At 38.6% G+C, this 121,896-nt stretch overlaps 9 protein-coding genes across 10 annotated transcripts in view; 7 read left to right on the top strand and 2 right to left on the bottom strand.

Moving 5' to 3' along the window:
* Positions 1-12,031: 12,031 nt before the first annotated feature.
* Positions 12,032-13,008, bottom strand: LOC144632745 (FMN-dependent NADH:quinone oxidoreductase-like). Its single transcript, XM_078491464.1, has one exon. It carries the CDS (start codon positions 13,000-13,002, stop codon positions 12,220-12,222), a length of 783 nt encoding a protein of 260 aa, XP_078347590.1. The 5' UTR covers positions 13,003-13,008; the 3' UTR covers positions 12,032-12,219.
* A 136-nt stretch (positions 13,009-13,144) lies between these two features.
* LOC144632728 (acyl carrier protein-like) lies at positions 13,145-32,822 on the top strand. The gene is made up of 4 exons (XM_078491447.1): positions 13,145-13,457; positions 22,850-22,937; positions 29,295-29,393; positions 32,622-32,822. The coding sequence occupies exons 1-3, from the start codon at positions 13,173-13,175 to the stop codon at positions 29,381-29,383; spliced, it is 462 nt and encodes a 153-aa protein (XP_078347573.1). The 5' UTR covers positions 13,145-13,172; the 3' UTR covers positions 29,384-29,393; positions 32,622-32,822.
* Positions 32,823-33,980: 1,158 nt separating this feature from the next.
* LOC144632939 (epsin-2-like) lies at positions 33,981-52,930 on the top strand. The gene is made up of 2 exons (XM_078491695.1): positions 33,981-36,175; positions 48,321-52,930. Exon 1 carries the CDS (start codon positions 34,555-34,557, stop codon positions 36,139-36,141), a length of 1,587 nt encoding a protein of 528 aa, XP_078347821.1. The 5' UTR covers positions 33,981-34,554; the 3' UTR covers positions 36,142-36,175; positions 48,321-52,930.
* A 2,783-nt stretch (positions 52,931-55,713) lies between these two features.
* Positions 55,714-68,160, top strand: LOC144632691 (TBC1 domain family member 16-like). The gene is made up of 5 exons (XM_078491396.1): positions 55,714-56,651; positions 64,042-64,190; positions 64,516-64,650; positions 66,338-66,524; positions 66,917-68,160. Exons 1-5 carry the CDS (start codon positions 55,938-55,940, stop codon positions 67,490-67,492), a joined length of 1,761 nt encoding a protein of 586 aa, XP_078347522.1. The 5' UTR covers positions 55,714-55,937; the 3' UTR covers positions 67,493-68,160.
* Positions 68,161-72,243: 4,083 nt separating this feature from the next.
* On the top strand, positions 72,244-77,422 carry LOC144632119 (uncharacterized). The gene is made up of 5 exons (XM_078490719.1): positions 72,244-72,264; positions 72,881-73,225; positions 73,742-73,844; positions 76,607-76,702; positions 76,987-77,422. Exons 1-5 carry the CDS (start codon positions 72,244-72,246, stop codon positions 77,091-77,093), a joined length of 672 nt encoding a protein of 223 aa, XP_078346845.1. The 3' UTR covers positions 77,094-77,422.
* Positions 77,423-82,876: 5,454 nt separating this feature from the next.
* LOC144632118 (uncharacterized) lies at positions 82,877-87,500 on the bottom strand. The gene is made up of 3 exons (XM_078490717.1): positions 87,447-87,500; positions 87,222-87,365; positions 82,877-83,464 (listed from the first exon to the last, which is right to left on the bottom strand). Exons 1-3 carry the CDS (start codon positions 87,498-87,500, stop codon positions 83,153-83,155), a joined length of 510 nt encoding a protein of 169 aa, XP_078346843.1. The 3' UTR covers positions 82,877-83,152.
* A 144-nt stretch (positions 87,501-87,644) lies between these two features.
* LOC144631440 (ADP-dependent glucokinase-like) lies at positions 87,645-95,339 on the top strand. Its single transcript, XM_078489865.1, has 2 exons — positions 87,645-88,062; positions 93,084-95,339. Exons 1-2 carry the CDS (start codon positions 87,737-87,739, stop codon positions 94,171-94,173), a joined length of 1,416 nt encoding a protein of 471 aa, XP_078345991.1. The 5' UTR covers positions 87,645-87,736; the 3' UTR covers positions 94,174-95,339.
* A 4,552-nt stretch (positions 95,340-99,891) lies between these two features.
* Positions 99,892-109,792, top strand: LOC144632934 (transmembrane protein 26-like). Its single transcript, XM_078491693.1, has 3 exons — positions 99,892-100,194; positions 105,012-105,159; positions 106,919-109,792. The coding sequence occupies exons 1-3, from the start codon at positions 100,001-100,003 to the stop codon at positions 107,990-107,992; spliced, it is 1,416 nt and encodes a 471-aa protein (XP_078347819.1). The 5' UTR covers positions 99,892-100,000; the 3' UTR covers positions 107,993-109,792.
* Positions 109,793-117,859: 8,067 nt separating this feature from the next.
* The window catches only part of LOC144632675 (BAI1-associated protein 3-like), a 52,359-nt gene continuing 48,322 nt past the window's right edge, over positions 117,860-121,896 (top strand). Inside the window, exons 1-2 of one of the 2 annotated variants that reach the window (XM_078491365.1) lie at positions 117,860-118,086; positions 119,940-120,024. In XM_078491365.1, the coding sequence (XP_078347491.1) occupies positions 117,965-118,086; positions 119,940-120,024 (207 nt within the window). In that variant the 5' untranslated portion in view covers positions 117,860-117,964. Of the gene's footprint in view, positions 118,087-118,467; positions 118,750-119,939; positions 120,025-121,896 lie in introns of those variants that run through there. The other variant, XM_078491364.1, reaches the window with a different exon arrangement.

Raw genomic sequence — 121,896 nt, 5'->3', positions numbered from 1 at the left:
ATTTATCTGGTATTCTTCCTTGCCTTGAATTTTGGTTGTTAAATTATAATAAGGCTTACCTGGTTTAATTAACCCGACTTGCAGCCTTCCATTTCCATCTATTTTGTATTTAATCTTTGATTTGTCAGCTGATGGAAACTCTTTGTCAAGATAACTCGAAGCAGTGAAGGTTGTTGTCGCACTATCGTCGGGGATTTCAGGAAACATCGTTGTTGTTTCGTCTGGTCTATTCATCGTGGTAGTTCTCGTTGGTATTTGTTCGCTTGGTCCGGGCGTTGATGCCCCTCCAGGTTGGAATGGGCCTGTTGTATCGCTGTCATCGTTGTCATTACGGTCGTCACGGTCATCTGTATGTTCCAAAAGAGGATCTCTGTCACCAAAGCCACCTTCTGCCGCCATGTTATATTAAATAAATACATTTTTTAATTTAAATATACAATGGCTGTCAGCGAAAGACACCGACCAACGTTCGAAGAGAAAACACCAAACGCGCTCAAGGCAGACAGAGTGCGACATCGCATTACATTTAACCCGAATAAAGCGTCTCCAGAAGAAATTCTGAGAGTTGCTGTGCCAAAGCTTGAAGAAGGCGTCGTTCTCGTTCCAGGCTCCCTGGCTCTTGTGTTCAACTTGACGGTGAGCGGCGAGCCCAACAACTTTCTCGTAAACAACGTCACCCGGGCGCTTGTCTCAAGGATGGTGGTCAAGTTTGCTGGAGAAAAGCTGCAGGATACGAACGCTTACGACGTCTACAAACTTTTCGAGGACCTTTTTCTGCCGGTAGAAAAGCGCAGCAACATGTTTCTTGAAGGTATCCAGTCCGAGGATTTATGCAAAATCCGTTCAAACGCTGGTGACAAAAAAAAATCAGGAGTTGACGCGGAAAAGAAGCTGGCAGAAGTTTATGGAAGCAAGTATCGTATCCCGCTTGATCACGAGATTTTGAGAGACCATGGCGTGTTCTATCCGCGCGCACTCGCAGACGAGCTTGTCTTCGAGATAAAACTGAACAGTCCAAATGTGGTTGTAAGAGGAACAGATCCATCAAAACTTGGGTATGAGCTAACTGACATCCAACTCGAATACGAGGCTATTTATCACAAAGAACTTGCAAGAGAAGTAGAAAGCACTTACATTAACGGCAAAAGTTTCTTTTACGAGCATGTGCATAATTACAAAACGATCACAGTAAAAAAAGCTACTGACACGATAATAAACGAAAGCATTAACGTCCCAAAGCGCTCCTTGAAGGGACTTCTACTTCTTTTTCCTGAACCCCACGCCGCAGGTGCAAGAGATACAGAATCTTTCTTTAACCCTGACATAACAAATGTAAAAATCAGCGTGAACGGCGTTCCAAATAAGGTGTACAGTCAGGGCGTTGAAGGAAGAGACATGTGGGAGGAAGTTCTCAGGTTCTTTGGCAAAAACGCAGACCAAAAAATGTTTAATAACGCCACAAAGTTTTATGCAGAAAAAAAGTTCGGGCTTTTCATTGACCTTCGCTCCATGAGCGACAACAACATGCACGGCAGCGGGCTCCGCTTGGTGAACACAAAGGATGGCGTTAATTTAGAGATACAGAGAACAGCCTCAGGATCAGGGAATGTCAAATGCTACATATTCGCTATCGCTGATGCACAATTTTCTATTGTAAATAAAGAATTAGAAGGTGTTGAGTATTGATATAGCTTTCGCAAAGCGAAGCATGGATCCTGCCAATATACCCTTCAACGCTCTCATTGTTGGACCAACGAACTCAGGAAAAACAAGATACGTGGTCAATCAGCTTTGTGGCCCTTTCCGAGGCAAGTTTGACTACATCGTGCTCATCTGCCCGACTTTCGAGCACAACAAGACTTATTATCGCTTTGCTGAGGAAGATATTCGATTTTTTGTTTTCATTTGCGAGCAGCACGAGGTGGAATCTTGGTTAAGGCTTTCAAGATTTCTTTTTGAGGGTACGAACACGCTTATCATCCTCGACGACTGTGCTGCTTCGAAAGATGTAAAAGGAAGAACAGGGGAGTTGGTGAATCTTGCTTTCTCTGCTCGCCACGCAGGCTTGAGCATATGGGTGTTAACTCAAAAATTGACAAGCATAACATCCTCATTCCGCGAAAATGTTGCGGCAATCGTTTTCTTTTACACCCCCTCTGCCAAGACCACGAAGGCAATCTTTGAGGATTACGCTGGCGAACTTGCCAATGAGGATTACAAAGAAATCATTTTAAAGCTAAAAAAAAATAAGTTTTCGCATCTTGTCATTTCTCATCGCCACCCTTACGGCACAAAATTTTCTTATTGAACATATTTTTTAGAGTAATAAATGGCTGACCCGTTCGCAACTTCTCCTCCCGAGAGCGTCAAGGGCGCTGCAAGTGAACAAGAATTAGCTTCCGTAATGGAACTGCTAGGAGCTGAACCAGAAAGTACAGAAAGCGCTATGGCACTCATTCAAGGCCCTGACATTCCTGCTTTGCGTGAACAGCTTGCAATCCTTGTTTCAACAGGAAAAGCCAAAGAAGCAATCGGTGTGCAACTGACACACGAGCAGGTGAAGCGCTTGACAGATAAAGAAGTTGAAAAGTACTTAAAGAGATATGAGGCATACGTTGGATCCAAAACAACCGACAGCTTGATTGACAGCTTTATTTTTCTTGTTACTAAAGTCGTTGGTATGGCCGTAAATATCAAGGACGTCAATGATTATCAGAAGGAACTCAAAAACGACTACATCATCAGCAAAGAGCTGTCCACTTTGGCAGGCGGTCTGGCTTTGAAATGCGGCCGCTTTCTTGCCGTTGCAAATGCTGCGCTCATCACAACAAAGCACATTGATTTAAACGAAGCTACAAAGTCGCACACTTCGCTGTGCGAAACCAAAGGTGCTTCCAAAGATGCGGACACAAACACTACTGAAGATTTTTCTGAGCAATGCTAAGAAAATGCTAAGTAATTACTGAACAATGCTTAGCAATTGCTTAGCAAAAAATCTTGCTGAGCAATTTTCTATTTAAATATTATTTTTTTTTATTATAAATGGCCGAGCTCGAACCAACTCCGATCGCTCAAGAAGAACAGAAACAAGTTACTTCAACAACTCCAGCAACAAAGCCTGCCAAAAATCCAAAGCGAGTTGCTGCTGGCAAGCTTGCAGCTGAAAAAACAAAACAGGCTCGTGAAGCACAGAAAAAAGCTGCTGTCGAGGCTGCTGCAATAATTGCAAAAGAAAAGGAAAAGAAATCTGCTGCTGCAAAGCGAAATGCAACACCACCGGACGTAACGGAACCAGCTCCGCCCGAGGCTCAGCCGCAATCAAGCGGTCTCACCACAAATCAATGGATATCTTTGCTTGGTATCGGCGGTGCAATCGTTACAACTTATGTGAAACGCGAAGACATAAAAGGCTTTATAAACGAAAAAAGAAGTCCAACATTTAAAGCTCCGCCAACTCTTATAACTGATGACACACCAGGGGTCCCAGAGGAACCCCGCGCTTTGCGCGTTACAGCAGAAAGTATTGGAAGGGTTGCAACGCGTTCTTCAGACACGCCTTCGACAATCCAAAATGCCATTAGACCTCGCAAACAAAGAGGAATCCGTCCGATGGATTAAAAAATTTCTTTTGAACATTTATTTTTCATTTATTATACCGACAATGTCCCTTGGTTTTATTCTTGACAACCTTGTTAAAGGTGCAGCTATGGCTGGTATTGCATTACTTTGGTTTGAATTTTCCAAAACTTGCGTTAAAACCGCTATTCGGGTGCAAAAGGATGAGGATACAATTTTTAAAAGAGGTATAAAAAAAACAAAAGAAGTTGAATCTGGTGAAGAAGTTGCAAACTTTGCTTCGCAAAACGGTGAAGAATAAACAAAAAAATTTTTCAATTGAATATTTTTTATTATTTTATACTGAACCGCCATGTCCGACAACAAACTCGTGAAAACGCTCATGGATGCCGCCACCATTACAGGTCTCGCCGCCGGAATCGGCTGGGCTGCCAAAAAAGTTGTAAAAGAAAACTTCACATCCGACCCAAGCAGCAGTTTTATGAACTATGTAAAGTTCACAGCCGTCATGGCTGGCAGCGTTGCACTTAAACAGTATCTCGAGGACCAGAAAATTCTCCCAACCAATTAAAAAAAAATTAGAATAGTATAATAACAAAATGGCAAGCGTCGCGATTATGGCTGGCGTAGCTATCTTGAACGCTGCTGCTTTCATTGGCGGCAACTACCTTGCTCGAGCTTTGGGTGGCGGAGATGACGCCGCTTTAAAAGAAAAAGAAAGACACGACAAAGCTCTCGAGGCTTACCAGGCAGCTTACGCGAAATACTCTCGCGACCGCACGAAGCTTCTCGACTGGATCGAAACCAACAATGAGATCAAACAGCAAGCGAAACAAAACTTTACGAACACAGACTACGCTTTCAAACTCTACAACCAGGCACATCCTGACAAACAAATGATTCCTCCGAAAGAACCCAAGTTCTCTGATTTCTATCAGCCAAGTGAGCAGCAGAAACAAGGTGAACTTATGTTCGTTGGCGCTGGCGCGCTTGCACTTGGGTACGCTGCCTTTCGGTTTCTTTAAACTTTTCTTTTTTTCTTGTATACACATGGATGCAAAGATTTTTGCGGAGCAAAACTTTTCGAAGAAAATCTCGAAAGTCTACTATAGCCCCCAGGGCTACTGGAAGGGAATTGCAGCGATAAAAAAATTAGCCGAGGCGGCCAAGGTTTCCGAAGATGCTGCTAAAAAGTGGCTCGTTAAGCAGGCCCTTTGGCAGATCTACCTTTCGGCACCACGATACGTTCCTCGCCCAAAATTCGATGTTTCTTCTCCTAACGCGGTCCACCAGGCGGACCTTCTTTTTCTGCCACACGACAAACTGCCGCGAGGGCGAAAAGTTTACAAATACGCTCTGACTGTTGTTGACGTTGCCAGCCGATTCAAAGAGGCCGAGCCTTTGACCTCCAAAGATTCAACTGAGGTTGCAAAAGGTTTTCAGACAATTTACAGGCGAAGTGCACTAAAATGGCCACAGATGCTGCAAGTTGACCCTGGTCGCGAATTCATGGGAGCTGTTACCAAAGAAATGGAAAATCACAAAACCTATATTAGACGCGGGCGTGTTAACATTCACAGAGATCAAGCTATTGTTGAACGTTTTAATCAAACACTGGCAGGGCGCCTGTTTGGTTATCAGTACGGTGTCGAGATGAACCTGCCATCTGGCCAGCGGTCGACAGCGTGGGTAAAAAGGCTACCCGAAGTTGTTGCCGCTCTGAACAACGAAGTAACCAGTCTTGCTGGTAAGAAACCTGCTGCTGCAATCAAAGAAAAGGCTGTTTCGTCAAAACCGTCCTCAAAATATACAAGACCTGTTGGCAAGAAAGAAAAAAAACTCCCCTCTCTCGTTAATGTGCGCTTCCTCTACCAACCTGGCGAGCTGGAAGGCGGCGTAAAAAGGGCTACAGATCCGATTTGGTCATTAAAAGTCTACAGCATTGAAAGGTCTGTTACTAAACCTAATCAGCCAGTGCTTTATTACTTGCACGATGGTCCAAAGCGCGGCTTCGTGCGTGAAGAATTGCTTGTTATTCCTCCAAATACACAGTTACCACCAAGCACTTAGTGCTTGAGCCCCTTGGGCTCAGAAAAGCTCTAAAAGTTATGTTTATGTAGGCTTTGTTTCGCAAAACTTATACCCGTAAGCATTTGTATGTATCCCATCATCCGCTATCCATCGCTTTGAGTCAAAAGGCGACAGCGATTTTTTGTTTACCACTATTGAATACATCTCGTGGGCATAGCTTCTTAGCATGTGCATTTCGTGAAAGCTTTCCTTGTTTTGAAAAAGTGTATCTTTGAAGTTTTCATGATCTATCTTATTCTTTGTCACACACTCTTTTACCCCCTTTGCTTTTTTTATATTTATTTCGTCCACTTTTAGCATTTTGCAACATTTTAGCACACTTGCTTTCGGATGTTTCTTTATTATTTTTTTGACCAATTCTTCATCGTTTGCCGAGCTAAGCTCGTTTGCCATGGGCACCATTATTGCCTGCATTCTTTTCCCGGCCCCTGCGCACGCGCACTCTTTTATTTCCACCTCAGGGAAGCCTTTCTTTATTTTTTCAATTTCATTTTTGCTTTCACCTTCTGTCATTATTGAATACATTTTTGGCCTCAAACAAACGCACTCTGAAATTTGTTTTCCTGCGCATTCGTCTTTCATTTTTCCCAAAACTTTTTTGTTTTTTGTTGAAAACAGCGAATGATCTTTCGGGTAGTCGCTTGTGTCGTACTTGTCAATGTTTTCTGCCATGTCCGCGTAAACGTCTTCTGTTTCTATCTCAAGCAAAAGGCTGTCTGTGTCTGTATACAAAAGCTCGCAACGCTCCCCGTACTCTTTTTTCAGGTGGTTGTAATAAAAATCGTACATACATAACTTGCTTACGTCAAGGATGGTCATGCCTGTGTAGACCGGTTTATTAAGAAAAAGCTTACTTTTTCGCATGGCTATTCCAACCAGATCGTTTGAAAACATTACATGTCTTGAATACAATGGGCTTGCAACTAATTTTCTTATTTTCTTTGTTTCGTCGCTGCGCACTATTCTTATGTCTACACGGTTTCTCAGGTTTTCCATTGTTTTTCCAAAAACTGAGTTATTCATCAGCTTGTAAAAGTTCTTTTCAAAGTCGCTTTTCGCTTCTTTTCGGAATTCTGTGTTCATCCGGATGTACGGCTCCATCCACGCCTCTTGTTCAAACTCTAAGACCCTGTGCACTTTTTTGAGTTTCATTCCCTGTTTTAGATAAAACTGCAAGTTTCGGTAATGCACGACGTAATTGGTTTTGTCTTCAAGAGTTAAAACAAGCTTTTCGGTGTCTGGCGGGTGCAAATCAAGATTTTTTATTGTTTTGTTTTGGTAAGGCGAAAACATTTCTTTGTTTATTTTCTTTTTCTCTGGTGCTAATGGATAGCTGTTGTGGGCGTCATGCAGCTCTTTCGGGTATTCCAAGTCCACCTCTAAAATCCATCCAGCTTTTGCATACTCTTTTTTTGTCGTTATTTCTTTTTCTGTTGGCATAACCTTTTTCCATCTGAAACCACTTTTTGGGAGCGGCTTGCTCATTGCCCACCCGTAAAGGTTATTCGCATCGAGGTACGTTATGTATATTTTTGGCTGGCTCGGGTCAAATCCCTCAACATAAGGGTTGTTCGCCTTTGCATATCTCTTGCTTACCATCGAAATTCCGCCTCTTATTCCCCTTTCGACAAAAAGATGCATTTCATAGTCTGTAAGTAACTCAAGCTCCACCCCTGTCTTTTTCAAGAGTGCGTCCCAAGAAAGGCCTGGCGTCGTGTAATAATTCGCGGGATCCAACCCGTACTTCTCAAGACCGAGTTTTCGGAAGCTTTCAAAGACGTCGGCTAACAGGGTCACGTCTGTCTTAACGTACAAATCGTGGTAGTCGCCCAGGGTCTGGCAGCCAAAGGTTTTCCACACTTTTTGCGCATGTTCATACTCTTTATCTGTTATGTGCTCGTCGTTAAGTTTGCTGTAAAACTTTTCTTTTTCTGGCAAACTTGTTTCTTTAAATCTTCCCCATGAGTCCATGTATTCGTAAGGATAGATTCCCTTTTTGCAAAGAAGTTCAAAACATTCTTCGCTTTCTTCAAATTCTAAGTTATCCTTTGTTATATTTAATGACTCCTTTGGTATCTCTTCTACAAGTTTTTCAAGCTTCCCAGGTAAAAAGTTCAAGCTGTCAATAAACCTTAAACCCCCCAGTGAAAATGTGATGTATTTTTCCATGTTGTTTGCGACACATTTTACCTCTTTCTGTGCCTCTTTTGAAATCTTTGACATTGCCTGCATTAAATGGTGTTCATCATAACCCCTCAGGTTGTGAAATGCAACTGGTATTTGAACCTTTTTCGGATCTATTCGCATCATAAAGTTACAAATGTTGTGTGCGGCTCCTCGAAACTTGCCTGTTATGTGGCAATGGTCTTTTACCACATCCTTGTAGTTCGGCTGGATAAGCGGCTTGTGGCACGCTAAGCAGTTTTTTTGGTTTTTCGCTGCTAATTTGTGTGTTTCTTTTTCAAGCTTTTTTAGCTTATAGTGGGTTTCGGTATCCAGGTTTTTTTCCTCTTTTTCCTTTCTGTAATAACATTTTTTGTGCATCTGCCCAAAGTAATTAAGCTCCTTTTTGTTTCCAATCCAAACTGGCAAAGAGTCCAAAAAGTTTTGTTTCATTAGCGTTTCTTCGCAAATGTGGCAATTGGTTGCATTTTTGAAGTTTACCCAGTCTTTTGCCGTCATCACAAGAGGTTTTGGCTTTGACAATTCATATCTTATTTTTCTTTCTTCACTTAAAAGACAGTTCAAAAATACTTCAACGGCGTTTTGTCCTCTGTACACAAATGTTTTTTCGTGTTCACCATCACTCCTTACAACTGTGTAAGCAAATCCGCATGCCTCGTGCTGTTCTGTTTTGTCTGTGTAACTCGGCTTCATGTCTTTCACTTCTTCACCAAGGTCTTTTCTTTTCTGGCGCTCCTCGGCCGTTTCGCGTTTACATCCTTGCATCTTTCTTAACAATGCCTCAAAGTCGGCGTAAATTACAAAAGGCGCTTTCATTTGTTTGTGGTAGTTTTTAAAAGAAATAGTGTTTTTCCCCTCTTCCGGCATTTCGATTCTTGTTGGCCTGCCGTTAACTCCATTGCAATATTTTTCGTGCTTTTCGAGCAAGTCTGCTCTTGTAAAACCGGTCAAGCACATCATGCAAAAGTGTTTTTTGTTGTGTGATTTAGTCTGATCGTAAAGCAGAGCGCATACTCTTTTTACAAAACAGTAGTGCTGAATTAATCCTGACTCAATTAACATAAGGTTTATACGGGAAATGCTATTTTCTTTTTTGCTTGTTCTGAGAGGTATCACACAGTCGTCTTCCCATCCAAACACATTTATTGCAAGGTTGTTGTTTTGCGCCTCAAGCCTGTCAATCTGCTTTAGAGGCGTTGGAAAATCGATTCCATTGTAGTTTATTCCGTCGTCAACTGGGTATCTGCTTGTTCTTTGCGGATTTTTCCCATCTCTTGGCGGAAATAATGCAGCTCTCAAAGCCCATTTCAAACATTCGTTATCCCTGTTTTGCACGTTAATAACTGCTTTTTTGTTTGCCAATTTTGGTGGTAAAGGCAGATAACTCCCCCCTCTCAATGGCTGATAACGCGCGACATTGATATACGCCATTTCTATTCTTTCAATTTTCCACCCCGAGCCCTTCTCTGACCAAGCCTCAATTTCTCCCTTTGCTTTTTCGATAAATCTGACAAACTCTTTTTCGATTTCTTCTTTGGTGTTTTTTGAAAACACGTGCGGTTCTCTTTCACTGAAATAGTGGTTCATGTGTTGCGTAACTCCGTCTCTTTGTATCGAAAATTTAACTTCAAGTCCAAAGCTTGCTTTTAAGCTTCGTAAGTCATCAATTTCGCTTTCCAAAAGATCATAAAACTTTTTTTTGTGTTTTTTTGCAAAAATTAAAAGATCTTTGTTGTTTGTGTCAGTTTCGGGTATGTCCATTTTCCATACTCTAAGCCATTCGTTAAAATCGGTGTGGGCGAGTGAAAAAGACAAATTTCTTTGGGGGTTTCTTTGAAATTCACGGAGGTTTTCCTCCATCTTAGCTTGCAAAACTTCTGACGAATATCTTGCGGCAGCCATCTGTTGCATATACTAAAGAAAAATATTTGTTCAATTGAAAAATAAATATAGCACACAGGTGGCGCTCTCTGTTGCTGCGGGCCGTTAGAGGTGCCGCCAACGCCTTTTTTGCAACTCGTTTCGCGAGAGGGGTAAGAAAGGCGTCTTGCGTTCCGCACACACATGTAAATTAGGAGTTGTGGACACAAATTGTGACAAGGAGCGAGGCGAGCCAGGGCGAGCCGAGCGAGTTGTCACGGTTTGTGCCACAACTCCTAATTTACATGTGTGTGGTTCACTCCAGAAAATTATCTCCACAATGAGTCAAGTTCAATACTATTACTAATAGGGAGATGGATGGTGGATTAAAGTAAACTGAAATATTTTAAAAGTTTATTTGTTAAAACAGGTGCCCAAAATTTTTTGACTGGGTTAAAAAAGGCGACTGGCAATCAAAACCATAAGAAAACACCAAGTGTGACATTTCATGCTTGAGTAATTGCAGCTGAAGTTTATTAAATATGCAAATTTCAGCAAAATTCCCTCAAAATTCAAAATTTATAAATAAATACCATTGCACCATTCATAAAACAGCATGGAAATTCAGAATTTCCTTTGAGTGAAATCCTAAAAAATCAAACATTTTACACTAAACATGCTAAGGTAGATTTATTATTAGTAAGTCTGGCCAAATTATGGTATTCAATGCCTTGATAAAGTAGCAAACAGCACATGCCAAGATATGAGCGTAATTGTCTTTATTTATAAAAACTTGTCTACTGAAGCATATTTTTCCTTCATAGCATGAACATCATTTTATAGCATTTTCTGTAGTCAAATGCTTAAAAATCGAACATATCACACTAAATTTAAGTTAAGTTACCGTAAGTTGAGATCAAATTATTTGTAAAGTTATTATTAGTTTTAGTATATTTATGTCAGACAGGGGCAGATTGAGTAAGTTAATTGGGATGCTAGCTGCACCCCCCTTCCCCACCCATTAACTTGCCAAAAAAAATAGACAGAATTATACCAAATGGTAAACACAAGTATACCAAAAAGGTTTAAAATATATGGAAGTTTGTGGTGTCATTTATGTGTATTATGTTAGTGCAGTTTTCTTTTTCTTTCTTAGCACGTTGCTGGTGATTATCCTAGCTATGCTAAGACAGAAAAGGGACGTGCCAAATTTTAAACAATGCTAACTAGTGTGGTGATGAGTTGTAGTAACAAAGTGAAACATTAAGATTTTCATAATGCTTAGTTGTTTCACATACAATTCCAGCTACCTATATTATTTAGATGACCCGAATTGTTAAGTAAAAATTTCTCAGGTGAACATACCCTTGAACCTTTTAGGCTTGCCAACTACCAAGCTAGCTTGTGATCATGCATTTACTTTTGGTCCTCTTTTTTTGTCCTCTCCATGTAAGAACACTGTTTTGGCTTTTGCCAGTTCCTTCTTTCTTTGGAAAGAGTGGCGCAATGACATCCACTGGATTGTGATCTGCTGGTGATTAGTGTTATCCACTCTTTGACTGAACTGTGTCATAGTTCAAACATGTTGTAATATTTATGAATATAACAAACAACAAAATACCACGTCAAAACATGGTAAGATGTCATAAGATGGTATAACAAATTAAAAATTATGATGATCCTAGATGTACTTGGAATCACTACCCTGTCCTTTGTTCTAAAGCTGGCTTCACATCCTCTGACCCACCCCAGCTACTGTTGCTTGCATCTAAGTGTGAACACATGCCACCAAAACCCTCTCCTCCGCAGAGGTCTCTTTCGTGTTTCGGGCTGGGAAATAGTAGGGAGAGGAACGGGGAGAGGTGAAAAGTAAGCGCGCGGAGCCTGGAGAGAATCGAAACTCCTTCACCCTTCCCGTCGTCCCCCGCGCTCCCCCTATTTTTCATTTTTCGTGTTTTCGCCTTCCTCCCCCCCGTGTTTTTTCGCCTTCCCCCACGAAAGAGGCCTCTGCGGAGGAGAGAGCCACCAAAACATGATCTAATGCCTGATTCCCTCTATGACGCACGCCTGTAGGGAATAATGGTAGTTGTATTCATTAAACCATATGCAAGACTTGGCAATGATGAATACAACTACCATGATTCCCTGCAGGTGCATGTGATAGATGGAATTGGGCATTGGGTATTACATGTAAGTGGCATGATTGGTTGTCGAACATTTAAAGTCAAGCAGACCATATTACCAACTTTTGCAAACTCGTGCTTGGAGGCAAAGTGGACAGCAATTCTTTAAAGATTATAACAATCATGTACAACATTGCTTAATTACACTGTAAACCTTTTATTTAGTGATGTTTTGTTTTCTTAATTTGACATTGTAATTAAGCTCACCTAAAACAGCCCCCTTAAAAAATCCTGGGTCAATAAATTTGGTACATGTTATGTTACAATAAAATCAGAAAAATTGACATGCCGTCTGTTGCCTTAGCTTCGAAGTAAAAAAATACAGTTAAAATTTTGCAGCCTCTTCAAGGCAACTTGATTCAATAAGTCTCATCAATTGATCTCGCTTCTCATGGGCTGTATTTTTGATATAAATATGCCTCACATCGGTAAAACCGATCAAACCAAAGATATCCTTCAGATATGGAACCTGATAGTCGAGTTTTTTCATCTCCCCCGAGGAATAGTCACCTCCCGAAGAGGTGATCAGTAATAAAAGTCTTCCAGTTAATAAACCTTGCGGACCATTTGCTGTTTCCCTAAATGTCAATCCGGGTTGAACAACGCAATCAATATACTGTTTTAAAACATACGGAATGCTGTAATTCCACATTGGACATGAGACAACAAGCTTATCCGCCGAAAATAAAGTTTTGATCATCCTTTCCACTGGTTCAAAGTTCTGTCTGTCAGATGGTCGATCTTCACCACTCACCATTCGCATTTTGCTTGCTACGTGAGATAAATCGTACTGTAAAATTTCCTTGTCCCAGAGGTTGATCTCTTTAATAACATGGTCGCAATTTTTGGACCTGTAAGCGGTGAAGAAGGTTTTAGAAGCTATGCCAGTCCACGACCTTTCATCTGAACCTGATGAGTTTAGGTGGAGTATTTGTGCGCGACTGTTCGTCAGGTGTAAATCACCACTTGACTTAACTTCACCTTGAAAAGCTGAAATATAAGAACAGTATCTGATATGCCTAAAAGGCGTAAGTTTTAACGCGCCTTTAAAGAAACACATTGTTTTGGAGCTAAATGTATGACCACAAAGTATCAGTTTGACCGCCATCTTGAATTACACGTGCAACGGCCAGCGGTGTGATGACATAACAACTGACATAACGAGTTTTATGATTGGTCAGAAAGATCAGCGTTCGATCAGCTAACCAATAGTAATAACGCTTAGTATTTCGCCGATTATTCCCACAATTCTTAGCGATTGTTCGTCAAGATCTCAAGATGGCTACCCACATGCTTCGACGGTTTGGCAGAGGTGTCTTCGTTCATCCTTTCCTGAGAAGGCAGAGCATACGCCTTGTCTCCTCCTCACCGCGTGTGATTTTTGCTACTAATAAGTACTTGCAGCAGCCATTTCTTGTCGGTAGCAATTTAGTAGTGAGGCCGCCTACCCATTATATGGGTGTCCGTTTGTTCGCTGACGCTGGGCCAGCACTGACGAGGGATGAAATTCAGACACGAGTCATGGATGTTTTAAAACTTTTTGATAAAGTTAATGCTGAACAGGTAAAGATTGCATTATTTAGCTATACAAAATAATTCAGGCTATTCAAATGGGATTGATTATGTGGGTATCAGGCCATTCCATTTTATATCCACACCCCACAGACGAGGTAAGTAAAAATACCCCCCCCCCCTCCCGTAAAAAAAAGATCAAAGTGCTGACATGGCATAACTACAGAATACATGGCCACTTTTGAAGACGGATATATCTGGTGGTTTGTTTGGCTCAGTAGTCACTGCCGAGCCAAACAAGCCACTTAATCTACACACCGGCAGAGATTCCAACCCTTTTTGAAGGAAAAAGGGAGTATTTTTAGCGCTGAAGGTGTGCACCTCTAGGGGGGTCTGGAAGCATGTTCCACCGGGAAATTTTGCAAATTTAGGTTCTCTCAAGTGCCATTTCCGGCATTTTGACATCATTTCTGAGTTATTCTATAAGGTCTTTATTCTTTTCACAAACATTTTTGGTACTTTTCTTTACTTTTGCTACACTCAGATCGCAAAAAGTACTTAAAATTAGCAATTTTTCTCTTGATTTCAGAATTTCGTGATAAATTGGGAGAATCTGATATAAATCGGGAGAGGGGGAGGCAACACATCAAATCGGGAGACTCCCGATCAAATCGGGAGGGTTGGAATCTCTGCACCGGAGACTCCACTGCCAAGCCAAACAAGCCACTAAATCTACACACAGAAGATTTAGTACACAATGCAATAGCGCACAACACAATAACTTCTTGTTCTTACATCCACTGTCAAGCCAAACGAGCCACAAGATATACATAGAGCACATTACAATAATTCCTCGTTCTTTACATCCACAGCTGAGCCAAACAAGCCACCAGAAAAATTGTCTTCAAAAGTGGCCCTGCATTCTGTAGTTGCTCTGCTGATATAATGCCCCCTTCAAAAATAACCTGGTTTTTCACCTGCTCTGAAAAAGCCAACTTTTCTTCCTGACCCCTTGTTGATAGGGTACCCCCTCAGAAATTACTTTTGGGTAGACTGTCATGGTATCTGGTTGTTTTGCTAATGTGTAGTTTTGCCAACGGCCAGGACACTGACATCTCATACTGTTGCAAGTTAACTTCAACTTAAGGTATTCCTGGGGGCTTAAGTGGTGATTTTTGTCCCTGATCACTGAGGTCAACTCAAAAGAGACAAAAGTTTCTCAACATATAGAATATTTTATGAGGATTCTGAAAATGTAAACAGTTTTTTTCATTTAATACATGGAATTTGAGGAATGTAAGGGTGCCATTGTGACTGCCACTTTAGCATAAATTGGTAATAACCGAAAGGGAATTTGAACAATTGTAGCAAGAATTTGATCCAAGACATAACGCACAATAGCAAAACTTTTTACGGGAGCACGTCACAGAAAGTAAAAAAGTAATGATTTTAGGAACAAAATATAAAACAGGGTTGTAGTTAGAAATTTGAATAGATGGAAGAATATGTTTAATAGGCGGAATCTTTTATGTAGCGCGCTAAGCGAGTGGCCAACGGCCAGGAGCCTTTAGGGGGTCCTGGGGGCATGCCCCCCCCCCCCCCCCGGAAAAATTTGGACATGTAATAGCCCTGCGATGCAATTTGGTGAATTCAGGCGAGGCATTTATAGAGAAAAATTAGTACTTTAAGCAACTAAAACTCTATGAATTTAAAGGTCTCAGGAAGGGCACCCTCTACCGATTTAATAAGTAAATAACTAAAATTTTATTTTGAAAGTGCCTATGTTCGCATTTAGCGTATCAAGTACGTAACTGTCTGCAAAATTCAGCAACTTCGCAAACCATTCGTTTTCAAGTGTTTAGGACTGAGCCTAACTTCCAAATATGGAATAATGTATTATGCTCTGGTTTACGTTTCGTTTGCTTCGTTGACGTTTCGGATAAGTTTCGAAGTAAATCCAAGTGAATCTGAAAAAATATTTACGGATACAAAAGTGAAATCAATCTGTTTGCTACTGCAGTCATAAATCAGGTCTGAAATAATTTTAATCTGCAAAAGCTTGATACAAAAACCTTTCCGACAGGCTTAAACTTACGTAAAACAACGCGCCAAATATCGTGATGTGTACACGAACTTACGTGGCGTGTTTTACATGTAATTCAGCTTAATCTATGAAGCATTGAACGCTTAACTGTAGTAGGAACATAAAATGTATGCCTCTTTCTTTTCATGGGAAATTGCATATCTGCTGCCGCTTTTTTGTGGACTAAGGTTGTTATTTTCAACGAACTGTTTCATGTTTTCGCATTTAAAATGAGGAGCATTCTCGGGCATTAAACCGTGACTAGCAAATTTTTGTGCTGGAAACCTCAGTGCTTTTGCCTGCTCAGATGTTCAGTTTGAATAAAATGGATTGCTTTTGTCAGGGATCCATATTCGTTTTTTCTCCAAGATGTCAGCCGGGCAAGTATTTAAGACGACATACTTGCCCTGGCAAAATTTTACTTGCCCGCTCAAAAGTGAAGAATGGTGACCGTACAACAAGTTAATGAAAAGTTGACTTTTTTATGGTTATTACATGTAACACTGTATACAATTGTCATGAAATCTACGAGACAACGTGTCAGTTATAATAAAGTTTGATGCTCAAGTATTTGTTAATGAGACTTTCTACTAATGTCTACTTTGGCTGCCATCCTATAAAATTTCACTAAACATCGTGCCCCCTGCCTCGTCCCCAGGCGTCCTCGTCCTTGGTCGTGCACGGTTCGCTTGGTGTTGTGGGACTGACGTGCACGGTTCGCTTGGCGTTCTGGGCCTGATGCAGACGGGGAAGCGGACGCCTGGCAGATCCTGTTCAGTTTCTTGGCAAAAATGTTCGGTTTCTCGTCAAAAGGCGTTTTAGCGCTTTTAACAAGTTTAACAGTCAAGAAATCAACACTAGGAGCTACGTGGAAGTTAGTACTGTCAACATGGGGATTTTGACGGCCTTTCGGATCGTTTTCGTTGCTCTATCGAGCCGATTCTTTTCAGCGTTCACTGAGGCTGGTTTCAGCAAAGCGGGGGTCCCCTTGCTTTAATCTAATGTTGGCGGGAAATCTAGCTCAAAATCAGCGATTTATCCGGAGAAATGGTATGAAATCTGAGCAGAAGATTGAACAGAGAAAATCCCACTTTGATTGCGAGAAGATCGTCAATGGCGGAGGGTAAAGAATCTCTGCCGTCGTTAGAAAATTAAATTTCTTTATAAGCTTCGAACTGAGGGTAAGTTTCGCTTCAATCGATGCCAGAGCTGGTTTGTTTTGTTTCTGAGCAGTGCTTAGCTTCCTTACATTTCGGTATACTTTTATTTGTACCTCTTGGCCGTTAAACTTCAGCTATAAAGTCTATAAGCAGCGCTCCAGAGAGAGCCGTTCAAGTGCTAACAAGTGTTTTATCAAATTAATGTTGTCCAACGTAGGAGATCTTATGAGAACATGACACATAAACAATTATAATGTGTGCTGATATTTTATTCTAGCTAGGTTAACCTCATAATTTACCTTTCTTGACAGAAAGTACAATTATTGAAATTTCAACTTTGCGTAGTTCTGTTTATTTCAGCACTTAATGTGTTAGTGACCAGAGGAGGCAGATCCTACTCAAAATTTCTTTTTACTGATTCAAGTGTTAATATCGAAATTACTCCTCGCTGATTAATTTGTGTGTTTCTCGTCACTGTACTGCTTGATAATGCATTGATACTGTAAGGAGAAATAAGGTTTTGGTCACTCTTGTGGAGGATTTAAGCAGGATAAGACTTTGACAAACTTGTAACAAAAAAATATATAATTTTTTCTAGTTGTAGTGTTACAGGGAGTGTTTTTTAGTAGGTGATTTTAGAGAATGTGTGGCAAAACTTTATTCCTAAGGGTAACAAAACACTGGACTATGACAGACAGCAAAACTTAAATCATTTTTGCCGGCCCAAGAGTTTATGGTTGAGATAGTGTAGGAAAATAAATTGAGATGCCAGGCAATTTTACATCAAAGGGTTTGTTACTGACTCTTAAATGCATTTCATGTGAACATGGCAACTCCTGGCTAACCATATCCAATTTGATTAAAATAAATAAACAAACCTGGAGTTGCCACTTTTTCCCCAGTCTGCTAATAGCCCACTGCCTCTAGCAGTCTTGGAAAACAATTAAAACACTTTAAATGTTGAATGTATGCTTTGCCTACCATGCTGCTTTAACCCATGACAACAGCTGTTGTAAGAAAAAGATACCTTTTTACATTTTTAAAAATATTTTTAGTAGTACTGATTTTGCAAAACCATTCAGACATTTCCCTTCAATTTGCAAAAGTTAGATAGCCAGGAGGGTTTTACCTGCATGGCCTTAACCTACATGAGATGTGCATGAGATAATCTGAGGATTACTGTTTGTACGACAATTTTGTTGGTGGTGCCCTTCATCTGATTATGATCTAGACATAACAGTTAGCCTTCTCCTGAAAATAAACTTGATTGATTTTCTAAAGTGATTTACTACCCTCTTCAACTCTCCATGTACAGTTCACCCCAGCTCCTTTTGTAATTAGTTAATATCAAGTCAGTGGGAGCATAACAAAGGCCTTTAGACACCAAATTTGCAAGCACAAAGTAAACATTTCTTTTCAGTGGCTAAAAAAGTAAAGAATTTTACAAATACATGTACTATTTTAAATTTGTAAAGAATTACAGGAGAGTGATAAAAAATTAAGAGGGGTTTGTTACTAGAGTTATTTAGAACAGAATGATGGTGGGCCTTGGATGTCCAAAGATGCTAGCCTTGCATATTAATACATAAATATTTATGAGAAAAATTATCTTTCCATTTTTACAAAGCAAGATTTTAAGATGATCTTAAATCATATACCGCACATGAACCATTCTAAAAACTTCATGAAAACAGTGTCACATTCATCAGAAATGCTCTCTGAACCTGCCCCCAAATTAAAAGCCTGCATGGCATGGCATAGGTACACTCCAAACAATTTAGTTGCCTCAGTTGCATTCACAGCATAAATGGCAGACTCACTGCCACAATGCTTAACAAAAAAAATGTGTATTTATCCTTAATAAATTGTGGTTTAATGGGAAAAAAGTCACCTACTGGCAATCAATAAAAAAAAAATTGCATTGAAAAAAATTACAGTTATGATATCAAACATTTTTAATGTAATTTTTATTTTCAATTAATAAAACAACTATCAAAGGTTGTGCTTGATTACTGATAAGCAGATAATTAACATTTTATTGAAGTAAACCAGAGATAGTAGAAATGACATCCCAAAGACAGATGAACTGTTATTTGTATCGATGGATTCATACTGTTGTTGCATTATCTTTGTCGCGTCTGGCTTAAATGAGCGTCCATGGAATAACTAAAAGGCAACTAACTCTCGGGCTCTACGAAAAAAATTCTACACAAAACAATAATGGAAAAGATAACTAATTTTCTTGTCATTTACACTCGGATTTACAAGACAACTTCGATAAACGGAAATGAGTACCTGTCTCTCTTGGAGTTCGGAAAATGTCATTAGACATTTCAACGTCTCTTTGCCGTAAAGGATTTAAAGCTTTTTTAACTTCACAGAGTGCCTCGTATGCTCCTCCTGGCTCTTCTCAAGCTAAGCTGGGACATGAAGCGTGCGAAAATGGTGGTGAAGTCCGTCGTCTTAATAAGAATATTTTTCATAAAAGATGTGTCCAAGGCGCTCTGTGCTGTAAAAATGCTAAATAGACGGCTCTTTTGCTGTTTTTAATACACATTTCAGGGTTGATGACATTTTGGTCCGCCATATTGAATGCAAGATCTGCCAGGCGCTCCGCGGCTCGCTCCCTAACCATCAATCCCCGCGCTCCCTGTTTTCCCGCCTTACCGCCTCAACGTCCGGCCAATCGGCGCCTGGGGACGAGGCAGTCGTGCCCCCAAGCAGCTTGTGATGTGGAGCTGGTGGAAGCGGACGATGCAGGCACAAATGAAAGCCAGGGCCTCTTTGACTGCCATGACGGAAGAAAAGAACACTTTCACTCTTCTTGTTCTATTGGTTTGCTTTTCAGAAGCATTAACATTACTTTTTTCTTTGCTGGCGGTGCCACACCAAGATAAACAGCGCATTTTGATCACAACATCAGCTGATGCGATCGCCTCGTGTTTTCACGGATGCAGCTGCAGTACAAAATATCAGCGGTTGACAGCTTGAAAATTGAGCCTGCAATGATTTCATTCATGGAAAATACCACATCATCCAAGATGGTGGCCAAAATTATGATTTTATCGCGACAGAAAATTGCAAATTATTCTCTGTTTTCTAAAAGTTACGAATGAACGACAAGTGGTCAGAACGCAGGTAACTCATAAGAAAATTTAATAAATGTTTTTTCCATTAAGTTAAACTTAAGTCGTCCAGCGGACGAGTTTTTGTAATGTTTTGGTCGTCCGTACGATTTTTTAGTTGTCCCGGACGACCGGACGACTGTGAATATGGATCCCTGTTTTGTTATTACTATAAACAACTTATTTGATGAGTTAAGTAATTTGAAGTGTTTTCACAACTTAATTTTTCTGTTCTATTTTTGTCAACTGGTTATCATGTAACAAAGATAAGATCATAACTTAATTAAAGTGTTCACACAGGTGTTTTTGACTTTTTATTACCTTTTTCTAAACCTAGGAAAAATTGACCTGCTTAATTATTGCTTCTTTTTTAACCTTGATTACTAAAATGTTTTTCCTGCTTCATGTTCATTGATTTTCTATGTGAAAACTAATGAAAGTACATGAAATGCACTTAGACTGGCACTGGCTTAACAAATGAATTAACCCTTCATGCTCTCAACTAAATGCATGTCAGTTTTCATTGTTGGTTTATTTCTCCCAGCCCAGCTAGCGATTTAACCCAGCTAGTGATTTCATGAATAGCGGAAAGCTTTAGATTTGTCCCAGTGTAATTTATTAGATTTATACAATGTGGATCAAGTTTTATCCATTCCTTGTTCAATAATTATAATGATAACATCCTGAATGAAACAAAAGGTCTCAATTAATTTGTCTATTGAAAGTTTTGTTTTTACGTACCTCAAACAATGTGAAATTACAAGTAATGAAATGAATTTCGTCGAGCCCAAAAGAAAGTGTAAGCAAAGCGAAACAAATTAGCGAACGTCACACAAGACGCTGGTGCGGCCTATTTTTATATCGGATGTTTGCCGTGTCTTCATTGTTTAGTCTCTTTTCTGAATCAACGTTTGAAACATTTCTACAGCCAATCTTAGAAAATGTAGTGCATTTCTATGTTTTACAAACTATGAAGTAGACGGTGCAATTTCGAGAAGTCAGGTTCGCACTTATCAGTCGCTTGATCGCATTTAGCGGTACTAATTAAATCTCATTTACTCAGATGTAGGCAAAAACTAATGGCCCTTTTATAACTAAGAAATAAAGCCAAGAGAACAGAATACAAATAAAACACACAAAAAAAATAATTTTATTCAACACAATATGTTTAAAATGATGAAATAAAGCTTCCATAGATAACTCTGACTGTAATTTGTATATTTCGGTGTTCTGTAAAAAAAAAGTTTTATTTGATAACTTCAGACAATGCTAGTATTTTGATGTCATGTAGCAAAGCTTGCATTGTTCCGTCTTCATGCAAAGAATAGATTTCAGTTCACTTCTACCGCCAGTAGAAACTATGGTATAAGGACCTTGCGATCTTCCATTTAAATTAGCATGACTAAGATGCAATAAGGGAAAAGTCTGCCGATGTAATTATTTCGCAGTTGAAACTGGAGATCCTGACCTGTCAAAATCGCCTGCCGTGGGGAATGTTTTAGCAAACCGCAATATTACAATTTTGAGACATTGTTTTGGTAATTTCCCGCAAAATTTGCCTTGGAGAGGAAACTTCAGTTGCTCATATCTTGCTAAATGCAAATACCCCTGAACTGAAAATTTGTAAACAGACATATTTTGTGATATTTTTCAAGCTGCTTAAAATTGAACCAGTTTAAAAGGGTCACTTAAGCTTTCAGGAATACCTTAAGTATTGCTGCACAAAACTGAAAACCATTGTTATGATGGACTGTTTTTGGTGGCTCATTTCTGTTCAATAAACAAGGAATTCGCTTTTTTCACGATCCCATAATACATCTTGTTTTATTTAAATAATTCCCCAAAATTTTTGCATAAGCATTGTTTTCAATTTCTCTGGGGACGATTGCACGTCACTGTAAATCCCAAGAGAAATTGAAAACAATGCTTATGCAAAAATTTTGGGGGGTAAACAAGATGTATTATGGGAACGGTGAAAACAGCGAATGCAGGGCTCTCTATTTTACAAAATTCAAGAAATCTGTTTCTTTTCTTTACAGTGCAGCACAATGCCATTTGTTAACATTGCAAAGGGTCCACAGATTAATATTGCAATGCCAGAAAGGGAAGGAATTTTCTGGAGTGAAAATTAATGTAAATCAAGCATTCCCTGCCTGCACTACTCATTTTCAAACTTTGATATTGGCAATGCTTAGCGAGTAGACTACAAGTCTTTTGGAAACTGCAAATTATGTTTTTATCATTTAGCGGCTTACCACTTTATTTTTTAAAATTTCTTCTAATTCTTTTGAATTCTGAGTGAGGGCTCCTAGCAACACCCCAGCAAACTCTCACACTAGGGTCACCTTTTCCAAGGAAACTGCGCTGCCTTAACCTTGATGTAAAAACCTCAAAGTTGTGGTTTTAACTTGACACTACAGAGTCCACTGGAATCATAGATAGATAGATAGATAGATAGATAGATAAACAAACCAACTTTATGTAAGCTCCTGAAGAAGGCCTCGAAGGCCGAAACGTTGAGCTTAAATTAAAAGCTGCATAAAATCCCGGTTGAAGTTGGACTCTTGACATTTACACAATTACGCATTTATAGATAGATAGATAGATAGATAGATAGATAGATAGGTAGGTAGGTAGGTAGGTAGGTAGGTAGGTAGGTAGGTAGGTAGGTAGGTAGGTAGGTAGGTAGGTAGGTAGGTAGGTAGGTAGGTAGGTAGGTAGGTAGGTAGGTAGGTAGGTAGGTAGGTAGGTAGGTAGGTAGGTAGGTAGGTAGGTAGGTAGGTAGGTAGGTAGGTAGGTAGGTAGGTAGGTAGGTAGGTAGGTAGGTAGGTAGGTAGGTAGGTAGGTAGGTAGGTAGGTAGGTAGGTAGGTAGGTAGGCAGGTAGGTAGGTAGGTAGAACTTTATTTTAACACGATTATAATAAAAGCTAAAAGCTTGTGGGGTCGTGCTACTACAGGTAGAAACATGCAGTGCTTGTGAGAATTGAGTATATAATGCAGACTAATCTTCTGTGCATGAACTGAGGGCAAAGTACTTTTTTCAGTGTTGTGCTCGTTTTTTTTTTTTTTTTTCAGCTTTCCACTAAAAGTCACTTTGTTAATGACCTTGGTTTGGACAGCTTGGATATAGTTGAGATTGTCATGGCATTAGAAGATGAATTTGGTGAGTGCTCTTCACTACTGAGAGGTTTTGATTAAATATGTAATTGAACTTTGTGGAATGAAATAGAAAGAATTTTTTTCATTATCCACCTTTTATTAGAAGTGGCTATGAAAAAAAAAGAGTAAAGAGGTCATAATTTGAATTCATTAAGGGAAGCGATCATAACAAGTGTACTCGGCGAGGACCCACCGTGTGTAGGGGTAGGGGGCTATGCATGATACCACCTGTTAGCCTGAATTTCAGACATCCCTCTGTGCTCGCCTGCTTGCCAGAAGGGACATCTGAACACATTTGGGCCTAATGCCGTCCGGTGACGTCACTACCCGAAAATTTTAATTGGTTGATTTAAAAATTATTTGCATAATTATGTGAAAATATGACTGAATTTTACCGCGTGAGGATTGTAATTTGAAAACGTTTGGAAAGAGTTTGAAAGAGTTCACCTTCCCAGAAATGAATTTATTAGTCATTTACAGTACCGCTCAAATGTAAGTTGACAGTCTCGACTCAATCCTCGAGACTCAAGACTCGATCCTCGAGAGTTTCGAGGATTGAGTTTCGAGTCTCGAGAAACAAGGCGGTCTCGAATATTCATAACTCGAAAGGCTTTCGAGGAAACGATTTATTTCTCGAGGAAAGAATAAAAGCGGCTCGCACCTCATGTACAAGTGTTTCGCGTCCACCCTCAGCGCATGAAATATAAACCCGACATGTAACATTCGACAGTACGATATATTCGCACCGATCGTAATTTCCGTTTACTTACCTAAAAGTACTGACACAAACTCCTCCTTGAAAGCCGTGATCGACGAATTAAAGTTAGAAAAGGACGTGACAAGAACCTGTAGTTCAAACTTGTGCTCTCCCTTGTCAAGTTTCAACCCGCCGTAAGTGCATGTTTTCAACCACGAAGATATTTCAGTTATTGGTTTACAAGTTCATCCTGATAGGTTCATGCCTGTCAGTGGGGACAGGATGTCAGCTAAATGAGCCGATAAATCATAAGCAAAGTACACGATACAATAGGTCTCAATGGTATATTTGGTTTGTGTATCTTCGGCTGACGGTAGATCCTAGGCGGCTGTTTGTGCTTGGGCCTGATCTTGTTGTAGACAGTTTCTGATAGATGTCCCCACTGACAGGCAAATCAGAGTATGCAGTTACCAACTCTACTCATTTCGTGAATACCATCAACCATGAAAGAATACAAGAAAAGGAAATCATGGTATCATTTGACGTAGAATCTTTATTTACGAACGTGCCAATCGAAGACGCCGTAAAGGCCGCACTTCGCAAACTAGAAAACGATACCGGTCTTGCTGACCGCACAAACCTAACACCTACACAAATTGTCGACCTTTTAAACTTTGTTTTACGATCCACGTATTTCCAATACAATGGATCAATTTACGAACAAAAGGACGGAGCCGCTATGGAAAGCCCTGTCTCCGCGGTTATAGCCAACATCTTCATGGAAGATTTTGAGGAGCGTGCGATAGCAAGTGCGATCTACAAACCTAAGATCTGGAAACGATATGTAGACGACACTTTTACTATATTAGATCAAGACCAAGTTGACGGCTTTTTACAACATCTTAATAGCCAACAGCCCACTATTCGTTTTACCATGGAAACCGAGAAAGATAACAGCATTCCCTTTCTCGACACGTCAGTTATAAGGGACTCAAACGGCCTTCTTACTACCAGTGTATATAGAAAGCCCACACACACTGATCAGTACTTAGCCTATGACTCACACCATCCTCAGTCAGTGAAGCGTGGTATTGTTAAGTGTCTATATGACCAAGCCAAACACCTCATAACAAAACCATCAGTTATCTCTCAAGAAAAGAAACATTTATCATCGGTACTTGTTTCTAACAGTTATCCGTCTTCGTTCATACGAAAACTTACTAAGACCACAAGACCAACAGCCATCAACGAACCCACGCAGGAATTTAAATCTACTGCGGTTTTACCCTATATTAAACAGGGTTGTCGCTAAGCGCCGGCTGCCGGCGAAATTCGCCGGCTGGGAAAGAGGTCATCGCCGGCTGAATTTTGGCTGGCGAACACTCGGTTAAAAGGGCATTGAACAGTTCTTTAGTTACGCCCTCGTTCGATTTAGAATCATATATTCTGAGTAAAAAAGTTGAATTAACTCCTGACTACCTTGAATATCGATGCCACAAAATAATTGAAATAAAGGCTTGTTTTGAGAACTTGTTTACCGTGTCCTCTTTCCGTTTTCTGCGTCCGCCATCTTGTCAACACGAAGCTTAGTAGCCCCCCTCATTCAAGGCGTTGTGAAAGATTGGGAACGAGTTTGTTACCAGGTCTCCTGGATCTCTCGTAAACATGGGATAGTTTGTTCGATCAACGAGAATATTTTTGTTCAAAATTCAAAGCTTTTAATACCACGACTTCTCTGCTAAAAGGAACCACTTCAGAAGAGTTTTAGTGGATTCAGAATACTCGACAAAGACCGGCAACAGCACGGCGTTTCGTTTTGATGACATCTAAAGTTCACCCGCTTCACTTGATCTGTTCGCTGGCGACTTGCAAATTGCAACGAACTGAAGATTAATCCTGTATTCTCTTGCGATTTTTCAGTTGTTTTGAACGGTCTCTACCTCAGCAGCAACTTTGAATGTGAAGGTTTAGTTGTTTGAAAACTAGTAGCTTTTGGTATGATGATCGATAACCACTTAATTCTTCAGAAGAATGCGTGATTGTTTGAGATTGGATTCTAAACTCAGGTGAATTTTTTGTCACGCGTATGTACAGTTCTAAATAAATTCATATTTTCTCAGTAATTTCTTTTGTTGTTTTTTTCAATTGCATACATGTAGTTGTGATTTAAAAAATATGTTGATTTGCTGCACGTGAATTGTTTTATAGTTTGAAGGAAAAATTGTGCCTCGGCTTATAGCCGAGTGTTTTGGGTTTATTTTTGTCAGAGTCGAACTGGTTCTGAAAACCTGTGTTAAATGTATTTTTATTTGCATTCAAATTAAAAATAAAATAATATGATAGATAATCCCAATATCAAGGGAAGGTAGATAACAAAATGCCTACACATGTACAATTTTTTCTCTCTAATTGTTGTTTCTTTTTGCATGCTTCTTTCGTTTTGCGCTGGCGTCCAGTTCTCTCGCCGTTCTCACCGCGCGCTCATCGATCGAAAAAACACGAAAAAATAGAGGGCTGTGGACAGTCTATAAAAGAGCCCCTAGATTTCACCAAAGTGCCCCAAATTGAATTAAAATTTTCAAAATTTTCTGGGGGAGACCCCCCCATACCCCCCCAATGGGAGGGGGCGACCCCCCTCCCATACCTACCCCCACGTCGGCTCCGCCGACAGCAGAAGGCGCTTCGCACCTTCTTTAGCTGCCTCAATTTTTTAGCTAACCGGCAGACAAATTTCTTAGCTACAACCCTGATTAAAGGTGTATCAGAGGTTCTTCGCCGCTGCCTACAAGAACAAGGCGTTCGCACCGTCTTTAAATCTGACACAACTCTTGGTCTTACTTAGTACGACCGAAAGACGCCCTAGAACCAGGCAAACAAGAAGGTGTTGTATACAAAATTCCATGTGAATGCGGCAAAGTATATATAGGGGAAACAGGGAGAGCGATGCAAGACAGGATAAAAGAACACGACAGAGACATAAGGCTTGCTCATACACAAAACTCCGCAGTTTCGGAGCACGCAAACGAAACGGGGCATATTCCTTTATGGAATCAAGTCAAGTTTATCAATCGTGACCCTCACCGATACACACGCAGGGTCAAAGAGGCTATCCAAATAAGACTTCATTCTAATAACATCAATAGAGATAGCGGAATTGAAATTCCTGAAGCATGGATACCTACGATCAGAAAGCATAACAGCCGTTCAACTACAAAGCGGACCTATGAGGGAACACCATCTGTTAGTCGGAATAATAATGAGGATCGAAATGCACCAATCACAGCGAACCAACGTGCATAAATAGCGACGCATAAACAATCGACCTCATCGCCTGATGAAGACTAGCAGTATTGCAGTCGAAACGTCGCAATCAACATCTCAAAGTGATTCTATCGTGAGACAAACGAATAAACGTTCATTACCTATCTTACACCACGATGAACAATATCCACATCTTTAATGACAAGTTCATCCTGAGTTTTCGCAAATAAAACTACAAATTTAATTTCTATCACAAAATGTTCTGTAATTCAGCATCTAAAGCATTCGATGCGAAACGATGAAAATGCGACGAATATTGTAAGCTGAGCCGCAGAATAGCACCGACAAAATCGTGCAAACAAGTTTCAGAAGCCTGAATTTCAGAGGTCTCTTTCTGGTCGCTACTGAAATTCAGACAAGAGTTTCCGTAAATAAAACCGGTTCTTAAATTTGAGTTGTAAAAATTCTGTAGAAGGCAAACGAAACATTCCACGTGAAGCCTTCCGTAAATAAATGGCAAGACAGACTTGTGTCGCGCCATCACGTCTGGCTTGAAATGAGCGTGTTTTATTTTTTGTGAATTTGGCATAAAATTCTTAAAAGCTAAATTCTTCTTGAATGAAACTTGTCTTCATTTACAACACAGATAATGGCGTTAATTATTATTACAGCTTTAGAGAAGTTATACAAATTTTGCTTTTTTAAAGCGGCACAGTTAGAAAAGTTGGCAAAATTTGCATATGTCAAAAGTAATTTGAAACCTTTCGAATAAACTCCAGCGTAAATAAATGTAACACAACGCCGCACGCAAGTATCCGATTTTGATTCTTTCATACACGTAACTGCGTTTTTCAGAAGAAAACTAAATGACAGAGTGAACTTTAATGTTTAATATTTGTATCCTAAATCATAACACAAGCAATCGTATGCGTGACATTGCACACGTGCTTCATGTTTGTCCTAAGATTGCCTGAACGCAGGTTGTATTTGTCCATGTTGATTCGGCGGGACCGCGCTAACTCCAACTCGGTTACTTCTGGTTCGATTTGCCCTCAATTCATTCACTATCGACGGTTTCGAGCTCCTATTTCGAACTTTTTGGGACGGTTCAAAATATTAAACGACCAAGCGCGCGTTGTTACAGCAGAGATGAGTAGCCGGAACGCTGGCTTTCACCATAGTGCAACACTCGAGAGTGTAGCCCACTTGAGCAATTTTATTCTCGAGGAATCATTCAAGCGACAAGCTCATTATTTTTCTCGACTCAAGACTTGAAACTCGAAATGTTCGAGGATCGAGTCTCGAGGATCAAGGCTCGAGGGACTGTCAACTTACATTTGAGCGGTACTGTACCATGAGTTTATTACTTAATTAGTTTACCTACCGATGAAGAATAGTAATGGAAATCGGTAGGTTTTAAGTTGGCGGCATTCGTTGCTTCGACATGCAGTGGTTTGCTAAATTTATATGTATTCTTGTTTTGTCAACAAAGCCGCTCGACGCTTTAATATGTCCTGCAGCCTCGATGAGCCAGTGATTTCTGAACTCAGTGCCCACGGTCAAGTAGGATATTTTTGTATTGAATTCCGTTTCTTGATGCCTCTGTTTCTAAATTGATTCATTTAAGTACTCGCGAGTGTGTTGTATTCTGTTGCGTAACATATTATATTAAATCGGTTCCGTAAAAGAATATAGCCTGCAGTCGATTAAAATCTCATTCATTTGTCTCAAGTTTTCAATAGTTTACTATAAAAACAATTTTATACCCTGTAATCCTTTATTGAAGCGATTTTTCTTTCACAATTCACAATTTCATGGCCTCGACAGAAACTTTTCCGCATGAATTAAAACCAAAGTGTAGTGACGTCACTGGATGGCATTAGGCCCAAATGTGTTCAGACGTCTCTTCTGACAAGCAGGCAACACAGAGGGATGTCTGAAATTCAGGCTAACCACCTGTCTGGTTAGCCAAATGTACAAAATTTATTGGCTTCAAACTTCGAGTTATAAAGACTTTCATATTCGGTGAGCATGGTCCTTGTTCCTCTCAACACCATCACCTTTCATACAAGAATAAAATTGTGGTTTTGACATCCAGCTGATAAACTGGGAAAAAGTACTTCAAAGCATGTCCCAATCAGCATGATGGGGTGAGTTGGGCTAGCGATACACAAGATGATCCTAAGAATTTGATGTTGCCTATCATAGACACTTTCACTTTCCCAACAGGAACACGGGCACCTAATTTTAAGACCAACAAAACTACAAAATTCTGTCTGCCTTTCTCTAATGGTCGACTTTGCAGCCTTAATAGTTCCTTTATAATTACCCCCTGCAGTTGTTGTAATGTCTCCCTCCTTTATCAATTTTTTGAACATGTGTAATGTCATGATTATTTTGCAGCAATTGAAATTTCTGATGAGGAAGCTGAAAAGGTCTTCTCAGTAGAAGATGCTGTGCAATTCATATCCAAAGCATTGGATGTACATTAGGAGTAACAAGGTATTTTTGGTCACACCTGAACATAGGCACTTAAGTCATCTTTGAGTGTAAAATATTGGGAATAGTTTTCACTACAAATACTGCAAAGTTCCATGGATAAGCTGCACCTGTAGATAAGTCACACCCCTGATTTAGAAGCTCAAATTTTGATAAAATACAGACAAAGTATAAAGTTTAAGTGAAGTTAGACTTTATTGGTAAACAAACACGGTTTCAAAACACTGACTTGGCAGTTGTTTCAAAGTATATTAATATAAATTAAGTCTTTAAAAAGAAAAATTTCATTTGTTATACCTTATTTTGTAGTTTCAGTTTACAATATCTTAAACTTGAAATGGTCTCTTGATACCATTTTTTGTGCAAGATTAACACTTCTAAATCGCAGGGTGTCAAGTTCCTATTTCTTCCTATTTTTTCCTATTTTTTGGCCTGCCTCCTATTTTCTCCTATTTTTTCATGAAATTCCTATTTTTTCCTATTTTTTAGGGTTTTCTCAGGTACACAGAAACATTGTGAAATATTTGAAATGAAATTGTCAATAAAATTGATAAATTCTACATAAAACTGAAACTTCGTGTCAAAAAAGACCGCTTTGAAGCCTTTATGAGTGATTTTCTTCTGAAACTCGTGCCCAGACTTTCTCAGTGCTTTTGATAGCATGCAAGATAGTGAGGATACTCTGATGCGAAAGGAAGAAGTAGTAAAAGCAGACTTGAAAGCGGCTGATGAACTAATGATGCCCTTTCAGCAACAGCTGTCAACAAACAAACTGTTAATGTAGCCACAATGATGCTTGACACTGCTAAGGCCAAGCGAGACCAAGCAATGCAAAGCTTGGAGAAAATAGGACAAAAGAGAAAACTGTTGACTGACAAACAGCACAGACTGTTAGAAAAGGCCATGTCCTCAACAGCAAATGCTGCCAAAAACGAGAGCAAAGCTAAGGTTACCCAATCTGCTAAAAGAGCCAAAACAGTATAGTGTTGGACTTTTTGATTGTTGATTTTTCAAAGTCGTGGATGGCTTTTATTGTAAGAAAGACATACATTTGGTGAAAGTGAACATTATATTGTTTCGGTTTGTAAAAAAATTAGCTTTTCATTCTCACAGTTTTAAAGGTCTAATGACTTAAAGTAAAGGCATCTTGTGAAGTATCTAATGAAATTTGGAATCTGGTAATTGTTGTAGGATGAGTTGTGCTTGGTAACATTTGTTTATACGGCAATACATTGTGGATGTATGCCATTGTGCCTGTTAAATATTAAAGCGTTGGGTTGTGAAACAAAGTTGCTGTTGGGAGTGTTAAGAGGATAGAACTCAAAGAAATCCTCCTATTTTTTCCTATTTTGGGGTGAGAATTCCTATTTATTTCCTATTTTTTGGACATTGTCATTCCTATTTTCCTATTTTCTAAGTGCCATTTGTCACTTGACACCCTGAAATCGCTAAGCACTCTTCACAATGAAATAGAAATTTGTATGCAAATAAATGCTTAGTAGTCAACCTTTGAAATGTAGAAAAGAGACTGGTCATCACAAAACAAACATGGCGGCACTCTGATCAGTGGCACTTTCCTCTTTCGGTCTAGCTCGGGGAAGAAACCACGTTTTCAAGATTCTTGGAAACCGTTACCTTAACAGGATAAAAAACTTCATAAAATAGGAGTTTGATAATCCAACTTAGATCCATTTGTTGTGAAGGTCAAAGAAAAACCAAAGCGGTCGACCATTTGCCTTGTGAGTACCGTATTCGCACGTGTATAGGCCACACTTTTTTTCCAAATAATTTTTTTTGCAAAATGGGGGTGCGGCCTATACACGGTATAACTTCGATCTTCATATGTTTATTTCGAAACCCACTGAAAATTTTCACACAAATCTTTGCCCAACACACGTGCATAGACTTGTGCCAATGTGTGGCTTTGATATTCTAGTTAATCGCAGTTGAAACAAATGTTAGCAAGCAAGTTTGGAAGCCTGAAAACCTTCAAAGGCTAGAGAAGTGATCCATGCATGTGGAATTGATTAAATCACAACTGTGTAAACAACAAATCACTAATAAAAGATGAATTTATTTAATAGAACCGTACATACACGTGACAAAAAATTCACCTGAGTTCAGAATCCCATCTCAAACAATCACGCGTTCTTCCGAAGAATTAAGCGGTTATCGATCTTCGTGCCAATATCTCCGCATTTTCAAAAAACAAAACCTTCAAAGTGAAAGTTGTTACTGAGGTAGAGACCGTTCAGAACAACTGCAAAATGGCCAGAGAATACGGGATGATTCAGTGAATCCCCAGGCCCCCTTTTTAACTCGGAAAAGAGTTGTAGTGGGCGAAGTGAATTCACTCCTTCACTCCATCACTCCTTCACTCGTTTCCTGTTAGACATATGCACGCAATGCGTGCAAGTGTTTTAAGGCCTCTAGAGAATTAGACCTTTACTCTGATACCTACATTTCTTGTTAAATTACATAAAATTAACATGCTTAGTCACCAACCGAAATATTGTATTAATGTCAGTTTTCTTGAAATAACATTATGATATTTAATCAGCTATAAGCCGAGACCGTAAACCTTTGGTTTTTTAGAACCAGTTAGAAAAAAACTAACCCAAAACACTCAGCTAAAGATGAATTTATTTCAGTACGATTTGGTGAAAAAAAATCGCTCGACTTATAGCCAATGATATTATTATTATTATTATTATTTTTCGTTACCTTCAAATAACAAAAAGGAAAAATAAAAAGAAAGAAATCAATTTGCAACAGATGGGTACTCTATCTCTTGGCCTTTCGGTCTGCTCTCGATCAGTATTTGATGACAATCAAAGTGATGTCAGAAGTTTGGAAAGTTAAACATCATTTGTATTAGCAAACCTTTATTTGTCAGTTTGTTGTTTTCGATTCTTGTTTCATAATAACTTTTCCGAGTTTAGTGGCTTATAGCCACTTTTAGTTATTTATTTCAAAAATTAAATTCCCTTAAGATAAACAACCAATAGGCAAAGTTTGAATGAAAATCTATTGTCAGTTCTATTTCAATGGAATAACCTTAAGTGACTTCAACCAGTCATGCGTGTGTTTCTTTTTATTTTGGCTACTGCTTAACTTGCCCTTCAGTTCTGTGTTACCGTTAGCTGCAAAGGGACCAATTCTTGCATGCAAGTGTTTTTTATGTATATTCAGCAACTTAAAACTAATTGATGTTAATCTTCTGCATTTTAGTGTATTACCAAACCAAGTGTTGGAAATTCAGATCAAGAGTGGATAATGAAAAGACGTGCTTCCTGGATTGGAAGGTTCTCATGTGCATTGTTCATCTGGTTACATTGAAGTTCCTTGGTGATGTTTCTTACCTGTAATTCTGATTAGTTTAAGCTGGTTTTCTGTACATTGAAGTGTAATAAAGGCTTTGTAATCCATAAATGTGATGACATACCTCTCTGATAAACGTCGCCATGATTTTGCATTTCCAACCCGTCAATTCACTCACACACTCAGTGATTAAACCCATAACTTACTTTACCAAATATGGTAGTAGTTTAGATTTGCTAAAGCAATAATGTCACTTAACCCTTTTCAGACTGGGGGGGGGGCTTTTGAGGTCCACGCAGACTTTGAATGTTTATAACTTTTCCAAGCTTACAAATGCCACCAAACTTTGCAAGTTTATCTAAAATTTATCTGGGAATAATTTGGAAGGACAGGTTGTTGTCTCAGGAACTTGACATCACCATGGCAACGGCATTTTGACTGACATGTTTTCCCAAATTTGTAATTTTCATGTTTTTATTAATGAAAATTAACTTTAATACAATTATTTTCACATTTTTACGTTTTTTAAGCACAGTTTGATTGATGTAATGTCAAGTGATGTGACATCATCGTCCCACGTGACATATACCATAAGATAGATTTTCGGACATACTATACATCCTGTAAGTTTCATTGTGATTGCTTAAGTATTCTGGAAGTTACATAGACCCGTTCCCAGAAGGTCCAAAAAAGCCCGGTCTGAATAGGGTTAAACGTTGTCAGAAAAAGATTGTTTTATCCTAGTTTCCTAGGGTCCTCCAACAAATTACCTTATGGTCAGATTCAGAAAGGAATCCAGAAAATTAAGAAAGGGGGTAGCCAAAGCATTTCGGCGAGGCAACAACTTCACCCCATACCCACAACACAACCCAGATAATTTGCACAATACCTCTTGTGGTTGGTTACAATTTCTTAAAGCCAATCCAAAGAAAAGAGGGGGCCCACGCCCCCTTGGACTACACCTGCCTTTGATGTTACGTGCATGGCTATCTTTCTACATCCATCTTTCGACGTGCTGCTTGAAATTAGCCAATCGAGACTGATGCATACTGTTGGTGGTTTCATGCAAATGAGCCCAGAAGGTCATGCTAGTGGGCTGTGATTGGCAGATTTCGATCTGTGTTGTTTGTTAAGCATGTCGAAAGATTGATGTCGACAGAAATTCACTATGCACGTAACACTGAAAGCGATGAAAATTCCCCACTATCTGGGCCTCAGTAGGGGTCAAATGCCCGGGGGTGGGGGGGGGGGGGAATCTTGCTTGGATCATGGAATTGACTGAGACATTATGATAAGAACTAAATAACGATTGAAAGAAATAATTCGAAATTGGCAAAAAAGATTTAAAAACTATTATAATAACGTTATTATGCAATGTCGTATGTTGACGGCTCCTGTGCTTGGGCAATATGTGGAATGATCTACAGTATTACAAACACTGAAGAAAAAATGCCCATTGAACATTTGCATAACTCCATGACATGTGACAACAGGGGCAATAATGGTTTCTGGTGTACAATTTTTCGGCTGGCAGCTACCAGTCTTCGTTGTGGTTTTTCTAAACTTATAAAAATGTTTGATGGTGATGTGTAGTTCCCAGAGCTACTCGTTAAGAAATTTCGTCAGTAAACTTGGGCTCTGGGTCCTAGACATGACACCGCGCACACTCCGGCGACATATTTGCGGGGGTTCATTGCGGGGGGTAATCTAGTTATGTTCGACATCGCGAGGCGTTGTATTTGGATGTGTCAGCCATCTTGGACGGATATTTTGTAGTCTGTTTTTTCAGAGTCAAAACTTATTATTTCTGCTTCCTATTGACCTAAAGATTTCAAGTCTCAAAATGTCCGTGAGGCGACAGTTAAAAAACGTAGTAAACAATTACTCCAACGCCGAAGTGAAGGTTCGTGAAGCAACCTCAAACGATCCATGGGGACCGTCAAGTTCCGTGATGACTGAAATTGCCGATGCGACTTACAACGTGGTTGCTTTTTCGGAAATTATGGGGATGATTTGGAAAAGACTCAATGACCATGGTAAAAATTGGCGGCATGTTTACAAATCGTTGGTTGTTTTGGATTATATTATAAAGACCGGATCTGAAAGAGTGGCTCAACAGTGCCGCGAGAACTTGTATGCAATTCAAACTTTAAAAGATTTTCAGTTTATTGACAAAGATGGTAAAGATCAAGGAATGAACGTGCGTGAAAAAGCTAAGCAGCTTGTTGGATTATTGAAAGATGAAGATCGTCTGAAGAGTGAAAGGGCTCGAGCGTTGAAAGCGAAAGAAAGATTCGCCCAAGCCAATTCTGGAATTGGAAGCGATTCAATAAAAGCGGGCAACTTACGAGATTCGGGTAGCACATCTGATCTGCGTCTTGAAAGTTCATCAGCACCGGCCGTTACTGTACCCACAAGCCGCTCATGGGAACCAGGCAGGAAAGTCGTAGGCGGCGATATGGAAAACTGCCGTCCATCTAATCCTAATGAGGAGGAGTTACAGTTGCAACTAGCCTTAGCACTAAGTAAACAGGAGGCAGAAGAAAAAGAGAAAATGGAGGAGAGGGATGATCAGCGCCTACAGATGGCCATTAACCAAAGTCAGCATGCCCCTCAGGAGCCATCCCTGTTGGATGTTGCAAGTGGTGGGGTGACAATGTCATCACAGGATACGTTTGACCCATGGGGTTCTTCATCATCAGCAGTTCCACAACCCCCTATGTCACAACCTGATCCTTGGGACAGTGGTACCACTCCAAGTACTAGTTCTACTTCCAACCCTTGGGGAGGTAGTCCAGAACCTCAGTTGCCAATGAACACAACACAGAATATTTTTGGAGCTTCTAATGGGACATCTTCCTTGGGAGCTATGGTTGGAGGCACAGATCCCTGGGGAGCAACAACTGTTCATGCTGCTTCAACTGTGGCGCCTGCCCCAAGCGATCCTTGGAGTGGAGGGAACTCATTCCCTGCAGCTGTAGTACCACAATCTCAAGGGCCATGGGGACCTACCCAGAGTGAAAGTTTCAGTGGTTTCAACCAGATTACTACAGCTGGTGGATTTGCAAGTCAACAACCCTTGGATCCATATAACTTGGCTAATAAAGACCAAGTGTCAGAAAATAGAAAACAACCTGAGGAGTTTTTGGATAGCAGGGTTTCTAATTTGGTGAACTTAGATCTACTTACTAAAAAGCCTGATCCTGTTATCAACCCATTCCTGTCCAGCCAACCAGCAGCATCCAGGTCAACAAATCCATTTGTGCAAGATAAACCACAAGCACCAACACTGAATCAGCTCCGTGAACAACCAGTTGCAATGCCAAGCAATATGCCAAGTATTGGTGGAGAAGTGTTGTTACCTGCCCCACTTATTCCAGATTCTGGTTCAGGACCCCAACATTCAGTTCAAAGCAACCCTTTCTTATGAGGAAAGCCTGCCAGCAGGTCTCAGCAAAAAGTAGGTTTGTTTAATTTGACCTTGTGTTTATAAGACTTTTTTGTAGTGGACAGCAATGAGCATTTTTGTATAAAAACATTCAAACGCATGCTTGTTGCATCTTAAAATTGCATAGTAAATATCATTTTTGGTTTGCCATCTCTGATTGTCATGATGACAATCATCTTTTACAACTTTGAGCATCGGAAAAACAATCAATCAATCAATCAACAACTTTATTAATGTGTCAAAGGAATTCTAGCCGAGAGTGAAACACTCTCTACTAATAGGGGACACATAAAATAAATAAAAATAATAATAATAAAAAGACTTAAAATTGATATTTACAATAAAAACAGACTAAAATTTAACTACGCTATTTACAAATAATTTCAATAACAATTTTAAAATAAGTTAATTCGTATTTAAAATAAATCATGTACTACATAAAACGCAGTTGTGACATCCATGTTCAATTTTCAGTGAAAGGTTAGTTAAAGTGATCTGCCTTTTAAAAGATTGCAGTGACGGTAAGTTTTTTAAGTTAGTTGGGAGTCGATTCCACAGCATAGGCCCGATATATCTTAGCGAGTGTTTCCCATAGGTGACAGTATTAAATCTGGGAATGTGGAAATCTGCGCCTCTAAGGTTGTAAGTAGAACTTATCAATGAAAACAAATTTTTGACGTTCGGGGGGCACAGATCATGTTTCACTTTGAACATCATACAGGCTATATCCTGTAGCCTTCTTTCATAAAGAGATTTTAAGTTAGCTTTCTTCAGTAGTTGCTCATATGTAGATTTGCTATCTCTGAAGACTGCACGCAAACCTCTCTCCTGGGTGCGTTCGAGCTTTCTCTTGTCACTTGCTCGGCAGAAATGCCAGGTAAGATGGCAATAGGTGAGGTACGGAAGAATTGCAGCTTTGAAAAGGTGTAGTTTCGCAACGGTGGGTACTAAGTTCTTGAGTCTCATTAATACACCTATCCTCTGGTTCGCCTTCTTGCACGTGATATTTATGTGCTCGCTGAAATTAAGCATGTTGTCAATAGTGACACCTAATAACTTAATACTGTTCAGAGATTCAATGTCAGTTCCTTGTACATTTATGCTTATCTCGTCTCTGCTGTCCCTTTGTTTATTGTTGATTAGCATGGTATGGTATTTCGATAGATTCCCCTTAAGTAAGTTTGACTCGTACCATAAAGAGGCTTTTGTTGCGCTCGCATTAAGGTTGTCATTAATCGACGTAACGCTATTGCTGATTTCAAAAAGCTGATGGTCATCAGCGTACATGCTTAGGTTCTGTTCAATTTCATAGACTAAGTCATTTTGAAAGATATTCCACAATAACGGTCCCAACGCTGATCCCTGGGGGCAACCTCGGTTAACTTGTTTCCAAGAACTTTTTTGAGATGCCAGCTTTACTCTGTTGGAGCGATCACATAAATAGGAGCGTAACAAATTGATGAGATTCTCTTCAAAGCCATATGCTCTGAGTTTACTCGGCAACAGAGCTGGATGCATGGAGTCGAGTTCGAGTTACCAGGTTTCTGCTGTATACTGAAATGACTTAGCAAAATTCAACATCTGCAATAGCAGAATAAGTTGACTAAAGCTTGATTTTGAGTATAGTGAAGAAAGCCTAGTTAGTTCATAAAACATATTTGATTTCTAGCAGTTAAACAGAGGTTTTTGATCAGGAGAGAGTGATTTGCTTTGTTAAATTTCAGATGAATGTAAGTTCACTTACAGAAGTTTTCATTGTTGTATGTACAGTAGAACCCCGATAACTTGAACTCTGAAGGGAAACGAAAAACAGTTCGAGTTAGCGGGGGTTTTGAGTTTATCGAGTAAAAATGACTGAAAAGTGGGTCAAAGGGAAATGGAAGTTAGTTCCAGTTAGCGGGGTTGTTTGAGTTATCCGAGTTCGAGTTACCGGGTTTCTGCTGTATACTGAAATGACTTAGCAAAATTCAACATCTGCAATAGCAGAATAAGTTGACTAAAGCTTGATTTTGAGTATAGTGAAGAAAGCCTAGTTAGTTCATAACTTTTGAGACCATTCCAGAAGGCCAACTGGTATTTTGTTCAGATTGCAAATGTGAGCAATCTGAAATCTTTGTTTGCTTGGGGGTCCACTGTTAGGGATAATTGCAGTAACTGGTAAGAGTTACATTAATGTTGAATACATAGGATAAAAAGAAGTGTACACATGGTTTCTCCACAAACAAATCACACTAACATCACTGTTAGCGATAATTGCAGATGCCGGTAAGAGTTACCGTAAAAACCCACAGATAAGCCGCACCTTTTTTCCAAAAATTTTCGCTCGAAAGCGGGGGTGCGGCTTATCTGCGGGAACATTTGGTAAAGGTGCCGTTAATTTTTGTGTTTTGCTGCAGCCGCAATGGCTGCAAGCAAAACACATTGAGAGCTGAAGTTTGTGCCGTAATGACCGTAAGGACCGTAAGGTGTAAGGTGTAAGTGCCGTAACAGAGGAGAAATCTGAACTACCGATGTCAATCAAATCCATGAACAAACAAAATCGAAACCAATGAACCGTAGCGCTGATCGCATTCGAAGTTACGGGCCAAAGTATTCGAACGTAAACCACGTTGGACACGTTGGAAAACAGAAAACCGATTTAAAAGTATATCGCATTGGGAAAGAAAACAAACTGTGGCGCGACCACTCCAGTTTTATGAGAAATTATTCTGCAGTTTTCATCATTTACGAAAAGAGCGAAGACTTTGAACCTCGCCGAAGGTCATAAATATTTTCTCCAAAGGACCGGTTAGTGCACAGTTTGTAAACTTTCGCTTTGAAAATAAACTTACCCTCACCTTGTCTACACTGTCTACAGCATACTAGTACTGTATTAACTCTGAACTTCATATTTTAAAATAAAATGTATGAACGTGTAACTTGTCACGCAAAGACAGCTGGCAGGCTGCACCGCTAATTGTAGCTGTATTCGAGCTATATAAAAGACAGCTAGAAACGAATTAATACCAGTAACATCACAATGGGAAAGAAACTTATTCAGTGGTGCACACCGTCGAAAACAAAGAAATATTAAAGGAAGTTCTCATTCACCAGATTCACTGCATCAGATGCAACATTCGTCAGTTCGTGTTTAAATGCGTGGCGACCAGTTTGTTTACTAGTTATTAAAAAATAATACGGTCTTCATTTAATAAACAGTTCATCCTTAAATTTCAGCTTTTCTACGACTGACAGGTAGGTACTATAGTATAAGCCCCGCTAAAATAGCTGGAAAGGGAAAGTTTTTTGAAAAATGAATTTTTGACTGCCAGACGCGCTGGCGCCACATGTTTATTTTGTGAAGATTAATTAAACGCCGTGAAAAATAGAATTTGATGTCCAGCGAGCCACTGCATCTTCGGCTACGCAGTCCTCAGTGAATCCTCCAACTTCACAAATTTCTAAAACTTTAAGAAAACGAACTTTCGCAGAATCAAAAATTGGTCCTTATCGATCTTCCGATCTTGTTGTGAAGACACTGAAATTCGACGAGTGTTCATGCGTGAAGGGATGACTGACGAATGATAATAATTATTTGTAAACTTTCGCTTTCAAAATGAACTTTGCGTTACGTTCAACGCCGTCTTTCTGTTGTTGTACGCCGGTGCGCGTGCGATTATTTATAATTTCTGAATTTTGATCAGTAAAATTATCAGGATTGAATTAACACAAAGTGACTACAATATAGTGCAATTATTAACCTGCACACAAGTGTCAGACAATAAAAGACGTTGGATTTCAATCTCGACTCACTTGTCTTTCATCAACATGTTCCCTAAGACTTTGCTCTAGCAGCAAAACACATGGACCCATTGGGGCCCTATTTTTGTTAACTGATGCTAATTTATAGAAAATTATGTAAATTAAAAAAAAATAAAACTACAAGAGAGTACCGGCCATTGCTTTTGCAAGTTTGACAGCTCCTATACTGTTTGCAGTGTCAACAATGGCCTATAACTTTAACTGAAGTACAGTATGTGGCCCTTGGTCAAGCACAAGCACTTGAATATCTTACCTGAATCAAAGCCCGATGAGCTGAAATTTTTCTTGAAGATAGATTTTATGTCTCTCTTTATAATTGCAAAGTGGCAATGCCTAAACTAAAATATTTTTTGTGTAATTCAAAAAACAGTGACCGTGCTCGCTGGTCCTTGGTCCGCACATTTGGTCCTTTATCCGCGAGTCACGTAAACAAAGTGAACATTACTGTAAATCGCAATAATTTTCAAAAAAGTTTAATCTATTCTATACTATTTTTGACATTTTTAAGCTTCAGTTTTTCTGGAAGTCGTTGTTAGGTGCGAGTATAAAACAACCAGTATATTCTTCAGATTTCTTTCAGACCGAAGTCTCCAACGAAACCCGCGTCATAATTTCTTCTCTTTATAACTCTCCAATTTAATTTTGAAACATTTGAAGCGAGGATAAATGCCGTAGCACCAATGTGTGCACCCAGTACTTAATATCTTTCTGAATGATCGTTGTTTTAGAACATTTTGTTAATTCACAGTCAAAGGTCACGGACCAAGGACCCATATGCGAAAATTGTTTATAACTTTCATTAGTCGCTAAACCGAAAATTTGCAACTCTGCAGCAAATTTCTTCGCAGATTCTGAAATCTATTGATCTATTAACCTGTTCTCCAAAAAAACATGTTATCCCGTTGCGTTTTATCTATGCACTAGCTTAGTAAACGCGACCATGTAATTCACGGACCCGCGAAAAGTTGAAATTTCAAGAAAGGCAAATTTACCTGTCTGTTGACAAGCGCGAATTTTGCATCGTAACTGACAGTAAAAAAGCTAAAAATTTAACATACCAAAGAAGAATAGTCAAAGAATCATTGGAAACATTCATTTTTTGCCGAAGTTTAGATATCAAGGAAATATTAAATCATATTCGAAAAAGTCGCGGACCAAGGACCACATACTGTATTTTCTGTTTTAATGTTCATTGAGTTTACGTTCGATAAAGAAGACTTCCTAAAGACTCAACTTTGGATTTTCTTTGATTTACTTTCAAAAAACTTTTTTTCCAACATTTGAGTTGTTAAACTCAGGGTGCGGGTGTTTACGGTACATAATGTTGAATACATAGGATAAAAAGAAGTGTAAACATGGTTTCTCCACAAACAAATCACATGACATATCAGCTACTTAAACACAGAGCAATCCTATATAAGAAGGCTGAACTGTTCAGCTTGCCAATCACAAATCCAAATGAGATGATTTCATTGGTTGAGAACTCAAATCAAGTGGCTTTTTGTTTGTCAAATACCAGATTCCCTCTATAGCGCGCGCCTGCAGGGAATCACGGTAGTTGTATTCATCAAGCCATGCGCAAAGACTTAGCAACGATGCACATTGCTGAGTCTCGCGCATGGTTTGATGAATACAACTACTGTGATTCCCTGCAGGCGCGCGCTATAGAGGGAATCGGGTATTGTGATCCAAACTTGTTTGTGTTCGAAACTTTAAAGAGAATTTCATCGGCTTAAGAAGTACTTTATTTCCTAGACCCTCTTGTTAAAATTTGCTGTTTTGTTGTGAGGGTTCAAACAATTGAAAACAAGCTTAGAAATAGTGAAAGATACACAAAGACAAAGAGTTTCCTACTCTCAAGTGCCCTAGTTTAGTGCATGTAACCAGAGTATTGGATAAATGCATTAATAATTACCGGTAATGGACTTATATTGCGCAAGTATCAATCAAGGATTTTCACTTGCGCATTACAATATTTATAAAAATATAAATTACTAACTGGCCCTAAAATTGTGACCCTATTTGGGAAAACCGGGCTTAACGAAAATAGCGTTGTAACGTATGGTATCAATGCATTTACAATGCTTTGATAATGCATTTACAACGCGTTGTTAATGCATTTACAACGCATTGGAAATGATTCTCAACGCATTCACAATGTTATTCAGTCCGTTGTGAAAACGTTGGAAATGTTCGAAAACGTTTAGTAACGAATAAAAGATGTTTCTTGACGCGTTGGCTGCTTTTTCCAACGTTAAAATGGGAATGTTCCGCAAAAGGTTGAAATACTGGATATTTCGCTCTGTTCCAATAAAGACGTCAAAATTCGGCATCAGAAAGAATTTGATTTTATTTAACTAAGAGAATATAAAAAGTGTTATTTTTTTTTAAGAACCGCAAGCATAAAGAGCCAAGACCACGAAAATAATAATTATGTTTCGCTCCCGAACTCATACTGCGCCGTGCGTGACTTGTTGGATGACATGAACCGTCCCAACAAAATGAACTGGTGATTAAGTTTATCCCAGCACTAATTAATATTTGATCAAGTGTAACTTTTTTACTCGGCAAAGGCATTTAAGAGATTTTTATGAGACATAAAGTCTTCTGTTTAAAGTTTTCTGCGTTTGTAAACTGGATGAAACTTGAACGGTTTACAAATCTTTTCAGAATAATCTGAAAAATAATTTATACGAAGCAGACACGGCAGACAATGTAGCGCCGCATGACTGTTTACCCGTCGCTAAAAAAATTAAAGTTTGCGCCTTTTATTTTTATGCTGTTTTATTGCAACGGCCAGCGAAGCGAAGCTTTTATTGGTAACTTAACAGCAGACGGGTTTAATCGGCACCAGTAATAGAGAGTTGTGGTCGCGGAATAAAATATATTTATCTTCAGAACTTGTTGCGTGCGTGCGATTATGGAAGATATCGAATGTCATAAATTTTGAAACTCAGACATGCAGCATGATTTCATTCGACGCCACTTCGAAGTTTATTATGCATTTATAGCGTTTTGCAAAATTACAGGAATAGTCCGTGTATTTGATGAGTTTCTTCTCCAAATTCAAAGCGAAATTAATGATGCAAGTGGCTTTATAATACGCTGTAGAGAATTTCGAAAACTGGCACAACAGTCCCCCCGGGAATAGTCCCGTGAATGATTCTAAGTGCTCGGTGATTTCGTTTTCGAATGTTTCAAAACACGTTAATAATATTTTGAAAATATATTACCAGTAAATTGATTTTGCAACGCATTTCGTTTTTGCTGAGAAACATTTCAAAACGATTTTCTTCAACGCATATTCAATGCATTGAAAGTGTTCTTCAACGCGTTTTCAATGCATTGAAAATGTTCTTCAACGCGTTGAAAATGCATTTCCAACGGAAAAACGGCACAACGCTATTTTCGTTAAGCCTGCTTTTCCCAAATAGGGTCACAATTAATAAAAATACTAAAATACATGATAAGTGTAAAATTACAATCAATAAAAAATAAAAATTAGCTTAAAAACGCCTTCTGAAACAAATTAGTCGTAAGATACTTTTTAAAACTATTTACAGATAAAATATTTAAAAAATAAAAAATAAAAAAAAATAAAAATAAAATAAAAATAAAAAATAATAAAAAATAATAAAAATAATAATAATAATAATAATAATAATAATAATATTAAAAATAGGGCCCCAATGGGTCCATGTGTTTTGCTGCTAGAGCAAAGTCTTAGGGAACATGTTGATGAAAGACAAGTGAGTCGAGATTGAAATCCAACGTCTTTTATTGTCTGTCACTTGTGTGCAGGTTAATAATTGCACTATATTGTAGTCACTTTGTGTTAATTCAATCCTGATAATTTTACTGATCAAAATTCCGAAATTATAAATAATCGCACGCGCACCGGCGTACAACAACAGAAAGACGGCGTTGAACGTAACGCAAAGTTCATTTTGAAAGCGAAAGTTTACAAATAATTATTATCATTCGTCAGTCATCCCTTCACGCATGAACACTCGTCGAATTTCAGTGTCTTCACAACAAGATCGGAAGATCGATAAGGACCAATTTTTGATTCTGCGAAAGTTCGTTTTCTTAAAGTTTTAGAAATTTGTGAAGTTGGAGGATTCACTGAGGACTGCGTAGCCGAAGATGCAGTGGCTCGCTGGACATCAAATTCTATTTTTCACGGCGTTTAATTAATCTTCACAAAATAAACATGTGGCGCCAGCGCGTCTGGCAGTCAAAAATTCATTTTTCAAAAAACTTTCCCTTTCCAGCTATTTTAGCGGGGCTTATACTATAGTACCTACCTGTCAGTCGTAGAAAAGCTGAAATTTAAGGATGAACTGTTTATTAAATGAAGACCGTATTATTTTTTAATAACTAGTAAACAAACTGGTCGCCACGCATTTAAACACGAACTGACGAATGTTGCATCTGATGCAGTGAATCTGGTGAATGAGAACTTCCTTTAATATTTCTTTGTTTTCTACGGTGTGAACCACTGAATAAGTTTCTTTCCCATTGTGATGTTACTAGTATTAATTCGTTTCTAGCTGTCTTTTATATAGCTCGAATACAGCTACAATTAGCGGTGCAGCCTACCAGCATGGTATATTCCTTTCCAGCTGTCTTCAGTTGCGTGACAAGTTACACGTTCATACATTTTATTTTAAAATATGAAGTTCAGAGTTAATACAGTACTAGTATGCTGTAGACAGTGTAGACAAGGTGAGGGTAAGTTTATTTTCAAAGCGAAAGTTTACAAACTGTGCACTAACCGGTCCTTTGGAGAAAATATTTATGACCTTCGGCGAGGTTCCAAGTCTTCGCTCTTTTCGTAAATGATGAAAACTGCAGAATAATTTTCTCATAAAACTGGAGTGGTCGCGCCACAGTTTGTTTTCTTTCCCAATGCGATATACTTTTAAATCGGTTTTCTGTTTTCCAACGTGTCCAACGTGGTTTGCGTTCGAATACTTTGGCCCGTAACTTCGAATGCGATCAGCGCTACGGTTCATTGGTTTCGATTTTGTTTGTTCATGGATTTGATTGACATCGGTAGTTCAGATTTCTCCTCTGTTACGACACTTACACCTTACGGCACTTACACCTTACGGCACAAACTTCAGCTCTCAATGTGTTTTGCTTGCAGCCATTGCGGCTGCAGCAAAACACAAAAATGGGAAGATCATTCCATAATTTTGGAGCAGCCATATAAAAAGATCTGTCACCCAGGGTAATAAAAGACTTGATGGTAGGAAAGTTTAAAAGTATTCCATCATTTGACCTTAAGTTGTATCTACCGCCAGTATCCCTAACAGATATAAGTTCGGTAATGTAAGGCGGAGCGAGACCATGGATAGCCTTAAACGTTAACAATAAAATCTTAAAGACAATACGAAACTTGACAGGCAACCAATGGAGTGATCTAAGCAGAGGAGTAATGTGACAATATTTGCTTTGTTCTAAAACAAGGCGGGCGGCTGAGTTCTGAACTCTTTGCAATTTCTGTAGCTGACATGCTGGTAATCCATATAATAAGCTGTTACAATAGTCAATTCGACTAGATATAAAGGCATGCATCAATGTTTCCGTACATTCCTTACTAAGATATTTCCTAATCCTTCTAATATTATACAAATAAAAAAACGCAACAGAGCTTGTTTTTGTTATGTGGTCGCCCATCGATAGATTGGAATCCAACCACACACCCAGATTTCTAACGGGGGATTGCGGGGGGAATGGGAGAGGTGCCAATCACTATGTTATCAATTCTGACTTTGCCCAGTTGCTGTTTGGTGCCGATCAGAAGAAGTTCTGTCTTAGCATCGTTCATGAGCAACTTGTCTTGAGACATTAAACAAATTAAATAATAAAATGTTGTGGGCTTTCAAAGGAATAAATTCGTTTTCTAGAGTCAGTTACTCGCATCATTATTGCAGAAGAAAAACGTTTAACCCTTTCACCATTTTATTTCTAGTACAAAAATCCCCCCAAACAGCAAATTTCTAGCTATGTCAAACTTTCAGTCAAAAATAGCATGGAATTATTTTTTAAACAAGGTTTGTGCACTTCAAATAGGATTTGGTATTCCAAAAATTACAACACAAGCAAGAAAATCCTAGAGAAAAACATTGTGATAAATTAAAACATTTATTTCATTCAAAAAAGAGCGGAAAAATTACCGTAAAGTTCCGTGTATAAGCCGCACCCGTAGATAAGCAGCACCCCCGATTTGGAAGCTCAAATTTTGGAAAAAAATATACAGACAATAAAGTTTGAAGTTGAAGTGAAGTTCTATTGGTAACAAACAAGGGCAAACAAGCACGGTTTCAAAACACTGACTTGGCAGTTGTTGCAATGTTTAATATAAATTAAGTCTTACGAAAGCGAAATTTCACTTGTCATACCTCCTCTTTAGTTTGAGTTCACAATATCTTAAACTTGGATGCTCTCTTGATATCATTTTTTCGAGTTTATCGCTTCAACCTCCTAAACACTTGTAATTTGTACCATGTTCGTACGAATCGTACGTGAATCATGAATGCTTAGTAGCCAAGCTTTGAAATCTAGAGAGGAGTCTGGGCATTGAAAACAAACATGGTGGCACTTTCTTCGGAAGAAACCACGTTTTCAAGTTTCTTGGAAACTGCTACCCGCAACAGGATAAAAACTTTATGCAGAATAAGATTTTGATAATCCAGCAGATGCATTTGCTGTGAAAGTCATAAAAAGGGGAAGCGGTGGGCCATAAATTTGCCTTGTGAGTACTTGCCTTTATCTAGGTGCTTTCTTGCACGCGGCAAAAAGACATGCTTCGAAGTGACCGGCAGGCTTCATTGCAAACAGCTTTTGCAGAATAAAAGTAAAAGGCTATGAACAACAACAAAGATTTCAGGTTGTTATACCTTTATTCAGTGACGTCTTGAGAAGTTTTTTTATGAATATTAATTAACCTTTGAGAACTCCAACCAGAGATGTTTCTGTAGATAAGCCGCCCCCCTGGATTTTGGACTTAAATTTAGTGGGAAAAGGTGCGGCTTATACATGGATCTTAACGGTAATGGAAACTTTGTACAACTCTTACCGCGTTGTTCACCCACACGAAAACTGTGACTGTAGAAAACCATAGCACAGTTTGAATCCATACGGCTTTGATCTTGGCATCAGAGGTTCGAAGAAGTCTTCAACAACTCGAGCCATTCCCCATTGACAAATTGTGAAAATAATTCCTTCCAAGTTTTTAAACTGGCCTCAAAATTCTAACTCTTAGAAAGAGCATCTTCTTAGTCAATCAAAATATGGTGGAAAATGTTGAATCGCCTGTCTTCACTTCATGTTTTTATGGAGTTCTTTTCCTTCACTTCACAATTCAAGGACACCATTTTGAAGTCTGACCATGTGCTTTCAATTTACAATATATTAGACCCCGTCTGGGAGCCTAGTTCCTAGGTCTCTGATCTCAAATCTTAAGCGGTCAAATTCCCAGAAAAGCTGTTTAGTACGTGCCAGTGGGAAATCGAATCCCGGTTTTCCGGTTTAGTGTGGTGAAAGGGTAAAGTTAACCATTAACCACATATATATTATAAAGTTAAAAAGCAAATGCAACTTTTAGTTTTGAAGCCCTAAGTTGAAGTGTTCACTTAAAGTTTCAATTGCGGATTGTTGCCATTTCACGATAATATAATAGTAACATGTTACATTAGAAAAGAGCATACTCTCCTGGTTCGCTTTCAATTTGCCAGATAAAGATTGCTTCTCAAATGTCGTTATTGGTAGTCTTGTTTACATTCTCTTTCCACAAAAACAAAAGACTGAAACAGTTGATGTGTTAAGCATTATCTGTTTTAGCTTTCATCTCATAATGGTGTTTGTGCATGGTGAACATGAATTTTGAAATTTCCAGGATTCATGTACAAGTTTTTGATTTAATTTTTTAACCTTTTATGGATAACATTATTGATAGCATATAGTGTATTAGAGGCTGTTAATTCAACATAAATGAACATGGTTCGCATCTAAAAAGCAAAATTTGGGGAGCGCTTCTGTTCATGACTGTAACTCAGACACGACTGTTTAAAATTGAAGCCAACAAAGTGCTATTTGGGGTCTATTTATAGGCTCACTGCGTGTTTAAGGCAATGATGACAGTATTAATATCAACAGGACTCGAAATCGCAAACTGCTGTTTGACTCGACAAACGGTTTTTAAAACTTTGCATCTAGCAATTTTTTCTCTATTTTATTTCAGTCCCTTACCAATATAGCCCCTTCCTGATTCCTCTTTTTTCTAACCCCTCTTAAATTGCAAGAGAAAAATGTGGTAAAATAAAACATATTTTTGTTTTTTTGGCAGGTAGCACTTCAAGAAACTTGGGAAGAAAAAGAAGAAAATCATGATATTGAATGTAAATATAATTCAAGTGAACTGGTCTTCAAATTAACATACAGATTACTTCTTGAGTTTTCTGCAAGTAAATAGTCATCTTACTTTTGTTTAGTGGACACTGTAAAGGAAAGCTATCACAACTTATCATTTTAGGTATGTTAATACCAAAAGAAAAGGGTTTTTTCCAGCACAACACGTGATTTTGGTGTATCAGGGAGTTGTCAATGACAAGAGAACTCATGAAATTTGCGGATTGATCAGTCAAACAAACTGGAAATGATAACAGATAAGTCGTGTGTCATGTATGATAGGATATTAAATATTTTTTTAAAATGTGTATGAGTGCCAGTAGTAGGCAATACTGCCGATACACCAAATTCCCTTGGATATTCACCCTTCTAAAAGAAATTTGGAATGGTTCCAACGGGGCAAAGAAAATTCTTGACCCCGGTGGGATTTGAACCCACAACCTGCAGATTAGATCTACCAATGTGGGTTCAAATCCCACCAGGGTCAAGAATTGTCTTTGCCCTGTGGGAACCCTCCTAAATTAAGGACGTTCGCGTGAAAATCTTCCAACATTGCAATTTTTCCTAAACTTTCACAACTGCTAGTTGTTCCTTATGTCAGAAATGTAAAAAAAAATTTGAGGTCACCGAATTTGTTTTCGAGATATGATATCTGAAAGAAGGCGCTTATTTGGATAAATTTGATCTCATCACACGATATGACCACTGACAATGTGTCAACACTTTTGTCAATGATTGTCTGAGGTGCAAACGGAATGTATCTTAAGAACAGTGTGTAATGATTAATCGGTTATAACATAAATTTATTTCTACCATCTGTTGTTTTTAATTGTCCAATCGGCATTGATGCTGTATTAATTGGTTTCTAATTAGAGGCCATTAACGAATTTGACGATAACGCAATAAAAGGGTCACAAATAGAATAAATTGAGGCATAGTGTTTATCGCTGCTAAAATTGATGAAGAAACTCCCACTTATATCTGCTTAATTCTGATGTGAAATTGGTTGAAAAAGAAGGAAATTATGTTGAACTAATAACACATTTCCTAGCCTTTGGCGTATAGCATAGAGGTTTTTGAAGACATTAAACTGCGAGGAGGTCACGCACGCAAATCATCGTTCAAGACGACCAAAGAAATACTAAGCCCCTGTTTACTGCCCATTTCATTTCCAAATGCCAGTTTATGGAATAATGAAGGAAATTTTACCGTTAGGCGAATAACTGTTATGTCAAAATAACAAAGCGCTTATGTAATGTAATATACCTTGTGACATATCCAACGCAGTTGGATAAAGCGTGACAAGTGCGCATGACAGCTCCAATTGTTGTTACTTTGTGTTTTATTGATGCTTGTTTTAAGCATTTCTTAAAAATGAAAACCTAATTTAAGATACGTAAGTCTTCATTGTCTTTTTTTTTACTATAAACAGCCTTCAGCAAGACCAAAAGGTGTCTACCTTTTGAAATTTCATGGTTAACCATCAGTAAATAAAGAACATTCTTGATCCTTTCTAGACTGATGGTTAACCATGGTTAATTGTTCAAATTTACACATTTTCGCCATTTGTGTGGCCAAGAACCGTTCTAGCAAGATAATTTTGACAAAAAGTAATTTATCTCTGTTTTGGGGAATTTCAGCAACAAATGGGAGTATTTCCTAGCCTCACGATATCGTAGATCTTGTTAAACATTAATCTCAACCGCCCAGGAATTTGGTTGGGGGAAGGGGGGTTGGAAAGGTGGGGCAAAAGGATGAAATTGGTCCATATAACAATAAAAAGGGCGTAAATTGACAATGTGTCAACACTTTTGTCAATGATTGTGGCGTCGTACATGAAGGAGCATATAAAAACTAAATCGGGTTTCTCATAAACTTCATTAACGATTGATCTATCTAGAAACCAGAGCGTTGGCTAAAATCGAGTGTGTGGCTGCTTGTTCGCAAGAAAAAGAAAAGCTTTTCAGATGTAACAGCACAGGTACATTTGTACCTGAATCAGTCTATAATTATGTTCTGATATATTTATTTATGGCTTACATGTAAATTATTCTGCAATTCATACCTATAATCAACAAACCATTTTAGTGCTAAGGGTTAAAAAAAGAAAAAAACTGTCTCCTTTGGGATTTGAACTCTCGACCTCTCGCTCCCCAGTCAGATGCCTACACGAGTGTGCTAATCAGACATACTAAGTCACATGAGACAAAAATATCTTATATCAATGTAATAGACATTCCGCCATTTATTTGTTATCTTGTGCATCAAAGAAATGTTTGAATCACTTCCTGCTCATATATTTTCAAGAAATAAAACCTAAACTTTTAAACTTGGTGAAAAAAATTCAGTTGTAGCTCGAAGAGCTCTTTGATTGTCAATCGGTAGAGATTTATCCCAAAAGGTTATTTATCCCGAAAAAAATGGGGAGCAAACTGCAAGCGAAATTAACACAACGACTACTCACCCAATATGTGTTTAGAAAGATTTCTCAGTCCGTGGGCTTGTGCATGACATGGCCTGATGTGATGTGATGATACATGATATGGGAGTGCTTGTAAGCGCTCGTGCTAGTTTTTGATTGGATGAAAAAACTTGAAAAATTCATTGAGTGCTTCAACAAAGATTTGAACATGAATTACGTACGCAGTAAGGATGTGCATAAACAATTAGCGCGAAACGTCCTTAAAAGGGTGTATATCCAAAGGGAATTGGTGTATCGGCAGTATTGCCCTCTTACGGCACTCAAACACATTTTAAAAAAAATTAAATATCCTATTTACACAGGTGCCATGCGGTTCTCTCTATATCTTTGTTATGTATGACAGGCTAGTCAGTTCTGTGGCCATTCTTTTGCATTTTATTTTATTTAGGATTGCATTTTATTTTATTTTTAGGATTTAAGAGAGTTGCTTTGGCTACCACTGTTTTGCTATGGAACACTTACATATGTTAGGCTTTTAAAATTAATAATGTAAGGTGTTCTGCCACATTTGTTTCGGTGCCAGTTGGCGGAATAAGTGCCAGTTTTAGCAAATCTTTGTTGAAGCACTCAATGAATTTTCAAGTTATTTCATCTAATCAAAAACTGGCACGAGCGCTTGCAACTACTCCGAAAGCCATTGTGCATATGAATACATCATGTTGCTTAACAACTTCTGGGACGAAAACCGCAGGCTCAGTCACTTCCCGGAGAAGTGATGTCGCCATCAAGTGGCACTTGTTTCCCCGCCTGATGAAGGCCTTTTCTAATTGTTTAGTCAACCATATTTGGCATGTCTTTTGGCCAGGAAAAAACCTTAAAACTCAAACAGTGCACCTTAAGATACAAAAATACATTTTATTTATAGATTTGCTCTTGTTGTCATTACAGCAAGGCGCCCAAATGTGTGACCACTTTTAATTTATTCACATTCTTTCGTGCAGATTTAATCCAATCAAAAGCCGTGGATAGCTAGCAATTGACTTCTGATTGGATTAAATCTGCATGAAAGAATGTGAAAAAATTAAACCTGGTCACACATTTGGGCGCCTTGCTGTAATAGTGTTTCATACAAACAATAATGATTAAGGGTGATAGGTTGCCATTAATTCTCAAGTTATAAAACAGCAGACAAGGGGACACCTTTTGGGTACTTAACTATAAGTAATAGCATTTCTGTTGGTGATAACAGGCTCCTAACAAGTAAAATCTCCTAGATTTTGAGGCCTCTCAACAATAAATATTATTCTAATAGGGAAAGGGTGTATTTTGGTGTTGCAGAAACTAATGTTGGTTAGGTAGTATTGTTCAGTGGTTTGGATATTTTTTAGTGTCTTTTGTAATCCTTGTTTTACATCATGTAGTCATCGCACCATCTGCAACACCAAGCCTGCCAATGGAAGCTATTGTTGTATGATTACCTGACAAATCACAATATTTACCTAAAGTCACCTCACATGAAAATACTTCACTGACTGTTTATGCAATAGGTTGTTATGAACTAGTAGACCTGTTGCAGGGGTATACAGCAGACAAATCTTGCATAGTTTCAAGACAGCAACAGTGTAATCAATTGAAACTAAACCAGCTAACTTAAAATAATTGTAATTATAGTATAATATTATTCACTATATTATACAGGATTACAGACCTTTGCGTAAGTGCCATGCAACATTGCAAGTATCCCTCAGAACAGTTACAGACAACAGCGTAAATATTTAAAATAACAGAAGCCATGGCCATATGTTAAACGGCTGTCAGAAAGCACAATCAGAATCAAATGAACATGACAGAAATTTAGAAAACAAGAAACACATGAAAGTGTTTTCTCTGAAATAACCAGAATATTTTTTGGTCAGTATAACACAAGTCATGGCTACTTTGTACGCTTTTTGTTATATGTTCAGTGGGAAAAAGGATAAAACACTCAGTGTTCAAAATTAGCAGTCCTCCAAGATGACCAGAAATTTTACCAGGCAAACATTTTTTAGTAAAATTAAGAGCCCGGTTGCCCAAGGAAAAAACAAAGGACAACCTAGCCTTAAATAGAAAATAAACTAATTGTTTCTGTGATGGTTTCCTTGTTCCGTGTGTTTAGTTTTTATGGAGTTGTCAATGCACAAACTTGATCATTACATAAATGTACATAAGCCACATTTACCTCTGCAGTATTTTCTTGCTGTCGCTTGCTGGATTGAGACGAGGCAGCCGGAAATGTGTCTGGGTTCGCAGGCTATGGTTTATCTTGCCGGGGGGGGGGGGGGTACTCCCATATGTGGCCTATATAGGTATGTGCCGCCCGATAGGGTATGGTTTTTGAGGTTCTTTGTCCAAAAATTGGGTATCATTTTTGCTCCTTTTGGCAATATGTTCTTAAAACTGAATTTTCTGTTCAGGTATTAGAAAAGCGATTTTATAAAGATTTGTGTCTTGCCGTGCGTGGTTAGCTGTTATTTGGGTCGTCACGGAACGCTTCTCCTCCCCTTGAATAGGGTGTAATTTTCAGGTTTTGGGTAGGGCTTTCCACAAGTTGCTCGGCAACTTTTTGGCAACTTTTCATGTTTCGAGCAACTTTTTCCCCTTCGAGCAACTTTTTCTCTCACGAGCAACTTTTTGCATTTTAAGCAATTTCCAACCGAGATCTCCGAGATAATCCGAGTGTTGTTCAAAGGCAATACGAACGTTCCGAACATACGGCCGAGATTCTCGAGGAACATCTGGCGTCCACCTTCGGCTTAATCTGCATATTAAAAATTACAAAACTCGTCACAAAATAACGTCATCGTTCTCCGATTTTTCTCAGTAAGAATTCCTTGTTATTAAAAATTTCCCCTATATTTGTTTGATACTTCTTTTCTGTAAAAGTACATAAAACTGCTTAGAAATCTTACTCTCAAGGGAAATTAGCATAATTTAGATAAATTCTCTTGATAAGAAGCAGTGTTTTGGATTTTTTGGAGCAACTTTCGAGCAACTTTTATTATCAGAAGCAACTTTTTTGTATTTTTGGAGCAACTTTTGAGCAACTTTTTGAGAAATTACGGGCAACTTTTTTGGAAATCTCGAGCAACTTGTGGAAAGCCCTAGTTTTGGGCCTTAAAAAGGGTATCAATTTTCGCTTTCTTTATCCTTAAATATAACCTGAGTATCAGGGTTTAAGAACCTTGGCAGCACACCCCTATCCGAAATTTATGGGAGTACCTTGCCAATTTTGAGCTCATCAGCTGCAACCGTTTGGCCCGGGGGGGGGGGGGTACTCCATATGGCCTATACGGGGAGGCTCCGCCCAAAAGGGGTACCTTTTTCAGGCTTCAGGTATATAAAAGGGTAGTGATTTAACAAGTTTAGGTACCGTATATGAAAGGGTATGAAAATCCGTCATTTAATTTTTTTAAAAGGCCTGTAATTAAAATATTTCGAACATACGCAATTTATGGCTGTATTATTTTAATTTATTAAGTGCTACATAAACATGACAAGAAAACGTTCTGTTCTAAGGCTATGCCACGTCTTTTAGGTATATGAAAGGGGTACCTTCTCTCAGTAAAAGTACACAAGGGTACATCTTCAAAATGGTAATAAAGGTAAGGGGTAAGAGCTTGGGGCAGAGCCTCCCCGTATCAAACTTTTTTGGTGCCCCCCCCCCCCCCGGCCGTTTGGCCGGTGCAAAGGGGTACTTCAAGGGAGAACTGTGTCGTAGCAACTCTGCCCACCCTCACTTCTCCAACAAAACAAAAACTTTATTTCACCTAATAATAAAATAAAATTTACAATAAGAAGAATAAAAATAAGCCACAGTGAAGTCAGTGGCGGTTTGTGGTATCTGCCAGTGCTTTTTATCTAATTTCCATTTACCTTTTTCCAATATTTTCCTATTTTTCTCTAGCCTGCACAGCTGGCGGTATTTATTGGGTTTTAACAGGTTTTAATGCATGCACAACGATAGGCTGTAGATTGTGCTGTTCAGGTCTTCAAACCTTAAGTTGCTCTAGTTGCTCAAATATCAAAAAGTTGCCACCAAAATTAAAAGCTTGCTCTAGAGTCGTTTTGTTTTAGATAAATACTCAAAACGTGTTTGTTTGTTTGTTACCATTTAAAATTTTCATTAAATATTCTTACAATATTAAAGTCCAAAAGCCATTGTTATATGAGAAATAGAAATACTTTGTTGTAATCAATATCTCTTTAATCAACATAATTTCAATAATAGATAAAAAAAAAAAAAAAAAAGATAAAATCCTCGAAAGAAACGACTTTATGGTTTGGATCGGTTTATACAATTTGTTGCTCAAATTGCCAAGAAGGCAAAAGTTGCCCTAGGTTGCTGGTACTACAAAAATTGCTCAAGACGCTATTGCTCAAAATTGCTGAGCACAATCTATTTATGCCTAACAAGCAAGCGGCGAACCCGCGAGTGGCTTGGGGAGGAGGAGTTGATATATTTTTTCTCCGGAACAGATCTAGCCTGCGAATACAGCCGCCTCTCATTCACGTCCCGCATTTCGCATTTCGCTCCTCGTTGCGGGACGCGAATGAGAGGCGGCTGTATTCGCAGGCTAGAACAGATCCAGAGACTCAAGCAGCACACCCTACCAATCCCCCACCACCCCCTCCCCCAACCTTACCCCCGACTGAGGATGGATCAATACCACCAGTCTATCAGTTGACGATACAATAATGGTATCATCAGAATACCCAATCGGCGGTAATTTCTCCTCTGAGGTTCGGTAGCCTGCAAATACGCCGCCTCTCATCCGTCCCGCACGACGAAACACGAAGAAGACGACGTCTTTCTTCGTGTTTCGCTCTTCGTTGCGGGACGCGTGGGGCGGTGTTTCGCAGGCTAGAGGTTCGGCGGTCGACAACTTATCGTCGTTGTTCGAAACCCTCTAAAGGCTCTACGTTAAAGGTCACGTGATAGGTTATGATCGGCGGTCAGAGCAAAAACCCCATATCACGGGGATACATACATATCACTGTGACACCGAGGCCACTGGGACGAGAATATGGTTCCATGAGTTCGTGGTTTTGAAAACTTTTGCTTTTGAATATAAACAGCTGAAGCTCTAATTGTGCGGAGATGTTGAGTCATCTTATCAAGTTTGCCGTGGAGGGTGCCGCGGTGTTCGATTCTGCGATGTCCAGTTCCTTTTACGTGGACACTGATGATGATTCCGACGAGATTGGCGAGGTGCTGTTCTGTAAGAACAATGTTTGCGTCCATGTTTCTTCCTTGGATGGTTCACACGTACCAGGATACTTTATTTTGAAATCCATGACCCGGCAAAGCGGCCATGTTCGATTGCTTGTTACGTGGACACCAAATTCTTACTTCTGCGACAACAAGGCGGAAATAAATTTGGATGACGAGGAAGAACTTGAGTCAGAGTGTAAGGGACTGCTCATTTCAAAACTTTGTACAAGTTCTCCAGAGGTTTTTAATGTAGATCTCAGTGAAATGAAAACCCTCAGGTTATTTTATGAACAGGAAGACGAGACCTGTGGACAGTTAGTAATCGGGAACTATGAAAATCACTACAAAGTTTTTCACTTTCATCATGGTGGGCTCGATCGTGTTACTCAGATTTTGCAAGAGTGGATTTGGTGCTCACAAGATATCAGTCCTCTTGATGAAGAGGAATTGCGAATGAAAAGTTTCACTGTTATTTCGAAAAGGAATGCGAAACAAGGATTCCATCCAGAAGAAGGACGGTTTGACCCAATGCCTGTTCAAACATGGAAAACGTATTTTAATGACGATGGTCAGATCGAAGACGTGGCAAATTTCCGTAAGGTGAGAGCTGTTATTTATATTTAATTTGCATGCTATTTAATGATATTCTCTGTGTGTATAGTATTTTTATAATAAATTATCTTGTGTTGTATGTGTGTTACAAAACCAGCTTGGTTTACAAAGCTTAATTGGGCATGAAGTGCGCAGCTGTATTAAATAATGTTAAGATTATTTACCGGTACTTTAAAACAACCCTAACCCTAACCCGAGCAAGCTTGGTTATAATAAGAGATTTATTACACGACTGGAAACTTTGTGTAGTGAGAATTGCTACCTGGTAGATGTCGTGGAAAACAATGTATGGCAAAACTTTTTCGCGCGCTGAAGAAATAAATAATTATTTCTGTGTTTAAGGTCATTTCACTTTCAAAGCAATAAAATCTCCCAAAAATTTTTTGCCTCTCTCCTCCGCAGAGGCCTCTTTCGTGGGGGAAGGCGAAAAAACACGGGGGGAGGAAGGCGAAAACACGAAAAATGAAAAATAGGGGGAGCGCGGGGGACAACGGGAAGGGCGAAGGTGTGCCCCGTGCGCTTTCGTTTCGATTCTCTCCAGGCTCCGCGCGCTTACTTTTCACCTCTCCCCGTTCCTCTCCCTATTTCAGCCCGAATCGCCCGAAACAAAGAGACCTCTGCGGAGGAGAGAGATTTTTTGCAAAAAAAAAAAATATATCTTGGGCAAATAAACTACTGGTTCGTTTGAGTGCAAGTGCGTCCACTTGGCGGTTGAAGGACATCATTAAGTCTGAAAACCCATAAGTCTCACAGCAGCGCAGTTCTCGAAGAAATGAGAGATGTTCGGCCTTTAATTTGTTTTGTACAATAGTGCTTTTTAGTGCTCAAGGATTGAAAGTTGTCTGACAAAGGCCGACGGAGCCAAGTGGTAAATTAAGTCTAAAAACACGGATCTGTTGTTGGGATCTAGTATGTCAGCGTGAGTTTTGCAGTGTCCCCTTGGGTGCAGCAGCAACAAAGTTGCCGAGAAGTGAACTGGTTTTAGACTTTAAAAAAATTCTTTAGATGTTTGGCAGGGCACCTTCCCTTCGCAAAATTGTTTCTGTGCCTCATTAAATATTCATCAATCAATCTATCGATTCGTGCAAACGAAAACCTCAGAAGTTTATCTTGTTTTGGGGGGATTTTGTAGATGTGTGATGATGTAAGGAGTGGAGATAAAGTGAGAGCAATGCAAGCCGGCGGCACTTAACTGAAAGCAATCAGTCTTTATTTCACTTTCACCTCAAATTACAGCTAGCGGTAACAGATTAAAATAGTCTTGCCCGAAACAACAAAAAGCAGCTAACCGCAAGCAAACTAGCATGAAAGCTTACTGCACGAAAAGCGCGATTTAAGTGTTAAGGCTTACTCTGATCCTAAACTTAGTTTAAACGCTAACCCTAACCCTAACCCCTATCCTTGGGTATAGCTTTTTAACCCTAAATTCGAAATGAAACCCTAGCATCAAACCTTAACCCTAACCCTTGGGGTTAGGCCTGTAATCCCAAAACTTAAGCTGGTTTCATTGTTTTGAGGAACAAAAGGTTTCCTTTGTTTATCGTTTGTGTACGAAAAGTCCTTAAGACGCCGCCAGCAAAAAACCTTGTCTTTTGCATGTGTTATTTTTCGAAAACGAATGAAAGACCGGCAAAATGAAAGACAGGACAGTGTTAAGCACACGTAAACAAACCTGCATGCCCAATTTGGAGCTGTTTTGAAAAAGTTCGATTTAGCCAGAAATTCCAGGGGCTGTTCTTTTCCGCAGCTCTTCAAATGTCTTTAAACACCATCCCTACGTAATTACAGAAGACTTGTCTCCCATTTGTATTTAATTGTTTTTCTGATAGAATTAAGAAGGAGCCTCAGATTGGGATTCATAAGTATGAAATGTGAGTAAATACAGTTTATGGTTGGTTAGCACAAGTGTGAAGAGATAAAGACTTATATATCAATGAAAATTATTCATATAGTTACAACTTGCAGTGCTGGAAATTACTGTCGGTCATCGGACATTGTCCGATCAAATATGCCCGAATGTCCGGCCAATTTTGCAATATGTTCGGACATGATGTCCGAGAACTTACGTGACTATGTCTTGGAAAGTTTTTAATGCGTCAAATTTTAAATCGAAATTTTTTACTGTCGCTCTTGAAAATGGTTGATATCTGAACCGTTAGTTCATGTGATTGTCTAAAATCTGACCTGTTCCAGCTAAGAACAATAATTATTATTTCCCAAAAAAACTACTGGGCGTGACGAGTGAGCATGACTTGGCACCCATCGACTTAATTTATAAGAGCTTCAAAGTACTTAAAAAATACTGTAGTAAATTTGAATGTTTTCTATTCGAAATGCTGTTTATTAAAAACAAAACACCAAAACTAAACACGCAAGCGGACTCCATTCGCGCGAATTTTTATACTTGGAACAGGGGACGCTCAGGCACGCTAGCGATGTAAATAACAAGTATAATTTTCAACAAAAGTTCTAGACAAAAATTTAATTCCCGTGATTTTAAGCAGCTTCCATTTCAATAAAACTAAAATCTAGACAACAATTTGTCAACTTGCCAGATAGCAGATAGCGGTCCTTCTCGTTCCAGCCATTTATTTTGACTGTTTTCAAAGCCTGAGGTTTATGCAAATTTTGTTGAATAAACTAACACACTGTCTCGTAACTTGAGACCTGTCTCATGGGGAAGATTTAAGTCACGTGCTAGGCAACGAACATCGCATTTTGTCGAACCGCATTGAAATCCACACAAAAAGAGCTGAATCGAACTAAATGGCAAATACACAAAGAATAAAGATTTTCTGAAAAATGCACATTCTTTAAATGTCAAACAATTTTACAGGGAAAGCCTGTGTCACACTGAACGTTTTTGCAAAAGTGCCGTGAAAATTTTGCCGCACAGACATGATGGTTTTGCATTTATTATTATCGTGGGAACCAGAGAAGCTGATTGGTCGGCTCCAAATTTTACATCATACATCTAAAAATGACAACGTCTTCCTTCCAGCAACCTTTGAATCTCGATGTTGTTTCGTAATGAACATGATGAATTTTTCACTCGCAGAAGTAGAAGCTGATTTAAATTTCCTTAATCAAAACATTCAGAAGGAAACATCGAAGGATTTATTCTCACGTTACATCTTCAAGCCATAAAGTATTCTGAAACCTTGTCTTGGATTTGGGGAAAGAATGTGGTCGCTTGTAAATCAACCACTAATGGTGACTGTTTGTATAACTCTTGTTCAAGTTTGTTGATTGGTGATAATTCTCTGAGTAGCTGTCTTCGGATTTTAACTGCTTTAGAAGAAGAATCTTCTGATCAGTGATGAACTTAACAGAAGCAGTTTTTGAAACAGGAATAATTTTTGTAGCAGAAGTTATTGATTGATATTCATTAACATTCAGCTCTTTATATAACATTCTTTTTACTTTTTTATGCAAATCACATTTATGCAAATTAGTGTCCGACCAATTTTCCAATATGTCCGTTCAAAATTAAAGTTTAGAAGGACACATGTCCTTTCAAGTAAGAAAAATTATTTCCAGCACTGACTCGACTTGACTAAATTATTAAGGGACACTTGAGTATTTTTTATTAGTGAAAATAGACATGCATTCTTGCATAGCCGTTCAGCTTTACTGTCGATTGCATCTACCTGTGAACGCACACGTCAAAAACATGTTTTCAAATAGTGTCAAACGTCAGCATTTCAGGTGTCAAACTTTGAAGTTTAGCAGGCCGTTACGGCAACTTTCGCGCCGAAAGTTCAACACATTCCGGTTTCGAAATGGCGGAAAGATTAGATATAGAAACTTCTTCTGAGAAACTAATGCTGATCTGTGTCGATATGCATACACCGGTTCACTTGAATCATTTCTATTGTAAAGTTTCGCCCGTACTCAGTGTTTATGGTGAGTATTTTGAGTATAAAAGTTCGCGTTTCAGTCTGCTAAACTTCAAAGTTTGACACCTGAAACGCTGACGTTTGACGTAATTTGAAAACATGTTTTTAGCGCGTGCGTTCACAGGTAGATGCAATCGACAGTATTATCTCAGAATTACTGGTGTCACGTTACCTTGACTCTCTTTAAGGCGGACACCTCTCTAAGACTGTATTCATCACAGTTTGTACTATCGTGATTGGCTATCGTGACTATTCGCTATTTGGATTTTCCAGACACAATAGAGTTGAGTCATCTAAGGCAGTTTTCCACTCAACTTACCAGAAGTCTATTTGTGAAAGACTTAATTTGCATAAAATACTGCAAGGTTATCATTAGCAAGGCCAGGGCAAAAAGGTAAAAAAATAGTTGGGATCACAGCCAGATAAGGGTAGAAAAAATGTGAATAATTATTTTTTGTTTTGTACATGGAAAATAAATAATGATGTTGATGTTGATGATGATGAAGAAGTTGGCAAATTAACTTGACTGGACACAAATCATCGCAACTCATCTCGGAAAGAGTCAACTCAACTTAGTGAAAATCTATTACCGGTAATATATTTTGTGAAAAATTTTGCGAAAAATAAAGCAATATTATAAGAAAAGTAGAAAAAGTCAGAAAACTGACTTGACTTACAGTGCGACTACTCGAACCGGCGCACCCTGAACAAAATTAACCAATCACAGTGTTAATTGAAAACAAAGGATAGGGACATTTTTTTGCAACGGACCAATAACGTTCTAGAACGTAAACAAAAGATTACCTACAAAATTTGAACTGTCCACAACATTACAAAGCTATCCTTTGAACATGGCATGTAATCAGCTCATTTTTCATGAAATATTCAATGTACATACTGTAAAAGTAACACATGTCAGTCATGTCAGAACTTAAAAATGTTCGTGGAACTTGATTTGATATGTCAAGGTCAAGTCTGTCAACAAATTTCACACTCATAACACACTACCAAGACTACCAATCCTAGGTATGATCACACATGACTCACATGAATCACTTTACCATGAGCTGTGACATTTGAAATATGGCATGAGCATTTTCAATCTGTAAGAGAGTTTTCAAGTTAATCAAGAATGAAGTTTTTTCAGAAAAATCCCATTTTAATGTGAAATGGGCGCTTTAAAATTGTTTTATTTGAGCGTAGTTATTTGAAATGAAATAAAAATGTTTAAACCATCAAAGACCATTAACTAAAAGCGAGAGGGTGTTTGTTTTAATTTGTTAAAATATATTAACTGCCAATTGTAAAAAACTACAAGAAATAAAACTTCATTCTTGATTTACTCTAAAACGCTCCTGAAGACAGATTTTTCTAAAATTTTATCTACAGGTAGTAATGCACTATACTTAAACATATCAAAAGATGAATACCAAGAGTCAATCTGGATTTCGAGAATATCAAGCTTGTTTGAAAACAAAAGAAAATGACAATCGTTGCTATGGTAACCTTTGTGACAAAGTGACCAGTAAAAAATTAAACTTTGGTCATAATGGTGCATTTTGGCAAAATCGAACATTGGCTTCCTAAATAACTTAACAGTCGACTCCCGATAACTCGAACCCTCCCTAACTCGACCCTCGCGCTAACTCGAACCAAACTCGATTTCCCCTGGATTTCCGTCATACATTTACTGTAATTTTACCCTCGGTAACTCAAACCTTTGATAACTTGAATCTCCTCCTAACTCAAACCAATTTTCGTTTCCCTTAAGGTCATTTTCTATATAATTTTACCCTCGATAACTCGAACCATGTCTGTCAATACGTGACAAGTCACAACAAACAGTGTACTGTAATTAAAAACACCGACTTTCTTTTGAAATTAATACGTACACGAATCAGCGCCGCCCCTGAAATGCCCCTCAAAACACGAACTGCCCCACGTCATTGACGAACATTGACGTGCTGCAGATATTTAGTTTGTTGATGGAGGTTAATACCGATTCTTTCAAATTCACCATAGAAAACTTTCAAGGATAGTCGATAGTGATTAGTTGAGAAGCATCAGGGCGTATTAAAAGTAAATCGCTTGAACTCTATACCAGTAGCTGGACATTGTTATCTTTGAAACCTGCAAAGTTTGCGGTACCCAGACTTCTCCTGCTGCTTTGCTTTCTCTCTTTTAGAAATGTATTGTTCCATTTTCACTCGACTTTTCAATACTATAATTAAATTTGATTAAATCGTACACTGTATGAATTGATAAACAGTTGACACCGTTTTTTCCCTTATTTCCAGTCATTTGTTCTCAGCTCTTGATAACTGGAACTCCCAATAACTCAAACCTTTTTCAAATTCCCTTGAAGGTTCGAGTTATCGGGAGTTAACTGTATTTTGAAAACGACCCCCCCCCCCTCAGGGCTAAAAAACTACATCGAGCCTCCTTAATTCCTGTGAACCATAAATTTTTTATTTTAATTTCCATAAACTATTCATGACACCAGTACCCCTCCTTTCCGACCCTTTAGAGGGAGTCTATTTATGAGAGACTTAGCATGAAATAAGCAAGGTTATTAGGGAGGGTGGAAATCAACTTGACTCAACTCACTAAAAATGTAAGCTGCCACTAGCTGGTTTTTTTTTTTTTCGGTCATCCCGAGTTCAAATCCTTTGTATATAGCCAACTGGTCTGCCTCCTGCCAGTTGGGATTTTTATATATGTAAGGTTCATTTAGAATATTTGTTTCCCCTGTTTCAGTGGCATGTCTGTAAACTAGCTTTCTCAAAGCTAAGTGCATGACCACTATAAACAACATTCACATTTTTTTAAAAATTTACATTTTTTATAATTTGTAATTCAATGTTTTCTGAGTAAAATTTCCTTTATGTTGCTATTTCTTCTCATGCTAATTTTGAAACATTTTCCATCACTTAACAGTCATTTCAACTGGTCTGTTATGGCAAATGGTTACCACTCCTCTCTCACTTATTCCTGGTACTTCTTTCTCTTGGACCACTTGTGCTTTTCTTGCAGTTTCCACCATACTCCTGGGCATCCCACTGGCTTTGACCAAAAAGCATCATTTCAATCCATTACCAGTACCAATTCAGTTTCCTGAAAGAATTTTTTTGCAGGGCATAGCTGTTAGCCCTGTGCCCACCCCCTTGACCTGGAGGATCATTGGACTGTGCTTAGCCTGGTCTCCACTCTTCGATCTGTCCTATGTGGGTGGCTTTATTAGTGCCCTGTGCTCCCCACAGCATAGCTTTTAGGGTCACTGAGACCTGCAACCCCCCTGCTATTGATACAGTGTGATCCCCCAGGGGTGCATTGAAACTAGCTTAATAAATTTCCTTGTCAAGAGTTAAATGGATATAAGATAATTTTATTGTCTGTTATGGTAAAAAGTGAAAAGCAACATGTCTCTCTAGATAAACAGTGCAATTTACACCATAATGAAAATTGTTTGTTGTTTGCAGGCAACATTCTTTGGTGGTCTGAGTCCTGAAGTTAGAAGAGAAGCTTGGAAATTTCTGTTACAGTATTTTCCATTTAGTTCGACAACTCAACAAAGAGAACAACTGCGAAAAGACAAAGAAAAGGAATACCTGAACATAGACTACACCAGGTAGTAACACTTACATATAATCCTGTCAAACTGACATATGTAAATAGGTCAGTCCAGGGCTGCTGCTTAAGGAAATATTTAAACAGCCTTTCGGGCTTCTAACATCAAAAATTAGGATCCAGCCTAAAAGTTGCTGAGGTCAATCCTGGTTGGGGGGAGGTAACTTGGAAAAAAGCAATCTAGGAAAGGGAACCAGGGGAGTAACTTCTCTCCCCCACCCCCCAACACTCACACATGTTATAGCTAAAAGATGTTATGGCTGAGCAAAAAAGACCTGCCTTTGCTCTTCTGAGGACCCCTGAATCCCTCTCTCTATTCTTTCTAGGCAAAATAAAAGCCAAGAGGAAAAACAACAATTTTGGAAGGCTGTTCAGTGTACTGTTGACAAAGATGTAGTGCGGACAGATAGATCACATCCTTACTTTGCTGGTGATGGTAATCCAAATGTTACCATTATGAGGTAAGAATTATAAAAACAATAATAATAATAATAATAATAATAATAATAATAGTAATAATAATGATAATAATAATAATAATAATAATAATAATAATAATAAGATAATGGTTTAATGATGATTCAACAAAGTTGCTCTTACATTACTGTATACTATCTATAATTATGTGCATTTAGTAAATGCTGCAAATGTTACCATTATGAGGTACTACGATTTCCAGTTGGTCCCTTGGCGGGCCCGGCATGTCGGCACTTCTCTTTCCTGTCTTCGTCGTCCCGCCTCTTCGGGACCTCTCGCAGGGCTGGGCTTCTCCGTGCGTCAGTTGCAGTGGCTTTGTTCTCCGTGTGCTGGCTCGGCGCTGTTCTCACAGTTCCCACACTGTTTCTGGATCCTGTTCCTATACGCAGTCGTCCGGTGTGACGCACGCATCGTCACTCTCCACTCGTTGTCCGCTGCATCGTCTCGGTCTCTTTGCGTGGTTCTGGTGGTGTCATCGGTCCAGACACCAATTCCATGGTCAGGAGTTCCCTACACATCCGTTTTGTACTTCGTCACCAACTTGTTCGCACTCAACTGAAACGTAGTAAGAATTATAAAAACAATAATAATAATAGTAATAATAATAATAATAATAATAGTAATAATAATGATAATAATAATGATAATAATAATAATAATAATGATGATAATGGTTTAATGATGATTCAACAAAGTTGCTCTTACATTACTGTATACTATCTATAATTATGTGCATTTAGTAAATACTGTAAAGACATTAAAAAGGAATCAAAGGCTCTTTGAGCAACCTCATGGTAATTCGATTAAGTGCCCTCCTTCGCATTTTTTTCCAAATAAGCATTTAATAATGTCACAATCTTACTTCATTTACTTTTGAAAGTCTTTTTTTGCCATGCTTTCAGGCTTTATAGCACAATATTGCTATTTTTCAACACTGGGAAAAGGTGTAGCCTTTGATCATCTTCCACATTAAAGTAAATTTGTTTTGGGAATAGTTTGTTACTGTGTAAGATATACTGAATTGTGTTTTAAATGACATACCTTTCTGTCAGCATGTAATATACAGGGCAGTGACTCTCACTATTATGGACACTAAATGACACCCCAGGCATGTCCGCTATGATAAGAGTTGACTGTAATTTGTTTCTAATTAAAATATGCTGAATTGCATTTTTAAGGACCTTTCTGTCAGCATGTTTACCGTTTACTGCATTAATTAATTTTTTTATATCAGGATGGAGTGAGTGAGCGAGTAAGTGAATTCGAGACTCATTTTAATACTTCATTACCATGAGGTAAAAAGAAAAAGAAATTGCATGTGAACTGAGAGACCTTGCTGAATGAGGTTCTAATAATGTTGTTTAAGGCTAAGAATTATAGTACTTCTAATAAAATTTGTTACAATGTTTTTTGTTGTTGTTGTTTAAAACTTCTACTCTTGAAATAAAGCTGCCATGTTTTAAAGACTAAATCCAATACTGAAACATTGACTTGAATGATGTCTGACGTCTTGGTAGCATAGGTAGGCATATAAGGGGGGGGGGGGGGCAGGGGAAGGGGCTGCCCTGTCACATATGTAAAATAAAATAAAAACGGGGGAGAAGAATGTTGTACATATATAACTCTGTGCTCTTCGTTGTCCCTTGATTCCCTAAGTTCATTCTCCAACAGGAATATTCTTCTGAATTATGCCACATACAATCCTGACGTTGGGTACAACCAGGGCATGTCGGATCTGCTGGCATCTGTGCTGGCAATAGTTCAAGATGAAGTTGATGCATTTTGGTGCTTTGTTGGTTTAATGGAAGGGAGTGTGTTTGTTACGTCACCTAAAGATGATGTCATGGACAGACAGCTGGTAAGCTTACCAACTGCCATATGTGTGACATATGTATGTTCACTAAAACGCTTGTTATATGTTATCCCGCTTTGAGAAAGTAATCTTTAATATCCTCATTCATTCCTTCTCCTATCAGCTGTAGTATGAACAAATTTGCGCTAATGCAAGCTGCTCCCTTGAACATGTACCACGAGACATCATGGAAATGATGTATAAATACATCTTATTATAACCCACTGATTTATTTCCGCACACTCTCATTGAACAGAGCATCAAACTTGTTGAGGTATTTAGGTTTCAGATGGATAAATCAAAGTGTACCCAAATTAACTTAGTAATCTTTTGGCTCCCTCTTTCGCTTCCCACTATAAGATGACAATTTTTTAAGATATTTTCCTTTTTATTTTCAGACCTACTTCCGAGAGTTGTTACGTATGCTTGTTGCAGCGTTTTATGCTCACCTTTTATTGCAAGATGACGACCTGGACATGCTGTTTTGTCATCGTTGGCTTCTTCTCTCCTTCAAACGAGAATTCTTCAATGAAGAGGTTTTAAAGATTTGGGAAGCGTGTTGGTCTCGATATCAAACTGAGTATTTCCATATCTTCTTATGTGTTGCCATGGTTCAGGAGTATGGAGGCACTGTTGTCGAGCAGAATATGCCAGCAGATGACATGTTACAATTTTTTACAGATCTGTCAATGAAGATGGACGGAGCAAAAGTTTTACGCACCGCACGTCAGCTGTTGTTAAAATTTCGTCAGTTACCTGGGATTCCTTGTTCATTGCGCGGATTGTTGTCTGGGCCAGGAGTCTGGGACAGTGCTCCTTTACCGGAGATCCAGTGTAGCTGTCACAGCAAGTGCGTGTACTTGTGCCGTGTTGAATCAAAAGGCGGCCACTCATCAGAATGTATTGGTGAAAACGAAAATAAATTGTATACAGAACAAAAGCAGAGACTTAAGTTGGTCGGTGATGAGGGATGAAATTGACAAGATCACATTCAGATATAAGAAGCCCATGAATAAGTGACAAGTTGAATGTTTTTCACAAATAACCGGCAATAATGTTTCGAGAGACAACTAGGATTTGACCCGGGCAATGCAAAATAGACCGGGATTAACAACAAGGAAATCTGCTGAAGTTTAAAAAAATACTAATTGCAAATATGAGAAAGAAAAAAGCTTATGGCTGTTGATAAACTGAACACAAATCTTCTAAGATTTACTACCGCAAACATGTTATATGACCCTAAAACAATCTAAAATATCGTCATTACTAATGATAGAAGTCACGACGGTTGTCGCTGTAAAGGTCTCCGCACACGTACACACCCAAGAAAATTTATGAGGGACATGTCCCGGTGGGACGTGTCGCAGCAACATGTCCCTGAGTGTGCTGATAATTTTCGACACATGCAACATCAACTTTGCGACTGATTTGTCCCTGCGACATGTTGCACAGAGTTCAAGTGGTTAAACTTTGTGTTACATGTCGCAGGAACAAAATGTTGCAGGAATGCGATATCCCTTCTTGTGGACGGTTTTGCAACAATTTAGCAATAACGCCAGCGACCGTGACGCTCTAATCAACATATAGTAAGAAAAAGGGTATGTATATTTTAGGTAAAATAAATTTTATTTTTGTGATATTATTTTAAGAATCCCGCAATAACTATATCTACTTAATGTGTTTTTCCCGCGTTCGGAATTTATCTAGATTTCTACGTGAATAGTTAAAGAGTGCGCCCCAAATAGACATAAGTGTAAAGTGAAAATTTTCACCTTCTGAAAAACTCGCAGAATTTAGTTTTTTAGCGTTGCTGGTTTTCAGAGAACAACTAAGAGCTCTTGTATTGTTCATTAATAAACCTTTTGTTCGGCAACATTTTGCCGTCGTCTCGGCTCGTGCATTACTAAAACAATTGTCGGCTTTAAGTATAGTTAAGAAATCGAATGAATCTGACATAAATCATGGCGTATGTACCTTTTTTCATCTCTCGTAATGCAGTGACACAAAGTATTTTAGGTTGTTTTAGCTCACACTAAGGACATGTTCCCGCAACATCTTCTTGCGTGTGTACATATCGTGATGTTGTCGCTGCTATGTACATGTCCCCTGCTTTATGTCCCTTCAGTGTGAACAACACATGAATTTGTCGCTTCTACACCCGGGCTTCGACTAGTAGCGAGTCGACGTCGACATGTCCCTGCGTCTTGTCCCCACGTGTGCGGTGGACGTGTATGTAATTCCTGTCCTGAGTCACAGACCAGTCAGCCTGCAGTACTAGTTTTGACGTGGCAATTGATGTTTTCATGCTTTAAATGATCTGCACTAATAAATTAAGAACCCATCAAAGTGTTCGTGGGTGGTTCGCCAATGTTCATTTTATAAAGTTTTGTAATTTGTGCAAACTTGGAGATTCAGGCTTTTACAAAAGTCAAGGCTATTAATATAAACTGGGTTTCGTTGAATTTTTGCGATATTGTCGCAAAAGAAAAAATACTTGAGGACAAGTGATCTCGAAAAAAGTGGACAAATATGACTACTGGAAGAGCAGGGATGGCCCAGTGGTGAGAGAGCTCGCCTCCCACCAATGTGACCCGGGTTTGATACCGGCCCGGTACCATATGTGGGTTGAGTTTGATGTTGTTTCTTGTCCTTGCTCCGAGGGTTTTCTCCGGTTCTCCGGTTTTCCTCCCTTCCAGTCCCAAGTAACACCTGAAAAATTGGTTAGAATGTTTGTTTGTTTTTTCAGATCGGCTGACCAAACGAACAGACAGAACTTCGCGATTCTTCCTTAGATCTATTCTCTGTTTTTCAAATGTAAGAGAAATATAAGATATATTTTTTTTATCTTTGGTTACACTTTGTATTAGTCCGTTTTAACTGCCCGAGTGTTTATCGTTCTTGTTCTATGCAAATTTCTTGTTGAGCTACCGACTCAATTTTACAGCCAGCATATGAGACCCTAGCCTTACAAGCCCACTTACAGCTATGATCTTGTAACAAATGCTGGAATCAACTCATAGAAATAACGATAAAGCGCATCTGTATTTTAAAATCTGGTAAATTACTACCAATTCATTTCAACTCGGAATCTGTTTAATTAGTACTGGACTGCTGACTGCATCAAGCTCGCCCCATTAATTTTACTTTAGATAAGCAAGCACCTTCATAGTCTCCTTCGAAGCCTCCCCACCCCCTCTTTTCTTTTTTCTTTTTTTTTTTTGTGGGGGGGGGGGGGAGGTGGATTGCAAAACATAGAATGACTGGAATCTGCATATGTGCATTCCGGCGGCTTGAAAATGTACTGTTCAGTGCTTTATTTATAACCGTCATAAATTTCTTCAGTTCGAAGTCTAGTTCGTCTTTTTTGTCGACAAATATTTAAAGGAGACCTCCACTTTTATGACAGGTTGATGTTGAATTATTGGAAATAATGTCTAAATTTGTAGTAAGTAATAAAGATGGTAAATTTTAAGCTCGGTAATAAATAATAAATATAAGATGTTCAACATGGCACGAGCATGGGACAAAGAAAAATTTTGAGTCCTCGACGGGAATCGAACCCATGGCCTCACAGATACCGGTTGGGCGCCGTTGGGCGCTCTAACCAACTGAGCTACGAGAGACTCGTTGTGAGCTGGGCCATTTACTAGGTTGATATCTGACACGCGTCCTGCATACTGCTAGGATCTGCAATGTCGAAATCATCAAGTTTGTAGTAAATAATAAAGATGGTAAATTTAAAGCTCGGTAATTCGGTTGTTGGTAAAACCCGTGACGGTCAAATTTGGAATAACACGTGACGGCTATGTCCGTGATGGATCCGTGACATATCCGTGACGGATAGATTCTTACATATTATAGATACAAGCTATAAGACTGTTATAGATACTTATAGATCTCCCTGTTTAAGACTGTTATAGACTGATCAAAGGAGAGGAGAAATTATGAGTCAATTTCGTGAAATCCGTGACGACTAGAAGTTCCGTGACGGTTTTAGCAGTGACTCTCCCTGTTTAAGACTGTTATAGATACTTATAGACTGAGTCAATTTCGTGAAATCCGTGACGACTAGAAGTTCCGTGACGGTTTTAGTAGTGACTCTCCCTGTTTAAGACTGTTATAGATACTTATAGACTGAGTCAATTTCATGAAATCCGTGACGACTAGAAGTTCCGTGACGGTTTTAGTAGTGACTCTCCCTAGCTGTTTAAGACTGTTATAGACTGATCAAAGGAGAGAAGAAATTATGAGTCAATTTCGTGAAATCCGTGACGACTAGAAGTTCCGTGACGGTTTTAGCAGTGACTCTCCGTCTTAAAATGCTAGAAATAACGGTTAAGCTAATCTACAATCCGTGACGGCTGAGCCTGTAACAAATCCGTGACGGCCAAAATAGCTCCTAATTGCGTTCGACGAAGGAGAGCGCAAGCCTAATTTTGTTTTTGCGTCCTGTGTCTTTTGAGTTGGTATGCCTGTGTACTGTTATGCGGAATGAATCGAGCCTTACTGCGCGCGCAGATGTATGGACGCCAGATTGGCCGCCCCGATTGATTTTTGCAGAGGCAATTCTCGGCCGGGAAACTGGTAGCCACAGATGGCCTCGATTTCATGTAAAACAAGATGGCGTCCCAAGGCCCAAACGCAGCATAGAAACATTATTTTGCTTGAAAAAAGGGTTAAAAACGTGTTGTCAAAATTGTAATTTTGCCAAAAATGTCATGGAGAACATTAGAAGGTTATCATCCAAGGTAGCAGAGTTGTCTTCAGCCACCGAACGTCATAAAAAGAGTGGAAATCGAGTAAGTCGATGCGTAGTTTCGTATAGCCTGCGAACAGGCTTTCTGGAGAGCGCTCAGCCGGCGGGGCAATTTCGTACGGAGTTCGTTCGTAGGTAAACCAGCGTATTTTCCAGCAATTATTATATGTTGCACAAAACTACAAATTGTTAGAATTAAATGCATCGAGAGTGGGTATAATACGGATCGAAATTGTTTTATCATTTCTTTGAATTTGTGATATATCGTTATTCCTAGAAGCACTAGACGTTTTGACGAGGAAATTGTTGTGTGAATGTGATTCTGTGTAGTGGATTACTGTGTGAATTATGTCTGTGGAATTTTAAATCGAAGTAAAACTATTTCCAGAAGTTTCTGGAAAACGATAGTGCCAAACGATAACAGGTCAAGTGAAATAAATAATTATTTTTGTGTACATAAAATTTCATTCATTCTATGTTCTTTTGGCTCGTCACACAATCTTTCTCACACTTATCCTCCTCGCGTTTGGTTCGGTACTGAAGCATGGTAACTAACTTTGACATAAGGCATACTACAAGTAGGCCGACCATGTCGTTTTTTTTTTTGCCACTGCCTGCTTACCTTGGGTCTATTTTACCTATAGGTCGAACGCATGTACGCACTCCCCTGATCTCTGATTACTACTAGTGGCTAATCTACAATCCGTGACGGTCAAAATAGCTTCTAAACGTCTTTAAATGCTTGAAATAACGGTCTACAATAGGAAAAAACTTATCTATTTAAAACCCGGGACGACCGTCACGGGTGCTTGACCGTCACGGGTTGTACCAATGCCCGGTAATTCAGGTTCAAGGTGTTGGAGAAAGCTAAAAGTTTGCAGACGATGGTTATTTTTCCCGTATTCTTAAACCGCGGATAGAGGCAGGAGAATCAAAAATTTGCTGCAGCAAAAGAAATGTCTTCGAACTATGCCCATGCGAAGTTTTGCAGTGAGTGGATCAAATTAAAAGCAATTTTGGCTTATTTTTGTCGAACAGTGTTGTTTATCGAGCGTCGGAAGTGTTCACCCTTGCATTAATTTAGGTAAGAGTAAACTAAAATTAAAAATATCGGTTAAATAGGGTTTAAATGCTTTAAAACAGTCAAGAAACGACACATAGACAATATATGATGTGAAATGTGATCTTTACCAGCGGTTTATTATATTTTTGTTTGATAATTTTTCCCATAAAGTTTCTTACAAATCCTTATAATTTGACGCTGCCATTTGCTCTTGACCCCGGGCTCCCTGTGTCGGGACTTTTGCACCCGATTCGCGCTTAATCAACCGCATATAAGCGAATCGAATTATCATCAAATTACCGCATGCAAACGGATAAAGTAGGCCCTATTCACCTATCGAGAATTGAGATTTGAGAATTTGAAGAGGCCAGGTTTCTAAGTCGACTATTTCTCCACAAGAAATTTTTCCTTTCCGGACATTTATGCCTCCTCGACGTGATTTTCGAGCTAAAAAAAGTTAACTGTTTCCATTGTAAAGGAGGTAAAGCAGGTAAAAGGACAATGGTAAGTGTTCCTTTTCGTTATGCTGCGCCTCTTTAACAGCAGGCTTCGCTGTCAACCTCTTCTGTGACATCTAGTTTAGATGATGTTGCCAGTATTGCAGATGAGAATTTTGTCGACGACGAAACGTGGTCTGATTTACAAGAAGATTCTACCAAGAGGAAACGGAAGTTTCGGAGAGTTAGTCTAAGATCAATTAAAGCTCAAGGCCTACCGCGACAGAAAGGCAAGACTTGCTGCTTCTTGGCTTTATGTCAGGCAAGAACTTGTTTCAGCCCTTTTGGGAAGGATGCTTCCAGGAGATGCCTGTGGCCCTGGGCAGTTTATGTGAAGAACACAGAAACTGTTCATGCTGGAGGATCCCTACACCATCCAGTAATTTGGAAGGTTTGTGCTTTGTACCCTTCCACTGCATAATTAAAATAGGCCTATAACATTTTTGCTTTAAGCCAGGTTCATTACTTGTTAAAATAATAACAAGTGCCAAGCATAATACATGAAATAGCTTAGTTTCAGTCTTCACTATTTTGATAAAAAACCCTAAATTACATTTTCTCATTGGCAAATATAGCGGAGAAGAACATCTAAACACTACATTTATGGTCAGTCTTGTCTAAATCACTACAAAAATTAAGAAAGTTTAGTTTTAAAAGTTTTCAGACTACTGCAGTTTCGATAGTCCTTTGAGAAGTCATTCCATTCCTTTGGCAGCAGCTTACATGAATGTGGACTGGCCCATAGAGTTTTAGTTCAGGGAGATGAAGTTCTCTGTTATCTCTCAATACCTTGCTTCGGAGGTCGGATCTTAATACAAAGTAGCCTTGCAGTTGCCTGGGACTACAAGGCTACTTGTACTGCTCTTGAACATGGTGTGATTTATTCATTTTTCCTGTTTTTGTTCAGGATGGCAGATACCGTCCTTACACATTTAATGATTGTGTCTGGTGGACATCCCACAATGCTGATCATGGATATATCTGTGAAATTACAGCAATAGGTGTTACTGGTAAGGAAAAAATAGTTAATACAGTAAACTACTTGGTAACCTGTTATTACATTGTTGCATCATAGCTAAAAACTGATCAGCTCTTGTGCTTTTATAACATAAGGGCCTGCCATTAGAGACTTGCCCACATAGGAGTGGGCCCTTAAAATAATAGTAGCGCCACTACTGTATAGACTTTACTTTAAACTATTTTAATGGCCTTTTTTAGTCTTGATTTGATATGGTTTTCAAAGGAGGGTCTATTATACTCTGGCAATCTGGCGGTTTTAGCCTATTTTGAGTGTCGGTCTGCAGGCGCATTCTTTATTTTCTGGCAGTCTACAGTCAAGAAATTTATGGCGTTTTCGGTCTGAGCAGAAAATAAAAGAAATTGGCAGTCTATGAAGAAAAAAACATTGCAGTCTGCGGACTGATGACCCCCTATAATATACCCTCTCAATGCCGGAGTATGATTTGATTTCCCATAATATTCTTAGTGTGCGATATATTGCTTTCTATGGAAATGGTCTGAAGTGATTACATTTTATTATTATTATTATTATTATTATTATTATTATTATTATTATTATTATTATTTTTATTGATTATTGAGGCACTATTTTCTGCATTAATGCCTATAACAAAGTCTTAAACACTTCCCTTTTGCAGGACAGTGTGTTATTTGATAGTCAAGTGTTACAACCATGCATTAGCCAGAAGCTGTCACCCTGGTTAGAAATGGCTTCTGGCCATCCTCTCCCAAGCAGCCTCAAGTTGCCTTTGATCGAGGTTTGATGAGTGCTTCCTTTTTCTCTTTCTGGAGTGCAAGGTATCACAATATATTTATGACGCACTCTGGCGGCTGGCATCATCACTTTCTAAAGCTTATGTAAGTCAGTGATGCAATATTTTTAACATTTTTTATGTGTTTTCAAGTACCGGTATTATAATGATATAATGATGATATACCTTTAGAAAAAATCTTTATTTGTGCTGCAATGGTCAATTGTTTTTTGTTGTTGTATGTAAGATCCACTTCAATTGATGCTCTATTGTTTGCAGGTCAAAGATGCTTACAGAATTATTGTTGGTGAATGCTTTGGAGAGTTAAGTTTTTTGAACAGCATCATGAGCAATCTCTCCAATTTCAGCAGTTCCTTTGGTGAAGAACATGAATGTCCTGCTGTCCCAAGGTTTTCTTCAATTTTGTGTAATATTATGGGATATGTTAGTTTACATGTTTATCTTTCAGACAATATTTTGGTTTTATTATGTTCTGTGTTTTAAGCCACTGTGTTGGTTACATGTATTATCATGATATCCTTCATTTATATCATTCTGTACATGTATTTTCATTTGGTTTCCATCAAAGTGTTCATGTAATTCGCTTTTTTCACGATCCCATAATACATCTTGTTTACCCCCCAAAATATGTATATTTTCATTGATGCCTTGTTTGGATGTGTAAGGAAATGTAGTGCTGGCACCAGTCATCGTCATCATCATCATAACCTTTATTTAAACACAATAGGGGTTTAAAGCACAATGCATCTGGGGTTGTGTATGAAACTAAATATTACTAGTGCATTACTAAGTATTACCAATCATGGAGAGACAATGTTTATTTAGCAAGGCAAAATCGACTCATTTTTTATTTCTTACAACAAAAAGTCGTCTTCTAAAGCACTGGTCAGTAGTTTTACTTTTATGTTTCAAAATCATACTGCAATATAGTCCATGGGGCTGTTGGAGTACAAATGGTAGTGATAAATTTTACATTATTTTATTGGTTACATTTACTTATACATTGTAATTTTTTGTTTGTAAGTTAATTATTCTTATGTCATCTCAAGTGGACTAATGTTACAGTTAACTCCGCCAAGAGTTTTGTTGTTTAGCGTGTGCATACTCTTGCCGGTCCCAAGCCCGGGTAATTAAAGGAGGAGGGGCTGTAATTCATTTAATTATTGTGTAAAGTACTATAGATTAATATGTATTTTTATGAAGTGCATGAATATCATTCAGACTATCTTGAAATAGTTTTTCTTTATACAAGGTTGCACAACTATCACCATGCCTTAGTCTTTAATTGTCATCATTTATCAATGTTTATTTCTCATTATTTAGTGAATATTTATTTTTTCAGAATGTGTTGTTCCAGAAAATGGCCATACATACAATAGGGATTGGAAATTATATAATATTAAAATGAATATTAATTTGTTTCTATGAGTTTCCTCTACAGGTGATTATTTTATGGAAAGGGACTGCTTTTATTATTTCTTCTTATTTTGTAGAGTACAATCAGTTCCAAGCTACGGTCAAAAATTAAGTCCAAAAAATTGGATGAGACTGCCCCTGTTGGTGCTGGCTGCAGACATGAAGTTCATCTTAAATTTTTACTTATTTTTATTTAATTTTTTATTTATTTTCCTTGTTCTTTTGTTACTTCTTTCTTTTTTGCTTTCTTCCTTGCTTTTGGTAGGTCAGCTATAGTGGTAAAAGGCTGGAGGCCTTTGGTGGTGTTAGTGATGGTGAAGTAATGGAACGGCTGTGGTCATATTTTAGGCCAATAGGAAAAATGACTAAGTAGATGACTGCAACCAATCGAGTAGATACCTTAATAGACTTTCTCATGCATTATGCAAAGAAGTCTATTTCAAATATTGATATGCTTATTATTGCCATCTGTCTACCTTTTGTGACATGGACAGTTTATTAGTAGCAGTCGAATGTGTTTTAAGGTTCCTTTTAAAAACGGTTATTTATCAACCTTTTTTCAGGAGAACGTCTATGTGACCACTTGAAGGAAGCAAAGGAAACAAAAACAGAAACAGAGGCTCAACTGAACTTGCTTCTTCAAAAGCTAGCTGGAACAGGTTGTTACTAGTTTATTGAGATTAATGACAATAACCTTTTGATTGGCAGTGTTAACATTACTTCAGTGTAATAATGTCAGTGCCTTATATCTAACCAACTTTATTCAAGCCATAAACAACAAGTTTCAGATATCAAAATTGTTTTTTTTAGGGTTATTTCTTTATACCAAATGAATCATCAATCATTTGATTCATTCATTTTATATCACGTTATTTGCCTGTTTATTTTCGGTAGGGTTATTTTCTTGTTAATGATACAAGTGAATTTGCTTTTTTTCCTTTAGAAGACCATGTTATGGCCAAAAGGCTTTCCAAACAAATTTTGCAATGCACAAAGGCTCTCAGAACTGCTGTGGACGAGTACAACAGGCTTGAGTGCAGCCCTCATTGACCATGGCCTCGCTTCATCTATGGTAGACGCCAACTGAAAAGTATTCCCACTAAGACGAGGGGGAGAAACGTTTTATTAAAATGAAGTTACTGTTTTTAGAGTCTCACCTAATAGAGTTGGGAAATTTGTTCCAGTCCCACATTCATGATGTTACTCTTCCAAACTTTTTATTTGATAGAGAAGATCTCCCATTAATCAGCGACTTGGAAACAGAAGAGGACAGTGCTGTCCTCCTTAGTCTTTCGGAAATAAGTGAACTCGTGAGAAAGCTCCTCGTGATATCTTTTGGGCTTCATCTGGCGTAGCCGTTAATAAAGAAAGAAACTTGATTTTTTTTTTTATTTTACAGTCTTGAATCTGTAACCTTTTACAATGCGTTACCCTCCACACGGTTATATCATGCCTCGCTCACTAGCGTCACGAATACTTCGCCGAATATCCTAATAAGCAAAACAAAGTTTCAAAAAGTTAACATTCGAGTTATGACCCCTACCGTGTTGCTGCCTCCGACTATGGTGGCGATTTGTCTAGTTCGCTTGTCGTGCCTTGTTAAGTATTGTGATTGGAAACATTCGTTTCCATTTCATCCAGATTAGGTGCCAAACCTTACTATGACCGAAACTTCCCAAGATAGAGACTTCAGTGACTTAACTACTCCCCACCACCTTATTTTTAGGCCAAACAAAGGCCCCAAGGTCCGAGAAAAAATATTTTCAAGATTTGCGGCCCCCCTTCTTATTCTAGGTTCTCGATGATCGGACCACCCACTTAACTGAAGGTCTAGATCCGCCACTGGACTTGAATCGATGATGCGAGTTAGGTGCCAAATTTCACCAACTTTGGACCAAACTGCAATGATGTTACGGAAAAGGGCCGAAACGGAAGACTATTTATTTTCCCATACAGTGAGAAATGAAGTTAAAGAGAAGATGCGGGTTAAGCACAATGGGTAGTGAGTGAGTGAGTGAGTGGACAAAGGGGAGTGAAAATAAGATGCGGCTTAGGTCCCAAACTTCACTTCATTTCAATTCTACCAAACTAAAGTGATTTCAGGGTTAATCAAAACTATAACAAAATTCTCGAACGTGATTGGTTATCAACAGCCCGATTTGAGCACTAATAGGACAGCGTAGGCGTCACTGACTCGTCCCCAGTCGTCTTTTGAGTCGGTATTGAGTCGACTGCTCAACACGGAGGGAATCCTTCGCGTCTTGCAATTTTCGCATAAGAGACGACTGGGGACGAGTCAGGTAGGTGTCATGCTTGTAATTGGAATGTGTAATAGGACAGTTAACGCGTCAGGAGGGAGGACGGGAGGCAAGCGTGGCCGAGTGGGTTGGGGCGCTGGTGTTGTAATCTGTAGGTCCCCGGTTCAAGACCTGCCCTGGCCACTAGCTGGATTTGTTTCTTGGTTGTTCCGAGTTCAAATCCTCGACCACGCTTTGTATATAGCCAACTGGTCTGCCTCTTGCCAGTTGGGATTTTTAACCTTGTTATTTTCATTTAAATATTTGTTTCCTCCGTTTCAGTGGCATGCCTGTAAACTAGCTATCTCGTAGAGATTTGAAGCTAAGTGCATGACCACTATAAACACCATTTATATATTATATTATGCGTCATCAGTTGCGCGCGCTGTTGGTGTGAATTTTTGTTGAGAAAAGTGTTATGTTTTGGCAATATTCACAAAGATGTTTAGCCATTTTACCTTGTTTGTTTCTCAAATTTTGTCATAGTTTTGATTCGGGAGTCCGATTAGTTTAATCATTCGTATGATTACAGACCGAATTGTACGACACAAAGTCCTATTACCATTATAAATGAACAAAACTGCGGACTATTTCCCACACAGGGGATAAAGGTAATTCAACTTACCTTATTATAGGAAATTAACGATACATGTTATTAACGCGAATTCAAAAATTCGCTTTAATTTTATTGATGTTAATTAATATAAACACGTTTACTATAAGCATTTAACCAGAACTTTTCTTAAATTCGCGTTAATTTTATCACGCGTATATTTTGTTTGCGTTGTTAAAATGCTTCGTTATATTCCTATAATAAGGTAGGTCCCAAATTTCACTATTAAAGGGTCTACTAAACTAAAGTGATTTTACGGCAAATGAACGAAAAGGCGAACTAGCTTGTATTAGTTTACTTTAAAGATAGGTAAGAATTTAAGTCAGCATGTGTGCCTCGGTGACCCACTAGCCCAGAGATTTTCCCGGTTTCTGTAGCATAAAATGGCTGTAGTATTCCTACTTCCCCCTAGATGAGATGCTTATCTGATGCCGTCTTACCCCAACATATTGCGGGGTGAATGAAGGCACCAAGTTAAAACAAGTTCTCAATAAATAAGTAGTAAGTGCTTTTAAGAAGGTAGGGAATGATGCTGGACTTCGTTATATAAGAAAGTACGTGGAAAGTTGTTCACGTTTTGTTGGGGAAGCGCGCACACTAACATCAAAAATAGAATATGCACATGGCATTACTACTACTAAATATCACGCATGTATGTATGATGTATTGGAGCTCTGGAGGCACAGGTGTACCTATAGTGGGTGTGATGATGTCGGGCCACGAGTCACCGTCGTAAATTTTGACAAAGGTCCACCACTGTCGTGCCAAAGGGAATGATAGATAAAATTATATCAGCAAGTGTACATATACTGATGTGGGATGGATGCCTCGAATATTTTTCTAAACTTCGTATTTTGATGTTATACACGTTATAGAAGGCACTTTATAACTTGGGTTTAGATACGGTTGATAAGCCAAATACTGATCTCGGTCGTAGTTCTTTTGTACATTGTCATTTTGATCCATCCTTATTGAGCTAAAGTGTTAACCTATAAGTATTTGAGAGTTGTGGCTTGACCATGACCCGTCTAAAAAAATGGTCGATATACCCATGTTTACACCTCTTACTGTTAGATGGCAATGGATTTCACTGTGTGTCTCTCGTGAACGCAGCCATATGAAATATATAATGCCCGTAACAAGCCTGTCTTGAAAGTGTTTTAGGCGATAATTTCCCGTTCCTTTTATGCATGAAATCAGGTTAAAGGTATCAAAATATGTCCATCGTGAGGCCATAACGAAATTGACACACACGTAACGAAATTAGCACATGCCAAAATTACTGCAGAAAAGTTATAATTGTAATTATTTCAGACCTGATTTAACGGATTAAATTGGTGAAACTGTAAAAAAACAGTCATTGCTTCTATGAAAAAGTGTCCTGCTTATTGCGCTGAAGTTTAACGCGGTTATTGAATTGCTGACTCTCAATCTTCGCTATATTCGTTAGGTTTTGTTGTCGTGTCAGTATACATGCATCACGTAGCAAATCAACCACAAGTCACACAGCGTCCATCGTCGCCATCCCCGCACGATTATACTTAACTATTTCTTAAAATATTATTGTTCTAGTTCATTCATGGTTTTTACCGACTAGTTTCTTCTTAAAATTGTGCAAAAAGGTCTTTTTTCTGTCCTTTTCCAGACGTCGGTCTAGTAGTCAGGTTTAGCACACGACTTCGTTATAGCAATAAATTGCCGTATTCCTCGTCAGTGTTTACAATTGTGTGTAAGGGCATACAGTTTTAAAGGTTATTTTTGAAGGCGAATTGATGTTCCTGCTGCCAAAAGATATAATAATAGCTATTTACCGTGTGTTAGCTAACCATGTGAAGTCTTTCTAAACATTTATAACGAAATTAGCACAAAGAGTGCTGGTGTCCTCGAGTCATCACAAAGTGAAAGGTCTCCACTACATCGTGGACTAGCAATTTTTTTCAGTCGATTTAAGTACCAAATGTAGAAGAAACATTTTGCCCAGGTAGTGTTGGGGAATGGGGACGAAAGGTCACAATGAGTGGGAGGGGGGAGTAGGAGGAGGCGAGGAAAAGCAGGGGCATTCCTAGGCAATTTTTAGTAGTACGCACAAAGTCAGTAAGAGATGAGGTTTCATCTCTAAGGGATCATACGAGTGCTGTATACACAAGCTTTTAGGGAGGTTTTGTTTTGTTCTTTTTTTGCATTCTGAACTGAAAAGGGTTTGACAAATCAAGATATAAACTCTAGATTTTACCTTCACTTGGCTCAACCAGAAAACCAAACTTGTCAATATATATATTATTTGATAGCATTATTACATTGGAGCATGTTAACGTGTTTTTAATTAGAAAATGTCCGTTTATTTCTTTACTTTCATAGGCATCGCATTCGGTAAATATTTTCCGTAAGCAATAACTATGTGCAGACCTCATACGAAATTTCGATAAAAACAATTTAGAAGCTAACCTTGTGTTCTTTTTTTTTTAGCGCAAAACGCCCGTATTGCAATGTCAGAGTCCATCAGATTATCGCTTTAAGCACCAGAGCAAAGTGCCGCTCAGTTCTCAAAGTTGAGCGCATCTTGACTCTAGATCTTCTCATAAAGATAAATGGCCGCTCTAGTGGACACTGGCAAAGTAAGAAGGCTCGTTTGCATTGGTTATATTGAAATTCGGCCAGTCAGCTGAATTACTTCTTGACGCAGATAGATATGCCGTATCAGTGCTATACAACTGATCATGTACAAACCAAAAAAGGATAGGAAAAAGAAAACGTTGACAGATAAAAGATTTTAGATAGACAAAATAACATTTTCGTGACAACTTGTTGTAAGTTTAATTCAAACTTATTTTAAGTTACTCGTTACCATATTTAAATTCTTCTGGAAGTTTACATACATTTGAGGTTGAATGAAATGAGTTTTGAAAATGAGTCGAACAAAACTTTGCTTTCTCGACAAACGTTCACGTTTTAGGTGCAGAAAAAGTTCAAGAGAAAAACATCAGTACGCGTAAAGACAGTACACGACTTTTCTTCTCTATTATAAGGTCTGTTAAATGCAAAAATAATCTGGGAAATTCTGGTACGCAATTGCGTACTTTGCGTAACGGCAGGTACGGCCCTGGAAAGAGACGTGACGGCCGGACGCACTGGGACACCGCGATTCACTTTTCTTTTTTAGTTCATTGCAACTGAAATAAAAAAAACAGCACGTAGTGTGCGTAGCATATCTGCAAACTTCATTTCTGAATTGAAAGATTCGGATCAGGAGCTGGGGAATGCTAGCTCTCTTAGTGTTTTTGACAAGGAGCGGGTATCAGAAATTAAACGCTTTATCTCTGAACACGAATTTTCTGCCTCCTGGGGTCAACTCAATAAAACATTTGCAAGTGCAACAACAACAACAAAAAAAATAACAACAAAAGTTATGATGACGCTGACGATTACGGTGACGATGACTATGATCATGATTGCTTTACACATATGACATCGTGCATCATCGTGCACGCATTCGTGCTCGTACTACCTCGCGACTAGGTCCCGGAACACGGGTAAAATTCTGGTTCGGCATGGGTGAGGCAAAGTCGTTTACACGACAAAATTTATCCGTGCCGAACCATTTTTTTGGACGCGTACCATTTTTACCCTAGCCGTGCCAAAAATTTTCTGTCGTGTAAATGGGGTTTAAATGGGGCCTTAAGTTAGTTAGATTTGGGCTTGAACTCACATTTCAAGTCCAGCGATGAAAAAACAGTAGATTCGGTATGTTATAAATTCCTCCCTTTAAAAAAGCGCTGACCTCTACATTAACGGCCTTCGAGTAGTCTAGCATAGTTAACTTTTCACAACATGCCGCGTATTTAAATTAAAAAAAAAAAAAACAGAAAAACGAACGACCTAAATCTAGCGCGCCAATAAAATGAAAAAAGAAACGACAATAAACCCCAAATGACAGATCGTTTAATAAACTGTCAACTAAAATACAAACATCAATTGTACTTCCATATCATAATTCTTAGGCAGTGTACTCGACTTTCGGCTACATATTATTTCCATTCGGTGAAAGGTGTGTGTTCATAAGATATGTTTCATTTCAGGGTCAAAGACAATAACAGCAATACAATGTCACACTGTTTCGTTTTATTCAAAAACACTTGTTCAGCACTAAGAAAGACGCAACCTCGTTCCCAGGGTCCTCGCTAATATTATTTGAGCATTTTTTAAGTACCAGGCCACTTTATAAAATTATATATCTCTGGACGCTTTTCCGAACGAAGTATATATAGTTGGCTTGTGGAAGATGCGGATGAACCGTCACTGGACGTGGATGACTGGCTGAAGATGGACCGTGAGAGAGCAAACTTTCGCCGTTGCGCACTTCCATACAAGTGTGGCTTTCTTGGATCTATCCCAAATTCTTTTTCCAAAGTGTTGGGAAAATCTTTGAACACAATTCCCATCTGCCCTGCTCTTACATAGGGCATTTTCTGGCCTGCTTTTCCCACAAGGTCACCTACAATGAAACCAAAAAAGGTGATTTAGTTATAATTGCATCCATTGTTTTGACAAGTTTTCTTTCACTTTAGGTTACACTATACCTATTGTATGTCATACAGCAATACACCTGTTTATTAATAAATTTAAATTATGCATAAATTATTACTATAAATGTATTAACTATTATTATTACTAGTAAAACTATACAATAACTCTACCACACAAAACATACTCAATGTAATAATTTTGTGTGTTCAAGAGTCTATTGACAATAGTTTTTATTCTGATTCTTTGGTTTCTTAGGCAATAAGGATGCATTTTGAAATGAAAATTATATTTCCTGTATTCACAAGGCAGTTTAGCAGTTATTCATATTAAATATAACCTAAATAACTATTGTGCTATGATCTTAAAGCAAGTATAGAATAATACAAGGAAGGGCATAAAAATGATAAAGAATTGTTTATAATTCAAAACTGAGTTCTTGAAAACCTTATCAGGGTGGTGGATTTCCTGAATTGTCAACAATTTCAAGTTAGGTTTATGATGACCTTAATATATACCATATATACCATGTTGTATTGTTTTCTGAATCAAAGAATAATACAAAGCTTTTCATACTGCATTTTCTGTTAAAAACTTCCTGCACTACTTTAACAGACACTTTTCCTTTTTCCCTTTGCTTTACTATCAAAAAAGAGAGAATCAAATAAAAAAAATATGTTAAAAAAGGACATTAATACAATATAAACAAAGTACCCCTAATGACTATCTGAAAGCAACAGATATTTAGCAAGAATGCACGGCACTGATATAAGAATAATAGTTAGTAATAAACACAATCATATGATAATTTTGTCTAGCCCAAAAAATGTCCACACCTGGATGATCACCAAAAACACAATGGTGTTTACCAATTAACTAGGCAGGATGATCGAAAACAAGCAAAGAATATTATAATTTCACCTCTCACATGACATCTCTTGGAAAAAATTGTACCCTCGGCTTATTGCTTTCTATGGAGCATCTTGATACTAGAAGTCTGTTGTTTTCTAGAACCGCTAATTCTTGAACTATTATTATTATTATTATTAACTATGATTTTTTATCCAAATTCTGCAAATTAATTATATTCTAAATTAATTTCAAAATGTGTAGTTCCAAAAATTATCCATATCTCCCCCACAAAAGGGATTTTTCCTAAGGCCCCCCCATCCTCTGGTAATTCCAATAAGGTTCATACATTTCCTTATAATTATAACCTTTTTGGCCTTTGAGACCCCTTCTATGCTCTGCGACCAGCTGCTTTTTGGGAAAATGGGCCTGTGACCAAGGAAGGCAGAAATCAGAACTTTACCCCTCCCACCCCCAGTAATTTTTAATCCCTCCTGTGGGGGGGGGGGGGAGTATGGAACCAAACAATGCAGCTTGAATAGAAATAATTATTAATTGTACTGCATTTTAATATTAAGCAAAGGAGAGTTTAGCATGCTAACCATCAAGCCACAGCTGTGCCTCACACTTTGTGACAGTAATAAATGCAATGTTGCTGCTGGTTCAATGATAATTTTAATTATTTATGTAAAAATATAAAGCATACATACAATGCTTGTGAGATATAAAGTAACTAGCTAGGATTTTATATCTACTAACGCAATACGGTAAGTCAAATTATTAGGTGGGAAATAGAATGGAGAATTTAAATTTTAAATAAGGGGTTTAAATTAAAGGGACACTGTCACAGGGATTTTAATGCTTTTTCGCTAAAAAGTACTTAAATTGGTGAATAGGTCTTCTCGTAGATGGAGTGTACCAAGTACATCAAGTTGACGATGGAAAATAAATTGTTGTTCAAGGAGAAAGGGAGCCATAATAATTTTTAGGTGTTTCTCCAGTCCACAAGGGCAAAACTTGAAAACATCAGCCTGGTTTTTTCAAGTGGAGATCTAATGTTCCTGATGACATCACAACAATATCACTTGATATTATGTTTATCGTCTCAGTACACTTGCATGGTGATTTTTAACAAAATTGGACCACTATTCGTAGTTTCCCAACCCTCCAAATTTATTTTTTTCCTTGGTGGCCATTTGGCCACCAACTGCTCAAGTTTGGTCACCAGTGAAACATTTTAGTTGCTAAATTAAGCTCACACTTTCAATCCTTCTTTTCCATTTTAGTCGCCAGGCTGGCGAGTTCGGTTTCAATATAGTTGCCAGCTCCAAAATTTTAGTCGCCATGGTGACTAAAATGGTCTTAACTTGGAGGGTTGTTTCCATGTCTTTAGGCACTTGAGGTTTTGAATATAAACTGGTGACAGTGTCCCTTTAAACCCTTAAGTCTTAAGGTTTAAGAACCAGGTATTATTTCATTCATTCAGTAAAGTCAGTACATTTATTCATTCCGAAAAGTCAATACCCTAATTATAACCTGCCTTCATAGTATTGTTGGTTTGTTGTTGTTTAATGATCATAAGGGAAAATATAATACACCTGTATTAATAGGTCTACTTATGTCAAATAAATAACCTAGCTTGATATATTTCTCAAACCCTGTACAGCCGTAATATATTAAAGCAATAATTTAAAATGTAAAATGTAAATGTAAAATGCACCGATGAAAGAAAAATATTTCCATACATTTCGGGGCTACTGCCCCTTCTTCAGTGTAAATTGTAACGCCAGAAAACAGCATGTGCACGTGATCAGTTTGAAAAGTGACAAATTAAAATGTACAGTATGAGCGGGCACGCTTGTTAGAGTGAACACTAATTATATGCGCTACACAGTCACACGGAATTTCAGTTCGAGATTTCTGTGTTACTACAGCCATAATAAACTTATCAAATTCCAAGTGACTCATCATATTTTCGTATCTGCAGGTGAGTTGACTCAAGTTCACTCAGGATGACCACTATCAGGCCTAAAACATGTTTTAACATTATAGTTATCAAGACACGAGCTGCTAAAGCATGTATAGCTTTAGTTCTGTATTTATTTACTCAGAGAAATTATTATTTTTATTACAAATCAGATTAGTAAACAAGAATTTGCTATATACATTTTGATTGAACACTAATAATATTTAAAAAATCATAAATTTATTGAGCTACCGTAATGATTCGATTTAGCGCCCTCTATATTTTATTTTTAATTTATCTTATGGTGGTTTTAATTGAATAGGGCATTGGGCTCTATGTTGTAAGTTTATAAAGGCTGCTTTCTATGGATAATTTCGCTATTTTGATGAATTATTCTCTCAATCTGGTACGTATATAAACGTAGTTATCAGAGCTAACGTAAAACAACAACTGCAGCCTGTGTGTGTCGCCAGTACAATTAAATTTGGCAAGATTTCCGCACAGCCCCCCATTAATTATGCATACAATATTCTGACTGATTCGTTCTTTTCATGATTGCTGTTTATGTATAGTGATAGTATGAAATAGTTGCATACATAATTAATGTAGGGGGCTGTGCGGAAATCTTTCCTTAAATTTTAATACAGTTAGACATTTAGTTGAAATTCAGTTATTCGAAACTCCGTTATTTCGAGCTAAAATGCTTTCATCGAGTGCTGCCTCGATGATAACCTGCAGAACTAGTTCAGGTTATCATCGAGGCAGCACTCGATGGCCGATATCAGCTAGCTTTTAACACTTTAATGCATGAGTTGTAGTGAAGGAAAGTAATTTATTTTTGCTTATAAGCGTACGACATAGGAACTGAATTATTCATAAATCATAAGCTTATATTCAATTGTTGGAAGCTTACCTTTACTTGCTCCTCAGGCAGCACATTCCCTAATTTTGCTTCCCATTTCCCGTCTTGTAGATTTTATCCCCTTTTCATGGTACTTTTTTAAAACATTTTTTTGTTCCTCTGAAATCAAGCGTGTGGTTCTTTCTTTCCAAAGCTGGCAGCTATGAAAAAAACTCTAAACCAAGCAATCGGTAGCCATGTTTCCCACGTTAGTCGCATGCGACAGCGACGGTGCCTTCCGACTCACATATTTTACCTGATACGTCACAATTCTCGATAGGTGAATAGGGCCTACTTTATCCGTTTGCATGCGGTAATTTGATGATAATTCGATTCGCTTATATGCGGTCGATTTCGGGCGAATCGGGTGACTTTTGAGAAACGGGCCCAGAGTCCGCGTCATGGGAACGAGCTCCTGGGAACGAGATTGTTGAAGAACAGGTTGAAGAACAAGGTTGCCACGTTTGACCGCTGGTATCGCGGACACGAAGCGACAAGTTGTTCGTTCTTTGTTCTCTCCTTTTGAAGATCTTGTTAAGGGGAGAAATGGCTAATATTGTGGCTACCACAGTCGCCATTATAGTTGTTGTAGCAGCGTATCTTTATTATAGGCACGTAACAAGCCTCGATCGACGTATTTTAGCTGTTTTAGATGGACTGGAATATTTAGAACAAGAAAATCCAGTTCAAGGATCACCCAAAGTAGCCTCTTGCTTTGAAGCAACCGTGGATTATTTTGTTGATTCTCTGGAGTTGTTAGAAGCAATGAAACTTGAACCTCCCGATGAAGCCAAACCTCACGATGTTGTGAAAACCGAGAAAGAATTTCTGGAAACATTTGCGTTCTTCTTCAATCATAGTGCAGCTTCATCGTAAGTAAGCTCTGTATCACACTAATAAGTAAAGAATTCTCCCCCTGGGGTTTTTTTTTTTTTTATTTTTTTTTCTTTAAAGCTTATACTAAACTGAGGCCCTCACTTTGTACTTCAAGAGATCGAAGCTGCCCCTGTTAGAAGTGTTTCCTGTGGGGGAACTCTGTAATGAAACTGTGGTGGCTTGAGAGGGATGTTTTATTCTCGTCCACAATCCTTGTGGTCTGTGCCAGGGATCGAGACCTCTACCCGCTCTGTATTTTCAGCCAATCAGATTTGACAATCAGTCAGTGAATTGCAGACTTGGTGTTAGAGCCAGCCAAAGGTCTTGGTTCCTGGTACAGACCAAAAGAGTTGGGACTCTGGGGATGAGAATGGGGATTTTCATGCTCCTTCCTACATGATCAACAACGCAAACTCTTAGGAGCTGAACCCGGTGGGAGGGGGAAATGGGGGGGGGGGAGGGAGTAAGTGCTCAGGATGACATGTGTGTACTTGCTTAAAACAAGCCAATATGACAGAGAAGTGTGGGACATGCGTGCTAGGGTCAAAAGATTCAACTATGTGACCAAGCACGCTTTTGCAGCCCATTTCGGTGTTTATACTTAATATGTTAAGTATTAGATGTTACGTTTTTTTGTTCTTAAGAATGAGTAGGGTATACTCTCTACAGCATTACTATATGGGAAGGCTCCTCCCAAAAGGGGTACCCTTTTAAGGCTGAAGGTTTATCCAAGGTTTGGTGGCCCGGTCAGCAAGTGTTAGTGAAATTAGCCTCAGTTTTTGAAAAGCAGATGTTTCAGGTTTGTACCATCTCTTCAATTTCACATGGTAAACCTGGTCACCAATGGAGCAAACTGCATTTTCTTATATCTTTGTGACACTTTACTGATATATCATAACATGATATTATCCTACCTGAGTAGTTGTGAGGATTAATCTCCTTCTCTAAGAAGTAAGTAGTGGTGAACACAGAGCTTGTCATTCTCACTCAAGTATTTCTAACTGGCTCATGCAACTTTCGCTTGTTAGACGGCCATCCTTCCTACACATGCCGCATCGTGACTTTCAGCGCATCCTCTTTGTTCAATTCATACGTGATTTTGCTTCTCAGATGCTGGTTCTATTACCATTAAAAAGCTTTCAGATAAAAAAAAGCTTTCAGATAAAGCTTTCAAATTACTTCCTTTGTCAGACAAATGCTTCTAAGAGTCTTAAGAGGGTATATCCGCAGCATACAGATATTTGCTAGGACGTTTTCTACCGCAATGCCGTTAAACTGCATCACATGCATACAGAATCTTTCACTCCTTCAATGGATTTCAATAATAAATGAACTTTGTAGTAAACGGTGGGACAAGTGGGCTGTGGTCTGTCTCCAGATTGATTTTGAACATGCCAATCAGATAGAGCCCAAGCTAGAGCCAGTGCCTGTTTTTTTAAATGATCCTAGTCAGCCACGCCTCTACTATTGTTTATATTCGGGCAACTGCAGGAGTCTTGTGTTTGGGGGGGGAAAAAGAAAAAAATAAAAAAAAAAAAAAAGAAAAAAAAAAAAAAAAAAAAAAAAAATCCCTAAAAATTGTGGGGGGGGGGGGGAAAAAAAAAAAAAAAAAAATTTTCTCTTCCGGGGCCCCGAAAAAAAAAATATTTTTTTTAAATTTTTAATTAAAAAATTTTTTTTTTTTTATAGATTTTTCGTTTTCTTTTTTCTTTTTTAATTTTTTTTTCTCCAAGATTACGTGGAGGGAAAGAGAACGGCTAAATCTGCTGGTTGTCCTTCTCGAAATACCGTGCTTGAGTGCTCTAGCATATGCAAATGTGGAATTAGAAACCGGCTTGCAAGAATAAAACAAGTGTCGTATTTCTGCAAACTGGTTATAACTAAGCCCTTTATGACAAGGCTATATTTCTTTTAAATCCAGAGCCTTGATTGTCGCGAAAGAATTCTCTTTGTTTGTTCGGTGGCTTCGGCTACCACTCAGATACCACGCTTTGGAACGCGAGATGACATCGAGCATCCTACTTACAAACGAATATTTTAACGGCAAATTAAAAGAAACCAATAAAATAAACGCTCGAAAGGAAGCACAGATAATTACTTAAGACTTTGATGGTAGTTTAAGATGTGAACATACTTCGTACGCGAGGATGCGCTTGGATTGTCTGCCACAATTAAAAACACTCGAATTTTAATAGATGGCATTTAAAATGGCGGATTAGGCTCTTGATATGCGCAAAGCATCATGGTTGACTAGGATCCTTTAATTTGTACATATGTAATTTGTACGTATGTAATGACCAGACCATAATGCTTTGAACTCCTTGTGGTGACTTGAATAAGTAAATCTACACTGAAAATTGGTGCAAAAAGGTACTCTTTAAGGATAATGAGGCATCTAACATCTTCCTTCGACTGAATGAGAGATGGTGGCATCTTTACTTCAACAACTGTTATACGGAAACCTTATTATAGGAAATAAACTTTTGTGTTAATTAAGGTATTTGAAATTAATGCGACTTAAAGTACCGGTAATATGAATTGCAGAGAAACTTACTTCTGAATTAAGGAAATTAATATGAAAGAGGAGCTAAATTTTTAAAATGAAGGTAATTAACGGGATTGACACAAGGAAGTGCAGTTTGTGGCGACAACAAGAACAGTTTTTTTTTCAACATTGAATTTTTTGGGTCGAAATCATGAGAAGTTGATGTGTCAGATGTCAAACTGCCCTTCTGAAACCAGGCATGAACTGGAAATATTGTTAACGATATACCGGTATGATTTAACATTGCAAAAGATCGTAACACAGTTAAAGTCAACTATGTCTGGATAGGATCCAGAAAATGGGGTAATATGAACAGAAAAATAGGTCATGGAAATTAACACTTCACTTAAATAATGTCGCGAAAATTAACCATGACAAAAATTAATGTCACTTAAATTAATGCAAATTCTTAAAATTCATGTTTATTCCATGGAGGTTCTTATAACATGCCATATGAGGGCTTGTAAAACTGGCTATTGGATAACATACCTGGACACCAGTATAAACACCACCTGAATTCATCATTCCCAGATTGAAACTTAATGTTCCAGCCTTCTCATCAGTTTGTTTGTTATTATCTGTTTCATTTACTCTTGGTAGGGTGTGACCTCTGGTGCTCCAGGCTGATGTTAATGACAAATAAAAGAAAAGCACCAGCAAATCTCTGTATGCAGCTGACAAAGGAAGTAATTTGAAAGCTTTATTTTTCCTTATTGCTAAGGAAATGTTCCATATTATAATTACCACGTTTTGGGAGTCTATTAGCATCAACATTTGGTGACTTTGATTCTTGCAATAAGTATTGAATGGTGGGTTCAAGAGAGATAATTTGTATTTTCATCTTAAGATGCAGAGCTGTGTCCTGATCATATAGTTTTGAGTGATTGTCAGTAAATGAATAATATAGGTGCTTTTATAGCGCATTTACAAAGCTCAATGCGCTTTACAATTAGAATTATGGGATGAGATCGGACATCAGCATATAAGGCGCCTATGGCAGCCGCTATCCGTCCATGTGTGTGATCCCACCCCACCACCCAACCCATAGAAACAGACCACAACACCGGGAACTTCATGCCCTACTCTTTGCGATGAGTGTGTGGGTTCTTTAACGTCCCCTGCTGATAATAACACTGGAGATGCAGGAGACGGGGCCTACGGTTTATTGTGCTTATCCGAGAAGACTAGAATGTCTAACCATTTGCAGATGTAATTACAAAGGCAGCACATTCTCCTCAGTTATTTTAAGACCCTGAGTGTTGGTCTGGTCTGGGAGTCGAACCCGAGACCTCCCGCAAGACAGTCCGGCGCTCTACCACTGAGCTAACCGGCCAGCGGTTAAATGAGAAAGAAATCTTAGTGAATTAGTGAATACTTTGTTTACCCTCGGATTGTAGAGTAGCTTTTAACATAGCTAATATCTCCGAGCATTTCAACAGTACAACGGTTCTGCTTGTTGGCAGAACTCCTTTAGGAAGTTACATAGCCCTTAGCCCTTTCTCCGACAATGTTGACCCACAAATCAAAATTTTGCTTAAGCTCTCTCCTCAGATGCAACCAACATGAGTTTGGGGTCACTCTTAGTAAAGTACATATCAAATTTTTGGAAGGGCTCAACCATACTTTTATCTCATGATTTAAGCATGTGGTTGAAAACTCAGTTGATCAGTTGGTGACAGTGAGTTGCATTCAGTGTTGCTTCTCACAGGTGCTGGGAAGAATTGTCTCACTCCTGACACCATATTTGTGTTTTTGTAGCGCAAGAATTTGTTTAAACAAGAAGATAATTATAAGATGAGGCAACTTGCAGCAAACACACCATCACAGGCACATATGCCGGCAAACGTTTCAAAGCAGCTCTTATACTACAATAATCCAGCTTCTTTTCTGGTTTCAAATTGCCAAAATGGCATAAAACGCATACCTTTGTTACTCATATCTTCATCCCAAGTAAAATTATATGGGAAATGAGAGGTCAGGGTTCAAGCCGTGGGTGGAAACATTGCATTTTGATCAAGGGCAAGCCACTTTACTCTTACCACAGTGCCCCTTTGCCATACTTGTTTTTGAATGGATACTAGTAAATTTGATTCAGGGCAGGAACGAACTGGACTACTCACAGTAGCATCCCATTCAGGGGAAAAGTAGAAATTTTACTACATAAGCCAGGAGAACCTCTGGCAGTATGGGTCACTTAATTGGCCCAACATCAGATCTACCTTGCTATACCCAATTCTGGGGTATGGCTACCTCTCCCTTACTGCATGCTATTGTAAACAGCATTGGAAGCCAAGATATTATGAAAGAATAATGATGTGTTAAAAAAAATATATTCAGCAGAAAGCTGCTAAAGATAGCTAGGCAGTTCGTTTGCAGTTTTTTTCTCTTCTGGACTCTTGAAAAAACTGAGTTGTAATACTACTTAGTCTTTTTATACATAGTTCTGCTGAATAACTTCTGTATTTTTTTCAGTCGCTATGTAACAGACAAGGAGTTTTTTCATAAGATGGTCGTCAAAGCCCTGGAGATTGAAGGAACTCGTAAACTTGTTGGAGGCAGTGGATTACAGATTGGTAAGCGGCTTGCTTTTGAGGGCTGTCGTGTTGTTGCTGCTGCTGATTCTTCTGCAGAGTTACTGGAGATACTCCCTGAGAATTTGACTGCAGTTGGCAACATTGTGGATGTGGATGACATCCATTTGCTGCTGGAGTATCCTGCACACTTTCCTTGGGGAAATTTTAAGTCACAGAGAGCCAACAGATTAGTGCTACACAGTGATGAACACAATCCTTACTTGAATTCAATGGAAAAATTTAAAGAGAAGGTAAAAACCTTTGCACCATCAGTGTTGGTAGTTTCTGGTCTTCATATGCTGGACAACTTTCCAGTCTTCAATCCTGGGGACAGTGGTAAAATCTTGGAAAAGCTGTCATCTTTTCTTGAGACAGTGCATGTTCCAATTCATTTTGAAATGGCACCTTTCCACCAAGAAACATTCTTTGATGAACTTTTGCAGTACGTTTTACCTTATTCAAGTTCTATGGGCATGAATGAACAGGAACTTCCAAACTTGTGGAGTAAGCTCCTTTATGGAAACATTACAGTTGTTTCAAGTCAGAAACCAAGAGTAGCAAAAGTACTCGATCTCATGAGAGATGTCTACAAGATTTCAAAAGAGAATTATGGAAAGGGAAGAAAGAGGCAGCTGACTCGACTGCACATCCATACTCTTGCTTTTCAAGCGATTTTAACCACTAAAGGATCAAACTGGAAAAATACCAAGGCAGCTGCTGCTAAGGCCTCCCTGACAGCAACTAGGCATGTCTGTGGCTCAGAGGAAATTAATCCTAAGAAATCGAAATTGTTTATGGATGATTCGTTTTCCAAAAGTATAGTTCCAGGTAGTCCAAGAGTTCAATTCAATGCCAATGCACCTGTGTCTTGCTGGGATGAGAATGATTATGAAATCTGTGTTGCTCCAGTGTTAGTTTGTACTCAAGTGTTGCAGACGGGAGGTGGAGGTGACCATATTACAGCAGGAGGCTTGGTATTGCAGATTTAAGCTGTATGCTAAACTCTCACTTTTTGTTAATACCGTATTTTCTCAATTAAACGCCCCCAGTGTTTATTTCAAACTTGGCCTGGTGGACCTGGCATTTAATCGACTTCTGCAGTTTATTCAATTCCAGGGTTTATTAAACTAGGTTTTTATACATTATTTTTGACAGACTTGCATGTTTCCATTACAACTACAGTTTTTTATACCTCGGATAAATGTTTGTGGGGGTTATTTACAACTCTTCCTTGGAAACCTGGCGTTTATTCGAGACCCGGCGTTTATTTGAGAAAATACGTTACAAGTGTAATGTAAGGGGCATAATTAGTCAGTTTTGAGATATGTTGTAGGAGAAACTGTAGGTACATGTAACTTTTTGTTGCCGTTTTCAATAGCGAGTTTGTGGGTTAATATGCAGAAAGCTAGTTTGAAGAAGTGCCTGTGGCCTGTGACATAGTCTTGCAATGCATGGATAAATGTCCTAAACAGTTTTTTTATTTATTCTAACACAATAGAAAATTAAGCTGACTCAGTATTCGGGGATTGATTGGTGTCTAATGTTGTAACTAGTAGGTATCTCATTTTGTTTCTAGTGTAGAGTAATAGCTTATGAGCTGTCGAGCGAAAGTGTGATTTCGCGCTGATTTCCCCCAAACTCACACGGTAAATGTTTGGTGTTATTGTAAATAGCAAATAGACCTCATTTTTTGTGGTCTTCACTCTTATAGACAACAGATATTGTCATAAAATGTCTAAAACATTGCAGTGAAACCATTACGTAAACCATTTGGCTGTGGATTGTGGTTCCACTTGACTTTTGCACATTGGAAAAAGACATACATTTGTAAAACATTGAAGTAATGGAACACACACCTAGCTAGGATTCGGTAGCCTGTTCCAGGCGTTCGATTAGTTTGGGAGCATCGCGAAAAACGGCGAGTGGAAAAAAGGTAATAACTTTCGTCCTTTTTTCTCGCCTGTCGTTGTTTGCGCTGCTCCCAACATAACTTAACTCCTGAATAATAATTGCAATTAAATATTCTAGAAATTTGCCTAAGAAATAAGAACACTAATAGTTGTTCAAACAAACGGGTGAACGGTGTTTTCACATCATAAGACTCAAGTCTATAGTCGTCAGTCTTGATAGCGTGAATAAAGTTCTCAGAAGATTATAGGGGGGGGCCTTTTATTTTTAATAAGTGTAACCCTCATTAAATAAAGTTGTTATTATTATTATTATTATTATTATTATATTAGCGTCTTTACTGATTGTTCCAGGCAAAATCCCAATCCCATGGTACCCATCGTTGGGTACCATGCAAGGAAATATAAATTCCATTTTTATAGTATTTGTATATTTAAGCGTCAAGACAAAAATAAAAACGTGAGCCACACCCAAACGGGTTTCCTTTTGAGGTTAAAATCAAAATTAACAACGAGCATCCTCGTCTCTTTCATATTGGAGTCCCCCCCCCCCCCCTTCTGGATCGGTTTTGTGCAGTTTCGGTAGTGCGTTAAGTTTTTGTGGTTGTGGTTCGGTTCGTACTCCTCAATTTCAAACAATGCAAGAGAACTGCATATAGAGGCACGAAGCGCGGCCGAGTGCTTTTCGCACTTCTCGGGTGTTCTTATACATTATTACTCAAACAATGCCAAGGACCAGTTTAAATACCATTCCCTTTGTTAAAGATTGAAGAAATAGTGCGCGATCGATGTTCAAACTCGTCACGTAGACTGTGTGCATTATTTCAACTTTGAAAAAATTCCTTGCTAAGATTCAGGAAGTCTAGTTCCGGGTCCTTACTGACGTGGCTAAAGGCAACATACCATTACCTTTAAATGACACAAGGTATTACAGGCATATCTTGTGTATACTCATTTTTGAGGGAGTAAATTTTTTATATATATTGTGTGTATGCCTGCACAAATAAGCTGGCACAAAATTCCTTCCCCTTTAAAGCCTTATTGAATAGATTTAATGTATGAGTAGCCCTAACCCGGCGAGATAGCCAAGTTATGTTCATCATTTCACGAGTGTTTAATAGTCTTCTTTGCAACCGTTTTTTAAGCGATGACTATCGCTTAATGTCGGCATGCGAGTTAGGCTATGTCCAGATTACAAACTCCTTCCCAGGGTCCTCTCCTTCCCTTCCTTCCCTTTTCAAACTTAACAGTTTTGTAAAGAACTGGTTTATCTGCAGTAGTATCAATAGTTTGTGCAGTGTTATTGATACATTGCGTGTGGCACAGACACAAGGGCTCATTTCCTTGTGGTGTTTATGAAGGAGAATACTTCTTAGCAACTTGTATTATCGGCAAACTGTGTTTGCTTTCTTGCTGTTAAACAGAGATTTCGGGTGATGAGAGTGTTGGAAAATCAGTTATTGGATTCGATTAGAAAAAAAAAACGCAAACCATAACACCCGAAAACTCTAACGATTACAGTGAGCTTATTTGAAGATGATCTATTGTGCATTTTCCGAATATAAGTGAACAGAATTCGAAATCAATGAAGCAGACGGCTCTACATTCAGAGCGATGTGAATCCCGGGGGGCACTCCCTTATTAGGGCTTAACGGGGACGTGCGGCCTGAAAGGGTATGGTTTTCAGGCTTTTCTGTCTTGAACGGGGTATATATTTCACCCCTTTTTGTCTTAAACGGGGTATCTTTGCATGGACCAATGCCAAACAGCATGGGCTTATATGCCTGTAGAGGTGTAACAAGCCAAATTTCCACAAATTCTTCCGTATTGCTGACTTACGTTGATTTCGGCATTGATACTTAGCTTAATTCACGATCACAACAAAGCCAGTGAGGTACTTGGTCATGTCTTAGACAGGGTATCAAAAATTGGCATTCTGTCTTAAACAGGGTAGGAAAATCAGAGGTTCGTACGTGTCTTTATCAGGAATTATGTCGAGTACCCCTCCACCCCCGGGATGTGAACAAGACGGCGTTTGACCTTTAGTAGTACTACTAGCTCATACCCACGCCGGGTATCGAATGTCGTTTATGAAATGTGACTCGTAAATGTAACGCAAATTTTGTAAAGCAACAACAACAACAGGATATCTAAAAATAAATGTAAGATTCCTGTAAGAACAAATTAAAATTCCAAAATTTAAGCAAGATTCATCTCAAACAACTTAAGAACATCTTGATCCTCCTCCCAACAAAACACAAATATTATACCCACTATGATCTCTATAATACACCATGCTATAGAGGAGGAGCGAGAAATGGCCACCTACAAACCGAATTGTGAGTTGTCGAACAAGCAGTCAGTGACTGTATGGAAGAGTTCACCTGTATGCTCTATATAACTATTAGAAATAAACACCTCTGCGCCTATTTTTACTTTTAAGGCTAGGGTAAACGTAAATTTGAGTGAAGTTTTAAGAAGGGATAAAAAAAAATAAAAATTTTGGACCATCACCTGACAGTTGACCCGCACGCAAGAGCACTCCAGGTTGTCAGGGGGAACTATCTGGTGTCCGTCTACTAATTTTTAACTTCAAATTCTTATTTTAAAATCACATTAAATCTTCAACATATCTTTTTTCTCTAAATTTTACTTATCCTTTGTTAAAAACTATCTCACCCTAACCATCCCCAAAAAATCACCAAAAAATGTACAAAACATACAATACATAGGTTTGTGTAAAAAGCAGAGAGTTGTTGAATTGCTTAAAATGCGAACGAGATATTTGCATTTAACCTAAGTTAATCGGTGGATAAACGGCCTTCAGGTATACCCCCGCCTTAAAAGGAGGCTCGATGTAGTTTTTTTAAGCCGAAGGGTGGTTGTTTTGAAAATTAAAATTATCTAGGAAGCCAATGTTCGTTTTTTGCCAAAATACACCATAATGATCAAATATGACCAAACTTTAATTTTTTACCCGTCACTTAATCACAAAGGTTACCATAACCATTGACGTTTTCTTTTGTTCTCAAACAAGCTTGATTTTCTCGAAATCTAGATTGACTCTTGGTATTCATTTTTTGATATGTTCAAGTATGGTAGATTGACTACCTGTACACAAAATTTTTAGGAAAATCTGTAAGAGCGTTTTAGAGTAAATCAAGAATGAAGTTTTTGTTATTTTCTTATAATTTCCTACAATTGGCAGTCGATATATTTTAACAAAAAAAAAAATTTTATTAAATAAAAAATCAAGGTAAAACTATATACAGTTCATACCCAGCAAACTTCATGCCATTTAAACTTGCTCGAAAATGTGCCAAGGTGGTCGAGGATTTGGCGTTAGCTGGCAACTGGTTCCACAAGTGAGCAATTAAATACAGAAAGGAGTTGTGCATGACAAGACTGTTATATGGGGGCTGCACAACATTTGAGCCTCTACCTCGTAAATTATAATTAGTTAACCTAGGTTTAAAAAACTGGGAAATATAATTTGGGCCATCAAGTCTAAAACACTTAAAAAATAAAATGAGCGATTGCACGATACGTCGTGCAATCGCCCCTCCAAACGAATGGTCTCTATTCAAATTCGGTAACATCCTATCATCCTAGTATCCTATCCAGGTGTTTAGGCCACCGATTATAATATTAGACATGTTTTTCTGAATTCCTCAGTCAAACAATATATGTAAATTACGAACTGCCATCCTTGCAAACGTTTTCCAAAAACCTCTCGTGACTAGTTAAGGGGACAATATACCAATTTTTAAAAACACAATAATAATCATTTGCGAAAAAAATATCTTCTCCCAATGTCCCTAAAAATCCCCCCAAAATTTACAAATATATAAGATAATAAGAGCGTTTTTGGATTCCTTGAAACGCAAATCTGATATTTCCGTTAAACCCATGTAAAGATGTAAAAAAAAAAACGACCTTCGGGCATAATCACCCCCTTAATGACAGGCCATTACAGTTTGTTGGCCACAAGACGAATTCAAACCCGTCAAGTTTCGACGCTTGTTTTCATTTTTCTCCGGTTAACGACGCATCTATAATTACAGGAAGAAATGGAGTGAGAAGGATATTTTTGAAAACTCTTGTTTGAAGATTTTAAAAGTAAATATATCAGCCAGTCGAAAATTCGCTGAGTTTTCTACACGATCATAAACTGTTTGCTTTCACGAGACTGAAATACGTAGATATTTATGAAAATAGGAAGTTTTATATTGTTTACTTCTCATTTGCATACCATTTGTTGAAGATCTGATCTGCTGAAAATTTAATGCGGCAAACTTGTAGCCTGCGTGCAACCTTCTCTTATTATTTAAGGAGACGGCTGAACGTAGACTACAAAACTGGTCGTGAAAACAAAGACGAAATTATATTAAGGAGGATTAATTTATTGTTGAGGACACTTCAAAAAGTATATTGTTGCGATTTTTCCGTCCAGTAAGATGTCTGGTATGAATAGCAGGGTTACGTTACATTTAACATCAACCCGATGGAATAGTTAAAACTTTTGAGCTTGTTCGATTAGGCAAGGGGTAGCCTGTGGACAGGCTCTATCGGGAGCCTGCTCGCAGGCTAGGCAAGGGGAAATAAAATGTTCCAGATTAAATCTAAATTCTCCTTAGGGATCTATTGATAGCACAGACCATTATCCATTCATAAGTGTCATAACGAACCCCTGTAGCGACAACATTGCAATACAAACTGCCTGCCAATAAACCGAAGTTTTTGGTAGCCAAGAAAACAATAGCTTTATTAATAGCGTTGGGTTTTGGACAAGTCAACGGCTTCTTTCAAAGCAAGTCGCCGCCGACTCTGGTGCCTGTTTTTTTGCAGGAGTTCAACACTCCCTACAAATACGAGTGACCTTCTACCTTGTGATCTTGAAAAGTGACTGATGGAGCGAATTTTCACTTATATAGCAGCGCTGTTCACTCGTCTGTTGTTTTGTCTGCATGCGATTGCGATGATCTACTGGTTGGTGTCTCTGAAGCGAGATAACACGTATTTTTTGTTTCTACTGCTTCTTGTGGCTCTTTTAGTGGAAACAATCATTACAGTTGGATTTCGCAAGGGACATGAGTATAGCTGGTAAGTTAGGTAACAGTAAGAGTTGTAATCCGCTATTCCAGCCGTTTGCTGGTTCATTCACGATCGATACCAGGTGATTTCACCTTTTCAACGACGGTCTGAGCATATTATTTGTGGAGTTCCAATAATTACTTTACGAAATCAACAAAAGGGAAGGGTGTCATCAAGCGACGGTTTTCAGGGAAACTACTGCAAGGGTTTTTTTCTTCTTTCTACACAGTAACTACATGCGGATTTATATCCAGTGACTCAGTACTTTTATTATGAGAGGGTTTATAGTAAGCACGCGGAGGCAAGCGATACTGAGAATAAAAAAAAACATGGCTTCATTAAAAGTGACATGCGGAATTTCTTTTACTACGAACTCAAACATACTGAGTTCCGTTTGCATTTCATTTAGCCGATCCAAACAAGAGAACATAGCGCTAGACCCCCGCTAGGCTCATAGGGGCTCAGATGTGACTAGAGCGATCTACTGAGAGCAGTGTTTCGTTAATCAAAAACATAATACTCTACAGTATACGTTTACAGGAAGTTTACACACAACTTGAAGTTTTATGCGAACTTGTCTTGATCGCCTTTATGGGTAAGAGTCTTGAGTAAACATACACTAAAAGCAGCTTATCCCTTGTGTAATTGAATTTATTGTTTTCGGCGGCGGCGGCGGCCTAGCAACGTGTGTATTGTAACAACTCCACATGACCAAACTTCTAGTTAGTGTCTGTAGTCTGACCATTCTCTTTCTTTCAAATTGCGTATATAATGAAAACTGAACTCCTTATATTTTCACTGCGTCAGATTACTTCTGTAAAACAACTTGTCGAACAAAAATATTTATCTAATAGGACAATGTTTAAGATTGACTGACGCGAGAGAACGTCTAACAAAAATTTCATCCTGTGCAAATTCTGTCATATTTCCTTAATTATTTCGAATCCCTTTTTTAATATTCTTCTAGCATTATCAATCATAAACATACAGAAAATGGCCATGTGAAACGTGCACAGTTGATACATATCATGGATCATTCATAAAGCTAAAAACTGAGAAATCGAACAAAACAATAGCCAACATTTGGCAATCTTATCATGAAGCCCAGTACTAAACCTTGTCAAAGTGCACATTCGCCTAAAATTGTGTATATGTTTATTTAAGATCACTCTTAATTGAACTAGTGGGATACGAAAAAGCCGCTGGAAGTGACCGCTTCTAGGCCAAATTTACATTGTTTTATGCAAATAATCTCTTTCAAAGTAGCCGACATAAAAAACTCACTGGTGAGCAGGTGGTACACACTTGTCAATGAATCAACTGACGGGGGAACCGCGCCAATTTCCTGAAAATACGTTTAATTCAATCTGTGATTGTCAATTTCCTATTTAAAGAGTTAGTATAAATGGCGTTTCCCTAGCCTTAGGGAAAAAACGCAAAACAACTTCTTTATAGTGAATTCTCGTGTATTAATGGAACGTCTTTTATTCAATGCTTTCTTTTTACGCACCTCCTTGTCGCATTACCCTTTTTTATATAAGAACTATTTGTCGCTGAGATTGACCAAAAGTTTTAAAACATTCTAAAACATACCCAAACTGAGACTTACATAAGTACATAGTATTTTTTCCACTCGTGTTATATACCGACCTCTAAACGTGCAACATATGAAGGATCTCGATACAAACCGGTGTAGTTCAATTAAGCCCAAAGTGTTTGAATCAGTGTTCATTTGTCACAACAAATAATAACATCATCTGATACAGCCCACGTTTTTTTCTCAAAAGATTAGCAAAATTTAGAGAAATAAAAAAGGAGATTTATTGTGATTTTAAAATTAGAATTTGAAGTTAAAAATTGGTAGACGGACACTAGACAGTCCCCTTGACAACCTGAAGTGCTTTTGCGTGGAGGTCAACTGTCTGGTGGTGTTTCAAAGATATTTTCTTTCCCTAAACCCCTTCTCTTAACCTCCTAAAATTCCATTCAAATTCTGGTATACCCCGCCTTAAGGGTACTTGGGTACTGTATCTTAACAAGACGCCATGTTTTTTTCAGTGCACGGAGAACAAAGAGCATGAAAAAAGAAATTAAATATAATGCCGATGCCTCTTTATTTTTTATAGTAACTTATAGACGTCCAAGGCAAGAATAATAAAAACACAGTGGCTGCATTTATGTTAGAGAATGGAACTGATTAGGGGGCCTCGTCTAAAATTTACCTTTGCAAATTCATTTTGACGATTTTGTCGCCCTCAGTATTTCCACTACAAAAAACATTTTTCTGGGACCTTCCTTGCTCTAGTGGGTTCTTTTTCAACAAACCGTGTTCGCAACCGTATTTCACTTCCTCAGAAGCCATTATAGTCATTGACTGCGGTCATATCTAGACTGCTAACTATAGTTAGGACGGCGTTAACTATAGTTAGCTATTTCGGTAATGTGACCACTTCTCTGTTCGCCCTAACTATAGTTAGAAAATTTACGCCTCGCTGATCCAAAACGATACACACTAACTATAGTTATACCCAAGCAAGGTTCATGGGTTAGTCTAAAGTTTGCAAACGAAAAGCCAATCAGAATGCGACAATTCTTTTCGCACGTGCGAGATGAACATAAATTTGCAAAACAAAGCGTCAAGGGAAGGAAAACAAGAAAAACAACATGCCAAGAAATTACATATCATCAATGTTAGCAAAAATTAAGCTCGAATTCTTCGGTTTCTAGCATCCTTACTTCATTTTATGGGTCTTTTATTCTCTTCAACGCCGAAATGCCGTGCAAAAATTGAAAAAATAGAGGAACAACTGGACACAAATAACAACAAGGGCTGTCATGAACTAATTTAAATACCAAATTATTCACAACCTAATCAGAACTAACTATAGTTAACTGCATTGGTGTGACCGCAAAGACGACCGAAAGCACTAACTATAGTTAGGTATGACGTCACGTAACTTGAGACTAACTATAGTTAAACTTTAGTTACGTCGTAGATGTGACCGCAGCCATTATAATTGATTTCTGTAATATTTATTTATACTTATGGTTAACTTCACTGCGGCTTCCGAAATAAAAAGATGACCTACCGATGACAAACCATTTACCAAACTCACTTGAATTTTCTGTGATCGCGATTTACTGATTTCGAAGTCGATGTAAACTTTTTAACATTTCGTTTTAACTCACTGCGTTCAACCAAATGAAAATTATTTTCATAACCACAACAACAACAACCAAGGTGGTTGTTATCAACTCTCGTGAAGCCAGAACACACTCACACAGCAGAAAAGTTCTACTGGCCGCACGAGATACTGTGGCCTAGCTTTATATAAGTAACGTCCCTTGTAGCTGAAAACTAATGCATACCTGACAAGCGTTAACGCATGCAAGCTTTAGAAAAGCTCACTAAAAAACGTTCACTACACATGCTTATAAATAAATATAAATGACAAAGTTCTATTTAAATTGATTCACTGCATGGCACTTTCAAAATTAATGATCTCATACCGTAAAAGCTCTTCGGGGGAGAGCTTTTATGGTAATAATGTATACAGCTATTTCAATAAACGTTGTCGGGTCAAAGCTAAAAGCTAAAAGGCAAGACCGTATGGCGTTCTGGGTATTCACTACAAATTTGCATATAAGCTTCATTAAGCATCATCGCACGTGGAGAATTCACGAGTTTGTTTTTCCTCTCAGGAGGACTTTCTGTAGCTTTACCTTCACTGTCGCTTGGTTCTGAGTTTTGAAAATTCTTCTTAAATTCAGTGTAGCTAAAACCACCTTGTTTCACATGTCTGAAGAAATAGAAAACGTGCAAATTCGCGTTTGTCATGTCATTATATATTTTAGTATTCAGCGCGTGCGGTTGCCCTCTTCTTCTACCCATACTGCCTTTCAGTCTTGTCTTTTAGCTTTGATCCGGACAACGTTAATTGAAATAGCTGTAAATGGTGTGCGCCGGAAGGCTAAATAGAGGGGGGCGCTTATAAGAAACGTGGGGTTTATTTCAAATCATATATCAGTTAGGGTACACACATTTTCACAAAATAGCAAAGTCAATCCCTGATAAACACATGTGGTATATGAATACCTTGTAAAAGTTTCTTGTTTCGTTGTTCATATCAATTCAAATCCGAGATTTTGCATCGCAAATTCTTCGTCAGTTCAATACAAAAGTTTCCTTTACCGTTAAATTTGAGAGTGTTCCAGTGAATAGATCTAAATAAAAATTAAAAATTAAATTATTGTCATCGAACATGTGTTTGTAAACGTTTAAAAATCTATGGGGCCTTTTTTAAAAAAGTGCTAAAATTCGAAAGTTACCTGAACATGATAACATAAGTAAATATAAATCTAAAGTAGAACATTTCGTGAAAAAGAAATTCAACGTAACTTTCATAATCTCCAAACATATTGGCATTATCATGAAGCAATTTCAAAAGAGTGGTGTTTGTCCCTCGTCCCATTCACTATTATTATGCAAAAACTACGGTTGTAAATGTTTTAAAAATTTTCGAAATCAAACTTTTTTTCTTTCTTCTTTCTACAGCTTTCTACAAGTCAAGGTTTCTAATTCTCATATTTTTTATTGGCAATGCACCATATTTTGAGATATTGGCTTGAGATATTAGCTTGTTTATATGAAATTTTGATCGCGCAAAATTCAAGTTTTGACAGTTTTACTGATTTTGAGTTTTTCAGGTTATCGTTGTTATGGTAATATCGATTTCCCTAAAAATATATATCACTCTTTACTCGTTAGTAGATACTGGTTGCTGCATACCCGCACCAGTTTACTTATTGTCTGTATTTGACTGCAGGTTCTGTCCAAGCATGTTCTTATACTTGATGACAATGATCCCCTGTGATTGGATCGCCAAAATACAAGTCCTCGCTTGTGTTGCTTCCAGTAACACTGGAAGCTCAGCCTGTCTTACAGCTGTTAATGAAACCACGGAAATCTTTCAAGTAAGTATAATACCGTATTTATTCCATTAAGCGCCCAACCTCGAATAAGCGCCCGCCTCGAATAAGCGCCCACCCTGTAGGCAGAAAAAGTTAATAAGCGCCCAGCCTCGACTAAGCGCCCACCCCCCCAACTCCCTCAAAAACAGCCCTGTAGTTAGACTTGCCACAAGTCGACCTCACGAGTTTTCACAGTAAATAAGCGAGCGAAGCGAGCCTGTTAGGCCGCGAAGCGGTCGTGCGAGCGACGAAGTCGCGAGCTCGAGTGACGAAGTCGCGGCGCGCCATAATAAACAAGACGAAGGACTTTATTGAAAGTCTACCCTGTAGTGCAAAAGAGGGGTATTGATTATTATTGAAATTGCGATTGAAATTGATTTAAAACTACTTAGAGGCTTCCGCGAAGACTGAGTTTTCTTAGTACCTTACAAAACCTTTCAATGAACAGTTAAAGTTTTGCTTTGATTCATCTTCACGTTTTATTATTACTCATTGTTTTGTTGCAAAATTAACTTACTACTTGGTAAAAATGGTGAAAATTTAATAAGCGCCCACTCTCAAGGTCCAAAAATTTAATTAGCGCCCGGGGCTAGGGCTTTCCACAAGTTGCTCGAGATTTCCTAAAAAGTTGCTCGTAATTTCTCAAAAAGTTGCTCAAAAGTTGCTCCAAAAATCCAAAAAAGTTGCTTCTGATAATAAAAGTTGCTCGAAAGTTGCTCTAAAAAATCCAAAACGCTGCTTCAAATCAAGATAATTTCTCTAAATATATGCCAAATTCCCTTTGAGGGTAAGATTTCTAAGCAGTTTTTTTTTTGCAATTAGCAAGGAGAACATATTAAGGGGAAAATTTGTTAATAACAGGATTTAAAAAGTAAAGTCCTCCGAGTCTCGAAAATCTTCGGCAAACTTCGAAATTTCGGAAACAATAGTAGGGCCTCTAAACAATACTCGGATAAACTTCGGAGATCTTCGGTCTGGAAATTCGCTTAAAATGCAACAAGTTGCTCGAGAGGGAAAAAGTTGCTCGAGGGGAAAAAGTTGCTCGAAATATGAAAAGTGCAAAAGTTGCCGAGCAACATGTGGAAAGCCCTACCCGGGGCGCTTAATCGAATAAATACGGTAACCCTTACCTAAAACACCGAATGATCCACATCATGTAACTGACAAGCTTGAATTAAAAAATCTGAAATTGTTCAAAACAACGGTTCAAATCAAAAGAAGCCAAGAAGACTTAGGGAATTATTGAAAGCCGTACATGGGCAAGACTTATTTAAATTGCCTTAAAGCAGAAAACATATCCTCTTTTAAGGTTTAAGGCTGTAGTAATGCGGCCACAGTAAAGTTGTCGAGGGCTAGACCATATCCCTTGCCTATAAACTGGGACAAAAGGAAATACCTCGGTTACGAAAGTGTCACTTCAGATATAATGAATCGGTTCAGAGACTGCAACATTTGTTAACGACTAAAAGCGTAGTTTTTCTTCCTAAAACCAATATTTTAAGTTAAGAGCTCGTTACTGGATAATTTAATATAAGCAAAAAAAAGGCCTGGCCTCTCAAGGCACATAAAGTTAAGTGAACCTTTAAATTAGTGAAATAAATTGCCAAACGCCATACTATTGACTCACACTTCTTGCAAGACAAGAGAAGTAACCAAGGATATATGGTCATATATAGGATTGCCTGGGAAGCTTATTTTAACGAGAAGAATCAGATCAGTTTCCTTGGAAAAAATCATTTTTTTTTTCTGTCTTCCGTTTTAGTTTCTCCAAGGAATACAAATTACCGACGACGAAAGACTGCTGTACACTATGGAACAGGCTCTGGTTCTCATCTTGGTGATTGGCAGGTGGCTCCTCCCAAAAGGGGGCATATCACGTGACCAACTGTCCCAGCTGCTGCTCATTTACATCGGCACAGCTGCAGACATTATGGAGTTCACGGAGATAATTAAGGAAGACGACATCAGAAAAACAAACCCCAAAATGCTTCAGAACCATCACTTTGTCAACGCTGTGATTCTATTTTGGAGCGTGAGTCTCTTTCAGTTCCCACTGACGATTTACGCCATGGAAAGAACCGCGCAGAGACTGGAAAAAGAGAAGGCCGAGTTAGAAGAGCAGCTTAAGAAAATCAAAGAGGAGAAGGATGTTCGACGGCGGAGAAATCAAGTTGCGCCTTCGCCGGCTTTGTACACATACAAAAAGAACAACAGTCAGGATAGTAAAGAACACGAGGAAATACGCGTTAAATATATCCAGACCAAATTCGGACTTGAGATTAAACCGGAAATGACGTCAGGTACAAGCATGGACGAGGAGGAAGCCACGACGCATGTTTCTCAAGGAAGGTGTAACCGCTGTTGGCACAAGTTTACGAAGGCTCTCGACAATATTGCAGCTAAGATGCAAGATTACACTGAGCTTGTGAGCTTGCTTATACCCATGCTCATGCAAGACGGACCGTTTCTTATCATTCGCTTAATCGTGATAGCTTATTATCAAGTTTATCACGATACCTTGTACTTCCTGACCGTCAAGAACGCTCTAGTTGTAATGCTGCAAGTGTACCGCATATTCGTCTTGTACTACAAGCCGCCAGAAGAAGACATTGACGAGTTTTTTCCCGAGAGTGATGCTTCACATAGGCTGTGTAACGTACAGACCGCCATTAACTCTGTGCACCACACACGGCTTGCTATCAGACTGGTGTCCAGGCTCCAGAGACAGGCAAAGTGGCGCCGAGGTGCAGGTCGCACTCTTGGTCGTGTCACTAAGAGAAGTCCTTCGACACAGAATCATCAAGGCGTAGATGAAAAGAAGGATGACATACCTTAGAGAAACGTCTGTTGCGTTTGTAGAAAGTTTCCTTTAGTTGTTGTTTGTTGACTTTGCCGATGTTTGGGGTTTTGGTTGGGGGACGAGGAGACGATTGGCATTTTAGGCTACTCTGCTTCTTGATACTTGTAATATTTTCTACTTATAAAGAGCCTTTACAGAGGAGAGTGTTGGAAAGCTGATTCTTTTTATCTAGATAAGAAAAACGATGTAAAAGAGACGACACTGACTTTCTTGTGGTTCATAGTTACTGTCACATGAAAAATACATCCAAATATTATAACGGCAGGGGTATTTTGCAGAACGATCAATGGTCAATTTCCTCAAGGGCTCGCCACAAAGCTGAATTTAAAGTTACCGAAACTTTTCCATTCTAGCCAGTAAGCGAACTGGACCACATAAACGATGCGGACAGTGTGGGTTGTTTTTACATATGTTACTATGCTTTTTCAAGTTTAATGTCAAAATAGATAAATAAGCAAATTATTTTTGACAATTACTAAAATTGCAGTCCGACATGCCCATTTTTAAAACCTTAGAAATTGCTTGACAACCGGCTAAAAAACGTCAAAATGTTCATTGTAAAATTGACTTCAAAAAGATTTGATCTTCATAATCTGTGCTTTAGCTGAAGTCATAACTTCTGGTTTTAGCCAATTGTTGAAGGATTACTTAGATTTAGATTTTTTCACTGTCATTTTTAGTCATGTTTAGAGAGGTACTTTTATTTTAGCGTCAGGTACAGAGCATACCGCCCGAACTCATGTCTGTTATAATGAAAACCAAGACGAGTCTGGTGAATTGCGGGTCAGTCTATACAGTCGAGCTCGATCGCTTTACATGACAGAGAAAATTGGGTATGGTCCCGTTAAAAAATTGGTCCAGACGTGAGAACACTCAAATCAAAACGCGGTCACATAGGCGCCGTTTTAATTTGACTGTTCTCTAGTCATTCAAGCCAAACTTTCGAAACAGATCGAGTTAGTTGCACTGTAATTTATCTTGTAGTGTGAATAGAAACGTTACTTGTACTTATCTGTACTAATGTAAAAGCTCTGCTAAGCCTCCGCTTTCTCTCCCCAATGTTGGGGTCCATTTAGAACTACAACAATTTTAGGAGGCGATATCTCTGTTATTTCCCGCCCATTTCAAATGCTGTTTCGATCTACCTGCATGTTTTTACGAGCTATTTGCTTGCCGTTATTACTTTTTATTGTTATACTTTTACAAATAATTATGCGTATTTTGTTATTTTTATAACCACCCCCTACCTTCTTTACATAAGTCTTGAGATGAATATGCTCCTTGCGGTGATTTAACAGAGCTTTTATATAAGAAGAAGCCTGTGTAGAATATTTTACGGTATATTTTAAAAATAAAATAGGAACGAGCTTGAGTGATTTCATGTTGTACTAAAGTAATTTTGATTCACTAAAGTGATTTTTATTCAAGTGATTTTTCATAATAATATTTATTGATTAATGCTACAATCCAAAAACTACAGACGATTTATTTGACTATGTTATGTTTGCAAATAAAGAGAATATTGACGAATTTGCATTTGCCGAAAAACTTAAGTTGTCTTACCCCGTAAGTCGATTGCTATTCTTGTCGCTTCGTTATAAATCTTTCTCGTTTGATTTCTTAATTAATGTTTTCGTTCCCCGAAATTTGTAAACCAGTCAGAACTTTATCAACAATAATTTCGTTTAAACGATTTAAACGACGGGTTAATCAGTTATAACTGATAACTGCAACAGAAGACACACGTGTTCGTTTTACTGTACGTCTTTTTGCGCGATTTTGGTTCGGTGACGGTAATGCTTGATTTTCTGTTGAATTGAAAAGTCACATGACCGAGACCGTCGACCGCCTCGACGTAAAATAAATACATTATATTAACCAAAGGAAACATGTCAGTTTTTCGACTTTTTTTATTATATATTCCAAGCACTTATACGACCTTTAGAAAGCTTTCCTTTCAAGCAAATATTAAAGCACAAACCACTCTGTCAGATGAATGTTGTCAGTTACGACTTGTGGTCAAAGCGCACAATTCGTTGTATTCCGTTTCTCCTCAGTTGTTGAAATTCGTTATCAGTCTGATAAACTAAATGAATTATTCAAGCCATATTTTCTCTTTGCCCAGAACATTCTTAGCCGCCGATCCACAAAATACGCCAACCATGCCGTGACGCTTAAATTTATCACACCGAACAACAAGTCAATAACAAACTGCATATCCTCCGTTATTAAATACTTTTGAATAAGCCTTTTCACCAGTGTCAATACAAAATAGACAATTATATCAACGAAAATCGCCCCAGATCCAACCAGTACAGTGCATAACACAGTGTATCCATAATCGTAAATTGTGCTGCCCGTATTGTCTTGAAAAGCAAAGTCTGCATACATCGCAGGGATTGGCTTATCCATGTCCATTTCTCTTATAAATCTGCTTTGTCGAGTTTCGTTTTCACTCTCAAAGACCTCCGTAGAATTGTAATAAATGAATCCAGATCGTGCTAACTATTTCCCGTGAAAGAGGAAATTGTTTGCAGGCTGTCAAAGATTTCCGAGACTGAGCGCGATGCTTGGTCTGTTGGTTTAGTTTCCCTGGATGTAAGCCACATGCTAAATGCTAAACAATTTTAAAACCACCAGTCATTTAGACGGTTAAACAGTGGGATTTCTCTGTTGTGACATTATGCACAGACAAGGCGAACAAAACATGATCACGTCATGCGAAAAACGATTTGCAATTAATATCATGGAAACTTTATGCAATTTTTAAAACCACGAATATACTTTCAGCTGGCTTTGAGGGTATACTGATTTTTAAAAATGTGCAACTTCAGAAAACAAAGAACCATTTCCCGAAGATTGTATAAACAAGAACTGAGTACATGTTTAAAACTGATTGTTGATAGGCGTGGTCCTTAATGCTACCACCTGCTATTGTGTCAACAGGTGCATTTTGAGGCGCTTTTCGCTGCCTTCGTAGAAATCGATTTCTACGAACGCAGCCAATTTGAATTCCTTTAGTATACAAAAAGCCCTTTTTTCCCGACATGTCGATGTGCGATGATGCACGAATTAGCGGGAAACTTGAAGTAGGGCAGGAGAAGACTGCATGAAGGTCGTTTGTCACGCGTGTCTCTCCCCAGTCCCACTCGAAAATTCAAATTCAGATATCACAGATCCCTTCTGGAGGCCGCCTGACACAGAATAAGTTTAAGAAAATTTTGCATTTTATTTAACAATTATTGTTCGAGCTTCTGTAGAACCAATAACTAAACCAACCAATCAGAGTGTTTTATTGCTGGTCCAATATTTTCTAAATATTGAGTTTCTACAGTTCGTTTTTTCGACTTTTTGGCTTGCATACAAGCAAAAGGAAGGAGAAGCGGTTAAGTCGTTCCATCTCGAACCACATTCTTGTAAACTCTCAAGGGACTGTTTTAATTTCTCAAGGGAATATTTTAATTTCTCAAGGGATTACTTTCCGCTGTGGGTGATCACTTGCGATCTCGTAGAAAAAAAGTGACTTGTCAAATTTACAAACGTTATATAACAATTTTAAAAGTGACATGTCAGCTTTCTTATCTCAACGCACGTGTGTCTGAAATGCGATCTATAAAAAGGGTCGCATTAACAATGGATTGCGTAACTAACGCTAAAACACGAATAAATAATCACTAGCACTTACATCGTTTAAAAATTACATACGTCAAAAATAAACCATACCAAAAAAACTCGCTCTTTTCAAAGATATTATTGAAGTTAAAACAAATGCAAGAGATGGGGGCTTCTTTTAGCTTTGAAGCGGTTAAAAATTAGGCCAAATTTGGTTGCTACAAGCGCCATTTTGCAATGTTAATGATTAGCACTTTGCAATCCGAGTCGATGTGACCTCGCGTTGACAGCAATGTTGCATGAATCGGCTTTACAACATGCGATCGTATCTACGCAGTTCGAGTGGAATTTCAGTCAAAGACAGCAAAATTCCAAAACCCAGTACCTGATGACAGTTTCTGTACATAAAGGACGAAGGATAACCCGAATAAGTTCATTGTGTCCAACAATTCGGACTACAAATGAAGATCTTGATACAAAAAATAAATAGACTGTAATATTTCGGAATAAACGGATCATGTGTACTTTAGGTACCGTCGGAATAGTGCAAACTCGATCCTCTACCCTAACGGTCCACATATATATAGGTCAAAAAACACTTTTTCTTTCGGGAACAGAATTGAGAAAACATCTCTACCTTTCCCTGAGAAACTTTGCAACACTAGCATCAAACAACAGCTGAAGAGACTCGAGAAGAGTCGAAACCGTCGGTCCTGTTGTAGCCACTGTAAAAAGTTGCGGTAATATTTGTCGTTCACGACTCTCTGGCACAATACCTCAAAACAATGATGTCGAAGATTATCACGACATCGCACCACCAATGACGCCAGACGATCGTGCCAGTGACGAAAACTACGACCTTGAAATGTCTGACCTGACAATTTTGTCGAATTATTTAAGAGCATTGGAGCCTTATACAAAATCAGCCTTCGCTGAAAACAAATTTTAAAAAACACTCCGATCAGCTCGTTTTTTTTTTTTTTTTTTTAAAAAAGGGTAGATCCTTTAAACACATGCTTGTGAGAACAAAAATATAATTTGAAGGCACTAATGCGACGCGACCACAAAAAGCACATGGGGAGTCCGTGTAGGCCTGTCTTACTTTATTTTCAGTTCGTAACGATACGGCCTTGACACATTGAACTGCGGTCTACCGAAAACAATTCAAATATGGCGTCGCAAAAACGAAGCGTCGAACGCATATTTTGCTGTTTCATTTGCTAATTTCGCTGCCGTAATCGACTGCCTCGAAAGGTCCTTGCAATTTTAAAGTATAAAATTGTCAGATCTCGGTGACATTTGCACTGTTTATTTGTGTAATATTGTGGAATATGTGTATAAATACCCGGCGCGGACGAGCCATTTTTGACAAAATTATATGGCTGCATTTCCTCCGCGAAGATAGGAAATTGTAAGGTATATAGTGGAATCCCGATCACTTCAGTGAACCCTTCATTTGTTGTTTCTCTTTTCTCAGTCCAACAGTGCAGTTTTACCCCTGTTTTCTGGAACTTTCCGATTTTTCGTAGCAATATTTCTTTCCCGTGTACAGCACGCGGCAAAGATACAGCGGAGGGAGAGATGGGTACCGAGAAAGGGAGCGCAAGGGGTGATGGGTAGGGAGAGGAGACGTCGTCTTCTCCCCCTTCTTCCTTCCCATCATCCCCTGCTCCCCCACCTCGCGCGCATGCTTCTCCCTTTGCCGCCTGCTATATGAAGACGACTGGGGACGAATCAGGAGGTTCTAGATATCGGGAACCCACTGCATATTGGTTCCGATTCAGTCGCCATCCCAACTCTCGAATAAACTTTGGCGGTACAGTCTTCCACATTGAAAATCGGCCAAATGTAGCGCAAAACTAGTAGCATGCATAGCAAGCGAATGAAGAGAGAACTTCAGTATAAATTTTTCTTCCCAACCCTGTATCTTAATGCTTTATTACTAGAGAAAGCGCGCATGTAATTAATACAAGAGATGTTCTGGGAGGAAGAAGATCCCACATTTGTGGAGACCAGAGTTGTTCGTTCTCTCTTGCTGGTGATGATTTTCTCTGTTATGTCAGATTTTCCTCCCTTCTCAAAATGCAGCTCTTTAAAATTCTCATTCCACTCGAGCAGGAGCAGGGGCGGATCCATGGCAGGGGGGGGGGGTGGATTGGGTGGCTAGCCACCCCCCTTGATCCACAAGAATAGTAGATCCACATAAAAAAAATAAGATAAGATAAGATAACTTTATTTATACACGGTTTTTCCATCAGTCAATTAAGTTACTGGACTATCTACCTATCTAACTAATAGGTAAGGTGAAAAAAGTGTTAATGGGAAGCATCAGCGGATGGTGATGCTTGTCTAAATCACAAACTGTTGAACTTTGTACAGTCTAGAAAGGATCCTAACGTGTCATTCGAAATCCCTCCAATTTCAACGACTCAGGTGGTATCCTCTCTTATGAAGATTAGTCCAAGAAAGGCGTCGGGTATCGACAACATCAGTGCCCGATTTTTAAAAATAGCTGCCACAGTGATCGCCCCTTCAGTAGCACGACTGATCAATTACTCATTTCAGGTTGGTGTGTTTCCAAGTCGCTGGAAAACCGCTAAAGTAACGCCACTACACAAGGGAGGGGACCTAGATGATGTATCCAATTTTCGTCCAATCTCGGTTCTACCTGTGTTATCCAAGGTAATAGAACGGCACATCCATGATGCTCTGTATAACTACCTGACAGAAAATAATTTGATCTATCCTCGCCAATCTGGTTTTCGGAAACGCCACAGTACCGAGACTGCCCTGATACGGATTATTGACGAACTGTTGTTTAACCTAGATGATAATAAAGTTTGTGGTTTAGTTCTTGTTGACTATTGTAAAGCATTTGACATGGTTGATCACGCCATTCTTCTCGAAAAGCTGAATGCTTATGGTGTTGATGAGTCGTCGCTGGCGTGTTTCAAGTCCTATCTATCCGATCGGCGTCAACTGGTGTCACTGGCAGGGACAATGTCTGACATAACAACCGTGAGGCATGGAGTCCCCCAAGGCAGCATATTAGGTCCTTTGTTGTTTATTGTCTTCATAAACGACTTGCCCTTGCATGTTAGTTCATCCAATATTGATTTGTATGCGGACGATGCGACAATTACTTCGTACGCAGATTTTCGAAAGATGTCAAACCTGCAGGACTCACTAAATATGGCTGTGTCGGAGGTGGTAAGCTGGGCGTCAGCAAACAGGTTACCGCTTAATGAAAAGAAAACTAAAGTTTTGGTTGTCACAGGAAAGCGTCTTTCGAGCAAGATCGATTATGCACCAGAAGTCTCTATCGGGAGCACGAAGCTAACCAATGTCTGTAGTACTAAATTATTAGGGCTAGAAATTGATCAGGACTTATCTTTTTCGGGGCATGTAGATGGTGTATGCAAAAAACTTTCTCAACGTATTGGTATCCTAAAGAAGATCAGGAGTGTGCTTCCACACAAGCAGAGAATATTGTACTATAATAGTATGATAAAGCCTGTATTTGATTACGTCAATGTCATTTGGACAACATGTAGCAAGGACAATCTTGGCAGGGTTCTAAAGCTACAAAAGAGAGCAGCGCGAGTTATTCTAAACGCCGACAGAACGGCCCCTTCTGTTCCACTGTTTAACCGTCTCAAATGGCTTCCGTTTTATGAAGATGCAAAAGTGACAAGATGTGCAATCGCATATAAAAGGGTTCAAGGTTTCTTGCCGTCATATCTTCAAGAGAGTTAATATCAAGGTTAAATAATAGTATGCATGGTAGACACACGAGATATTCGAACTTCAACTTACTTTGCCCTTCTTTTAAGAGACAAACTGAAGGTGGAAGAACTTTTGCAATTCAAACATGCCAAGCATGGAACAGCCTGCCACTTGAACTAAGAAAAAAACCTTCTTATAACAGTTTTCGAAATAGTTTTTGTAGTTCAATTTTAAGAAAACAACATTTTATTGACCATTTTTTAATTTAAGATCTTATTCCGAATACAGATTGTTTTTTAATTAGTTTTTAATAAGTAGTTTTTTAATTGTTAATTCGTTTCTTATATATTATTGTATATCGTAGGTTTTTTATTGTATATCGTAGGTTTTTTATTGTGTATCTTAGATTTTTTAATACTTGTAAATAGGAGGGCCACGAGTTTGTTAGCTTTATAGCTATTAAGTGCTACCCTCTATAAATAAAGACGTTACTTACTTACTTACTACTTACTAAACTAGGTATTGGGGCCCAGGCAGTCTTGCCTTGTCTGTCAACTATAGTATAGTTATATAGGTCATTCCCATTTCGCAATTACCTTGTGGGCCGTAATTAGGCTTGTAGTACCAGTGGTATTTCGGCATGCAAGTAAAAGTCGATCAGGGCAATACTTAAAGTGTTGTAATTTTTCGATAGGCTAGTTGCTATTTGCTCTTGCAGCAAGTACATACGTTAAGCAAGCAGCCAGTGTACTTTTGCATTTATTTCTTGAAGCAAGTAAGCTTACATATAATTTTTAGACTGTGGAGAAAAGTTGAAATATTGTTAAAATCCGCCCCCTTAGCCAGGCCACTTTGCCAGGGGCTAAAAATTTCCACGCTTGTAGGTGAAAAAAGAAGACCCATATCTGTTCTTTCGTGTTAGTTCGTAAGTTCAACTTCAAATTTCAATCACTGTTCGTAAGAACTAGAGTTTCTGTTCCAAATATAATTCAATGTTAAACTGACAGGGTAGGTTGAGGTAAGAGTAGTTTTGTCAATTACCAAGGAAAAACAGCGGTTTAGTAGCTTTATTGAAAGACGTTTAAAGCTGCTCAGAATCACGGAAATCACGTCTAAGAGGCTTCAGCTTTTTCAAAATTTTCTGGGGGGCATACCCCCCAGCCTCCATAGGGGCATGGAGGATGCGGCCCCATGAACTATGGGCCTTTGGCACAAAATAATTGGGACTCCCACTTTAAAAATCTTGCCTAAAACTCTGATACCCCCCATAAAAAAAATTGGGCTTAAACAAGATACTACAAAAAAGTTTTTGAACAGCCACCCTTTAAAAATTCCTGGATCCGCCCCTGAGGAGTGTAAAGAGATCTGAAGAGACACAACTAAGACGCATGCAAAATGCTCTGGGCTTAACCAGGTGCTCAAATCCCAGTTAGTTGATTTTCAACTTGAATTGCCTTTGTTTTTACATATTTGCTACCACAGTTAAATGGCCTTCTGCAAAATGTGTTTCAATAACAATTCATCAAGTTAAAACGAAGGAAATGGGAACCGCGATGGTGGTTTGGATATGTGATCTTAATTCGATTTATTTATTTGTTTTTTCCGTAGTTTTGGTTTAGCGCTGCGCGTTGTATTTTCAACTTTTTTCTTGGTGTTTTAAAATGGGATGAACCACTCTCGTGTTTGAAAATTGAGCGAGTAAGTAATATGACTAGTGTGTGGGCGTGTATCATAGCCCACATTTTCAAAAGCACTTTTATACTCACCTCGACGTTGTGGTCTAAAGGTCAACGATTTGTGATAGAAAGTGACACGTTTAGTAGTTTCTGGTGTAAGTAGTGTGAAAACGCACGTCTGTGACGCGTACAACGAGCTAGTGGAGCTCCCAGTCAGGCCCTTAATGAGTTGTTAGGCCGGGGGGGGGGGGGGGGGGGACTCTCATATAAAAGAAAAGGGGCGGGATTCTCCTCGACTGAAAACCACCCATAGAAGAACAACCTGGGCATGGATGAAGCTTTCTTTGAACCCTAATAAAAATAAACCAGTTTACATACACACCATGGCGGCGCTTTTTATTTCTTCATATCAGAAGAATAGGCTCCTGTTCATGTAATTATAATCTGCAAAGCCACAGCGAGAAACCGGCAAGTGGTGCTGCATCTGTCATATAGACCTGGATCAGAAAATTATCTAAGATGCAAAATATCTGAAAATATAGACGGGAGACTCATCCTTACGGCGGAAGCGACCAAAAATAAACAAATTTGCTATGTGCAACCCAAAACGAGACTTGGACGTCTAAAAATATTAGCATTCCGTCCATCCTCGTACCCAGGGTCTTCGTTTCCTTTGACCCGCGGTCAGGAAACGAGACTCGAGGTACGAGAATGCATTCCGTCCTGAACTGATTGACGACAAGCATTCCCCCCACCCACCACCGGCCGGGGGTCGATGGCTGATCATCTGAGCGGCGGTGTGACATAGCGTGACAGTAACGCGTGGTGCTAAAACTTTACCAGGTTCTTTGCATCGTTGCTCAACATTTATTCTTTAGTTAACGGTCAGAACGTGATATCGGGCTGGAAAGCTTGCGACTAATCTCATTTACAGATGGCCGCACGTTTGAAGTTTGTCAAATCGAAGTGGAGTAAAAAACGCGGGAGAAACGGGTCGAGTGCGGCGTCAATCGCGCAATCTACAGAAGCTGTGCTGGGGATCAACTCCAGCGAAAGGTGAGCATTTTCTTACTTCAGCGCCTTGCAGTGGTCTATATTTTATAGTTTAAAAAGTTTCTTATTTCGTATTTGGCCTGGTCCGTCAGTTCTGGTTCAGTGTTTGCTGCAAATCACGCGACGCGATCAACGAAGTTGAACGACCAAATATACGTGCGTGAGGTGAAGTCCGTACACTGTCGGGGTAACTTGATGATATTGGAAAAAAATTGTCAAATTTTGGAAGTTGTGATTTTTTAACACTTCGAATATTGTATTGCACGTCACTAAAGTGAATTGTTTGTGGAAACAAGGCTCTGAAAAAACACAGCTGTCTGCATCATTTGCATCTTATTAAAACATTCCAGGTTAAAAGATCAACCTACATGTAGCTGCCAAACGCTCATTGCAATGCAAATTAATTAGAGCCATCAAAAAAAATAAATTAAGCTTACATGTATTAACGGGCCTGTCGTATTTATCGGTTTGTTATTCCAAAAAAGAATAACATGCGACTTTAAAAGACTTGTTGGAACCAAAGAAAGTTAAAATGTCTTCCGAAGACGCGGGCAAAACCCAACAACAACGAGAGCGTCTGCGAAAATCACGGAAGCTCGGTCTCTGCCAAAAACTATCTGCACAGTATCGAGCTTGCTACTTGGATGGGCAAACACCGTATGAACGGTAAGACATACGAAAATCTTGGATAATCTTTATTCTTAACCTTTGTAATAGGGTTAGAGGATGGATGAAGTTATAAAGCACCACATGATATAAATTTAGGCATGGTTAAATTTCTTTTTCATGTAAGCGTACATGCATGTGTAAAATCGTTCGTAGCACGCATTGATCACGAAACTTATCAAGTTAATGTTAACAAAGCTTCAAACTTGACGCTTAAATTTCAGTTTTGATATCCATTTCGTGTATACAGTGTATGTAAGCTTAGAAGCAAGGGATTTGGTTTTAATTATAGTTATTGTGATTTATTTAGGCATAGAATTGAAAAGTGGAAGTTGTTATTAAATTTTCCGCTTTTATTTTCCTGTGTGTATATGGTATTGGTTGAATTGGCCACTTTTGTTTTCTTTATTGTTTTGTTGCTTTTTAAAATCATTACATCTATTGCAGACTATATGTTACAAGTATTTATTTAGTTTTTTGGGTCCACACAATTATGTGGTATTATAATAACAATATTTAAATTTAAAACAATACATGGTTTTCTTTTACATGAATTATTTTTTTGTAGTTTTAATAAAAATGTCCCCACCTTTAATTGGGTGGGCTACAAAAATTATATGATGGCTGAGGGGGGAAAACACCCTCCAAGATTTGCATTATTATTCATATCATGAGCAGACTTTGCCCCACTCAGCCAACATCACTGCCAAAGTGCTGGTAGGGGAGGGTGCAGTTAAACATTAAGCCCTGGCCAAACGGTAACGCAAGTGGACGCAAGTAGTCGCAAGTTAAACTTGCGTACAAACTTGCGTTGGGTGGCCAAACGGACTCGCAAGTGCATGCAAGTAGTCAAGCAAGTAGTTAAATGCTACTGCAGATGCTGCAATTCAGTATTGGCAGTATAAGGCAGCAAAACTTGCGTTCACTTGCAGTGGGTGGCCAAACGGTGAAAAACTTGCGTTGACTTTTGTGCAAATTTGATTTTGACCAAACTGAATGCAAGTCATCGCAAGTCAACGCAAGTGCTCACAAGTCCAGGCCAAACAGAGATGCAAGTGGACGCAAGTTGAAAACTTGCATTCACTTGCGTCTCTGTTTGGCCAGGCCTTTATTTTTTTGACCATATTAGTCATATTAGAGCCAAAATCATCAATCTAACTGCATTTTCTTTCACCTTCACTATTTGTAAGATCTCAGAACTATGATGACAGCTACTTTGAGAAGTTTAATTCATTGGCCCGAAGTGAAAAGCAGAAAGAAACCCAAAAAATTGAGGTAAGGAGATATTAAGAAATGTACAATCAAAATCAGCAAGGGTCATGCAAGCTGGGCTTTGACAAAACTCTGACCCCCTACTGACCACCCTAAAAATCACCATGAAAAAGGAAATTAGACACTGCACTTTTTGAGTACCTTTGGGCAAATTTTACCCCTTCAATATTACCCCCCTCCCCCCGCATCACATCAAGTGGGTTGGGGAGTGGTTCACAAGCTGCACCGGATTTAAAGTGGAAAATTATTAAATGGGCATGTTAGTTTTAGAATTTAAATTTCACACAACTGTCTCAAGGACTTTTGTTGCTTATTGTCTGAAAGGGGAATCTAGCTTTTTGCAATAAATAAGATTATTATGACATTCAAGTTTGATCTTTTCAGTTTGTGTTTTTCATATTTCTCTCTGTTAATAGTCCCTTTTGCTATGGCTGAGAGAAACTTAAATCCTTGGCTATGCTGAAATGTTGCACTGTTCTGAACAAAATGTGTCTTGGGTTGGCGCCTGCTAATGCCACATTATTTTTTAGACATTAAATTCACCTATCTCCTTCCTAAATTTTTGCATTTCTAACTTCTTTTCCCGGGAACACAGTGTTTGGTGAGGTCCAATAGCTTTCCCCTGCTCTTAGCAGCTTTAAAATGCGACATAAAAACCCTGAGATATTTATGGTTGGCACTTAATCCTCTTAATTTCTTTGCGAAGTAGACTTAAGGTTACTGGAGACCTTCAGGGGCCAAATTTTGCGAAACATTTTTTCTTTGCTTGTTCTAAACCTAAAACACTACTAAATACTGGTTGTCCTTACTTTCCACATATCTAGCTGCTAGTACTCCAAATATCCGGGCCAAATTTACGGTTCGGAACCATGTTCAAATCATTTGACCGTGATCTGATTGCGAAATAATGTTTTTAGTGAATTTCAATGGACTATTTTGGTGAGGAGTCTCTGGGGACGCAAGCTTGTGTTTCAATTGGTCAGCGGCATGCCCCCGTTGACAAACACTTTGATGAGGTGTGAAAAGCTTGCAAATCTTTAGGAGAGAAAAACTCGGGCTTTATTTTTGCAAGGATTCCACTGCTTCAAGCGAATTACCGATAATAGGGTACATAGATTTGACGGATTTTAACGAAACTTGGCCAAAATGTTCCTTGGTTATTAATGCGCCAAAGTGTGTGAGGCTTAAATTTTAATATTTCAAATATTTCCCATTTTACGCCTTCTTACGGGACGAAGATCAGCAAATATTCTAATCGCCGAGTTTACAATAGATTTTCTCAGCAACCAATTCCTGATTCCCTCTATAGCACGCGCCTGCAGGGAATCACGGTAGTTGTATTCATCAAACCATGCGCGAGACTTAGCAACGATGCACGTTTGTGAGTCTCGCGCATGATTTGATCAATACAACTACCGTGATTCCCTGCCGGCGCACACTATAGAGGGAATCGGCTATTGGAATATCCAAAAAGCCTCACACACTTTTGTAGTCCATTAAGCCTTGTATTAAGCCTTTCGTAGCACCATCAAGCCTTAGCTTGCAGAACGAAGCGTTCTCAGGACTTCGTCACTTTTTGATATAACCTCGAACTAGCATGTTTATAATAGAACTTTTTATTGTATATATATTGTAATTAATTGTTTATATTTATACCTTAGCTTGTTTTTTTACTTTGTAATTCAGTTATACTGCAATGAGTGTGTATTAAACATTATTATTATTATTATATTACCTGCTGATTGACACTGTCCAGTTTGTTTGGTCGTACATGTGAACACGAAAGCAGGTAATTCAATTTAGCAAACATCGTCAGTGTTGCGGTTTAAGGCTTGCGCAAGCTTACCATTAGACTAAATCTTTAAAATAATTATT

Source organism: Oculina patagonica, chromosome 12 (assembly GCF_052425735.1).
Source record: "Oculina patagonica isolate OP01 chromosome 12, crgOcupat, whole genome shotgun sequence".
Classification (NCBI taxonomy): Eukaryota; Metazoa; Cnidaria; class Anthozoa; order Scleractinia; family Oculinidae; genus Oculina; species Oculina patagonica.
Note: the sequence above shows the minus strand (reverse complement) of the source record. Positions and strands in the feature narration are given on the sequence as shown.

Bases quoted from the DNA above. Each gene is read 5' to 3' on its own strand.
- LOC144632745 (XM_078491464.1), bottom strand. From the start codon at position 13,002: ATGGCGGTCAAACTGATACTTTGTGGTCATACATTTAGCTCCAAAACA.
- LOC144632728 (XM_078491447.1), top strand. From the start codon at position 13,173: ATGGCTACCCACATGCTTCGACGGTTTGGCAGAGGTGTCTTCGTTCAT. The intron at 13,458-22,849 runs GTAAAGATTGCA...TTTTTTTTTCAG, and splicing joins ATAAAGTTAATGCTGAACAG to CTTTCCACTAAAAGTCACTT. The intron at 22,938-29,294 runs GTGAGTGCTCTT...ATTATTTTGCAG, and splicing joins GGCATTAGAAGATGAATTTG to CAATTGAAATTTCTGATGAG.
- LOC144632939 (XM_078491695.1), top strand. From the start codon at position 34,555: ATGTCCGTGAGGCGACAGTTAAAAAACGTAGTAAACAATTACTCCAAC.
- LOC144632691 (XM_078491396.1), top strand. From the start codon at position 55,938: ATGTTGAGTCATCTTATCAAGTTTGCCGTGGAGGGTGCCGCGGTGTTC. The intron at 64,191-64,515 runs GTAGTAACACTT...TATTCTTTCTAG, and splicing joins CTGAACATAGACTACACCAG to GCAAAATAAAAGCCAAGAGG. The intron at 66,525-66,916 runs GTAAGCTTACCA...TTTTATTTTCAG, and splicing joins ATGTCATGGACAGACAGCTG to ACCTACTTCCGAGAGTTGTT.
- LOC144632119 (XM_078490719.1), top strand. From the start codon at position 72,244: ATGCCCATGCGAAGTTTTGCA. The intron at 73,226-73,741 runs GTTTGTGCTTTG...GTTTTTGTTCAG, and splicing joins ACCATCCAGTAATTTGGAAG to GATGGCAGATACCGTCCTTA. The intron at 73,845-76,606 runs GTAAGGAAAAAA...ACCTTTTTTCAG, and splicing joins TACAGCAATAGGTGTTACTG to GAGAACGTCTATGTGACCAC.
- LOC144632118 (XM_078490717.1), bottom strand. From the start codon at position 87,500: ATGCAAACGGATAAAGTAGGCCCTATTCACCTATCGAGAATTGTGACG. The intron at 87,366-87,446 runs GTAAAATATGTG...TGCTTGGTTTAG, and splicing joins CGAGAATTGTGACGTATCAG to AGTTTTTTTCATAGCTGCCA. The intron at 83,465-87,221 runs GCCTGAGGAGCA...AACTAAATCACC, and splicing joins GCAAAATTAGGGAATGTGCT to TTTTTTGGTTTCATTGTAGG.
- LOC144631440 (XM_078489865.1), top strand. From the start codon at position 87,737: ATGGCTAATATTGTGGCTACCACAGTCGCCATTATAGTTGTTGTAGCA. The intron at 88,063-93,083 runs GTAAGTAAGCTC...TATTTTTTTCAG, and splicing joins AATCATAGTGCAGCTTCATC to TCGCTATGTAACAGACAAGG.
- LOC144632934 (XM_078491693.1), top strand. From the start codon at position 100,001: ATGGAGCGAATTTTCACTTATATAGCAGCGCTGTTCACTCGTCTGTTG. The intron at 100,195-105,011 runs GTAAGTTAGGTA...ATTTGACTGCAG, and splicing joins AAGGGACATGAGTATAGCTG to GTTCTGTCCAAGCATGTTCT. The intron at 105,160-106,918 runs GTAAGTATAATA...CTTCCGTTTTAG, and splicing joins AAACCACGGAAATCTTTCAA to TTTCTCCAAGGAATACAAAT.